We start from the raw sequence: 103530 nt of genomic DNA on the forward strand, positions 1-103530 counted from the left end.
ACATAACTAGAAATTTGATTTTGCAGTTCCACGGTTCAAATCTGTGTATTATCCACTTTTGGGTCTTTTTTACATAAAAAAAACAGTTTGAGTGTCTCGCTGACTGTTCAACCACAAATATATCTATTTAAAAAAGTCTGGTTTACACCAGTAAATTAGAACTATGGTTTTGCAGTTCCACGGTTCAAATCTCTGTGTTATCCAGCTTTTGGTATTTTTTCCGTAAAGAAAAACAGTAATAGTGTCTCCCTGATTGTTCAGACACAAATATATCTGTTTGAAAGATTCTGGTGTACGCCACATAACTATAACTGTGGTTTTGCAGTTCCCCGGTTCATATCTCTGTATTATCCACTTTGGTCCTTTTTTTACATAAAAAAAAGAGTTTGAGTGTGTCGGTCACTGTTCAGCCACAAATATATCTATTTAAATAGTCTGGTACACGCCAGTAAATTAGAACTATGGTTTTGCAGTTCCACGGTTCAAATCTCTGTATTATTCAGCCTTTGGTATTTTTTCCGTAAAGAAAACCAGTAATAGTGTCTCCCTGATTGTTCAGACACAAATATATCTGTTTGAAAGATTCTGGTGTACGCCACATAACTATAACTGTGGTTTAGCAGTTCAACGGTTCATATCTCTATATTATCCACTTTTGGGTCTTTTTTACATAAAAACAAACAGTTTGAGTGTCTTGCTGACTGTAGAGCCACACATATATCTATTTAAAAAAGTCTGGTATACGCCAGTAAATTAGAACTGTGGTTTTGCAGTTCCACGGTTCAAATCTCTGAATTATCCAGCTTTTGGTATTTTTTCCGTAAAGAAAAACAGTAATAGTGTCTCCCTGATTGTTCAGACACAAATAAATCTGTTTGATAGATTCTGGTGTATGCCACATAACTATAACTGTGGTTTTGCAGTTCCACAGTTCAAATCTCTGGATTATCCACTTTTGGGTCTTTTTTACATAAAAAAACAGTTTGACTGTGCCGCTCACTGTCTAGCCACAAATATATCTAGTTAAAAAAGTCTGGTATACGCCAGTAAATTAGAACTGTGGTTTTGCAGTTCCACGGTTCAAATCTCTGCATTATCCAGCTTTTGGTATTTTTTCCGTAAAGAGCAACAGTAATAGTGTCTCCCTGATTGTTCAGACACAAATATATCTGTTTGAAAGATTCTGGTGTACGCCACATAACTAGAAATGTGGTTTTGCAGTTCCACGGTTCAAATCTGTGTATTATCCACTTTTGGGTCTTTTTTACATAAAAAAAACAGTTTGAGTGTCTCGCTGACTGTTCAGCCACAAATATATCTATTTAAAAAAGTCTGGTTTACACCTGTAAATTAGAACTGTGGTTTTGCAGTTCCACGGTTCAAATCTCTGTGTTATCCAGCTTTTGGTATTTTTTCCGTAAAGAAAAACAGTAATAGTGTCTCCCTTATTGTTCAGACAGAAATATATCTGTTTGAAACATTCTGGTGTGCGCCACATAACTATAACTTTGGTTTTGCAGTTCCACGGTTCAAATCTCTGTATTATTCAGCTTTTGGTATTTTTTCTGTAAAGAAAACCAGTAGTAGTGTCTCCCTGATTGTTCAGACACAAATATATCTGTTTGAAAGATTCTGGTGTACGCCACATAACTATAACTGTGGTTTTGCAGTTCCACAGTTCATATCTCTATATTATCCACTTTTGGGTCTTTTTTACATAAAAACAACAGTTTGAGTGTGTCGCTCACTGTTTAGCCACAAATATATCTAGTTAAAAAAGTCTGGTATACGCCAGTAAATTAGAACTGTGGTTTTGCAGTTCCACGGTTCAAATCTCTGAATTATCCAGCTTTTGGTATTTTTTCCATAATGGAAAACAGTAATAGTGTCTCCCTGATTGGTCAGACACAAATATATCTGTTTAAAAGATTCTGGTGTACGCCACATAACTATAACGGTGGTTTTGCAGTTCCACGGTTCAAATCTCTGTATTATCCACTTTTGGGTCTTTTTACATTAAAAAAACAGTTTGAGTGACTCGCAGACTGTTCAGCCACAAATATATCTATTTAAAAAAGTCTGGTATACACCAGTAAATTAGAACTGTGGTTTTGCAGTTCCACGGTTCAAATCTCTGTATTATTCAGCTTTTGGTATTTTTTCCGGAACTAAAAACAGTAATAGTGTCTCCCTGTTTGTTCAGACACAAATATAACTGTTTGAAAGATTCTGGTGTACGCCACATAACTATAACTGTGGTTTTGCAGTTCCACGGTACAAATCTCTATATAATCCACTTTTGAGTCTTTATTACATAAAAAGAAACAGTTTGATTGTCTTGCTGACTGTTCAGCCACAAATATATCTATTTAAAAAAGTCTGGTATACGCCAGTAAATTAGAACTGTGGTTTTGCAGTTTCACGGTTCAAATCTCTGTATTATCCAGCTTTTGGAATTTTTTCCGTAAAGAAAAACAGTAATAGTGTCTCCCTGATTGTTCAGACACAAATATATCTGTTTGAAAGATTCTGGTGTACGCCACATAACTAGAAATGCGGTTTTGCAGTTCCACGGTTGAAATCTCTGTATTATCCACTTTTGGGTCTTTTTTACATAAAAAAAACAGTTTGAGTGTCTCGCTGACTGTTCAGCCACAAATATATCTATTTAAAAAAGTCTGGTATACACCAGTAAATTAGAACTGTGGTTTTGCAGTTCCACGGTTCAAATCTCTGTGTTATCCAGCTTTTGGTATTTTTTCCGTAAAGAAAAACAGTAATAGTGTCTCCCTGATTGTTCAGACAGAAATATATCTATTTGAAAAATTCTGGTATGCACCACATAACTATAACTTTGGTTTTGCAGTTCCACGGTTCAAATCTCTGTATTATCCACTTTTGGGTCTTTTTTACATAAAAAAAACAATTTGAGTGTGTCGCTCTTTGTTGAGCCACAATTATATCTACTTAAAAAAGTCTGGTATATGCCAGGAAATTAGAATTGTGGTTTTGCAGTTCCACGGTTCAAATCTCTGTATTATCCACTTTTGGGTCTTTTTTACATAAAAAACTGTTTGAGTGTCTCGCTGACTATTCAGCCACAAATATATCAATTTAAAAAAGTCTGGTATACGCCAGTAAATTAGAGCTGTGGTTTTGCAGTTCCACGGTTCAAATCTTTGTATTATCCAGGTTTTGGTATTTTTTCCCATAAAGAACAACAGTAATGGTGTCTCCCTGATAGTTCAGACACAAATATATCTGTTTGAAAGATTCTGGTGTATGCCACATAACTATAACTGTGGTTTTGCAGTTCCACTGTTCAAATCCCTGTATTATCCACTTTTGGGCCTTTTTTTTTACATAAAAAAGACAGTTTGAGTGTGTCGGTCACTGTTCAGCCACAAATATATCTATTTAAAAAAGTCTGGTATACGCCAGTAAATTAGAACTGTGGTTTTGCATTTCCACGGTTAAAATCTCTGTGTTATCCACTTTTGGGTCTTTTTACATAAAAAAAACATTTTGAGTGACTCGCTGACTGTTCAGCCACAAATATATCTATTTAAAAAAGTCTGGTATACACCAGTAAATTAGAACTGTGGTTGTGCAGTTCCACGGTTGAAATCTCTGTATTATTCAGCTTTTGGTATTTTTTCCGTAAAGAAAAACAGTAATAGTGTCTCCCTGTTTGTTCAGACACAAATATATCTGTTTGAAAGACTCTGGTTTATACCACATAACTATAACTGTGGTTATGCAGTTCCACTGTTCAAATCTCTATACTATCCACTTTTGTGTCTTTTTTGCATAAAAAGAAACAGTTTGAGTGTCTTGCTGACTGTTCAGCCACAAATATATCTATTTAAAAAAGTCTGGTATACACCAGTAAATTAGAACTGTGGTTTTGCAGTTTCATGGTTCAAATCTCTGTGTTATCCAGCTTTTGGTACTTTTTCCGTAAAGAAAAACAGTAATAGTGTCTCCCTGATTGTTCAGACAGAAAAATATCTGTTTGGAAAATTCTGGTGTTCGCCACATAACTATAACTTTGGTTTTGCAGTTCCACGGTTCAAATCTCTGTGTTATCCACTTTTGGGTATTTTTTACATAAAAAAAAATTTGAGTGTGTCGCTCTCTGTTGAGCCACAATTATATCTACTTAAAAAAGTCTGGTATATGCCAGGAAATTAGAATTGTGGTTTTGCAGTTCCACGGTTCAAATCTCTGTGTGATCTACTTTTTTTTTTTTTTACATAAAAAAAACTGTTTGAGTGTCTCGCTGACTGTTCATCCACAAATATATCTATTTAGAAAAGTCTGGTATACGCCAGTAAATTAGAACTGTGGTTTTGCAGTTCCATGGTTCAAATCTCTGTATTTTCCAGCTTTTGGTATTTTTTCCATAAAGAAAAACAGTAATAGTGTCTCCCTGATTGTTCAGACACAAATATATCTGTTTGAAAGATTCTGGTGTACGCCACATACCTATAACTGTGGTTTTGCAGTTCCACGGTTCAAACCTCTGTATTATCCACTTTTGGGTCTTTTTTTACACAAAAAAAAACAGATTGAGAGTGTCGGTCACTGTTCAGCCGCAAATATATCTATTTAAAAAAGTCTGGCATACGCCAGTAAATTAAAACTGTGGTTTTGCAGTTCCACGGTTCAAATCTCGGTATTATCCACTTTTGGGTCTTTTTACATAAAAAATACAGTTTGAGTGACTCTCTGACTGTTCAGCCACAAATATATCTATTTAAAAAAGTCTGGTATACACCAGTAAATTAGAACTGTGGTTTTGCAGTTCCATGGTTCAAATCTCTGTATTATTCAGCTTTTGGAATTTTTTCCGTAAAGAAAAACAGTAATAGTGTCTCCCTGATTGTTCAGACACAAATAAATCTGTTTGAAAGATTCTGGTGTACGCCACATAACTATAACTGTGGTTTTGCAGTTCCACGGTTCAAATCTCTGTATTATCCACTTTTGGGTCTTTTTTTACACAAAAAAAACAGATTGAGTGTGTCGGTCACTGTTCAGCCACAAATATATCTTTTTAAAAATTCTGGTATACGCCTGTAAATTATAACTGTGGTTTTGCAGTTCCTCGGTTAAAATCTCTGTATTATCCACTTTTGGGTCTTTTTTACATAAAAAGAAACAGTTTGAGTGTCTTGCTGACTGTTCAGCCACAAATATATCTATTTAAAAAAGTCTGGTATACGCCAGTAAATTAGAACTGTGGTTTTGCAGTTCCACGGTTCAAATCCCTGAATTATCCAGCTTTTGGTAATTTTTCCGTAAAGAAAAACAGAAATAATGTCTCCCTGATTGTTCAGACACAAATATATCTGTTTGAAAGATTCTGGTGTACGCCACATAACTATAACTGTGGTTTTTGCAGTTCCATGGTTCAAATCTCTGTATTATCCACTTTTGGGTCTTTTTTACATAAAAAAGACAGTTTGAGTGTGTCGTTCACTGTTCAGCCACAAATAAATTTATTTAAAAAAGTCTGGTATACGCCAGTAAATTAGAACTGTGGTTTTGCAGTTCCACGGTTCAAATCTCTGTATCATTCAGCTTTTGGTATTTTTTCCGTAAAGAACAACAGTAATAGCGTCTCCCTGATTGTTCAGACACAAATATATCTGTTTGAAAGAGTTTGGTGTACGCCACATAACTATAACTGTGGTTTTTGCAGTTCCACGGTCCAAATTTCTGTATTATCCACTTTTGGGTCTTTTTTACATAAAAAAAAACAGTTTGAGTGTCTTGCTGACTGTTCAGCCACAAATATATCTATTTAAAAAAGTCTGGTATACACCAGTATATTAGAACTGTGGTTTTGCAGTTCCACGGTTCAAATCTCTGTATTATCCACTTTTGGGTCTTTTTACATAAAAAAAACAGTTTGAGTGACTCGCTGACTGTTCAGCCACAAATTTACAGTACAGACCAAAAGTTTGGACACACCTTCTCATTTACAGATTTTTCTGTATTTTCATGACTATGAAAATTGTACATTCATACTGAAAGCATCAAACTATGAATTAACACATATAGAATTATATACTTAACAAAAACGTGTGAAACAACTGAAAATATGTCTTATATTCTAGATTCTTCAAAGTAGCCACCTTTTGCTTTGATGACTACTTTGCACTCTTTGCATTCTCTTGATGAGTTTCAAGAGGTTGTCACCGGAAATGGTTTTCACTTCACAGGTGTGCCCTGTCAGGTTGAATAAGTGGGATTTCTTGCCTTATAAATGGGGTTGGGACCATCAGTTGTGTTGTGCAGAAGTCTGGTGGATGCACAGCTGATAGTCCTACTGAATAGACTGTTAGAATTTGTATTATGGAAAAAAAAAAGCAGCTAAGTAAAGAAAAACGAGTGGCCATCATTACTTTAAGACATGAAGGTCAGTCAGTCTGAAAAACTGGGAAAACTTTGAAAGTGTCCCCAAGTGCAGTTGCAAAAGCCATCAATCGCTACAAAGAAAGTGTCTCACATGATGACCGCCCCAGGAAAGGAAGACCAAGAGTCACCTCTGCTTCTGAGGATAAGTTTATCCGAGTCACCAGCCTCAGAAATCGCAGGTTAACAGCTGCTCAGATTAGAGACCAGGTCAATGCCACACAGAGTTCTAGCAGCAGACACATCTCTTCAACAACTGTTAAGAGGAGACTTCATGGTAAAATAGCTGCTAGGAAACCACTGCTAAGGACAGGCAACCAGCAGAAGACACTTGTTTGGGCTAAAGAACACAAGGAATGGACTTTAGATCAGTGGAAATCTGTGCTTTGGTCTGATGAGTCCAAATTTGAGATCTTTGGTTCCAACCATCGTGTCTTTGTGCGACACAGAAAAAGTGAACGGATGGACTCTACATGCCTGGTTCCCACCGTGAAGCATGGAGAAGGAGGTGTGATGGTGTGGGGGTGCTTTGCTGGTGACACTGTTTGGGATTTATTCAAAATTGAAGGCATACTGAACCAGCATGTCTACCACAACATCTTGCAGCCGCATGCTATTCCACCCGGTTTGCGTTTAGTTGGACCATCATTTATTTTTCAACAGGACAATGACCCCTAACACACCTCCAGGCTGTGTAAGGGCTATTTGACCAAGAAGGAGAGTTATGGGGTGCTACGCCAGATGACCTGGTCTCCACAGTCACCAGACCTGAACCCAATCGAGATGTTTTGGGGTGAGCTGGACCGCAGAGTGAAGGCAAAAGGGCCAACAAGTGCTAAGCATCTCTGAGAACTCCTTCAAGATTGTTGGAAGACCATTTCCGGTGACTACCTCTTGAAGCTAATCAAGAGAATGCCAAGAGTGTGCAAAGCAGTCATCAAAGCCAAAGGTGGCTACTTTGAAGAACCTAGAATATAAGACATATTTTCAGATATTTCACACTTTTTTGTTAAGTATATAATTCCACATGTGTTAATTCATAGTTTTGATGCCTTCAGTGTGAATGTACAATTTTCATAGTCATGAAAATACAGAAAAATCTATAAATGAGAAGGTGTGTCCAAACTTTTGGTCTGTAATGTATATACAGTATATATGTGTACTCTGTGTATGCAGCATATCTCTGTATGTATGTGTGTGCTTTGTATATGCAGCATGTCTCTGAATATGTGTGTATGTGCTCTGTCTCTTTGTATGTAGGTGCTCTGTGTATGCATCATGCCTCTGAATGTATGTAAATATGTATGTGCTCTGTGTATGGAGAATGTCTCTGTATGTATGTATGTCTTCTTTGTAAGCATGTCTCTGTATGTTTGTGTTTTGTGTATGCAGAATGTCTATATACACTGTGTTCCAAATTATTATGCAAATAATATTTTTTCAGATTTTCCCAAATTACCTATATGAATTACAGTCATTGTAATTTTCCAGTCAAATAACTATTAGAGTACAATTGAAAGGTTTTTGTACAAACTGCCTATGATAACAGTATATTTTTAAAAAAATAAAAAACTCAAACTGCACTCAAAATGCATGTTCCAAATTATTATGCACAGCAGAGTTTTCAATCTTTTCATTTTAATAAAGAACAAAAAAATGGTCATTTTTGAACTTATAAGCATTAGCAGGTTATTACAAACTGAAATCAAACAGTTTTCAACTCAAAACTTTATTCTAGGTGATGTTACATTTGCACATAGGACCGCTTGTTCGAAAGGAGCTTCTGAACTCTCTTGTCCATTGAATTTGTCAGGTTTTGGATGGTTTCTGCTTCAATTGTTTTGCAGGAGGACAGAATACCCTCCCAGAGCTGTTGCTTAGATGTGAACTGCCTCTCGCCATCATAGACACTCCTTTTGATGATGCTCCAGAGGTTCTCAATGGGGTTGAGGTCAGGGGAGCATGGGTGCCACACCATAAGTTTGTCCCCTTTTATGCCCATAGCAGCCAGAGATGCAGATGTGTTATGTGCAGCATGAGACTGGGCATTGTCATGCACAGTGTATGTATGTGCTCTGTGTATGCAGAATGTCTGTGCATGTATGTATGTGTTCTTTGTATGCATGTCTCTGTATGTATGTGATATGTAGGAGAAATAGATCCAGCTCACCACAATGTAAAAATTAAAAAAAATGTATTTTATATATATATTAAAAAATCCATCTTGATAGTGTGAACAATCAAAAATCTATATCTGGAATAAGGAAAACATGGGAAATAATGCTGAATACCATTCGCATTTCGAACAGCACTTGTTCTTAAACTTGGTATAAATAAAATGTGATGTGTATGCATGTCTCTGTCTGTATGTATGTTCTCTGTATATGCAGCATGTCTCTTTATGTATGTACTCTGTGTATGCATGCTTCTGTATGTATATGCTCTGTGTAAGCATAATGCGCCTGTATGTAAATATGTATGTGCTCTGTGTATGGAGCATGTCTTTGTATGTATGTGCTATGTTTATACATGTCTCTGTATGTATGTATGTGCGCTGTGTAAACATGTGTGCATGCTATGTGTACATAAATATGTGTGTGTAACATGCATTGTGTGTATACTTGTGTGTAACATACAGTGTATGTGTCACATACTGTGTGTATGTACCATCCACATTTATAAATACCTCAGAGTTCATAGGTGTAAATATGTCATTAATTGCCCTCCCTCGTGTGAGCAAAATGCTACTCATTCATCGGGTAATTGGATTGTTTATGCCGAAACAAAAATCATTGTTCTCAGCAGTACAACCCCCGGTGTAAAGTGCAGATATGCTGCTGATAACATGATACTGTATGGAGACAGGTTAATCTACTAGTGATCATTCTGTGCGTATCATTCTTCTTCAGGCTGTGTAAAGAGGCAAGTAAAAAAGTGCCGAGCGATTGAATATTGCCGATCGCGCTCTTATAATGGCCTGAATTCAGCGCATGTAAATGCAACCTAAATGTTTCTGTGTGAAGGTGCCCTATATTAGCATTTAGTGCCCCACATTAAACTTTTTCCCAGGGCCCCACTTTGTCTAAACCAGGCCCTGCTGCTGATGACACTTTTTGTAAGAATAAGTGATACCTACTAGAAAAGACAGATGGCGCTGCCTATAAGCTCAAATGATTGATTTCAGCATAGCAGTCAGTCCCTTGCATTAAAAGGCAGTCCTGCTTATCACTTTTAATAGGCACCACTTATCCCTAAAACAGGTGTCATCAACTCTCATTATTCTGTATTCAGCATTAGAGTAGCCACATTGCCAGTCATAGCACTGAAAGGCTGATGAATGTTAATTATTAGCTTAGTTGTCAGTTATACTGTATACCTATCTGAGCGGCAATGTGATTATACTAATGTGACGCGCCCCCTGGGCCGTGGGGTACCCGGAGCCGGGCCGGTAGATGCTGGGGGTGGTAGTCACAGTGGCAGTGACCCGGTCCGTGACCCAGGGCTGTCAATCCAAGGGAATTTTATATGTTTAGGTGTTATTAAAGAGTCCGACTACGCCACCTGTGGAATGCGGCTAAAGGGGGCTGCCGCTGCGGAACAGTCCTCTGGAGCTGGTGGTATTGCAGCAAGGGTATTATTACTCCCTACAGGAAGAGTTAGCTTCAGGGCAGTGTGTGGATGATGGTGGTTGTGCAGGTTGTGCTGGGTGTTGTAGTGCAGTGAGGGATGGCGCAGCAAGGAACACAGAGACAAGATAGTGTTGCTTTCCAGGTTATAACTGCAGATCATAACTTCCCACGTCGTTCTGCGCTTACTCAGAGTGGGGTACAGTCCACCCTCAGGTATTTCCAGAGCACTTAGCAGGACCCCTTTCTATGTGCTTTCCTCAGCCGTCTTCCTGGCTCTCATGCTCCTGCCCTGCGCCTCACAGTCAGTGTCCCAAGCCGGTGGCCTCGGGTCTTGGCGGGCGACCTGCAGTCCCCTGGGCCCTATGTGGCCACCTTTTCGGCGATTGTTAACTTTGGTAGTGGGCAGCTGCACCCTGAAAGTACAGCCACCTCCGGTTGCTAGTGGGACTTAAAGTATCCGTGCTAGTTAAGGGGCCGGTCCCCTCTGCGGCTTGATCCTTCCACTGTCTTGTAGATTCGGGCATACGGGTGGCCTCCAGCACTGCCCGTACCCCTAGGATCCCTTCTCTTCTACTCCTGGAGCCTTTCCTGCTCCCTCTCCTCTCTACTCTCCTTCTCTTCCCAGACTTGGGCCTCACTGTCCAGGCCCGCCTCTGGAGCAGAGCTCATACAGAGCCTCTGCTCCTGTCACTTCTCCTCCTCTGACTGGCTGAACACTGATCTAAGATGGTGTCTCTATTTTATACTGCTTCCTTTCAAGTGCTCCCAGGATCTACTTCTTCAACCCCATCCACTACATGGTTCCCCCTCTCTAGGTGGTTCCCCCCACTCCAGCCAGGGACCAGGGACTGTGCTCTCCCGTAGGAGCAATCTCGCCCTGTCCCCCGGAAATGTGGTGTAGTGAATGCAGATGTTAGGGTCCAGAGCTTTACTCCTTCCTTACCAGAGGGTGAGATACCACATCTCTGGGTGAGATGCAGTACCTCTGTGGCGACTGAACCATCAGGGGCGCCACAAATGTTCTACTACTGTGGGCTAGCCCCAAACATTAACTCTATCTTACAATGGCATCTAAAAGTTTGGGAAACCCCAGACAAAATTACTGTTATTGTCAACATCTAAGCAAGTTGAAAATTTAATTATCTCTAAAAGGTCTAAAATTAAATATTACACATTTCCTTTGTATTTTAGGCAAAACAAAAAATTTTCATTTTTTACATTTTAAAAATTACAAAAAGGAAAATGGGCCGATGTTAAAGTTTGGGCACCCTTGAAGATTTGTGTGCTCAGATAACTTTGACCAAGGTTTCAGACCTTAATTAACCTGTTAGCGTTATGGCTTCTTCACTATCATCGTTAGGAAAGGACAGGTAATGCAAATTTCCCAGCTTTATAAAACCCAGCCTCCTCTAACCTTGCGCCAAAAAACAGCAGCCATGGGTTCCTCAAAGCAGCTGCCCTTTCCTCAGTTTGAAATCTATAAGAAATGGCAGTTAACAGGAACTGCTTGTAGGATTGTTAAGAGAGGCAAATCAGAACCCCCGCTTGACTGAAAAAGACCTTCAGAAAGATAAAGCAGACTCTGGACTTGTGGTACATTGTTCTACTGTTCAGAGATACCTGCACAATTATGGCCTTCATGGAAGAGTCATCAGAAGAAAATCTCTCCTGTGTCCTCACCGTAAAATCCAGTGTGAGAAGTATGCAAAAGAACATCTAAACAAGCCTGATGCATTGTGGAAACAAGTGCTGTGGACCGATGAGGTTAAAATAGAACTCTTTGGCCACAATGATCAAAGGTATGTGTGGAGAAAAAGGGCACAGAATTTCAGGAAAAGAACATCTCGCCATCCATTAAGCAAGGAGGTTAATCAATCACTTTTTAGGGTTGTGTTGCAGCCAATGGCATGGGGAACATTTCACGGGTAGAGGGAAGAATGGATTCAATTAAATTTCAACAAATTCTTGATGCAAAATAACACCATATGTAAAAAAGCTGAAGTTGAAAAGAGGATTGTTTCTACAATTGGATAATGATCCTAAACACACGTCAAAATCCACAATAGACTACCTCAAAAGGAGCAAGCTAAAGGTTTTACAAAGGCCCTCACAGTCTCCTGATCTGAGCATCATTGAAAATCTGTGGCTAGACCTCAAAATAGCAGTACATGCAAGATGATCCAGGAATCTCACAGAAATGGAAGAATTTTCCATGACAGAATTGATGAAAATCCTACAAACAAGAACTGAATGACTCTTGACTGGCTACAAAAAGTGTTTACAAGCTGTGATATTTTCAAAAGGGGTGCTACTAGGTACTAACTATGCAGGGTACCAAACCTTTTGCATCAGCCCATTTTCCTTGTAATTTTTAAAATGTAAAAGATGAGAATATATAATTTTTGCCTAAAATACAAAAAATATGTGTCATCTTTAACTTTAGGCCTTTTAGAGATTATTTCATCTTCAATTTGCTTAACTGTTCACAATAACAGTAATTTTGACCAGGGGTGCCCAAACTTTTACATGCCACGGTACCCTATAGTCAGCTATATACCTTACACTATCACATTACCTATAACACTGCTGTACACTATACTACATTACACTATCAATACTTAGCACACTCTATACATTAAAACACTATTCACATGACAGTATTTACAGAAGACGCAAGACATTATTTACATTACAATAATAATAATCTTTTTATTTATATAGCGCCAACATATTCCACAACGCTTTACAATTCAGACAATTTATAGTAATTATTGGCACTGTCCCCATTGGGGCTCACAATCTACATTCCCTATCAGTATGTCTTTGGAGTGTGCAAGGAAACCGGAGATCCAGGAGGATCGACTGATCGGTGCGGGTCTCAGGACCCGGACCCCCACCGATCAGCAGCACTGTGCAATTTTATATTGTGACAGTTATAGTTAATCCATTTTCAAGCCCCCACAAAAGGAAAAAAATAAATGCAGACAGATGCTTGAAAATATGCCATCTACTGTACTTTTCTGCCATAGCTCACCCACTCTGTCCCAATCCTCCTTCAATGCTCCAGTTGCCAGACTTACAGTTTCTTCTATTGTGCTGCCATCTGCTGGCAATATCATGAATTACAAATATCTCTGCAATGGTGTTTCACGTTAAGAAAACTAGACACTGACAATTTGATTTACGAGAACAATATTTGTAGGTCATTTTATGATCTTACATTCCCTTTACAGGAAACCTGTCACAGTGATCATGTAGTTTGATCTGAGGTGTTATCAGTCATTGTAACCCTGACTGTGATTATAAGGAAACAGCTGTAAATGCTTCCTATAAGGACAGGAAGTTGGAGTGTAAAATAGCCCCAGTGGCAGAATCCTATCACAAACATCACATGTTATTTTTTTTTTACTTGTTTTATTTGCAATTTTGCATGTATGAACAATTATAACCATATTTCCAATACAAAAAATATTAGTAGTAGTAAAGACAGCTTATTCAGTTTTTATTAAAACATTTTGTATTAATTTATGATCACCTTCTATTCCAAATTAGAATTCGGAAATTATAGACATAAACTTTGAATTGAAAACATAATTTGAACTATGCAAGTGTAAATCTCACAAATATTTTTCTTGATATTATAATTTTGACTTTGTAGAAACATTATGTATTAACGGAATCAACTCTTGCAGTAGTTTAGTAGCAGTTTTGGCAGTTCCCCAATGAATAGAAAACCCACCCCCACCATGACCGTAGTTGTGAATAACCAGGAGCTGTTGGCCATTTTTAATAAGAATGTCTTTTTCTATCCTTAAGGCTGAGCGAGTTGGCCTCAGGCCCACCTTCTCTTGAATTACTGAGACTCCACACAGAGAAGGTTCCAGGTGACAACATCGATCTAAGATACCTTTAGTGGCCTGTGCATTTGGTAAGCAACTCCAGTCATCCTTTTGCCTTGTTCCTCCAAGAGTAACAACCGAAATTCCAGGGTAAATGTAAGTATTCCCATCTCCATCTCTAATGAAATGTTTTATCCAAGGAGCATTGATCTCCAGTACTTGTCCTTTGACAGGATATATAGACTGGTCACCAAACAGATCCCTTGAGCCTAGAGCTGAACAGTTCACAACCATGTCATATGTTCCATGCAGATCCCAGACATTGTTTACTTTTCTGCTTTCCAAATGTCCTCCATTGCTTTTAAATCTGTTTTCAAAAATAGTAGAGAAACAGCAGGTATGATTAAATAACAGATATCACTAAATATGTACATTTTCAAGGAAAGCCACCTTTCATGATCCTACACACTATAGCAATCATTTTCTTCTTTGTATCACACCCTGTATCCGGTGCGCTGTTGCCATCCTTCACAACCTAAAAAGGCCCCTAAACCAAAATTATAACTTGTATTTCTTACCACAAAGAGACTGCTGGCAATACCATCCTATAAATCGTACCTGTTATTTCAGGTCATTTTTCATGTGTGTGCATGAGGAAAAAAATTATTTTTGAACTAGTGTGTACATGAGTAATAACATTATTTTTGGTGCATTTTTCACCAATTGTCCTCTTTGCAGTCTCAATTTGTAATTTTTAGCAAGATTGGTCTGCAAATTTTTATTTATGTAGTCCATTGGTCAACAAGAAAAATCTGACTTGTGAATAACCTGATAGAATATAATGTGTCAGTGTGCAGTTAGTGAAAAACACTGACAGTACACATATGACAAAACAAGACATGTGAATGAGGCCCGATGCAGGTAAACTTTTCTAAAACAGACTAAAAACGTACCTTTTCTCCATCCATGGTAAATATTGTGAAGCCTGACATTTTAGTGTTGTGAAAGCCTGACCAAATGTGTAAGATGAGAATTTTGACAGCTCTGCATTGCTCATAATGTGGAAGCCAAGGACGATTTGCCACCAAAATGGGTGGGTTTCTTTAGGGGCTGACTTGAAAATCTGCCATCTATTAACAAAAAAAGAACATGTATAACCAAATAAAATGTGAAATAACTCTCAAGACTACAACTCATGCTAGTAACAAAGAACTGCATAAGTCAGAAGGCTTTTAAAGGGAACCCAAAAGCAAAATCAACACCTATTAACTAATTACAGTGCTGTATTTCTCTTTCAACAGTGATTTCAAGCTACCACATTGTTTGGGAAAAATAAACAGCATATAGCGATTCTCACCTTTATATAGTTCTTTCTCCATATATTATGGTGAATAAGACTAGTCGAGGTGGGGTGCGCAGACCAGTCCTGCCCTCTCCCAATAGCACTCCCACTAAGGTAAGACTGAGATCCCTGACTTGCCATTACATTCTCCTCCCTGAATTCTAAATCACATGGATGCTTGTGAACACCACGACTTTTGTCATGCGCAGGGGTCCACAAACCTCTGGCATGAAGGAAGAAGTCCACTACTTATGGAGAAGTTCACTACTTATGGCCAAAGTCGCGGTGTTCATGAGCATCCGCTGGATTTAGAATTTACCGAGGAGAGTGTGAGGGCAGAACTGATATTTCAGTCCCACCTTAGTGGGCATATTATCAGGAGTCTGGCAGGACTAGTCTGTACGTAGAAGACCTCTCTGAGATTAGTCCAATTCATTAGAATATACTGAGAAAGAACTTTGAGAAGGTGAAAATAACTATACACTGTGAATTTTTCCCAAATAATGGGGTTGCCTGAAATCACCTTTAAAAGACATATACATCCATGTAATTAGTTAGTAGGTGTTGATCCCGCTGTCAGGTTCTCTTTAAAGAGTTTTTCTTTAACTTTAATATTGATAACCTATCATTAGGTCATTGCTATCAGTTTGGTGAGGGCCTGTCTCCCAATACCCCCACAATTCAGCTTACTGAAGAGGTCCCATCAAACTGCAGCTGACACACCTCTGTATATTGGAGGTCATAAATGGTAAAGTCTCGGGAACCATTTTAAAATATTTAGGATGAGAAGTTCGGTATTTTACTCTACTTTTATACTGTATATTATTATTAATGTTATTATGGCACATCTCATTGTCCAAAGGGAAAATTAAGTGATTCCCTTTGAAGGAATCTACTATACAATTAAAGGGAATCTGTCAGCAGGATTCCATCCTCCAAGGCAGGGCCGGCGTCAGCACCCGGCGTACCCGGGCAAGTGCCGGGGCCCTGGAAAATCAGAGGGGCCCAGCCGCCCACTCACTGTCGGGGCCCGGGCCCACACACTGTCGGGGCCGGGCCCACACACCCACCCGCCCACTCACTGTCGGGGCCGGGCCCACACACCCACCCGCCCACTCACTGTCGGGGCCCTGGCCGCTTCCTCGGCACCTGTTCAGGGACGCAGGCGCTGCTTGATTGCTGGCACTTCCCCCAGACATGGCCACGCGCTGTCCGGCTGTGTCTGCTAGTAATGACACGGCAGGGTCGACGGCACTGCACCTTTAATTGTGCTTGTGTGTCGCTCCTGCCGCGTCATTACTAGCAGACACAGCCGGACAGCGCGCGGCCATATCTGGGGGAGTGCCATCAAACACCGTCGGAGCGGAGGTCCTGCACAGATGGGCGGGAGGGGCCCGGACCCGACCGCAAGTGGGCCCCTCTGATGTTCCAGGGCCATGAAGTCTGTGACACGCCGGGGGCCCTGCACTGCCCCATACCCGAGGAGCTGCTGGACAGGACACTGGACCGGGGACAGGTGAGTGAGGGTTCCCCAATCCCCATATTAAAAATATTAGTAATGGGTCTGTGTGAGTGCATGTATGTGAATGTCAGTGTATATGACTGTGTATATATATTTGTCTGTTTTATCTATGTGTATGTCTGTATGTGTACATATGTCTGCATACCGTGTGTGCGCGCGCATATGTCTGCGTACCGTGTGTGCGCGCGCATATGTCTGCGTACCGTGTGTGTGCGCGCGCATATGTCTGCGTACCGTGTGTGCGCGCGCATATGTCTGCGTACCGTGTGTGCGCGCGCATATGTCTGCGTACCGTGTGTGCGCGCGCATATGTCTGCGTACCGTGTGTGTGCGCGCGCATATGTCTGCGTACCGTGTGTGCGCGCGCATATGTCTGCGTACCGTGTGTGCGCGCGCATATGTCTGCGTATCGTGTGTGCGCACGCATATGTCTGCGTACCGTGTGTGCGCACGCATATGTCTGCGTACCGTGTGTGCGCGCATATGTCTGCGTACCGTGTGTGCGCGCGCATATGTCTGCGTACCGTGTGTGCGCGCGCATATGTCTGCGTACCGTGTGTGTGCGCGCGCATATGTCTGCGTACCGTGTGTGCGCGCGCATATGTCTGCGTACCGTGTGTGCGCGCGCATATGTCTGCGTACCGTGTGTGCGCGCATATGTCTGCGTACCGTGTGTGCGCGCGCATATGTCTGTGTACCGTGTGTGCGCACGCATATGTCTGCGTACCGTGTGTGCGCACGCATATGTCTGCGTACCGTGTGTGCGCACGCATGTCTGCGTACCGTGTGTGTACGCGCGCATATGTCTGCGTACCGTGTGTGCGCGCGCATATGTCTGCGTACCGTGTGTGCGCGCGCATGTCTGCGTACCGTGTGTGCGTGCATATGTCTGCGTACCGTGTGTGCGCGCGCATATGTCTGCGTATGTGAAGGATGAGGGGGCAGGCTGGGCCATGTGTAATAAATAAATAAATATATATATATATTTATTTCTCCGCCGTATCTGAGCATCATGAATCGTGTATGTGTTAAAATGGCCCACTGAGACTCTTTCGCCCGCGGCCCAGAAAAACCTGGAGCCGGCCCTGCTCCAAGGTATTTATATATGCATGTAGCTCTTTCAATGACAAGTCCAGCAATACCTTTACATGGTCAGTCCATTACTCTTTTACTGAAAAATCTGCATTTGAATTGATATGCAAATGGAGATGTAGATCTAAAGTCTTTGTCACTCCAGCTCTATTTCCTGCTCAGTGACCCCTCCTCCTGCTTAACTGACAGCTCCTTTGCCTGAAGTCACATAGCATAGAGGCTGTTAGTCAAGCTCTAGGAGGCAGCGCTTCAGATCTAGAGCTCCATTTGCATATCAATTAAAATGCTGATTTCTCCGTAATGGAAGAACAGACCGGCCATATAAAGGCATTATTGGACTTGTCTTTGAAAGGGCTACATGCACATATAAATAGTTTGTGGAATAAAATCCTGCTGACAGATTCCCTTTAACTATGTGTCAATGCATCTAGTATGAAACTATTAGGGGGACGGTAGCAACAACTTTATTAAAATGGAAAGCAACCGAACCCGGGGTCCGCGATGCAACCTAGAAGACTGCGGCTGAACACCCACCGGGACTGAATGTAAAACAACCAACTTAAAGTATAAATCCCTCCAGTGTTACTACACACCGGGAAGGGAAAGGATTCGCATTATCTCCGTTAACTGCACGTGAGCTGGGGTCCGCGATGCAGCCTAGAACACTGCGGCCGAACACCCACCGGGACTGAATGTAAAACAACCAACTTAAAGTATAAATCCCTCCAGTGTTACTACACACCGGAACGGGAAAGGATTCGCACTATCTCCGTTAACTGCACGTGAGATATGCGACAAATAACGTAGCCGTAGCTCTGTTGACTGCACAGAGACTACGTCGCAGGCGCTAGGAAGTGTGTGTGACTCATGCCGGAGTGTACGTGCTCCCAGCCAGTGTGTGACCGGCCTGCGGAGTAACTCTCCATGTGGCTAACAGGCGGTGCCAGGGATACGGAACCCGCAGTCTGGAGCCAGACTGCCAAACGGGAACTACCTGCCTAAGCGACCTGTGCTAATCAGCCGAGCGAACTCTGGCATCGGCAGGTCACGAAGAGAGCAGCTAGGGAGCACGTGGAGCCCAAACAGACAAGCGTCCACACAAGAACACAACCTAAACGGAATGATCAGAGGGCACCGCCATGCTTGTGGTCGGGCTATTTAAAGACTAAGCCCTGCCCACAGTTGCATTATTGGTCGCACTACTGATGACGTCACCCGCGGCCAATCAGGCAGTACCGGGTCACCGGATCAGATGACACCAAACCACCAATCACGGTCCGCCATGTCACGGGCATGCTCAGTGCAGTGCACCCTGGACTTAGGCTGTAGCAGGCCTGTTCCCTTCCGCAACCTATGCTTAACACTACTAGGAACAAAGACCCAAGAGATGGCTTGTACATCTTGTACACTAGCTAGGCATTGGGACCGATGGCAATGCTGAGCAGCGTCTGCCCTGGCTGGACCAGAATGGGAGACCACAGAATCCACTGATGATTCTGACCCAGAATCATCAGTGGATCTGAATCATTGCAATAATTTTAACTACAAATGTGTCTACAGGGTAACAGACAACCAACCCTTTGTAGTCAAGTCCAGCAATCATACATCTGTCCTCTACTGTATTCTAACCCACCAAATGTATGTTAGCTTAAATTTGAAAACAGATGAAACTGACAGCAGGATGTGACTACACAGGGTTTGCTTGTTAATGCAAAGGACTATACAAGAGGTGTTAGAACCTGTTGCAAAGATGTTTCGTGTTTCATACTAGAATATTAAAAGCAAGTTGGTTGCAAAGATACCGAGCCTTTTATTTTCTGCTATGTGCCATTATTGCATATGTAACCCACATTAACAAACCTGTAGACAATTTATTTGTACATCCTGGCAGAGAAATAACAAGTACTATTTTTTGTTTCGGTGCACAAAGCATGACTCAATGATAATTAGTGGCACAGAGGAAAAATTTCCTTGTAATGTTGTTTTACTTACCCTGAAATCAAATGGATGCCAGCTTCACCAGCCTCTGAGGAATTTGCAAGTTTAAACAAGTAATCAAAAGTTTCTTTGAACCAGTCTTTCTGTTGATGAAGTGGCGTGTCTTAACAAAACAGAATGGCAAATCATAAATTAAAATTACTTAATAACAGGGGGTTAAGTTTACATATATAAATATATAATGCATGTTGCTTCTAAAGTCTTAAACAATAGTTAGTTTGCGTATATGTAATAAAATTCATATACTATCAACTACAGTGGTAAAATGTTTTCATTCTCTATGATCGTAGATTTGTTAGTTTTGCTTTGGTGATAATGCAATGGGGAAGAATTATTAATATAGGTACTAGTGTAACCAGTGTCTCAGTACCTCTCTCTGTTAATAAATGATCTGTGTTTCACATACCGTAACTCAGAGGCCATTTTTAAATGTGTCAGAAGTTTCGCAGGGGCTATTTTTTCACTGTTTTACACCAGGAAACTGATCCATTGATAAATATGGCCACTATATTTTATAGTTTACATGACATTGTGGATGCACATTAGGTTTAGGCCTCATTCACACATCAGTTTTTCTCACGCACAAGAACTGCAATTGTCTGCTTGAAGCCTAAAGCTGTGCAGCTTTAATGAAATGTTTGCAAAACGTTTTTTTAGCCAAAACCAAGAATGGATAGTTTAATTCTGTCTAGCATCCTCTATTAGCCTTGGCTTAAAAAAAAAAAGAAAAAGTTCACAAATACTCCAAACTATTCACTGTGAACAAGGTCTTAAATGTTTTTTTGTGTGATTACATGTTACATTATTTTGTTAGATCAGCCAAGTTATAATAAATACACATACAAAACTATTGTGCCTAGATATTGCTGTTATATATTTGTTTTGGTTCCCTGGCTTTTCCTTTAGTTCCCTCTCACAACATCAACCCAAGTTGCCCAGGATTGGTGAGCAGAATCGGCTAGTTTTATTTTTCATCTGGCCTGAATAGTAGCAGGAATCAGTCAGCCACCAATGACAAGACTATGTAGGCAGTCAGACTAATCAACAGGGCATGGGTATCCTGAGGAGATAATTTGCATATTCCCACTGCATTTTGGGGTAAGTGAAGAGTCTCCGCGAGCTCAAAGAACACTGGATTTTGGCTGTTGGAGCTGAAAAGAGGACATCGGTAAACCAGGGGAGGAGTCCTGAGGAGATAATTTGCATATTCCCACTGCATTTTGGGGTAAGTGAAGAGTCTCCGCGAGCTCAAAGAACACTGGATTTTGGCTGTTGGAGCTGAAAAGAGGACATCGGTAAACCAGGGGAGGAGTCCTGAGGAGATAATTTGCATATTCCCACTGCATTTTGGGGTAAGTGAAGAGTCTCCGCGAGCTCAAAGAACACTGGATTTTGGCTGTTGGAGCTGAAAAGAGGACATCGGTAAACCAGGGGAGGAGTCCTGAGGAGATAATTTGCATATTCCCACTGCATTTTGGGGTAAGTGAAGAGTCTCCGCGAGCTCAAAGAACACTGGATTTTGGCTGTTGGAGCTGAAAAGAGGACATCGGTAAACCAGGGGAGGAGTCCTGAGGAGATAATTTGCATATTCCCACTGCATTTTGGGGTAAGTGAAGAGTCTCCGCGAGCTCAAAGAACACTGGATTTTGGCTGTTGGAGCTGAAAAGAGGACATCGGTAAACCAGGGGAGGAGTCCTGAGGAGATAATTTGCATATTCCCACTGCATTTTGGGGTAAGTGAAGAGTCTCCGCGTGCTCAAAGAACACTGGATTTTGGCTGTTGGAGCTGAAAAGAGGACATCGGTAAACCAGGGGAGGAGTCCTGAGGAGATAATTTGCATATTCCCACTGCATTTTGGGGTAAGTGAAGAGTCTCCGCGAGCTCAAAGAACACTGGATTTTGGCTGTTGGAGCTGAAAAGAGGACATCGGTAAACCAGGGGAGGAGTCCTGAGGAGATAATTTGCATATTCCCACTGCATTTTGGGGTAAGTGAAGAGTCTCCGCGTGCTCAAAGAACACTGGATTTTGGCTGTTGGAGCTGAAAAGAGGACATCGGTAAACCAGGGGAGGAGTCCTGAGGAGATAATTTGCATATTCCCACTGCATTTTGGGGTAAGTGAAGAGTCTCCGCGAGCTCAAAGAACACTGGATTTTGGCTGTTGGAGCTGAAAAGAGGACATTGGTAAACCAGGGGAGGAGTCCTGAGGAGATAATTTGCATATTCCCACTGCATTTTGGGGTAAGTGAAGAGTCTCCGCGAGCTCAAAGAAAAGAGGACATCGGTAAACCGCGCGCCTACCGGCACGCGCATTTTGAAGCTTTTTTTTTAAGCTTTTTTCACTGTTTTCAGAACATTAACAATAAGAACATGGAAGAGTCCAGGAGCCATTTGGTGAGCTGCATATCCTGCTACATGTTCACAGACTTGCCAGTGGAAAAGCCGAACTTCACATGCCAGAAATGCAAGCTTGTGTCCCTGTTGGAGGAAAAGTTGCGAAATCTAGAAGAGAGGTTAACTACCTTGAAAATCATTAAGGAAGGTGAAGAGTTCTTAGACAGAGCAGAATTATCTCTTCATGATTCAGAAAGAGAAGAAATTCGAACTGCACCTGACGAAACAGAGGAATGGAAGCATGTGACCCACAGAAGCAGGAGGATCGAGAGGCAGTCAGCACCCATACTGCTCAGGAACCAGTACCAGGCTCTCACGCAGGAGAACCATGAAGAAATACAGCAAAATAAGACTTTGCCAGCAATGAATAACCTTGTAAGCCCTCAGAATCCTCCTGGATGGAGAAAGAAGAATGTTGTGAAGAAAAAACGGAGAGTGGTGGTCATGGGGGATTCCCTGTTAAGAGGAACAGAGGCCGCTATCTGCAGACCAGACATAACCTCAAGAGAAATGTGCTGTCTTCCAGGAGCAAAAATTAAAGATGTGTCTGACAGGATATCAAGACTCTTCAGACCTACACTACCCATTCCTGCTAATACATGTGGGGACAAATGACACCGCAAGAAAGGACCTGGAAACCATCTGCAGTGACTTTGAAGACTTAGGCAAGAAAGTGAAAGAATTGGGAGCGCAGGTGGTCTTCTCATCCATCCTCCCAGTGGATGGCCATGGAACAATGAGGTGGAATAAGATTCTACAGGTAAACAACTGGCTACGTCGATGGTGCCGTCAACAAGGATTTGGATTTCTGGATCACGGAATGAATTACCTATACGATGGACTACTTGCTAGAGATGGGGTGCACCTTACGAAGACTGGAAAACATGTATTTGGAAGTCGCCTTGCTACACTCATCAGAAGAGCTTTAAACTAGAACAATGTGGGAAGGGAAGCAAAAGGCCAGAAAAAGCCATACAGCTGACAAATACTATTGAGATCTCTGCTACTGGAAGTGGAAAGGAAGAACAAAGACAAAACAATTTAAATAATAAAAATATGGGAGGAAGAGAAACCAATCACAAACTAAAATGTTTTTATACAAATGCACAAAGCATGGGCAACAAACAAGGAGAATTGGAACTACTAATGCAGGAAAAGGAATATGATGTCATTGGAATCACTGAAACTTGGTGGGACGATACACATGATTGGAATAAAAGGCTAAAAGGATACAACTTATTTGCAAGAAACAGACTTGATAAACGAGGAGGAGGTGTTGCATTGTATGTTAGAAAAGCGTATATCTGCACAGAGATTGAAGCTTCAGAGACTGGGAGTTCTGTGGAAACTGTTTGGGTAAGAATACAAGGAGAGAACAACGGAAAGGACACCATTGTAGGCATTTACTACAGGCCGCCTGGGCAAGCTGAAGATATGGATGAACTCTTTATGTATCAAATGACCAAGTTCTCCAAAAAATATGACGTAGTGGTCATGGGAGATTTCAACTATCCAGACATTTGTTGGGAATCTCTCTCAAGTAAAACTAACAGGTCAAGCAAATTCTTATCCTCTCTTGCTGACAACTTTATCTTCCAAAAGGTAGGGGAGAAAACAAGGGGATCTGCTACTTTGGATCTAATCCTTATAAACAGGGAGGAAATGGTTGAGGAGGTAAAGGTGGCTGGGACCCTAGGAGGCAGCGATCATGCTATTATAGAATTTTGGATAACTAGAGGAGGAAGACATGTGAAGACTCAAACTTCAAGGTTAGATTTTAGAAAGGCAGATTTTAAGAGACTCAGAAAGAGAATAGGAGGGATCCAATGGCTGGATGTCCTTAAGGACAAAAATGTCCAGGAAGGATGGGAAATTTTTAAAAATGAGATTCTCAAAGCACAATCGTTAACAATCCCGAAAAGTAGGAAGAATGGGAAGCATTTAAGGAAACCAGGATGGATGAACACAGAACTTAAACACATGCTAAAAAGAAAGAAAGAAATGTTTATTAAATGGAAAGAGGGAGGCATATCTAAAGAAGATTATAATGCAGTCTGCAGATCCTGTAGGGCACGTATCAGGTTAGCTAAAGCTGACAATGAATTAAGGCTTGCAAGAGATGTCAAAAGCAATAAAAAAGGATTTTGGGGGTATGTCAAAAGTAAAAGAAAAGTCAAAGATGCTATAGGATTTTTACAGGATGAAAATGGAGAAATGGTAAGAGAGGATGTTGAGAAGGCCGAACTTTTTAATTCCTATTTTGCATCTGTTTTCTCTCAGAAAGAAAATGTAACATCAACTGATCTTCACTGTCCTTTTAAAGGAATAGAGGAATCCAAGTTATCTGTAAACAGAAAGATTGTGAGGGAATATTTAGCTAACATAAATGAGTTCAAGTCTCCAGGTCCAGATGAATTACACCCCAGAGTACTGAAGGAGATCGTAGAAGAAATTTTAGAACCACTCTCCATAATCTTTGAAAATTCTTGGAGAACAGGAGAAGTCCCAGAAGACTGGAGAAGAGCAAATGTTGTTCCTATCTTCAAAAAGGGGAAGAAGGTGGACCCAGGGAACTATAGGCCGGTGAGTCTGACTTCTATACCAGGAAAGATCTTTGAACAAATTATTAAACAACATGTATGTAAGTACATGGATAAGAATGAAGTGATTAACCAGAGTCAGCATGGGTTTGTAACTAACAAGTCATGCAAGACTAACTTAATTTCCTTCTATGACAGAATCACTGACTGGGTGGATCAGGGAAATGCTGTAGATATAGTATATCTTGACTTCAGCAAAGCATTTGACAAAGTATCTCACACCATCCTTATTGAAAAAATGACCAAGTATGCAATGGACCAGGCAACTGTTAGGTGGATTCATAACTGGCTTAGTGATCGGACTCAAAGGGTGGTTGTAAATGGCTTCACATCCAGCTGGATGAATGTCTCAAGTGGGGTACCACAGGGCTCCGTCCTGGGACCTGTATTGTTCAACATCTTTATCAATGATTTAGATGAAGGAATTGAGGGTAAACTGATTAAATTTGCTGATGACACAAAGCTAGGAGGGATAGCTAATACTAGAGAAGAGAGAGAGAGGATTCAAAAAGACCTAAATAAACTGGAGCAGTGGGCAGCAACCAACAGAACAGGTTTTTAACAGGGAAAAATGCAAAGTACTACATCTGGGCAATAAAAATGAAAAAAGCATATACAGAATGGGATGAATAGAGCTAAGCAACAGTACATGTGAAAAAGACTTAGGTATACTAATAGATCATAGACTGAACATGAGTCAACAGTGTGATGCAGCAGCAAAAAAGGCAAATACAATTCTGGGATGTATTAACAGAAGCATACAGTCTAGATCACGTGAAGTCATTATCGGTCTTTACTCCTCTTTGGTCAGACCTCATCTGGAATACTGTGTACAGTTTTGGGCACCACATTTTAAAAAAGACATAGACAAACTGGAGCAAGTTCAGAGAAGAGCGACCAGAATGGTGACTGGTCTGCAAACCATGTCCTATGAGGAACGGTTGCAGGATTTGGGAATGTTTAGCTTGCAAAAAAGAAGACTGAGAGGAGACTTAATAGCTGTCTACAAATATGTCAAGTGCTGTCACATTGTAGAAGGATCATCTTTATTCTCATTTGCACAAGGAAAGACTAGAAGCAATGGGATGAAACTAAATGGGAGGAGACACAGATTAGATATTAGAAAAAACTTTTTGACAGTTAGGGTGATTAATGAGTGGAACAGGCTGCCACGAGAGGTGGTGAGTTCCCCTTCAATGGACGTCTTCAAACAGAGGCTGGACAGACATCTGTCTGAGATGATCTAGTGAATCCTGCTTTGAGCAGGGGGTTGGACCAGATGACCCAGGAGGTCCCTTCCAACTCTACCATTCTATGATTCTATGTAAATGCTATTTATTAGCTATTTTGTATGACATAACTCTCTGGTTTAAGTGCATGAAAATTAAAAGTTTGAAAATTGCTAAATTTTCTACATTTTCATCAAAATATCCAATATTTTCACAAATAAATGCAAGTCATGTCGAACAAATTTTATCACTATCATGAAGTATAATATGTCATGAAAAACATCCTCAGAATCAGTGGGATCCGCTGAAGCGTTCCAGTTATTGCCTCATAAAGTGACACTGGTCAGAATTGAAAAAATTTGGCTTGGTCAGGAATGTGCAAACAGGCTTTGGGGTGAAGGGATTAATGAATACGGATTTTCCCATTACTGAGATAGGAGATGACAGTTGTTGCTTATAAAGTACCATGGAGAACTGTAACTGTTGTTTCAGCAGAACTTGACTCTGTCTGCCTCTTGCCCCATCTCCCCTTCCCCCTCCATAGAATTTTAAAAGCACCAACTAATATCTCCTATCTCAGTAATGGGAAAATATGTCTTCATTGAATACAGATTTTAGGGATTTTATTCATGAATTGAGAATGACAGATCAATCCAGGAGATGAAAGATGCAAATGTATCTGTTAAAATATACTACATTTTATTTAAATCTTTCCTTGTACTATTTATTCATGAAAAAAAGAAAAACAAAACCCTTTCTAAAATTTATGCTGAGAAAGGGTCCTCGGTTAGAACTCCTGCTTTGTGTAGAGCTGTCATTCTTCCTGCAGTCAGCGCTAGAGGGAGCTCAATGCATGTTCATTTTGACAGCTTCACCGTCAATGGTAGCCTTAAAAATTGCAATGCTTCCCTAAAGGTGATGCAAGCAGACAGTTTGACAGATGTCTGGTGTAAATTCATATTATACCAGATAACTTTATCTTACTTCACATATAAGAAGACAAGTCTTCAGTGTGGTAAACAGTGTGGCTTGTTTATTTAAAAAAAAATCTCTACTTTAGAAAAGGTTTTTCCTGGCATTTTATGCCCAAGTCAGATTCATCAACATGCACCTAGTTGATAAATCTGCTCCCTCTGCGCAGGGGGGAGAAGCTTGAACAGAGCTCCCTCTATAAAAAATCCTTTCCATCAAACTTGAGCTTAACAAAAAATTTGTATATTTGTAAGTGCTCTGCATGAGGCCAATGCTGAGTTTTGCTATAGGGTAGTGTGATTACTGTATACAGCCCTGGCCAATTTCCGCAGCATAAACGCTTGGGAAACGCTTGGTAATCCGCCCCCCATGGTCCCCAATGACAAGCCGCAATGTCAATGCCCATGCTGTGGATTTTTCCACAGCGTTTATGCTGCGCTCAAAAATCCACAGCATGTCCATTAATTTTGTGGACACGCAGCGTAATCGCCACCATTGACTTGCATTGAAACGCAAAATATCCGTGTCAGTACATTTGTACACACGGATATTATGCGTTTCTATGTGCGGATGGTACCCAGGTCTGGAGGAGAGGAGACTCTCATCCAGACCTGGTACCAAAGAAACTGTGAAAAAAAGAATTTAAAATAAAAAATAAAGTTTATACTCACCTTCCGTTGTCCTCCCGGTGTTTTGTCTGCTCCGTCCGGTGTCTTGCACTGCTCACGCTGTTGTGAAGGACCTGCCATGACGTCACTGAGTCATGTGACCCATCACATGGCTCAATGACGTCACCGCAGGTCCTTCACAACAGCGTGAGCAGTGCAAGACACCGGACAGAGCAGACAAAACACCGGGAGGACAACTGAAGGTGAGTATAAACTTTATTTTTTTATTTTTTACCATTCTTATTCTTTTTTTTTAACTAACTTGGTCACACTACTATAAATCCATGCCGGTTGCATGGATTTATATAGTGTGAACAAGTTGTCAAGCACTTTTCCAAGTGATGCTAAAATCGCTTGGAAAAGCGCTTGATAACCCGCATGCAAAAATGCATGCAAAGACGCTTGACAAACGCTTCTACCTGGCGGGAAAAACGCATGTAAAAAACGCATGCGTTTTTCCTGCTAGGGAGAAGCGTAAAAAATATGCAGCATTTCTGCATCGTGGGCACATAGCCTAAAAGCGATCAAAAAGTGGTATGCAAAAAAAAATGATATAAATTAAAACGCCAAATCGTCCCGCAAAAAAACAAGCCCTAATGTGGCTCATTCTGCAAAAAAATAAAAAAGTTACAGCTCTCAGAATATGACAATGCAAAAACAAATTCATTTTTGTAAAATATTGTTTTTAGTGTGTAAAAATAGCAAAGCATAAAAAAAACAATATAAATCTGGTATCGCTGTAATCGTACCGACCCAAAGAACAATTCGGTCTTATCACTTTTACCGATTGGTGAAAAAAATAAAAACGATAACTGAATTGCTGGTTTTTGTTCATTCTGTGTCTGAAAAATCTGAAAAAAGCGATCAAAAACTACTATGTGCCCCAAAATAGTATCAAAATAATCTGCAACTCGTCCCGCAAACAATAAGCTCTCATACAGCTCTGTTCGCCAAAAAATAAAAAAGTTACAGCTCTCAGAATATTCAAATGAAAAAAAATACTTCTGAAAAAGCATTTTTACTGTATGATAGCAGGAAAACCTAAAAAAACTACCGTATTTACTGGAGTATAAGCATACCCGAATATAAGCTGAGGCACCTAATTTTACCACAAAAAAATTAGAAAACTTATTGACTCGAGTATAAGCCTATGGTGGGAAATGCAGGAGCTACTGGTAAATTTCCCCATCCTGGTAAGCATTGCCCACTCCTCACCAATCCTGGTAGGCATGGCCTCCTCATCCCCAATCCTGGTAGGCATGGCCTCCTCATCCCCAATCCTGGTAGGCATGGCCCCCTCATCACCAATTCTGGTATGCATGGCCCACTTATCCCCAATCCTGGTATGCATGGTCCCCTCATGCCCAATATTGGTATGCATGGCCCCCTCATCCCCAATCCTGGTATGCATGGCCCACGATCACTGCACACATGAAAAAAATAAACACTTCTACTCACCTTCCTTCCCTCTGCTCCAGCACTGGGTCCTGTTCTGTCAGCAGCTGATCTCAGCATCTGAGCAGCGCATTACGTCATTGCCATGCGCCCTCAGATGCTGAGGTGAGCTGTGGGGATATTCATTCCTCTCCACGCCGGGACTATGGGCTTGGAGAGGAGTGAATATTCATTCTCCTTAATAGCGCACACTGACAGTCGCAGCCGCCGACTTCCTGCTGCTGCTCAGCGATCCTGTGAGCCCACCACTAAAGAGAATGAATATTCACTCCTCTCCACGCCCAAGGGAGTGGGGAGGAGTGAATATTCATACTCTCTAATAGCGGGCAAAGAGGATCACTGAGCCGCTGCAGAAGCCGGCGGCTGCAATTAACAGTGTGCGCTATTAAGGAGAATGAATATTAACTCCTTTCCACTCCCATGGGCGTGGAGAGGCGTGAATATTCATTCTCTTTAGTAGCGGACACATGTGATCACTGCAGCAGTGGGCTATCGCTACTGCCTGTGCCCCGCTCCTCCGCCGCTGCTCCCCCCACCCCACCATCCACAGCAGGAATTTAAGTATATACTCGAGTATAAGCCGAGGGGGGCTTTTTCAGCATAAAAATGTGCTGAAAAAGTCAACTTATAAATGAGTATATATGGTATATAAATTTGGTATCACTATAATAGCACGGATCCGAAGAATAAATCAGCCTTATCACTTATACTGCATGGTGAACCATGCGAAAATAAAAATAAGAACTATTCTTGTACTGCTGTCTATTTGTTCATTCTACCTCCCAAAAATCGAATAAAGATCGGCTCACATTTATCCTGTGCTCTCACGTCAGGGTTTCTGTGTAAATTCTCCCAAACAATGACTCAGACAAACTCCCAGATGGAACCACTCCCTTATTAGGCAGATAGAGACACTTTGGACTGGTCTGTGTTCCGGCAGTGTCCCATCATATTAGGCATCTTTTTAGCTCACAAGTGTGGGCGACCACATATCTGTGCACACCTAAAAAGATGGATACCACCTGCCTTATTATTGTGGGTGGTTCTGTTGGGGGTTTCATCTGAATACCATTTTAGTGGGATTTACATGGAAACTCTGACGTAAGTGCTCAACATAGAACACAAAATTGTGAGCCCAGCTTTATTCTGGAAGCGTCAAAAAATATTATGAATCCTAAAATGTTACCAACAAAAACCCTAATTTATTCCGCACAAAAGGGGCTCTCCAAATGCTACATGGCGCCTGCTGACCATTCCATCAAAGTTCCTAAATGTCACTCTTTCCTTTCCGAGCCCTGCCATGTGCCCAAACAATAGTTTTCCCCCTACATATGGGGTATCGGCATGCTCATGAACAATTGCACAACACATTTTGGGGTCCATTTTTTCCAGTTACCCTTGTGAAAATAAAAAAATGTGGCTAAAATTACATTTTTTGTGAGAAAAAGGTGATTTTTTTTAAATTTTCATGGCTCTAACTCATCATAAACTTCTCTGAAGCACCTGGGGGTTCAAGGTGCTGACATCTACATACATTCCTTGAGGGGTCTAGTTTCCAAAATGGGGTCGCTTGTGGTGTTTTTTCACTGTTTAGGCACATCAGGGGCTCTCCAAACACGACATGGTGTCCACCCTTGATTCTAGCCATTCAAAAAGTCAAAAAAGTCAAACGGTGCTCCATCCCTTCCGAACCCTGCCGTGCCCCCAAATAGTAGTTTTACCCCACATATGGGGTATCTGCATACTCAGGAGAAATTGCACAACAAATTTTGAAGTCCATTTTCTCCTGTTACCCTTGTGAAAATAAAAACTTTGGAGCTAAAAGTACATTTTTGTGGAAAATATTTTTTTTATTATTTTCACGGCTCTACGTTATAAATTTCTGTGAAGTACATGGGGATTCAAGGTTCTCACCACACATCTAGATACATTCCTTGAGGTGTCTAGTTTCCAAAATGGAATCACTTGTGGGGGTTTCCAGTGTTTAGACACATCAGGGGCTCTCCAAACGCGACATGGAGTCCACTTACGATTCCAGCCATTTCTGCATTCAAAAAAGTCAAACAGTGCTCCTTCCCTTTCAAGTCCTGCCGTGCGCCCAAATAGTAGATTTACCCTGCATATGGGATTATCGGCGTACTCAGGAGAAATTGCACAACAAATTTTGGGGTCCATTTTCTCGTGTTACACTTGTGAAAATAAAAAATTTGGGGCGAACAGTACATTTTTGAGGAAAAAAGTTCATTTTTTCCTTCCATATTGATTTTCTTCCTGAGAAGCACCTAAATGGTTAATAAACTTCTTGAATGTGGGTTTGAGGACTTTGAGGGGTGCAGTTTTTAGAATGGTGTCACTTTTGGGTATTTTTTGTCATATAGCCCCCCCCCCCCAAAGTCACTTCAAATGTGATGTGGTCCCTAAAAAAATGGTTTTGTAAATTTTGTTGGAAAAATTAGAAATTGCTGATTTACTTTTAACCTTTCTAACTCCTTTTATGCTTTTTTCGAACTCCTCCTTTTGCTTTTTTTAAGCAAAAAAATTATGCTTAAAAAATTATGCAAATGTAACGAAGACATGTGGTAAATGTTATTCATTAACTATTTTGTGTGACATAACTCTCTGGTTTAAGTGCTTAAGAATTAAAAGTTTGAAAATTGCGAAATTATAAAAAATTTCTCAAAATTTCTGATATTTTCAACTGTTGTGTCCCCTCCCCGAAGACATAAGTGAGCTTAACCCCTTAGTGACCAATAGACGTCTTTTTACTGACCTGCGATATAAGAGACTAGCGTTCACCGACAGATGACAATCCTGTAACTGTCACCTAACAGATTACTGGGAGGGGCTGGTGAGGACCCAGCGGTCATGGTGCACATTGGCACAAATGACAAAGTTAAAGGTAGGTGGAAGGTCCTTAAAGATGATTTCAGGGAATTAGGCTGCAAGCTGAAAGCAAGGACCTCCAAGGTGGTATTCTCTGAAATACTATCGGTACCACGTGCCACGCCAGAGAGGCAACGGGAGATTAGGGAGATAAATAAGTGGCTCAAGAACTGGTGTAGGAAGGAGGGATTTGGGTTCCTGGAGAACTGGGCCGACTTCTCAGTTAGCTACAGACTCTACGCTAGGGACCGGCTGCACCTTAATGGGGAGGGTGCAGCTGTGCTGGGGGAGAAAATGGCTAGAAGGTTGGAGGAGTGTTTAAACTAGGGATTGGGGGGGAGGGTATTCATTTTATAGGTGGGGAGGATAGTGCAGGTAGTGACCTGGGCACAAATAAAGAAATTGGGGGTGGGGTTAGAACAGTCAATAAAGTAAGAAGGAATAGAGGTACAGAGAGATACATAAAATGCATGTACACTAATGCCAGAAGCCTCACCAACAAAATGGAGGAATTAGAATTAATTTTGTTGGAAAATAATTATGACATGGTAGGGATATCTGAGACGTGGCTGGACGAGAGCCATGACTGGGCAGTTAATTTACAGGGCTATAGTCTGTTCAGAAATGACCGTACAACAAGCAAGGGGGGGGGTGTGTTTAGATGTAAAATCATCCTTAAAACCTGTCTTGCGGGAGGATATATGTGAATCTAATGAAAATGTAGAGTCCCTGTGGGTGGAGATAAGGGGAGGGGGAAAAAATAATAAATTACTGATAGGGGTTTGTTATAAGTCTCCAAAAATAATGGAAGTAGCGGAGAATATCCTCGTAAAGCAAATAGATGAAGCAGCGACTCAAGGAGAAGTCATTATTATGGGAGACTTCAACTACCCTGAAATACATTGGGGGACAGAAACATATAGTTCAAGCAAAGGTAATAGGTTTTTGACAACTATGAGAGACAATTACCTTTCACAACTGGTTCAGGACCCAACAAGAAGGGGGGCACTGCTAGACCTAATATTAACCAACAGGCCAGACCACATATCAAATTTACGAGTTGGGGGTCACTTGGGTAATAGTGATCACAAAATAATACATTTTCATGTAACCTTTAATAAGATATGTAGTAGAGGGGTTACAAGGACACTAAACTTCAGGAAGGCTAATTTCCAACGGTTGAGAGATGATCTTAGTGCAATAAACTGGGACGATATCCTGAGACATAAAGCTACACAAAGCAAATGGGAGACATTTATTAACCCTGCTGTACTGTTCGGGTCAATATGACCCGAAATGATTTTTGAGACCCTGTAGATTTTTTTATATGAGGATTTGAAACTAGTGGTATCTTGACTTCTCCTCATTTGTGGAGCTCTCTATATTTTTTTTTTGTTTTTGTTTACTTTTTGCTACACGCTGATTGTTACACTTGTACTGTTCGGGTCAATATGACCCGATAGCATTTTATACTGTTCTACAGGTCTCTGATTATTTCTGACTGCAAAAGTTATGTTTTTTATGTGTACTTCATCTCAAAATGGTGGTGGTTTCACTGTTATTATCAGTAAGCAATGTAAATACTTGTATGCCAAAAGTGACAAAAGTATTCTTGGGGTGATACCTTTATTGGCTAACCAGAAATATATATATATATATATATATATATATATATATATATATATATATATATATATATATATGCCAGCTTTCAGAGCGCAGAGGCTCCTTCTTCAGGCAAGATTACAAATGAATTCAAGAATTCATGAATTCATTTGTAATCTGCCTGAAGAAGGAGCTTCTGTGCTCTGAAAGCTTGCATATATATATATATATATATATATATATATATATATATATATATATATATATATTTTCTGGTTAGCCAATAAAGGTATCACCCCAAGAATACTTTTGTCATTTTTGGCATACAAGTATTTACATCGATTTTTCTGGCTAACACGGTACCACAATATAACTTTGCATTGTACATCACTATCAGTAAATAAATCCAAAAGAAGACAAAATAATTGATGACCAGATATCCCTTATTGAATAAAGAACCTATAAATGTGACTCATGGTCAGTATAAAATGGACATTTATTGAAAAATTCATAAAAACACATACAAAACAATAATACGAAAGAGGAAAAAAGTAAACAGAAAAATGGGCATCTGAGGGTAGGTAGAAGCATAAATCGACATTTTAAACCATGTACAAAAGCACAGTGACCAAAGTCAGCCTAAGATAAAGATGCATATGGAGACCATCATTTAAATAAAGTGCAAAGTGCAACAAAGATGTCCCAAGTGAGTAGGTACTTAGGCTACATAGAAAAGGGGTCAGTAAATAAATAAATACGACAGCACACTGTGCTTTTGTACATGGTTTAAAATGTCGATTTATGCTTCTACCTACCCTCAGATGCCCATTTTTCTGTTTACTTTTTTCCTCTTTTGTATTATTGTTTTGTATGTGTTTTTATGAATTTTTCAATAAATGTCCATTTTATACTGACCATGAGTCACATCATTATCAGTAAGCTAGTAATTATCTAGTATTATCCATTTTCTGTTTGTGAGAGAGGAGACTGGTTGTCTATCATTCAAAGGCTGGGGGTTTCACTGTTATCAGTAATCAAGTACTTATTTAGTCAAATGCATGTTCAGTTTGTGAGAGAAGACACTGTTGTCTTATAAATTGGACACCAGTCATTTGATTTACACCCTGAAGCTAAGTCCTGTGAAAGAGACACTGGAATCTGTGAGAGAGAGAGCACTGAGCTGTGAATACACATCTTTACAACTATTCTTTTCTTTTCCAAACTTAGATAAAAATGTTTCAAAAAAGTATATTGACTGACGCTGAATTGGAAGAGCATGTCAACGCCTCTGATTCAGAAGATGATGTCCCACGGGAAATAATGTCAGAAGAGGAGGACCACATAAGCGAGATGGAAAGCAATGTTGAAAATTCGGATTCTGAAGTGGAGTATGAAGAGCAACATGATACCCACACAACTAGCCGGATGCAATAAATCCTTTCTAAAAACAAGTGTGTAATTTGGAACTTGCAGCCTAGTCAGGCTGGTAGATTGTCCTCTGAAAATATCATAAAAGCTACTCCTGGTCCTACAAGGTACGCTACATCAAGAATATCTGATATAGGATCAGCATTCGCATTGTTCCTAAATATGACTATTCTAAATATTATTATACAAATGACAAACATTGAGGGACAAGTAGTTTATGGTGATAAATGGAAAAAATTAGATGTGACAGCTCTAAATGCTTATATTGGTTTACTTCTTTTAGCGGGAGTATACAAATCTTATGGTGAATCAACTTAAAGTTTGTGGAATTGCGAAACCAGTCGCCACATATTTAGAGCTACAATGTGTCGTGAAAGGTTTCATGCGGTTTGATTCTAAAACAGAATGGAAAGAAGAGCTAAAGATAAACTAGCACCTATTAGAAATGTTTGGAATCAATGGGTAGAGATTCTACCAAAATTGTATAATAGTGGTGAAAATGTAACTGTTGATGAGCAACTGGTGGCATTCCGAGGTAGGTGCCCATTCAGACAATATATACCAAGTAAGCCAGCAAAATACGGCATCAAGATCTGGACACTTTGCGACAGCAAAAGTTCATATGCTCTAAATGTTCAAGTATATACAGGAAAAACCCCTGGTGAAAGACCTGAAAAAAATCAGGGAATGCGTGTTGTTCTCGATTTGACTCATGGACTAAAAGGACAAAATGTCACATGTCACAACTTTTTTACATCCTATCAACTAGGCCACATGTTGAAGAAAAAACAACTTACCATGCTGGGTACTATAAGAAAAAACAAACCTGAACTACCGCAAGGTATCCTTAGCAAGAGAGAGGTGTACAGTTCTACTTTTTATTTTTATGGAAATATAACTGTTGCTTCTTATGTTCCAAAAAAAACCTAACAGGTAATTCTAATGAGCACAATGCACCATGACAATGCTGTAAGTGATAGAGAAGACAGAAAGCCTGACATTATTTTGGATTATAATGCCACAAAGGGAGCAGTTGATACTTTAGACCAAGCAATATCAACATACAGTATACATGCAAACGCAAAACCAATCGGTGGCCAATGATTTTATTTTATAACATACTGGACCTTTCTGCAAACAATGCATTTGTCTTATGGAGAGAAATCGACCCCGATTGGAACCGGAATAAGCTGCATAAAAGAAGATTATTTCTTGAGGAATTGGGAAAATCCCTGGTTAGGCCATATATTGAGAGCAGAAAAGTGACCCTCAGAAGTGAAGGAGCAACAGCCATTGTAAAAAGTGTCCAGCATGCTCAAGAAAGAGACTCCACATCCACGGCCTCCACCAGCACAGATACCAGCAGCACAGCTACCAGCAGCACAGCTACCAGCAAAAAAGGAAGAGATGTAGCTTCTGTCCATCTTCCTGGGACAATAAGACTAATCTGACATGTGCTGGATGTTCAAAATATCTGTGTAAAGGACATGTGTCTTATTATTGTGTTCAGTGTAAAAACGCATGAACATGTTCAGTTTTTTCTTTTTTCTTTCTAAAAAGGTAGAAGTTTTTATGATTTTTCATTTGTTGATTTATAAATATTGTTTTCAAAAAGTTAAATTTCATGTTTTAGTAATAGTAATGTAAAGCTTCTTTGTTATTTGTGTGCAGAATGCCAACAATCAAAGATAATTGTAAAAAGCCTGTGTAACCTTTTTATGAAAAAAAATAAATTATTAAGTTTGAATTTTAATTTTTCATTTGTTTATGATCAACCATGTTCACATACAGTATAATAATGAAAAAAGTATTCAAATAAAACACTTAGAGTAGCTAAAAATCAAGAATTAATTAATAGGTCGGGTCATATTGATCCGGGAACAGTACAAGTGTATAGCAAATGCGAACAGAACAGCAGGGTTAAAACAATGTTTAGCTGACAGATCTTGAGAGTCCTGTTTACACCACCCACACACAGTGAGTGCTAGCCTTGTAAAACACTCACCGATAAATGTAAAGCTGTTAATCACAAAAAGGGAAAAAGGGTAAGCACTGCAGGACTCCTAGGAATCCAATCAGGATTTACTCTGCTGTTTACTAAGAAATCCTATTTTGAAACATATAAACGTTGAAATTACAGATCTCGGCTTCAATCCTTTTATCATAAGTTGCTTGTAGATAAGGAAGCATAAATCACCTGCACGTTCACTTTAAAGTGTATGCAGAGCATTTGAAGTTCTGTATCACAAAACCAAGATTACACCATAAAAGTTGGATAGCTAAGTCTCTTGACCTACATACTGGGCTTTGCTTATCTCCTAGAGAAACAAAGGAGATCACATGTTGAAAGTGTTAGACTATGATCATATCAATAGAATACAAGCATCCCATTAACTGCTGTCATAAAACACATACACAATATGGACAAAAGAATTGGCACACAGCTCTTAATCATTAAATTGTATCTATCCCTTATTTGTGGTTGCCTATTTAACCCCTTTCTGGCATTAGACATATCCATATGTCTCTGTGGCTAGGTACTTATTGACCAGGGACGTATGGATATGTCCAGGTAATTTTGCACGCCACCAGGTGTTGGCTGATTCTGACAGCTGACACCCAGCACTCAGTGTCAGGAGCGGTGCCCGCACCACTCCTGGCACTTTAATTCCCGAAATGCTGCTATTGTAGCATTTAGTAATCGAGCAGAGGGACAGAAGCCCCTCTGCTCTTGGATCGGAAACCCCGCGACGCCATCGCAGGGTCCCGATCGTTGCCATTATGGCGCCCCTGAGGGTTCGACCGCCACAGGGATGCTGCACTTCTCTAATGGAGTGTAGTGTTCCTCCTCTGAGGTAAGAACAGTGTGATAGTCGTGACCCAACCTCTTGCATCCAACACCACATTTCTCCACCAGAGGGGGCTAGTATGCATTAGGTGCTGCTCCCCTGGTTACTGGGAGACTGGGGAACCAAGAGTTAGGGGAACCAGTTAGTGGGTGAGGGTGGAGGACTTACAAGTTAGTTACACTTTAAATTTCATATTTAATTCAAAGCCATCTTGGTTCTGGGTTCTTGTATTGTGATCTCCCTCCCTGAGCGTGGATCCTGTGTGGGCCTGCAGACCACGGAGACACGGCCCTCGGACCCTGGCCTTGGGTCGAGGGGCAGGTTGCAGACGGGGAATGTCTCAACCCGGCCAAGGACCAGGACCAAGAAGGCCCGGAGCTTAAGAGTGTGGCTCCACAGCAAATGGATCTCAGGCAGGATGCAGACGGAGCGGTGTACGCCACCTGTCCTCGCCATGCTGATATATTCAGATGGAGTCCGGCTGCAAGAGGGGTACCGGCCCCCAACACCCGACCATGCTACTCTATGTCCTGGTTGGGAAAGCCCAGTAGGCCCAGAGGATCCCACCGGGTATCGGACGGAGCGGAGCTGCCACCCGTGCCCTTGTTCTGAGAGGAGCTCAGAGGGAGTCCCGGCCTATTTGCACACACACGGACAGGAAAGGATTCGGTCTGTAGTTCAGGAACACTCTGCTGTAGGGTCCCGACTGAATGCTGGACTTACTCGGAGGTTGTCGGACCCCCGTCCCTGGTGACCGCAGGGCTCCGCGAGGAGCAGTGAGTCGCCTTCCTTCTGCCATCTCTAAAGTGAGTAAAGCCTTGGAAGTTCACCCCTATGGCCTCCGGACTGTTTATTCTGCGCTACACCGCAAGACGCGGCGTCCGTTCTCCTCTACTACTACCCCCCTCCTTCCTGTCCCTCTGCCCTGAGGCCACGCTCCGCCTGTGGGGAGTAGTGAGAACTCTGGCCGCCATAAAACCAGGCCTCAGCGGACTGCAGCGGCGCTGGTGACCCTTCACCAGGTACCACAGGTGGCGTAGTCGTTAATCAGCCACTCAACCCGGATGAGACCGCACCATCTCTTTTTAATGTGATGGCCCTGAGCAGGGGTCGGGTCCGGGCCACGGCTGCACTTCATCTCTCCATCACTGGACCCGACACCGAGTCCCCCATCACCCAGGGTAAACTAAAAGGGCTTTTTCGAGAATGAGGCGTCACACCATGTTGACCAGATGTTGTCATGACGACATCCGGGTCACCAGGCAATAGCAAGTTAGTTAGATCATGGGCAGTGCATGATCTAACTAACTTGAGTCTGCAGCACTGACAGGTTTTAAGTGATCTTGCACTGCTTTACATACCTTATAACTGCGATCCAACTGCAGAAAGTGAAAGTGAAAATATATTGTAGCCATAAATATTATTATGAAAAAATACACAATTAAAAGTACACATATTTGGTATCGCCGCGTCCAGAATGACCTGACCTATAAAATTGTCCAATTAGTTAACCCCTTTAGTGAACATCGTAAAAAAAAAACATGGAAAAAACTATGCTTTATCATCATACCGCTGAACAAAAAGTGGAAAAAAAAGCAATCAAAAAGACGAATATAAATAAAAATACAGCTGAAAACGTAATCTTGTCCCACAAAAAACAAGGTGCCATACAGCTTCATCAGCCAAAAGAGAAAAAAGTAAGGCTGTGTGCCCATGATGCGTTTTTTAAGCGTTTCCGCAGCGGCAAAAACGCTGCAGAAACGCTTAAAAAACGCATGGTAGAAGGCCAATGATAATCCGCATGTGCTGTGCACATGCTGCGGAAATTTCCGCTGCGGATTATCATTGCGGAAAAAAACACAGCACTACCAATTATTTTGCGGAAGTGCTGCGTTTTCGCCGCCATTGACTTGCATTAGACCGCATGGATTACGCATCACTGCATAAGTAGATGCGCATTCCATGCGTTCTAATGTGCGGATGGTACCCAGGTCTAGAGAAGAGGAGACTCTCCTCGGGACCTGGGTACCATTGAAAACTGTAAAAAAAAGAATAAAATAAAAAATAAATATATACTTACCTTCTGGTGGCCTGCGGTGCGCTCCTCCTTGCTTGGCCGCAGTTCGCGATGGAATGAAGGACCTGCGCTGACGTCAGAGTCATGTGACGGGTCACGCGACGCTGACGTCGGCAGGTCCTTCACTCTACCGCTGCCGGGATGGAGGGAATCAAGACTGTGGGGGCCATCGGAGGGTAAATATACATTTATTTTTTTATTTTTTCACATTCTCTCGGGTCACAGTATATAAATCCAAGCCGTTTGCATGGATTTATATAGTGTGACCAAGTTGACAAGCACTGTCCAAGTGATGCTAAAATTGCTTGGAAAGCGCTTGTCAACCCGCATGCGGAAATGCAAGTGAAGAACGCTTCACTTCCGCATGTCCCTGGCAGGAAAACGCACGTACAATCCGCATGCGTTTTTTTCTGCCAGGGAGATGCAGAAACGCTCAGGAAAAAATCATGAGCATTTCTGCATTGTGGGCAGAATAAAGCGATGCAAAAATAATATTTTTTTCTACAAAATAGTTTTTTATTGTGTAAAAGCGCCAAAACATAAAAAAAGATAGAGATGTAGTATCACTGTAATCGTACCAACCAGAAGAATAAAGCTGCCTTATCAATTTTACCCCACGCAGAACGGCATAAAAAAAAAATCCTGAATTGTTGATTTTTGTTTATTTTGCCTCCCAAAAATCGGAAAAGAAAGCGACTAGTGTTGAGCGAGTATGTTCTGTTAACCTTTTCGCCGAGTATGCTCGGGCCGAGCTCCGAGTATTTACAGCTGCTCAGTGATAAGGTTAAATCGCTCCCGTGTGCATGATTTGCGACTGTTTGACAGTTTTAATACATGTGAGGAATGTCTATTTCTTACACATTCCTCACATGTAATAAAGCTGTCGAACAGTTGCAAATCATGCACACGGAGCGATTCAAACATATCACCGAGCAGCTGTAAATACTTGTGCTCGCCCGAGCATACTCGAAACAGAACATACTCGCTCAACACTAAAAGCGACCAAAAAATGTCATGTGCCTGAAAATGGTACTGATAAAAACGTCAACCCGCCCTGCAAAAAATAAGACCTCACATGACTGTTAGCAAAAATATGGAAAAATTCTAATTCACAAAATATGGTGATGCAAAAGCCAGTTTATGCAAAAAAAAGCGTCTTTTAATGTGTGACAGCAGCCAAACATAAAAACCCCATATAAATCTGGTATCGCTGTAATCGCACATACCTGAAGAATAAAGTCATCTAATCATTTGTAGTGCACGAAGAACAACGTAAAAAATAAAACCAATTCTTCACCTGCTGTTGATTTGTTTATTCTTCCTCCCAAACATCGCAGTAAGGCTCGGCTCACACCTATCCTCACACATTGGGGTTTCCATGTAAATGTTATGATCTGCTACAAGAACTAAGGAAATATAGGAAAACTGTCCCTACAATAGGACTAAGCTGATTCCCTACGATGCGGCGGGCAACCTGTTCCTTGTGAACAGACCCGCCTTCGTCCTCAGCTAGTCTGAACGCAGACCTATAGATATAGGGGAGGGGTCCCTAAAAGTACTAAGGACTGGGACAAAATTGGACACCTCCTAGCAGAAGTTGTAGCGGAGTAAAAAGACAAACAGACAAAAATACTTAGAGGTCCAAGGACCAAGCAAACTATAGAGATAGGTACAAAGCACCTGGCTAGATTAAGAGTCAAAGTAACACTGAAGTCCAGCAGAGCCAGAAGGGCGGAGCTGGAATAAATAGGCAGCAGGTCACGTGACCACAAAATAGAAAAAAAACTAACAGGAGGGTTCTAACAGTACCCCCCCTTCTATGAGGATCCTCCGGATCCTCCAGGCCCAGGCTCTGATAAGTCTAGGAGCAGAGACATCATCTGCCCTTACCCAGGAGTTATCCTCAGGACCGAAACCTTTCCAAGCGACGAGATACTGCAATCTCCCTCTATGCCTTCCGGAATTCAGGATACGAGAAATTTCATATTCACCGTCTTCCACCACCGGAGGAACTGTGACAGTGGCATCCCTATCCGATACATCAGCTTTTTTCAACAAGGAAACATGAAACACCGGATTAATCTTCCAGGAGGAGCCTCCAACCTAACAGCAGACTGGTTAACCACCTGAAGCACCTTAAATGGTCCCACAAACTTCAGACCCAATTTCTTAGAAGGAATCCTCAACCGCAGATTCTTTGAGGACAACCAAACCATGTCACCAACCGTAAACAAAACCACTTGACGTTTCCTGTTAAAATACTTCTTAGACTTTTTGTTAGCCTCTTGAAGGTTACAATGTACATCAGTCCAAACTCTCTCCAAATCACCGGAAAAATTCTCCTCCTCCGGCACAGCCGACACCAATTTGGAGAATGAACCAAACGACGGATGTCTCCCAGTACAACAGAAAAACGGAGAACACCCAGCAGAAGAGGATGTATGGTTGTTAAGAGCAAATTCAGCAAGTGGCAGAAACTCAGACCACCCCTCTTGATTGTCTGCCACAAAACAACGCAAAAACTGCTCAACATCCTGGTTCTTTCTTTCTGTCTGTCCATTAGACTCAGGATGATGCCCAGATGAAAATGACAAATGGACTCCCAACCTGTCACAAAAAGCACGCCAAGAACGAGCCACAAACTGAGGTCCCCTATCAGAAACAATGTCGGTGGGAACGCCATGGAGTCTGACAATTTCCTTGTCAAAAGCCTTAGCGAGTGTCTTAGCGCAGGGTAGTTTAATGAAAGGAACCAAGTGACACATCTTGCTAAAACGGTCCACGACCACCCAGATGACAGTGAAACCTTCGGACACAGGAAGGTCAGTAATAAAATCCATAGCAAGATGTGCCCAAGGTGCACTAGGAACCTCCAGAGGGCAAAGCAACCCCGCAGCAGGAGCATGTGAAGCCTTTGATCTAGCACACACCGTACATTGACGCACCCATTTAATGATTTCCTTCTGCCACCCAGGCCACCAAAAACTGCAACCTACCAGTCTCTTAGTCTCAGAAATTCCTGGATGACCTGCCAACCGAGACTCATGATACTCCACAAACAACTCTCTCCTAAAGGTTCTAGGTACAAACAACCTCCCATGGGGAGTGTTAGATGGGGCATCCTCCTGGGCTTTCAGAATCCCATCTTCCAAAACGGAGTCCAATGCTGCTATCACAACTCCTTCCTGTAAAATGCTCTCCTCCTCCTCGGTACCAACCATGGGAGAAAAGCTGCGAGATAAAGCATCAGCTTTAACATTCTTAGTACCCGGGATGTAAGTAACAGAAAAATTAAACCGCGAAAAAAAAGAGCCCACCTAGCCTGACGGGCATTCAAGCGCTTGGCAGCATCTAGATAGATCAGATTCTTATGATCAGTGAAAACCTGAATGGGAAATTTAGCGCCTTCCAAGAAATGACGCCAATGTTCAAATGCGAGTTTGATAGCCAGCAATTCCCGTTTACCAACATCGTAATTAAGTTCGGTTTCAGAAAATTTTTTGGAAAAAAAAAGGACAGGGATGAACCCCATCCTTGTTCTCCTGAGACAAAACCGCACCGACCCCCACCGAAGAAGCATCAACCTCGACCAAAAAAGGCTTGGTCTCATCAGGCTGCATAAGGATAGGGGCAGAACTGAACCTCTCCTTGAGATACACAAAAGCTTCAATGGCCTCAGTAGTCCACTGGACCGTATTCGCACCTTTCCTGGTGAGATCGGTCAGCGGCTTAACAATTATAGAAAAATTCTTAATGAATTTTCTGTAATAATTGGCGAAACCCAAAAATCTCTGTATCGATTTTAAACCAATAGGCCTAGGCCATTCTTGCACAGCCTGAACCTTCACTGGGTCCATCTAAAAGCCCTCACTGGAGATAATGTAGCCCAAAAAACTAATTCTCTGCACAGCGAACTCGCATTTCTCCAGCTTAGCAAAAAGTGTATTGTCACTTAATAACTGCAATACCTCACGTACGCTCTGCCAATGAGACTCCAGATCTGGCGAATAAATCAAAATGTCATCCAAATACACCACCACATTCTTACCAATCAAACGTCTCAGGATGTCATTAATAAGGCTCTGAAAAAACGCTGGTGCATTGGTAAGACCAAAAGGCATAACCAGATTCTCAAAATGACCCACCAGGGTGTTAAAAGCAGTCTGCAGTCTTCCATTCATCACCCTCCTTCATTCGCAACAAATTGTATGCCCCCCGGAGATCAATTTTAGAGAACCACTTGGCCCCCACTAACTGGTTAAACAAGTCAGGAATTAACGGCAGTGGGTAGGAATTGCATACGGTAATTTTATTAATTTCGCGAAAGTCCAGACATGGACGTAAACCGCCGTCCTTTTTTTTTACAAAATAAAATCCAACAGCCACAGGTGACTTAGAAGGTCTAATGTGACCAGCAGCCAAACTCGTCTGTATGTATTCCTCGATGGCCTCTCTTTCAGGGATAGTAAGATTAAATAAGCGACTCTTGGGAAGAGTAGCTCCAGGAACAAACTCAATGGTGCAATCATAGTCCCTATGAGGAGGTAGAATTTGTGACTCCTCAGGTAATTCCCCTCTTTCCACAGCAGCAATGCGACCCTTACAACACTTATCATAACACTTAGGACTCCAAGATTTAATCTCATTAGTAGACCAGTCCAGTAAAGGATTGTGCAGTTTTAACCAAGGCAAACCTAAAACTACTGGAGAAGGTAAATTATTTAATACCACTAAATCCAAATTCTCTTGGTGAATACCATTAATAGTGAGGGGAAATTCAAAAACCTTGTGAGTAACACATTTCAAAGGAGTGTTATCAACAGCAACCACAAAAATAGGAGATGACAAAGGTTTGGGTTCCAATTTAAGTTTTTCCAAAAATCCCTTATCAATCACATTCAGTGTAGAACCTCAATCCACAAATACCTGAAATTCAATCAACTCCTCCGGCAATGAGGTACTCCCTGAAAGAAATACTCCCTTAGAGTTTAAACAAGCAATACGGGCGTAACTGATCTTTTTTTTTTCTTTGCTAAACAGAAGCTCACAGTTCTTAACAAAATGGTCAGATTTACCACAATAAAAACACAATCCCTTGGAAAACCTGCGGTCTTTTTCCTGAGAGCGGAGTGACATATCCCCAATCTCCATTCGTTCTCCGTCGTCCGAGCAGACCCTCTGATGACTAGGAGCAGCCATAGCAGGAGTTTTGTCCTCATTAACCCTGGCACGCAGTCTCCTGTCCACACGTATAGCTAGTTGCATGGCTTCTTGCAAGTTTCCAGGTGCAGGGAAAGCAATCAGCAGATCCTTAACCCTTTCACTTGAACCAGCAAGAAACAAGCATCTTAACGCCGAATCATTCCATCTCACTTCAGAAGACCACCTTCTGAAGTGTGTACAATAATTTTCAACATCACCTGACCCCTGCTTTAAACGTCTCAGTTGTGTCTCAGCAGAAGAGACTGGATCAGGATCGTCATACAACAACCCCATAGCAGAAAAAAAATCCTCCACTGACCTAAAACACGGATCATTAGGTTGGAGAGAAAAGACCCATCCCTGTGGTTCCTTGCGCGAAAGTGACATGATAAACCCAATGCGCTGTGATTCATTCCCAGAGGACCTGGGTCTCAAACGAAAATATAATAAACAAGCATTTTTAAAGGAAAAAAAATCTTGTTGTTTACCATAAAAAAAATCAGGCAGTCCTACCTTTGATTCAACAAAATGCGCTCCAGGACAGCTACTCATGTGTTGCTGGAGCTCGGCCACCTCAAGAGACAATCCCTGCAGGCGTTGAGCCAATTCCTGAACAGACACCATGTTGATCTCCAGATCTCTTTCCTAGGATTTTTTTTTTTTGCAGGCGACTCCCACGAGACTGATGACAGACTCTGACAGACATGGCGGATAGGCTGGCATAGATGAGCATGCCTGGTAGGCAGGCATGCACTGTTGGTAGGCGGACAGGCATGACTGGTAAGAGGTCAGGCGGGCATGGCTGATAGACAGGCTGGCGGACAGTACTGGGATCTGACAACTAACAGGAAGGTTAGGAACCAAACTGACAATGTTGCACAGGCACCTCCATGTTGGGGGGAGGTGCCTTAAATAATACCTGTGCTTCACGATCTCATTTATGAACACCTGAGAAAGTGCCTTGGCATTTGGAAGTGCAGGTAATGCGACAAAGAGAACCATTTTACTGAACCACCAAAACCACCGTTTTGCCTGCAGAAACTGGTAGGTCAGTAATAAAATCCATGGACAAGTGTGCCCTTGGTCTACAAGGAATAGGTAGCGAAAGAAGAGTACCAGACGGACGGGTATGTGAAACCTTAGAACGTGTGCAAATACTTCAAGCAACTACGTGTTCAATCACATCCCGATGCAACCCTGTCCACAAAAACGACGAGAGAGGAGGTCCGTGATTGCCTAACCACCTGGATGCTCAGCAAGCACAGAGTTATGATGTTCCTTAATTACTTTGCGGCGCAGATTAGATAGTATAAATAACTTTCCTGAAGGGCAGGAGGCAGCGGCATCCCCCTGTGCCCCCAACACCTCACCCTCCAGTTCAGGATAAAGCCCCGAAATGACCACCCCTTTCTGTAACACCACCACCAGGGAAGCTCCGGGACAAAGCATCAGCCTTGACATTTTTGATCCCTGGACGAAAAGTGACAACAAAATTGAATCTAGTAAAAAACAGGGACCATCTGGCTGCCTAGAGTTGAGACGTTTAGCTGACGGTAGATATGACAGGTTCTTATGGTCAGTAATAACAGTAATAGGATGGACAGCCCCTTCTAACCAATGTCACCATTCTTCGATCGCCAAAAGTTCCCGATTACCCACGTCATAATTTCTAACAGCCGAAGACTTTTAGAACAGAAGGCGCATGGACGCCACTTGCCAGTGGACGGACCCTGAGACAACAGAGCCCCAACCCCGACATCCGAGGCATCAACCGCCACAATAAAGGGTGGAGAAACCGGGTTGACTGAGTATAGGTTACAAAATGATTCTTTAAGGAAGAAAAAGCCTGGAGGGAGGCATCCAACCATTTGGAAAAATCAGACCCCTTCTTAGTCATGTCAGCAAGGGGTTTCACAATTACATAGTAATTTTGGATGAATTTCCGGTAAAAATTTGTAAAGCCCTGAAAACGTTGTAGAGCCTTCAGGTTCTCGGGACGTTTCCAATCAAGGACTGCACGGATCTTCTCCAGATCCATCCGAAAACCCGAAGACGACAACAAGTACCCCAAAAACTGCACCTCCTGAACAGCAAAAACATTTTTTCAATTTGGCATAAGTTTGTTGTCCCTTAATATCTGGAGCACCTGCTTAACGTGCCCCCGATGTGTCTCAAAATCTGGTGAGTAAACCGCAGGTGTACTGGTCAAACCAAAAGCATAACCAAACTCTCGAAATGTCCTTCCAGGGTATTGAACGCTGTTTTCCATTCGTCCCCTTCACTGATTCTAACCAGATTGTAGGCTCCCCTTAAATCCAACTTGGAGAATACCTTGGCTCCCACAACTTGAGAAACAAATCAGTAATCAGAGGAAGAGGGTATGGATCGCAGATAGTAATTGATTTAATTCCCGGAAATCTAAACAGGGATGCTCTAAACAGGGATGCAGACCGCCATCTTTTTTCTTCACAAAGAATAACCCTGTCGCCACGGGTGAAGATGAGGGTCTGATATGTCCCTTCTCCAGACTCTCCGCAATGAAATTCTTCTTGGCTTGTCTCTCAGGGCCAGAAAGATTATACAGTCTGGACTTCGGTAGTTTAGCTCTGGAGGTTAGGTTAACAGGACAGTCATAAGTACGATGAGGAGGCAAATCCTGACACCCCCTCTCAGAAAAAACGTCCCCAAAACCAGACAGTAAACCAGGTAATATTTCCATAGAGACAGTAGCAAGGGAAATATCTAAACAGTTCTCATGGCAGTAATCTCCCCATTCAATAATCTCCCCGCTTGCCAATACACCAATGGGTTATGTTTAACCACTTCACACCAGAGCCTGTTTTTGCCTTCGTGATCGGGCCAATTTTTTCAATTCTGACCACTGTCACTTTATGAAGCAATTACTCTGGAACGCTTCAACGGATCCCCCTGATTCTGAGACAGTTTTTTCAGTGCATATTGTACTTCATGATAGTGGTAAAATTTCTTTGATATCACATGCGTTTATTTGTGAAAAAATCGGAAATTTGGCGAAAATTTTAAAAATTTTGCAATTTTCAAACTTTGAATTTTCATGCCCTTAAATCAGAGAGATATGTCACACAAAATACTTAATAAATAACATTGCCCACATGTCTACTTTACATCAGCACAATTTTGGAACCAAATTTTTTTTTTGTTAGGGAGCTATAAGGGTTAAAAGTTGACCAGCGATTTCTCATTTTTCCAACAAAATTTACAAAAACATTTTTTTAGGGACCACATCATATTTGAAGTCACTTTGAGGGGTCTTTATGACACAAAATACCCAAAAGTGACACCGTTCTAAAAACTGCACCCCTCAAGGTGCTCAAAACCACATTGAAGAACTTTATTAACCCTTCAGGTGCTTCACAGGAATTTTTGGAATGTGGAAGAAAAAAATTAACATTTAACTTTTTTCACAAAAATGTTACTTTAGACCCAATTTTTTTTATTTTCACAGAGGTAACAGGAAAAAATGGACCCCAAAATTTTTTGTGCAATTTCTCTTGAGCGTGCTGATACCCCATATGTGAGGGAAAACCACTGTTTGGGCACACGACAGGGCTCGGAAAGGAAGGAGCACCATTAGACTTTTTGAATGTAAAATTTGTCTGAATAATTAGCAGACACCATGTTGCGTTTGGAGAGCTCCTGATGTGACTAAACAGTGGAAACCCCCCACAAGTGACACCATTTTGGAAACTAGACCCCTTAGGGAACATATCTATATGTGTGGTGAGCACCTTGAACCCCAAGGTGCTTCACAGAAGTTTATAATATTGAGCTGTAAAAATAAAATTTTTACATTTTTCCCACAAAAACGTTTTTCATCCCTTAATTTTCCATTATCATAATGGTAATAGGATAAATTGCACCATGAAATTTGTTGTGCAATTTCTCCTGAACATGCCGATACCCCATATGTGGGGGAAAACCACTGTTTGGGCGCACGGCAGGGTTTGGAAGGGAAGGAGCGCCATTTGACTTTTTGAATGTAAAATTTGTCTGAATAATTAGCAGACGCCATGTTGCGTTTGGAGAGCCCCTGATGTTCCTAAACAGTGGAAATCCCCCACAAGTGACACCATTTTGGAAACTAGACCCCTTAGGGAACTTATCTAGATGTGTGGTGAGCACCTTGAACCCCAACGTGCTTCACAGAAGTTTATAATAATCAGCTGTAAAAATAAAATTTTCACATTTTTCCCGCAAAAACGTTTTTCATCCCTTAATTTTGCATTATCATAAGGGTAATAGGATAAATTGCACCATGAAATTTGTTGTGCAATTTCTCCTGAACACGCTGATACCCCATATGTGGAGGCAAACCACTGTTTGGGCGCACGGCAGGGCTCGGAAGGGAAGGAGCGCCATTTGACTTTTTGAATGTAAAATTTGTTTGAATAATTAGCGGACGCCATGTTGCATTTGGGGAGCCCCTGATGTGCCTAAACAGAGGAAACCCCCCACAAGTGACACCATTTTGGAAACTAGACCCCTTAGGGAAGTTATCTAGATATGTGGTGAGCACCTTGCACCCCCAGCTGCTTCACAGAAGTTTATAATATTGAGCCATAAAAATAAAATTTTCACATTTTTCCCACAAAAAATGTTTTCCTTTCCCTAATTTTGTACTATCATAAGGGTAACAGGATAAATTGCACCATGAAATTTGTTGTTCAATTTCTCCTGAACACGTCGATACCCCATATGTGGGGGAAAACCACTGCTTTGGTGTACGGCAGGGTTCGGAAGAGAAAGGAGCGCTATGTTGGCTGGGATAGGCAGCAGACACCGTGTCACATTTGAAGAGTCGCTGACATGCCGAAACAGCAGAAACCCCCACAAGTGACCCCATTTTGTAAACTACACCTCTCAAGGAATTCATCTAGGGAAGTAGTGAGTATTTTTTAATTTTTAAATTTATACCATTGGGCAGTGAAAAAAGCATAATTATATTTTTACCACAAAAAAATGTTTTACCCTCAGATTTTACATTTTCACACAGGGCAACGGGTAAAAATGGTGCCGAAATGTGTCATACAATTTCTTCTAAAAGTGGCAATACCCCATATGTGGCTGTATTGTACCGCTCAGCCATATGGCGAGATCTGGGGGGGACGGAGTGCTATTTGACAATTGGAGAACAAATTATTGTAGAATAGGCATTTGGATTTGGGAGCACAAAATTTTCTGAATTTCTTTTGGGGGGCAAGGGCCATTTCGCTTTTCCAGAGCCTTTCTGCTACCAGTAACTTGGAAGTCCCTTATATTTTTAACAGATGACGGACCTGAGTGGGGACTAGCTTTTTTTGAGGACTGAGTTGAAGCTTTTATTGGGAACATTTTACGTAACATTTATCCGGCGCTCTAGGCTGAGCACTTACATCGGGGTTTCCATCTAAATTTCCAAGTGATGTAATTCAGATGAAACCCCTGCGGGATCCATTCACTGTAATGAGGCAGCAGAGTTACTCTGGACTCCGTTTGGCCTCTGTTTAGCGGTGTCCTTTTTTTCAGAAGTGCACAAAACTGTGGCCAACCGCACTTTTATGCACGCCTAAAACAAATGACACCGTGGGATCACAGGCCAGACGGCATCCACAGTGGCCTATATCTGCCTCATTACAGGGAATCTTCCGTCATGGGTTCCGGCTGAATCACATATTTCAGAGATTTACATGGAAACTCTGGCGTAAGTGCTCAGCGCAGAGCGCAGGATAAATGTGTGCCGAGCAATACTGCGATCTTTGGGAGACATAATAAACAAATCAGTAGCAGGTGAAGAATTGGTTTTATTTATTTTTTACGCCGTTCCTAGTGTGATATAACTGATTAGATTACTTTATTCTTCGGGTCGGTGCGATTACAGAGATACCAGATTTATATTGGGTTTTTATGACTGACAGCTGTCACACACTAAGAGACGCTTTTTTTTTGCAAAATCTAGTTTTTGCATCGCCATATTTTGAGAGCTATAATTTTTCCATATTTCGGCCGACAGAGTCATGTGATGGCTTGTTTTTTGCGGGACGAGTTGACATTTTTATTGGTACCATTTGTGGGTACGTGACATTTTTTGATCGCTTTCTATTCCGTTTTTTTGAGGTAAAATTAACAAAAACCAACAATTCAGGAATTGTTTTTTGAGGTTTTTTTTATGCCGTTCTGCGTGTGGTAAAAGTGATCAGGCAGCGTTATTCTTCGGGTCAGTATGTTTACAGCGATACTACACTTACTGTATTTTTTTTATGTTTTGGCGCTTTTACACAATAAAACAATTTTATAGAAAAAATATTTTTTTTGCATTGCTTTATTCTGAGAGGTATAACTTTTTTATTTTTTGGCTGATGGAGCTGTATAGCGGCTTGATTTTTGCGGAACAAGATGACGTTTTCAGCGGTACCATTTCTGTTTCCATTTTGCTTTTTGATCGCATTTTTTTCCACTTTTTGTTTGGCGATATGAGGAAAAAGCATAGTTTTTTGCTCCGTTTTTTATTTATTTTTATTACGGTGTACACATAAGGAGTTAATTAGTGTGACAGTTTTATAGCTCGGGTTGTTTCGGACGCGGCAATATCAAATATGTGTACTTTTTTTATTTTTGCATAAATATATGGATTTATCGGTTTAATATTTTATTTATTTATTTTTATTTATTTTGTATTTTTTTTTTAACAGTTTCAAAACATTTTTTTTAACTTTTTTTTTACATTTTTACTTAGTCCCAGTATGGGACATTCATTTTTATTTTTCTGATCCCTGATCTCATGTAATGTAATAGACATGTATTACATTATATGAGACCTTCACTGACTGTTTCACAGTCTCCTGTCTGGTATCAGCTACAGGCTGAAGCCAGACAGGAAGGACACCATATATGGCAGAGCTGGAGGCGGTCATGTGACCTCCAGCTGCCATAGCAACGCCAGGTCCTGAAAGCAATCAAGGGGTCGTCGGAGAGGTAAGTGGACGACCCCCTCTCCTCCTGCTGTCTTCTATATGCCGCGATCACTATAGAACGCGGCATATAGAAGACAGCAAAGGGTTAACATCACTGGGACCTGATCTAATCAGGTCCCGATGATGTTCCCTGTCAGAGCTAACGCTCTGCACCGCTCTCACAGTGCTTGCAGGACCCTGGGGGTCCTGAGCACTGCGAGACCACCCACCGTTTTTAAACATCCGCGCTGCACAGAGCCCAGGCAGCGCGGACGTTTATCTACAGTGGGCGGTCGGGAAGCGGTTAACAAGCCACGGAATACCCAAAACAATCGGTGTAGGAAGATTGTCCAGATAATAGCATGGGATTATTTCTCAATGAACTGACCCCACCCTCAGTTTTACATTATATACAATCTGCGTAAATGCTTTCTGTGCAAGTGGCGCCGAGTTGATGGCAAAAATGAAAATAGGTTTATCTAAAGTACAGCAAGCAAGACCATGAGTCTTCACAAACTCAGCATCAACCATGCTGACTGCGGCTCCACTGTCAACAAACAAAAATTTTCTCTGTTTTGCTCCCTAGCGCTACCTCTGCTGTCAGGACAAAGCGGGAACTGCAATTTGGCCACAAATGCACTCTTTGTTTATCCAACTCCAGACTACCAAGAGTTAATCGAGTCTTCTTTTGCTTAGGAATTGAAGGACAGGACCCAACAAAATGTCCCTTTTTCCCACAAAAAAACACGTACCCCTTTTTTCTTGCGAATCTCCGGGGAGAAGCAGAGACGCCTCCTAATTGCATGGGTTCCTCCACCTCCCCCAGTACTGGTTCACCCCCAGACCGCTCCCCCGGCAGAGGTACAAAACCCCGGCAAGAAGGCTCCAGAGAAAGTGATCTCATCCGTCTATCCTGACAGCATTTATCAAGACGTATGGCAGCCTACAAAGACTGAGGAGTTTCATATACTGCCAAGGCATCTTTCAACCTTTCAGTAAGCCCCTCACAAAATTGACTTCTAAGGGCTGAGTCATTCCATTTGGAATCTGATGCCCATCTGCAGAATTCTGAACTGTACGTTTCCACTGACCGATTTTCCTGCTGAAAGTGACGTAGCCTAGACTCAGCCAAGGGAGCTCAGTCAGGGTCATCATAGATGAGGGCCAGAGCCCCGAAAAACCCCTCCACAGACTGGAGACAAACAGAGTCCTGCAGTAATGAAAATGCCCACGACTGAGGATCTCCCTACAGTAGAGAGATCACAATTCCAACCCATTGCTCCTCATTTCTGGAGGAATAAGGACAAAGTTTAAAATACAGTTTGCATGCCTCCTTGAATACAAAAAACTTGTCCCTACCTCCTAAAAACCTGTCCGAGAGGGCAACTTTGGGTTCAGGCTGGACAGGCCTATCTGCAGAGACCCCCACATTTGCGACCTGTAGCCGCTGATGTTGCTGCTGTACCTCACCGCGGGGGTCATTCACCTCTAGAGACAGTCTGTGCAGCTGCTCTGTAACTGAACCCCCATACCAAGGAAGAAAGGAAAAAAAAAAAGGTCCATGCCCAGAAACACACAGGAAAAAAAAAACAAAGTGTCAGCTTTCTTTTTTTCTTTTTTTTCCTTTTCAAAATGTGCTCAGCGGGAGATAATGTGACCCAAGGTGTGGGAAAGACTTAGTGCAACACAGCGGGAAGAGGGAAAGGGAGCCCAGACACTAGGGAAAGGGGAAAGTGGAGACCTCCTAGTCTGGTCTAGTGTTACCCTGTCTCAACTATCGACCCTATATTGGCTCTGTCTGTCCCTTGCGTTAGACTCAGGCTGGGGAAGGGAGGAGATGAGCACTAGTCGATCTCCACTGAACTCTAAAGACAAAAAGGAAGGACAAACAGGGAAAATCGCTTAGCTTTTAGACTACTCCAGACAAATGCATACATGTCCTCAAACACCAGAGAGAAGGAAGTACTGCTTTTGCTGAAGTCTCACAAGGAGTAATGAATATCGCAGGCACCTCCCTCTGTGAACAGCAGGTATTTATACACCCAGACCAGGGAGTTAATTAGCCAGAGGAAGGTATCCGCTAGGTCCTAGAGACAGCCTCTAAGAAGCTGTCTGTAATGCAAAATGTAGAGATCTCCGGCAACCAACTACAGGGCGACTGTCTGTCACTTCTGACACACCCGTGACAGCCGGAGGAAGCTAGTGAGGATCTGATTGATATGCTCAACCTGGCCATTGGACTGTGGATGATAAACCGATGAGAAATCCAATGCGACATTCAGAAGCTTGCACGTGGCTCTCCAGAAGTGTGAAGTAAACTGAACTCCTTTATCCGAGATTATATGAAGAGGTAGGCCATGGAGACGGAAGATTTGACGGATGAAGTCTTTAGCCAGCACAGGCACAGAGGGAAGACCCGACAAGGAAATGAAATGAGCCATCTTGGAAAAGCGGTCAGCAACCACCCAAATGACAGTACAACCGGTCAATACAGGAAGATCCATGATGAAATCCATCACAATATGTTGCCATGGAGCGGAAGGCACAGGTAGAGGAAGAAGTCGACCAGTCGGAAGTTGCCTAGGCATCTTGTTTCGGGCACAGGAAGAGCAGGCAACGTCCTTGTGCAGGGTCGGCCACCAATAATGTCGGGAAATGAGCAGAACTGTGTTTCTCTGACTGGCATGGCCTGCCAGTTTAGACGAATGACCCCAGAGTAGGACCTTCTTCCTATCCAGAGCCACAACAAAAGTCTTACCCGGAGGAAGATGAGACAGATCAAATGGGTCAACAATAATTATTCTGGAGGGCTCAATGATGTGTTGAGGCTCATCCTCTTGGTCGGTAGACAGAAATGATCGGGAGAGCACGTCTGCCTTGATATTTTTATCTGCTGGCCAGAAGTGGAGAGTGAAATTGACGCGGGCAAAGAACAGAGACCATCTGGCCTGACGAGGATGAAATCGTTGAGCGGACTGCAAGTAGGCGAGATTCTTATGGTCTGTGTAGACGACCACCGGATGTAGAGCCCTCTCTAAGAACCGCCACTCCTCCAGGGCCAGTTTGATGGCAAGAAGTTGACAATCTCCAATGGAGTAATTGCGCTCCGAAGGAGAGAAGAGCTTGGAAAAGAAGCCAAAGGTCACCATTCGTCCGGACGAGGATTTCTGGGTGATAACTGCTCCGGTCCCTGAGGAAGAGGCATCAACCTCCAGGAAGAACTGCTTGCTATAGTAAGGACGATGTAGCATCGGAGCAGAACCAAAGGCTTGTTTCAAGGATACAAAGGCACTTTCCGCCTTGGGAGTCCATTCCTTGGCATTAACCCCTTTGCGGGTCAGGGCAGAGATGGGAGCATTCCGGGAAGAGAAATGAGGAATGAACAGGCGGTAATAATTAGCAAATCCCAGAAATCGCTGAATAGCTTTTAGTTCCTCAGGTCGGGGCCACTGTAGGACGGCAGACACCTTTTTGAGGCCCATCTTGAGACCGGTCTCCGAGATAATGTATCCCAGGAATGGAAGAGAAGTCTGCTCAAAACACGCATTTCTCTAATTTGGCATACAGACGATTCTTCCTGAGCCTCTGCAACATCTGTTGAACGTCTCTACGATGTGAGGGCAGATCTGGAGAGAACACTAGGATATCATCCAGGTACACTACCACGCATGAGTATAGAATATCTCGTAAGATGTCATTCATCAGCTCTTGAAAAACTGAAGGCGAAGGGCATCACGCGGTACTCGTAGTGGCCATCTCGAGAGTTGAATGCTGTCTTCTACTTCTCACCCTGGTGAATCTAGATCAGATTGTATGCGCCACAGAGATCAAGCTTAGTGAAGTTTTTTGCGCCTTTGAGGTGCTCAAACAACTCAGAGATGAGAGGCAGTGGATATTTTTTTATTGTTATTTGGTTTAATCCACTATAGTCGATACAAGGGTGAAGAAAACCGTCCTTCTTGACAAATAAGAATCCTGCTACAGCCGGAGAGGTGGATTTTTGAATAAATCCCCTAGCAAGATTCTCCTCAATGCATTCAGAGATGGCACGGGTCTTGGCCAACGACACGGGGTAGATTCGACCACGGGGAGGGGTGGCACCAGGAACGAGGTCGATGGGGCAATCATACGGCTTATTAGGAGGTAGTGTCTCAGCCTCTTTCTTGTCAAAGACATCAGCGAATGACCAGTAGGATGCTGGCAAGCCAAGTAGATTAGCTGGAATGGACAGAGATCGATCAGGACGAACAGAAACCAGGCAGGTTTTGTGATACTCCTGACCCCAGCGGAGTACCTTGCCCGAACTCCAATTCAAGACTGGATCGTGTCTCTGAAGCCAAGGCAGTCCTAGCAGCAATGGATGAGAGAGGCCAGACAGCACGTAGAAGGAGATTTTCTCCAAGTGTAGCATTACGATCTGGAGAACTACCGGCTCGGTGACAAACAAGATGGACTTGGAAAGGGGCTTCCCATCCACCGAGGAAACCGCCAATGTATCCGGCTAACGTTGTATAGGGATCTAGTACTGCTCCACAATGGCTTGTTGGATGAGATTCTCAGCAGCACTGGAATCCAGATAAGCAGTGTTAACAAAACGGATGTTGCCAGAGGAAACTGATACAGACAGAGTCAGGAATGGAGAGGAAGAATTCTTGCCCAGGACGACCTCTCCAAGCAGTCCTAGGCACCGGAGTTTCCCGGTCTCTCTGGACAGAAGCGGATCACATGCTCCGAACTGCCACAATAAAAGCATCTTTCCTCAGCGCAGCGGACCTCCTGGCGAGTCTTGACCATCGTCACCTGGTCTACCTGCATATATTCAGGGGTGGATGCCGAGGCAGAGGCTGGTTGCGAGACTGGCCTTTGGAAGGTGGGTGCAAGGCATAGAGATCTTTTCTCACGGATCACCTCCTTAGAATGTTCCTGGAACCTGATGTCGATCCGTGTGGCCAGAGACACCAGGTCGTCCAGAGAGGTGGGTATGTCACGACCGGCCAGTTCGTCCTTGATCCGCCCAGAAAGGCCCTCCCAAAAGGTAGCCACCAGGGCCTCGTTATTCCCGACGAGTTCAGATGAGAGGGTGCGGAAACGCACAGCATACTGGCCCACTGTGAGGTTCGTCTGGCGTAGACGAAGAAGAGAGGAGGCTCCCCTCTCTCCCATAGTGGATTGAGCCACATCAACGCCTCTCCAGTGAGATGAGACCTGATGAATGCCACTTTAGCCTGGTCAGAAGCAAACTGATGAGCCAGGAGCTCGAAGTGCAGTGTGCACTGATTGACAAAACCCCGACATAGAGCGGGATCACCACCAAACCATGGAGGAGCAGACAGTTGGGGTCCAAAGCTGGGTGCCTCACCGCCACTGGGTTGAGGTGCCGCCAGAGCAGATACCGCTTGATTAGAGGCAGGCAGAGCCGGGGTAGACAGTGCATCCAGGTGGGAGTGTACAGTCCGCAAGAAGGGCAGGATTGTGTCCTGTTGCGATCTCTGGAGGGAGACTTCTTGGTAATATGGTGGCTTAGTCGACTCTGGGAGCCAGGGAGGGACCGGGAAGGTGGACCAGGTGCTACTCCGGGACCGACCTTGTGTGAAAGCAGGCGACTCCCACGGGAGTGATGACAGACTTCGACAGACACGACAGATAGGCTAGCAGATGAGCATGGCTGGTAGGCAGGCAGGCACTGTTGGTAGGCGGATAAGCACGACTGGTAAGCGTGTAGGCGGGCATGGCTGATAGGCTGGCGGGCATGGCTGATAGACAGGCTGACGGACAGCACTGGGACCTGAGAACTAACAGGAAGGTTAGGAATCAAACTGACAAAGTTGCACAGGCACTTCCATGTTGGGGGAAGTGCCTTAAATAATACCTGTCCTCCGACCATTGGTCGGGGACATCTTAGGATGGCGCGTGCAGCCCCTTTAAGAGACAGGGAACACATGCGCGTGTGCCCTAAACACATTGCCCTGGGATCTGTGCGCGGTGCACGCACCCCGGGCGCGGCCTGCGCGGAAGACGACCGGCGGCGCAGGAGACACCGGCAGGCATCCGCGGCGGTAAGGGGGTCGGCATCTCTGCCGGGTAGGAGGCAGAGATGTCAGTGCTACAGAAACAATGCTGAAATGACACAGGAACAGCATGGGGAAGACTCCTGGAAGCATCTCTGTATCCCAGGTCACTGCTGTGAACAAAGTTATCAGAGTATTACGCCACTTTTACGGACTGACAATAAAACATACAAAAATGAAGCTAAACTGGATTTTCCTGGAAAGAATGTTAATAACCATTCTTTCCAGGGTAATGACTTATATATAAGGCAAAATAAATAACCAAAAACAAAAATTCTCCTCCACACCTTGGGCTATGTTCACATATAGTGTTTTTGATGCGTTTTTGCACTTTTGCATTTCTTTCAACAGTGAAAAATAGATTCACTAGTAAATGTAATTTTAACATTTTACTACCTTATCTGGCCATATGATGTGTGAGACATGATCAGACACATCCAGAATGAACACTCATTTCCAGCTGATAATAGCATCTAGTACCTGTCCCTATTTTAAAAGCAGCTAACAGCATTATCAATAGGGAATAGTATTTTTTTTTCAGCACGGTGTAGAATACAATAATCCATGACTAGATGCCTGTAAGACGCTATCCCTACTGCTATAGGTCACCCGTACACGAATCTCAGATAAGAGAGGTAATATAGTACAATAGAAAATAGAATTTAACCGGCACCGAAGAGATTTTTTTGGTACGTTGCACCACCAAACTGTGAAGGAATGCAAGAAACCATGCCTGCTTTCATTAATTTCTACTTAACCGGTTCAGGACCGCCCACTGTACATAAACGCCGGCGCTGCCTGGGCTCTGTGCAGCGCCGACGTTTAAAAACGGTGGGTGGTCCCGCAGCGCTCAGGACCCCCAGGGTCCTGCTAGCGCTGTGGTACCGGTTCAGAGCGATAGCTCTGACATGTGGCATCATGGGGACCTGATTGGATCAGGTCCCCATGATGTTAACCTGTTCCTATCTTCTAGATGCCGCGATCCATAGCGATCGCGGCATTTAAAAGATAGGGACAGCCGGTGGTCGGCGATCGGGACCCCCCACATACCTGTCAGCGGCGGGGATCCCGGTGCTGTGACCTCTGACATCATCGAGACCTGATTGGCTCAGGTCTCGATGATGTCAGCGTCACACCAGCCAATCAGAGAGATCACCAGGGAAGTTTGTTTTAGCAACAAACTTTCCCGGGCGATCTGCCTGATAAATGCAGTTTCTCCTCCGATCTCAGTGAGAGAGCAGAGGAGAAACAGTGTGACAAGAGCTGTCAGCCTTGCCACTGTGAAAGTAAAAAAAAGAAAAAAGAAAGTAAGAGTTAGGGTTAGTGAGTCTGTCAGATCAGTCAGTCCTGTCAGATCAGTCCAGTCAGATCTGTCAGTCAGTCAGTCCTGTCAGATCAGTCCAGTCAGATCTGTCAGTCCTGTCAGATCTGTCAGTCAGTCAGTCCTGTCAGATCTGTCAGTCAGTCAGTCCTGTCAGATCTGTCTGTCAGTCAGTCCTGTCAGATCTGTCAGTCAGTCAGTCAGTCCTGTCAGATCTGTCAGTCAGTCCTGTCAGATCTGTCAGTCAGTCAGTCCTGTCAGATCTGTCAGTCAGTCAGTCCTGTCAGATCTGTCAGTCAGTCAGTCAGTCCTGTCAGATCTGTCAGTCAGTCCTGTCAGATCTGTCAGTCAGTCAGTCCTGTCAGATCTGTCAGTCAGTCAGTCCTGTCAGATCTGTCAGTCAGTCAGTCCTGTCAGATCTGTCAGTCCTGTCAGATCTGTCAGTCAGTCAGTCCTGTCAGATCTGTCAGTCCTGTCAGATCTGTCAGTCAGTCAGATCTGTCAGTCAGTCAGATCTGTCAGTCAGTCAGTCCTGTCAGATCTGTCAGTAAGTCAGTCCTGTCAGATCAGTCAGTCAGTCCTGTCACATCAGTCAGTCAGTCCTATCAGATCAGTCCGGTCAGTCCAGTCCGGTCCTGTCCTTTCAGTCCGGTCCGTTCAGTCCAGTCAAAAAATATAAAAATAAAATGGCCCGTCAGACTTATACCGCAGAGGAGGTGTATGCCCTGCTGTGTTCTGACACTGATGACAGCGCAATCTCAGATGGAGATATGGATTTTGAGGGCTTTAGTAGCGGCGACACTGAGAGCCCAGAAATGAGCAGTGATTCTGTTCCATCCTCAAGCCCAAGGACCAGTACAGCAATAGGGGCAAATAGCGCTACTGGAGAAACGTCTCCAAATCAGGGAACACTGCCCAGTACAAGCGCTGTCCCTGCTACTAGTGAATTGGCGCACGCCAGTGTACAAGGGGCGTTGCCACATGATCTAGCATTTCCCAGATGGGAGGCTTCAGATTCGGCTGCTCCATTCAGCCCTGATTTCAACGCCATTCCTGGTATAAATGAGGAGGTGGAAGATTTTGGGCCAATTCATTTTTTTAATTTGTTTTTTACAGACAGCTTGCTAGAGCATATTGTCGTGCAAACAAATTTATACGCGTCCCAATTCATAAGCCAGAATCCCCGATCTTACTATGCTAGGGCAAATTTATGGACACCAACTAATGTCCCGGAAATAAAAAAATTTTTAGGACTTACATTTGCCATGGGGCTTGTTAAAAAACCGAGCATTCGATCCTACTGGTCCAACCACCCTGTTCAAGCCACCCCTATGTTTTCAGTCATTCTGCCTAGGACCCGTTATGAAATGCTCATGCGGTTTTGGCATTTTAACGACAATAGTCAATGCCTGCCCAGAAATGCCCCAGAACATGACAGGTTATATAAAATTAGACCCATCATTGAAAATTTGTCAGAAAAATTCTTAAGCCTCTACACCCCAACACAAAATATTTCTATAGACGAGTCCCTTGTAAAATTCAAAGGAAGACTGCACCTCAAGCAATTTATCCCATCTAAAAGGGCAAGGTTTGGAATAAAGCTCTATAAAATGTGCGAAAGTTCAACCGGATACACATCCGCTTTTCGCATATATGAGGGGAAAGATAGCCAACTAAACCCACCAGGATGCCCTACTTATCTGGGGACATCTGGAAAAATTGTTTGGGAGCTGATAAGTCCATTTTTTCAAAAAGGCTACAATCTATATGTGGACAATTATTACACCAGCATACCCCTATTTAAAAGTCTGGTTGAACACAACATCGGGGCTTGTGGGACCATCCGTAAAAACCGTCAGGGGTTTCCACAACCATTGGTCAACCAAAAGTTTCAAAAGGGGCAGTCAGGGGCTGTACGCAACGGAGAGCTGCTTGCCCTGAAATATAGGGATAAGAGGGATATTTTTGTCCTCAGCTCGATCCACACAGATGCCACAAGGGCCACTGTAGAACTAGGATCCACCACTCCGAAGCAAAAACCTGTGTCAGTCATTGACTACAACAAACACATGGGGGGTGTGGACCTTGCAGACCAGGTTCTACAGCCATACCAGGTATCAAGAAAGTCCTATACCTGGTATAAAAAGTTGGTTATTTATTTGTTTCAGGTGGCCACATACAATTCTTTTGTGTTGTACAAAAAAGCAGGAAATTCAGATCCTTTTCTTGATTATCAAGAAAAGGTAATTGAAAATCTTGTCTTTCAAAGTGTTAGCCCCGCTCATCCATTAGAATCTGAGGATGTGAAAAGACTCACTGAGCGACATTTTATTGCACTTATTCCAGCAACGGAAACAAGAAGGAACCCCCAGAAAAGATGTCGTGTATGTACTAAGAGAGGAATGAGGCGTGATACCCGCTACTATTGCCCACAATGCCCATCATTGCCAGCCTTATGCGTCACTGACTGCTTTAAAATCTTCCACACAGAACCACGTTTTTAAACTGTAAAAATGTATCCCAATTTGTCATTCAAACATTTGGTTCATTTAGTGAATGACACATTCGAGTAGAGCTCACTTAATTTCCAGGGGGGGTTCTCCAGAATCTAAACCTTCCATTGCATGCTTGTTTCTGGAAATCATCCATTGAGTTAAAATGGTCACTAAACCCATAGATGAATTCCCAGAGGGGTTTCATTTCCAAAATGGGGTCACTTCAGGGGGGATTCTTTAGCTCTGGTACTCTGAAAAGTGCCAGAACAGCATAATCCCCCCTGAAGTGACCCCATTATAGAAATGACACCTCTGTGGGAATTCATCTATGGGTTTAGTGACCATTTACCTATCTACTTATTTTCCCACCACTAGATTAATTTATACAGAGGAGTAGATTGTAAAATTCGGTCACTTGTTGTGGGTTTCCTCTGTTTAGGCACCTCAGGGGCTCTCCAAATGCAACATGGCGTCCGTTATCCATTCCAGTCAAATTTCCATTCCAAAAGTCAAATGGCGCTCCTTACCTTCCAAGCCATGCCGTGCGCCCAAACAGTGGCTTTGCACCACATATGGGGTATCAGCGTGCTCAGGAGAAATTGCACAACACATTTTGGGGTCCATTTTCTCTGGCTGCCCTTGTGAAAATTAAAAATTTGAGGCTAAAGTAGCAGTTTTGTGTTAAAAATGTGTTTTTTTATTTTCACACTTCAACATTATAAAATTCTGTGAAGCCCCTGGGGGTTCAAGGTGCTCACCACACATCTAGATAAGTTCCTTGAGGGGTCTAGTTTCCAAAATGGGGTCACTTGTTGGGGGTTTCCTCTGTTTAGGCACCTCAGGGGCTCTCCAAATGCAACATGGCGTCCTCTATCCATTCCAGTCAAATTTCCATTCCAAAAGTCAAATGGCGCTCCTTACCTTCCAAGCCATGCCGTGCGCCCAAACAGTGGCTTTGCACCACATATGGGGTATCAGCGTGCTCAGGAGAAATTGCACAACACATTTTGGGGTCCATTTTTTCTGGCTGCCCTTGTGAAAATTAAAAATTTGAGGCTAAAGTAGCAGTTTTGTGTTAAAAATGTGTTTTTTTATTTTCATACTTCAACATTATAAAATTCTGTGAAGCCCCTGGGGGTTCAAGGTGCTCACCACACATCTAGATAAGTTCCTTGAGGGGTCTAGTTTCCAAAATGGGGTCACTTGTTGGGGGTTTCCTCTGTTTAGACACCTCTGTGGCTCTCCAAATGCAACATGGCGTCCGCTATCCATTCCAGTCAAATTTCCATTCCAAAAGTCAAATGGCGCTCCTTACCTTCCAAGCCATGCCGTGCGCCCAAACAGTGGCTTTGCACCACATATGGGGTATCAGCGTGCTCAGGAGAAATTGCACAACACATTTTGGGGTCCATTTTTTCTGGCTGCCCTTGTGAAAATTAAAAATTTGAGGCTAAAGTAGCAGTTTTGTGTTAAAAATGTGTTTTTTTATTTTCACACTTCAACATTATAAAATTCTGTGAAGCCCCTGGGGGTTCAAGGTGCTCACCACACATCTAGATAAGTTCCTTGAGGGGTCTAGTTTCCAAAATGGGGTCACTTGTTGGGGGTTTCCTCTGTTTAGGCACCTCAGGGGCTCTCCAAATGCAACATGGCGTCCGCTATCCATTCCAGTCAAATTTCCATTCCAAAAGTCAAATGGCGCTCCTTACCTTCCAAGCCATGCCGTGCGCCCAAACAGTGGCTTTGCACCACATATGGGGTATCAGCGTGCTCAGGAGAAATTGCACAACACATTTTGGGGTCCATTTTTTCTGGCTGCCCTTGTGAAAATTAAAAATTTGAGGCTAAAGTAGCAGTTTTGTGTTAAAAATGTGTTTTTTTATTTTCACACTTCAACATTATAAAATTCTGTGAAGCCCCTGGGGGTTCAAGGTGCTCACCACACATCTAGATAAGTTCCTTGAGGGGTCTAGTTTCCAAAATGGGGTCACTTGTTGGGGGTTTCCTCTGTTTAGACACCTCTGTGGCTCTCCAAATGCAACATGGCGTCCGCTATCCATTCCAGTCAAATTTCCATTCCAAAAGTCAAATGGCGCTCCTTACCTTCCAAGCCATGCCGTGCGCCCAAACAGTGGCTTTGCACCACATATGGGGTATCAGCGTGCTCAGGAGAAATTGCACAACACATTTTGGGGTCCATTTTTTCTGGCTGCCCTTGTGAAAATTAAAAATTTCAGGTTAAAGTAGCAGTTTTGTGAAAAAAAGTTAAATGTTCATTGTTTTCTTCCACATTCCAAAAATTCCTGTGAAGCACCTGAAGGGTTAATAAACTTCTTGAATATGGTTTTGAGCACCTTGAGGGGTGCAGTTTTTAGAATGGTATCACTTTTGGGTATTTTCTGTCATAAAGGCTCCTCAAAGTCACTTCTAATAAGATGTGGTCCCTAAAAAAAATGTTTTTGTAAATTTTGTTGTAAAAATGAGAAATCGCTGGTCAACTTTTAACCCTTATAGCTTCCTAACAAAAAAAAATTTTGGTTCCAAAATTGTGCTGATGTGAAGTAGACATGTGGGCAATGTTATTTATTAACTATTTTGTGTGATATATCTCTCTGATTAAAGGGCATGAAAATTCAAAGTTTGAAAATTGCAAAATTTTCAAAATTTTCGCCAAATTTCCGTTTTTTTCACAATCAAACGCAAGTGATATCGAAGAAATTTTACCACTATCATGAAGTACAATATGTCACAAAAAAACAATCTCAGAATCAGGGGGATCCGTTGAAGCGTTCCAGAGTAATTACCTCATAAAGTGACAGTGGTCAGAATTGAAAAAATTGGCCCGGTCACGAAGGCAAAAACTATTCTATGCTAGAATTTTGGTGTAAACAACTTAATGAATCAGGCCCCCCGATGATTGAGCATCATTGCTCGTTGTTTGGGTGATTTAAAACCATTAAGTTTCCTCCAGCACATTATGTGCAAGGAGAGGTTAAGTCTCCATTTTCAAAGGGCGTGTTTTTATGGGAACAACCATAGAGTGGGTGGGAGGTTGTTCTCCATATCTCCTCCCCAGAGTGTGGTCTTGGGGAGGTTTAAATACTTGGCCAGCTGAGGCATTCAGTGTTCAGTAGGTCTGGAGTGAGGAACTCCAGATCTGTTTATGTGGAGCTATCCTGAACCACACAGAGTATCTGCACTCTGAGCAGGCGGATCCCTGCTTCCACAAAGACTGTGCTTTTGATTAGCCATTTTGCTTTGCTTTCCCTGTTTGCCCAGCGGGCTGTGTTTTCTTTTGTGGGCTCAGTGTTAGTTTATGCTGCACTTTTTTTAATAAACCAACCAGGAGTTTTAAAGAGACAACGTACCTGTGTCTACCTCTGTGTGCAGCTGGGCGAGCGATCTACCACAATACATATAGCACACACATGTGTATACACAGCGCACACATGCATATACACCACACATACACACGTGTATATGCACATGGTACATACATATTTATGTATACATAACATACAAACAGCACATACACACACACTATAGAGGACTTAACACACCTGTCTCCTCCTGTTCAGTTCCTCTAGACTTCCGCAGGGTAACCTCAGAAACTACACTGATAATGAAAAACGTATTATCAGTGCAATTTCTGCTTGAAACACTCGGGGTCCCTATGGGTGTTGAGGAGAGCCATAGGCTCAAATACTTAATTAACCTCAAGACATAGGAGATTGAGAGAAAAGACCCACAAAGTGTATTATTTCACCGTACATAAGCTTGTTTAGATCAAAAGATGGCTGCCATTTCCTGTTTCATCACACCATGCTCTGTTCTGGGAGGAAGCTGCATTCTATAGAAGGACTAACCAGACACATCGCTTGGACCAACCCACCCTGATGACCTCATGGATCACGCCCCCTGGTAACCTCATGGATCACGCCCCCTGATGACCTCATGGACTACGCCCCTGATGACCTCATGGACCGCGCCCCCGATTAACTCATGGACCACGCCCCTGATTACCTCATGGACCACGCCCCCTGATGACCTCATGGACCACGCCCCCTGATGACCTCTTGGACCAAACCCATCCTGATGACCTCATGGATCTGCCCATGGACTAACCAATGAATACATCTGGTTACTCCCATTCTAGGACTAACCGAGCCCCTATTTACAGTTTATATAAGTCTATGTTCGGGTTAAATAAAGACACTTGGAGCTGTGCCATAGCTGATCAAGGAGAGCTTACATCCGACTGTGTGTGTGTCTGATGTTATTCTTTCCTGCATGCACTTGATCATATCCATTAGGCCAGGAGAAGGCAACTAGTCAACATACCAAACTGTTCACCCTAACATGGTGATGGGGCCAATTGCCCTCCCCCTTCTAACTCTGGCCCTGACTGAGTGTTAGCCAGCTTTTCGTATCAATTTTCAAAATTTGAATACTGTGACAGTTGTTAATAAGCAGTATATGGTTAGAGGAAGATGACCATACTGAATCAAATCATAGAACCTATAAATTGCTGAAATCAGCATCTTCCTCTCTATCACATACTTCCTTCAACTAGGAAGACATAATCAACCTGACAGAATCACTTAAAGAATTAACTGTATACTGGTATACAATAAATTCAATTGCAAGATAATTGCTTCCATTCACTTATGGCATGCCCTCAATCCACTATGGCCCCCCTCACTGGCAAAATTTGAGATCTTGGATGTTATTGGGAGATTTTGTGCTTTTAACAAAAACATTGCTGCCGCTTTATGTGCACAGCAGTTACCAATCGATAGCAACTAGAATTATGTTACTGATTGGTAACTGCTGTGTACATAATGCGGCAAGCCTGTTTTTGTTAAAAGCGCCATTGCATAGATATTCACATTTGTTACTTTTGGAGTGCACTATGTAAAATCTTTGCTTTGTAGTCCAACTGGGGATTTCTTCAAAGTCTTCTATGGGGTCGTTCGATATCACTCCTCCCTCTCAGATGCTACCAATTACAGCTTGGCAACTCATGTAGCAGTCTCAAATACTGACAAGCGCTGATTGGCAGTAACTGGGAGGGAGGGGTGAAAGTGCATGCCACCAGAAAAGTCTGTAAAGAGAAGCCCGGTTGGACAGCAGAGCAAAGATTTCATATACTGAGCTCCAGAAGAAGCAAATGTAAATATCTCGGCAATGGAATGATACAGCATGAAACAGAAACCAGGGGAGATCAGGGATTTTACAAGATATTTAACTCAATTTTTTGAGCAAGTGACAGCTCCACTGTAAATGAATCATATTTAGATGATTCGATCTATCACATATCAATAATCCAGTAACATTTTTGTGAGTTACAACTGTTGTATTTTACGCTAAAGAAAACTTTGGGTGTTGTCACAGCACTGCCTCTTCTATTAGCTACAATGATAAGAAGGTATGCACACTAATCAACCCCTGATGAAGCCGCCGTGAAACTTGCCTTGGAGTTTGGGGTGGCAGGAGCGCAAACACATGAATTCAGATTTGTAACCTTTTCCGCCTTCTATATCTTTTCCAAGGGCATTTTGACAGTCACATTTGTGACAGCATGCAATACCTGTTTAGTTTTTGCCCATATATAGATATTCCATTACCCTATTGGAGTAAACGGGCCTTGTTATTACATGTCCTTTTATCACTGGAATTAAGTGGTTTCCATTCTATATATTATTTCTCTAATTCCTTATTGGAAGGAATGGTTCTTACTGCTACTTTGTTATTTGGTGTACTCCTCTATCTAATATATATTCATTTATGTGTTATCATCTGCTCATGTTTTCTGTGCTCCTCCACTTTAGTCTTTTGGATTTTTATTCATGTCTTGTCTTGGTATTTATTTTCACACATTGTAGTCATTTTGTGTATTTATTAATAAAATATATGTATTTTTCAATCATGTGGTTTACATATTTGAATACAGATTTATTGGTTTTTAATTTCTTTACCTACAAAGAAGGACCTATAGCACAGTAGAGAAGGAGCAGATGGGAGCTAGTAATGTAGGGCTGCAAGTTAAGACTACTAACAGTATTTATTCTTTGCAACCATGGAGACACATAGTTTTCATAGGCTCTGTATTCACAAAAAGATTTATGTTGCATCATATTTTTATCATAGCTTCCCATGGCTGGTGTCCACAGTTTGGGACCCAGTCCTTTGTCTGCCCTTATTCACATTGAGGTCAACTCTGACAAATGAAAGGTTTTTAATATTAGATAGTGTAGGACCATCCTGAACAGGGTCACCTTGCCGATGGTGGGATGGCTTTTATGGTTCTTTGATCAAAAAACAGTGTTTACTAAGAACCCTATGTTATTTAAATGCACTTTTGCTTTTCCTTATTTAGTTACAGCTAGGTTTATGATCATTTTGTTTCTTGTAGGTTTCGTCTGTTTAATGCCCAATGTGAACACGCGTTTATGTGCTGCATGTATACCAACTTAAACCTCAAAGCTTAAAGCTCAATTTTGTTGTGTTTTTTCATCATATTTTTATTTCAGAGTTATTGTAACGATTAGTGATGAGCGAGCACTAAAATGCTCGGGTACTCTTTGCTCGGGTCGAGCAAATTGGAATACTCGGGTGCTCGACTCGAGCAACGAGCCCAATGTAAGTCTATGGGAAACTCGAGCATTTTTCAGGCGGCTTCCCCCGGCGGTCTGCAGAGGGCCTAAAAATTGGCCAAATCGATGGGAACAGTGCTCAAATGACATGGGGACAGCATGGGGAAGACCCCTGGAAGCATTTCTGACTCCCAGGTCACTTCTGTCAACAACGTTGTCAGAGGTATTACGCCACTTTTACGGACTCACAATAAAACATACCAAAACGAAACCAAAATGGATTTTCCTGGGAAATATGTTAAGGAACATCATTTCCATTACATGTACAATGTATATAAAGCAAAATAAATAACCAAAAACAAAAATACTCTTCCACACCTTGGGCTATGTTCACATGTAGCGTTTTTGATGCGTTTTTGCACTTTTGCATTGCTTTCAACCAAGACAAATGCATTCACCAGGAAATTTCATTTTAACATTTTACAACCTTATCTGGCCATGTGGTGTGTGACACATCATCAGACACATGCATACAGTGCTGAAAAGTCATGGGAACAGCATGGGGAAGACCTCTGTAAGCATCTCTGACTCCCAGGTCATGGTCTAAAAGTGTGCCCATCATAAGTGATCCTTGGCACAAGCGAAGATGCCTCCCGCCATGAACCTGTCATTGCAGACTTGCAACAATCACCATCCACGTTCTTGCCCCACTGCAGCGTTCAGTTGTACCTACCCCATTCCTTGGAATGCAAGCGCAAGTATGCAGGCAGCCAGCCACCCACCCACCCACAGGCTGCAATACTATACTGCCAAATTTTTGACAGCTGCTTGCACTTGAAATGTGGCCTTTTAGGCTCGTGGAGGCGGAAGCTTTTCATAACCTCATGCCGGCGGCAGCCGGGTGTCCATACTCGGTCCCCAGCCGCCACTATATTTCCCGGTATCGCCTCCGCCTCCACAAGCACGGGTCCCACAACATTACCCGTGCCCTCCCCAGTGCACTTACTGGGAAGGACCGCCTAACCACAAACACGTGGACAGGTGAATGTGGCCAGGGACGGTACGGAGCCAGTCCACAACTTTTTTTGCTGACAGTTGTATTTAGCTCGGTGAAAGGACTGGCATAGAGGGAAACCCTATCTACCCTGCATGTCATTTCTCACAGGAAGTCCTGTAATTGAGCTTGTTGCAGAAGCAATGGCAGCCCGTCCAACATCAACTCGCCCTTGTCGGTGGTGCTTTGACATACACACATCTTTCTTTGCGCATTTAATTTCTTGAATACAGAGTTGGACAATGGCCTGATCTGTAATGCGGTTTGAGAAATAACATGCATAAGCATGGCCGATCCACATTAAAAAAGCAGCCATGGAGTATCCGGGAACCTTCCCCCACACTTTTCTTAGCCAGGGCTGCTTTTCGGCAGGGTTGGACGGGCCCACCAGAGAACCGGAGACTCCTCCGGCGGACCCTGGCTTCTCCTTCAGGAGAGTTCATAGTGCCGAGGTGAGGCCATGATGATGATAGAGGCCACCATCTGCTTAGTTTTCTGTTACTTGGAATGCAAGTGCAAGTATGCAGCCAGCCACCCACCCACCAACAGGCCGCAACACTAAACTGCCAGATTTCTGGGCAGCTTTTTGCACTTGAAATATGGCCTTTTAAGCTCATGGAGGCGGAAGCTTTTCACAACCTCATGCCGGCGGCGGCCGGGTGTCCATACTCAGTCCCCAGCCGCGACTATATTTCCCGGTATCGCCTCCGCCTTCCACAAGCACGGGTCCGACAACATTACCCGTGCCCTCCCCAGTGCACTTACTGGGAAGGACCGCCTAACCACAAACACGTGGACAGGTGAATGTGGCCAGGGACGGTACGGAGACAGTCCACAATTTTTTTTGCTGACAGTTATATTTAGCTCGGTGAAAGGACTGGCATAGAGGGAAACCCTATCTACCCTGCATGTCATTTCTCACAGGAAGTCCTGTAAAGCTGCTTTCACTTGAAATGTGGCCTTTTAGGCTCGTGGAGGCGGAAGATTTTCACAACCACATGCCTCATGCCTCGTGTCCATACTCGGTCCCCAGCCGTCACTATTTCTCCCAGTGTTGTCTCCGTCTTCTACAAGCGCGGGTCCCTGAACATTACTGCTGGTACTTTTCTGTGGGAATTTGCTTGCCTCCTACCAGCCTGGAATATTTCCAGCAAGCTATGGTACGACGCCATGGTATTATCACTGCCCCCAGTACCAGTATTGAAGCCATCCCCAATTTCCTTCTCAGGAATTTTATTTGGTAGACTGAGTGGCTGCCCAAATACATTAGTTTCTCACAAAGGAGCTGAAGAAAGAGTGGCAGAAGGTGCAAGTTTCTCCAGCCTGTTAGATATTAGAGGGTGAACGGCAGCACATTGAATCAGTGGTTAGCACTGAAGACTTGCAGCGCTGGGATCCTGGGTTCAAATCCCAGCAAGGACAACATCTGCAAGGACTTTGTATGTTCTCCCCATGTTTGCGTGTGTTTCCTCCTCAGTAAAAAAGCAGCCATAGAGTGTCCGGGAACCTTTCCACACACTTTTCTTAGCCAGGACTGCTTCTTGGCAGGGTTGGGCGGTCCCACCAGAGAATCCTCTGGTGTGCCTTGGCTTCTACCTCAGGAGAGTTCATGATAGCGCTAACTTTGCAGCTGCTATGGGGCTCTTGAGCGGGTGAGAAAGGTTAGCCCTCAGAATCAAATCCTCTGGTGGGCACAATGTTTTTCAATCTGAAACAGCTTCTCAGTGGGAGTTGTATTTCACCACAGCCATATTCTTTAACTCGGTGAAAGGACTGGCAAAGAGGGAAACCGTATCTACCTCAGCTGTCATTTCTCCGTCACCAGGTTCCGCCCATTGTCACACACGACCATGCCTGGCTGTATGTTCAGCGGTGAGAGCCACAGATCAGGCTGCTGTGTTACAGCTTTCAACAACTCTGCAACGTTGGGCGGTTTGTCAATTAAGCATTAAGCATGTTATCTTCAGCACAGCCTGTTGCCGCTTGGCCAAGGCAGTGCTGCAGTCCTGTCAGCTTGTGACTGATGTGGTCATTTTGGAGATGGAGGAGGAGGTGCATGAGCTGAACAATGTGATTACATTGTTGTTAAATTGGTGACGCTGTTTTTTATACTAAAGAAAGATCCTATTGTTTTGTTTTTTTACGTTTTTTTTTTTAAGACAAATGCATTCACCGGGAAATGTCATTTTAACATTTTACAACCTTATCTGGCAATGTGGTGTGTGACACATCATCAGACACATCCTGTTTTATTTATAATGTAGGGACTCTGAAAGTCATAAAGCCTATTTTTATAGGGACATCAGACGGGTCTTACTATTCTTAAAAGGCCAGCAATCGGCCCTAGCTATTGTTAGAGAGCCATCAGCCGGCTATGCTTTGTTGTTCCCATTATTAACAAGTGGGTGTCCTATACTGTTATTGCGTATCCAGTGACTGCAAGGGCTGCCAAAAATTTGGACGCAACCCAATACCCCTTTGAAGAGACGTAGAGGAGGGTCTCAGTAAAAAAAATGTTCCCATTATAAAGGAGCGGGTCTCCTATAGTGGTAATGCCCATGCTGTGACTGCAAGGGCTGACAAAATTAGGGAAAAAACCCACTAAGAATTTAAAGACACATAGAGCAGGGCCACAGTAACAAGTATGACATGTTCCCATTAGAAAGGAGAGAGTCTGCTATACAGTTAAAGGGTATGCAGTGAGTCCAACGGCTGACAATTTTAGGAAAAACCCCACTAAGAATTTAAAGACACACAGAACAGGGCCACAGTAACAAGGTACGACATGTTCCCATTAGAAAGGAGAGAGTCTGCTATTCAGTTATAGGGTATTCAGTGATTCCAATGGCTGACAATTTTAGGAAAAACCCCACTAAGAATTTAAAGACACATGGAGCAGGGTCACAGTAACAAGGTACGACATGTTCCCATTAGAAAGGAGAGAGTCTGCTATACAGTTATAGGGTATGCATTGAGTCCAACCGCTGACCAGTTTTAGGAAAAAACCCACTAAGAATTTAAAGACACACAGAGCAGGGCCACAGTAACGACAAATTCCCATTAGAAAGGAGAGAGTCTCCCATAGTGTTGGCCTATGCAGTGAATGCAAGGGCTGCCAAAAATTTGGAGGCACTTCAATGCCCCTTGGAAGAGACGTGGAGAAGGGCCTCATAAAAAAATGTTCCCATTAGAAAGGAACGGGCCTCCTATACTTGTAATGCCCATGCACTAAGTGTATGGGCTGACAAACATTTACCCCTGGGGGGTATACATGAACATACTGTATAAAAAATTTTTTTTTACGGGCATCATAAACACCCTTTAAAAAAATTAGGTGGGTGTTGCATCACGGACCACGGTCACCCTAGTGATATGGTGGTGGAGGATGAGGAGAAGGAGGAGGAAAAGATCAAATAGCCAAAATCAGGAAGCGTATACCCATGTGTGGGTGTGAAAAGGTGCATGGGAATACACCTCCCAAGAAAAGACATTGGATTGGAGTTTATGTTACGCTGCTATCATTCGGTGGTGTTGAGAAGTCTGGCCCAATCCTTCCCTTGTTCATTTTCATAAGAGTCAGCCTGTCAGCATTTTCAGTTGACAGGCGGATGCGCTTATCAGTTGTAATTCCACCAGCGGCACTAAAAACCTGCTCTGATAAAACGCTGGCGACAGGGCAGGCCAGGACCTCCAAGGCATAGAGAGCCAGTTCATTCCACATATCCAGCTTGGATACCCAACAATTATAAGGCACAGCGGAATCACGGAGGACGTTGGTACGGTCGGCAAGGTACTCCCTCAGCATCTTCCCAAACTTTGCACTCCTTGTGAGAGTACCCCGCGCCTCAGGGCCTGTCCAATGGGAGGGTCTGAGAAAACTCTCCCAGAACTTTGACAGTGTTCCCCTACCTCTGCTGGATTAAAGTTGTGTCTCTCTCGCCTGTACTCCTTGGTTGTCCAACGAAGTGTGCCCTCTGCCACCAGCGTTTTCAGATGGGAATTTTTTTAATAGTTCAGCAACAAGGGCCTTCTGGTACAGCCCCATTTTTGTAGACCTGTCCGCCTCAGGAATAAGAGATATAAAGTTCTCCTTGTAGCATGGGTCTAGAAGTGTCACCAATCAGTAATGACTGTCACCCAAAATTTTGAGAACGCGAGGGTCATGGGAAAGGCAGCGTAAACTGAACTCGGCCATGCGTGCCAGACTACTAACAGGCAAGACTTCCGTGTCCTCACCAAGAGGATGACTGATCATGCTCTCCTCCTCCTCCTCTCTGTCCTCTGGCCATCCACGCTGAACAGACGGTATGACAGCTGTGCAGGTAGTACCGTCTATAGTGCATGAAACTAGCTCCTGTCCTTCCTCCTCCTCTTCCTCATTGTCACCTAATCCATGTTGGGATGAGATGAGGCTTGGCTGTGTGTAATCACCCTGTATGGTTCCTTGCTCCATCTCATTGTGCTCCGCCTGCTATGCATCCTCTTTGATTGTGAGCAGAGAGTGTTTCAGAAGACAGAGAAGTGGTGATGCTAATTATGGCGTCATCGCCGCTCACCATCTTGGTGGAGTCCTCAAAGTTTTGGAGTATAGTACATATGTCTGACATCCATGTCCACTCCTGAGGTCTTATGTGTGGAGTCTGAACTGAATACCGACGGCCTTGTTGATGCTGGTACTCAACAACTGCCCTCATCTGCTCACAAATCCTTCCCAACATCTGCAGTGTAGAGTTCCAATGCTAATGTTTTGGGACACGTTCTTGTGTAATGCGGGGACGGCACACCGGGAGAAATAGTGGCGGCTGGGGACCGAGTACCGAGGGACGGCCGCCGACATCAGGTTGCGGAATGCTTCCGTCTCCACGAGCCTAAAAGGCAACATTTCGAGTGCAAGCAGTCGAGAAATGTGAGAATTTAGTAATGTGGCCTGTGGGGCGTTGGCTGCATATTTGCGCTTGCGTTCCAAGGACTGGGATATGGACAACTGAACGCTGCGCTGGGACAAGGACATGGACGTGCTTCCTGATGCTGCTACTTTAGAGTGTGCAACAACAGGTGCAGGACAGGAGGCATCTTCGCATGCACCATGGACAGGGGATTGGCTTGCATGCACAACAGCGGAAGAAGCAATGGTGTCACCCGCAGACACTGTTCCTGCACCCTGGGGTTCGGCCCACAAAGTCGGGTGCTTTGCTGCCATGTGCCTGATCATGCTGGTGGTGGTCAGGCTGGTCGTTTTGCCACCCCTGCTGATGCTGGCCTGGCAGGTGGTGCAAATGGCCTTTTTGGGGTTATCGGCAGAGTCTTTAAAAAACAACCAGACTCGGGAAGACCTAACAGTTGTACTGACAACTTCCTTCGTGTTGGTGTTACGGGGAACGGTTGCCTGCCTTCTGTCTGCGGCCACCACACTGCTTCTTCCTGCCTGTTGGGGTGCTCTGCCTCCCTCTCCCTGTGTGCTGCTGTCCTCGCTCTGCATGTCCTCCTGCCAGGTTGGGTCAGTTACTATATCATCCACCACCTCGTCTTCCACTTCCTCACCCTGGTCCTCCTCCTGACTTTCTGGCAATTGTGTCTCATCATCGTCCACCTCTTGTGACACTTTCCCACCGTCGCCTTCGTGTGACCGTGGCAGCTCAAATATTTGGGCATCGCTACACGCGATCTCCTCTTGCCCCGCTTCAAGTGGACCGGACGAGAGGCCCGAATCTATAAATGGAAAAGTGAACAGCTCTTCAGCGTGTCCAAGTGTGGGATCAGTTGTCTCTGGGTACTCGGCATGGTGGGAGGAAGGAGGATCAGGGTGAGGAATATGCGGTCCAGACTCACGGCTACTGAGACTTGACCGTGTGGAAGACAGGGTGGTGGTGGTGGAGGCTAAGTGACTGGAAGCATTATCCGCTATCCAACCAACAACCTTTTGACACTGCTCTGGGTTCAATAGTGGTGTGCTGCGGTCCCCTAGAAATTGGGACAGGAAGGTCAGGCGAGAAGATGTGGGTGTTTGTTGTGGCACAATTTCGGCTTGCCAACGGCCTTGTCCTCGGCCTCTGCATGCACCATCACCATCACGTCCAGTTCCCCGTCCCTTGCCACGTGTCTTGCCCATTTTAAATGAAGGACAGTATCTTCCACGCTCACTACAAATGACTGAGTTTGGAGCGAATTTGTATGTGATCCGTGTGACGGAGAAAACAGAGTTTTAAATACCTGGCCTGTAGGTAAGTAGTTTGACCAGCAAACTGCTGTGAATTGTTTCACTGACACACAGAAAGAAATTTTTAATGGAGGCTAGAAATGGCAGTATTTTCTGACAACGTATATGTGAGCCGTGTGACGGAGAAAACACAGTTTTAAATACCTGGCCTGTAGGTAACTATTTTGAACAGCAATCTGGTGTCAATTGCTTTACTGACACACTGAAAAAATTTTTTAATCTAGACCAGAAATGGCAGTATTTCCTGAAAACGTATATGTAATCCGTGTGATGGAGAAAACACTGTTTTAAATACCTGGCCTGTAGGTAACTGTTTTGAACAGCAAACCAGTGTCAAAAACTTTGCTGACACACTGAAAAAAAAATTTAATGGAGGCCAGAAATGGCAGTATTTTCTGAAAACGTATATGTGATCCATGTGACGGAAAAAACACAGCTTTAAATAGCTGGATTCTTAGCGCTGTAATATGGAAAGGACCTGGCTGTATTTTGCAGTGGCAACAAGCAAATGGCGCAGAAAAACCGTGTTCTCTGGATTGCTTTTTAAGCAAATAATAAGGATTAAGATGCAAAAAAAATTATTCCTGGCCCCTCAGACCTGGGCCTATTTCCAGAAATATCTAACAGCAGCAGCCGACAGAACTGGAATGGAGCCTCTTGTGCTGTGTGCACTGCAGTCTGCTATATACACTGCCTGCCTGCCTATATACACTGCCTGCCTGATATCTCTGCAGATGGATTAGTCCTCAGAAGCACTGTTTGTTAAGATGGATATGTGTAATGTACGGTTTTTCTCCCTACACTACCTCTCCCTACACTGTCTGATCCGGAGTGACTGTGACGAGCATGGCGGCGCCAGGTCTGATATACACCTGATGAAGCTGCGCGGCCAGCCAATCACTGTAATGTCCACAACCAACATGGCTACGGAATTACAGTGCATGGCAGGCAATCCCTGCATGTTCATTGGCTCTCTAAAGAGCGCCAAACATGCAGGGAGGGGACCCGAGTTTCCGCCCGAGCAACCTGGAAATATTGCCGAGCGCCGAGCTTGTGGAGCACCATGATGCTAGGGCGAGTACCGAGTAGTGGCAGCACGTTCGCTCATCACTAGTAACGATGCATATGTAATATAACACAAATAGAGGACGGCGGGTAGGGGCATAGAGGGAAAATATTTTTTCACCTAAAGTAAAAAGGTTTAAATATCCTATTCATATTTTTCTAATTTACAAGACTTTGTACATTTTAGAAACATTACTAGCTCATACTTACCAGGATAGGGATGAGGGATAAGGCAACCTGCTGCAACATCACCTGTGGTATTTGGAGAGAACGTCTCAGAAATAACAGTGACTGAGCACTGCGGAAGACTTTCCGTGATACAGAGTGCTGTCGAGAGACCAACCAGTCCTCCTCCAATTACTGCAACTCTTATTTTTTGTGCAGTCCTGTGGATAAACATGGGGTATTAACTGTATTATTTATAATAAAGCTTTAATGTACAGAATTTACAGAAAAAGCCATGCATAGATAGCTTAGTATGAGATGGGTTCCCTATTGATATAGGTGCATGTTTATGTCAGTTTATCAAGTGCCTGTACTTTGTAATATACATTGCAGATTTACAGTATGTGCCAGAATTCTGCCCATGCTGAGTGCCACCTTTAATTAGTGTTTTAGACATTTCTTTCCACTGTGTCCAGTGACATGGGGATAGCATAACAGGATGTGATGCATGTAATAAGGGGTGTGGTTTAAGGTGCACCAATGTTCACCAATTTTTTTTTCAGTTTTTCAGTAAATCACATGGTAAAATGAATGCATTCTTAACTAAATACAACCCACAAGAAGCAAGCACTCAACAGTTATGGCTCTTGGAAGAAGAGGAGTAAAAAAATAAAATGCAAAAATGAAAGTTGGTCGTGTTGGGAAGAGGTTAAAGTGGATTTCACCATGGCTATAGCAGCTTTATGGAAAAGCAGTGAGTAAATGCTCATTGTCCATTCGCAATTTGGGATCCTGGAGAACTCAGAATATCAATGGAAAAGGTTACTGTGGATGTTCAGTGCAGCTGTTGATCTATTGATTGTGCACATTGGCCGCCTTGTCCTCGGCAGGACAGGCCCTATTTACTCAGGACGATGTGGGGTCAAAACCAAATGATCTTTTGTGCAAACCGAACGATAATTTTACCCAATGAACAGTGTTTGCTCGTTTGCTGGGTTATTGGAAACCTGCTTTATACTGCTAGATTAGATGAGCATTCCTAGGTTTGCATGGCATTTTCTAGCAGTTTTTTTGTTTGCTGAATACTCAGCTGTAGTAGTATAAGTACTGGTTATAAGGTCCAGTGTTAAGAATGCTTGCTTTATTCTCCAGCTCTGCAATACAGTGACTGAGCCACACATAGCAACCTGGGTCATACAACATATACTATTGTAAAAATTTACAGCCAATAATTTAATACATTATAGCCCAAGATATACTACACGCCATATAACCTTAGATAAAGAAAACATATTAGCAATAGCAATCGACTAATTATGTAGAGAGACAAATAACATGTTAAAGTTTGTGGGTTTGTGTCAAACGTCCCAAGACTGACACTGCTGCTTTCTTCAGGTTCAGAGTTTACCATTACTTGGCTTTTATTTTCCAGAACTTCTTTACAGAAGATGAAATTTGCACTATTGTGCTTCCATCCAAATTCTCCAGAATAACTTGAGTACCTCTTTTTTCCTTTAGTACTTAGGATTTGGGTTCAAAGGAAGAAGGTAGTTTGCTAAACTGGTCTTTTTTGAGTCAATACTTTATTTCCCTGTTTGAGGACACTATTGTTATAATGCCATCTGTAGTTTGCCAACTGTTCATCTTGTATTTTCCTTTCTTCAGCTCTTTGAATAAAAGATCGGTAGAGGCTGGTATCACATTGGCATTTTTTCCTGAATTTACAACCACAAAGTCGTTCAGCCGGACTTTTCCCTGTTGTAGTGTGAGATATTGTACAATAAACCTAAACAAAAATGTCACAGTTCTTCTTTTCAGTCTATACTCACCAAGTGAACAATTCATAATGCTTTCAGTCCGGTTCTGGCCTTCCATTTCTCAAAAAGCCTGATGATGTTAAATGGCATTTGACTATAAGTAATCTAGAAATTATTTTGAAGTGAACTTAGAACCATTATCACATATCATGTATCTGCTTAGGCAACGCCATCAATTACAATTGAAGAAGTTGTCTTAGTGGAAATAACTACTTGTTGGTATAGTAATAATCCGCCACTACTAATAGGAAGTGCCCATATGGAATATCATAGAGATCAGTAACCAGATCTTCCCATGGTCCCTTAGTGAAAACAGTATATGGAACTGGTATTGGTTTTCTTTTCAAGTCCTGGCCACCAAATCTTTTAACGTAACCATTGTTTGATGTGCATCCTCTAATGCCTCGTAAATAGTGTTGAGCATTCCGATACTGAAATATCGGGTATCGGCCGATATTCGCGGTATCGGAATTCCGATACTTAATTCCGATACTTTTGCAATATCGTATACCGGAATCGGAAGTTCCCATAATGCAATGAGCCATTTTCATTTTATTCAGCCAATGAGGATCCTAAGTAGTGTGGGCACATCCTGTTAGGCATGTGGGCATATTAACTAATGGCATGGCTGTGATTGGCTGCTGAAATGATGTCATGATGCACTATAAAAGCCGCCACCGCCATTTTGAGCTCACTCTGCTGTGAATTCAGTTAGGGATAGGACACTGTTGTTCTGAGGGACAGTTTTAGCTACCTATTTGGTCTATTCTGCTTTACCCAAGCTACTTTATAAATCTCTGTGCCTTGCAGTGCTAGTGCACAGTTCTCTGTGCTGTTCACCACTTTCTGCAGGGTCTGTGTGTGTGAGTGCAGCTCACCCTGTAGTGTGTGCTTCAACCACGTCTGGTTGTAGTGCACTCAGTGTGTGTCACTGCCTCATACATTGTCCTTTTTTGCCAATTCATAATTTTTCCTGATATCTCCTATTAGTGTGGTGGTTCCATCCGTATTCAGCTAAATTGGTTCCAAACACACTATATAGGAGTAGATAGAGAATTTTTTTTGGTCTTGCAGCGCTAGTGCACAGTGCTCTGCATCTGTACTGTTCACCGGTGTCTGCAAGGTCTGGTGTGTGAGTGCAGCTCACCCTGTAGTGTGTGCTTCAACCACGTCTGGTTGTAGTGCACTCAGTGTGTGTCACTGCCTCATACATTGTCCTTTTTTGCCAATTCATAATTTTTCCTGATATCTCCTATTAGTGTGGTGGTTCCATCCGTATTCAGCTAAATTGGTTCCAAACACACTATATAGGAGTAGATAGAGAATTTTTTTTGGTCTTGCAGCGCTAGTGCACAGTGCTCTGCATCTGTACTGTTCACCGCTGTCTGCAAGGTCTGGTGTGTGAGTGCAGCTCACCCTGTAGTGTGTGCTTCAACCACGTCTGGTTGTAGTGCACTCAGTGTGTGTCACTGCCTCATACATTGTCCTTTTTTGCCAATTCATAATTTTTCCTGATTTCTCCTATTAGTGTGGTGGTTCCATCCGTATTCAGCTAAATTGGTTCCAAACACACTATATAGGAGTAGTTAGAGGAGCCTTTCTGCAGCATTGGGCCCTGCAGCCCCAGCCAGATTAGTATTAGCCTATTTTTTGCAGCCTCATCTATTGCATTGTAGGTTACCTTCCTACATTGTAATAGCTACAAAAGTTTGTGATACTATCGTTATTACATCTTTAGGCACATCCAGTGTCTTTTTGTGACAAAAAAAACCTAAATAAAGTTCACCAAACACTCCACTTTACAGTTGTGTAGGCCACATTAGCTCATATTAAAGTCTAGTCCACACTTTATAAAATTAGTGTTTCTTATACCTGTTAGCAGCTGTTCAGGAATAAGCACACTAAGCCCTTAGTACTTTTCTGCCTATCTTTATCAGTCTACCAAGATAAAGAAGGCAGGGAGTAAGGCATGTGGTCGTGGGCATGGGCGTGGGCGTGGAGTTTCTGCAGGGAGAGGACGTGAGGATTCTGTGCCTGCAGGGAGAGGACGTGGGGATTCTGTGCCTGCTGCGGGCACCAGTGACTCAGCATCCCCAGTTTTACCAGGGAACAGTCCTTTATGCGCAGCTTTGTAGGAGCAAGCCGTACCCCACTGCTGCAGGAGGACCAAATTGAAGCCGTTGTCGGATGGATGGCAGCTAACGCATCGACTTCAATTAGTTCCAGATCCTCTCAGGTCCTGAGCACTGAAGAGCACCCATCTGTCTCTTCACCACTTGCCAAATTGCCCAGGCAGTCAGAGAGCCCTGGACAGGAGCCATCTCTACTTCTGTTCTCTGAATCTCTTGGCTTGGAAAGAGGGGGCCAGCCAAGCAGAATTCGAGAATTTGAAGAAGAGGTAGTATGCAGTGATGCGCAACCGTTTTGTCTCTCTGAATCTGAAGAGGCGGGTGGGCCAGTGCCTATGGTCAGCAGCACACCTCAGTACGCATCTGATGATGAGACTCAGGTGCCACTTTCTGGTGCGTACTGTGCTGTCGAGACTACCCAGGAGAAGCAGTTGTTTGAAGAGGGTGGTGTAGATGATGAGGTCCTTGACCCATCATGGCGTGAGGGACAGGAAGGTGGTGGGAGCAGTTCTGAGGAAGAGATTCCCCGAACAGCCCAAAAAGGAGGGAGAGGGAGGGGGCAGACTTGGTTGCCTGTAGCCTCCACTTCGGCACCCATTAGGAGCATGGCTCTTCCAAAATCCAAAGCGGGCACTCCCAAGACTTGCAGTGCCTGGTCCTTTTTTGACACAGTTGCAGATGACATTCGCTTTGTCAAATGCAAGCTGTGTAATCAGAAGGTGAAAAGAGGGAAAAGTGTCAGCAACCTCAATACCACAAATATGTGGAAACATGTGCGGACCAAGCACGTGGTGGAGTTACAAAAACACACTGAAGACCTAGGCCAACCTACAGCGCCACCTACCACCTCTTCAGCTCGTGTTGTAGCCTCTTCCTCCAGCTCACACACAGCTGGTTCAGCTTCCTCACAGGATCGCAATGGAAGAATCTCTGGCACTGTTGTACAGAGACGCAGTGTAATTCCACCCACAGCACCACTTTCCCAGTCATCCTCACACTCCCAGGCCAGTCTACAGCCATCGTTAGCACAGGCATGGGAGAAAAGGCGCCCATACTCGGCAAACCACCCCGAGCACAGGCTCTGAATGCTGGCATTGCTAAACTACTGGTCCTTGAAATGCTATCATTCAGGCTGGTGGAGACTGACACATTCCGTAACTTTATGGCATTGGCAGTCCCACAATACAACGTGCCCAGCCGATTTTATTTCAGCAGGCAAGCCGTCCCTGCCCTGCAACATCATGTGGAGGGAAAAATTAAACATGCGCTACAAAACGCCGTCAGTAGCAAGGTCCACCTGACCACCGATGCGTGGACCAGTAAGCATGGACAGGGACGATACCTTTCCCTCACTGCCCATTGGGTAAATGTTGTGGAGCCGGGTACATATCTTGAGAGTGGCGCTGTACGTGTTCTGCCAACTCCAAGGATTGCAGGAATCCAGTCTGTACACATTGACTCCTCCTCATACTCCAGTTCCTCTGAATCAGCGCTGCAGGAGCCGTCACGGTCTACCTCCACATCAACCCGTGAACGGTTACCTGTTATGGTGACCAATATGAGCACAGCCGTGGCCAAACGTCAACAGGCCGTATTAAAATTAATTTCTTTGGGGAATCGAAGCCACACAGCGCAGGAGCTCTGGAATGCCATCAAGCAGCAGAGCGACGTGTGGTTTGTGCCAGCGAATCTCCAGCCAGGCATGGTAGTGTGTGACAATGGCCGAAATCTGGTGGCAGCTCTGGGCCTAGGCAACCTCACTCACATCCCATGTCTGGCACATGTGCTCAACTTGGTCATGCAGAGTTTTTTGAGGGACTATCCGGATCTTGATGCACTGTTTCACAAGGTCCGCATAGAGTGCGCTCACTTGCGGCGTTCCAGCAATGCAAGATCACGCATTGCAGCTCTGCAGCGCCGATTACGTCTTCCGGAACATCGCATCATATGTGACCTACCCACCAGGTGGAATTCAACGTTACATATGTTGGAGAGGTTGTGTGAGCAGCAGGCAGCAGTAATGGAGTACCAGCTGCAGCAGGCGCAAAGAAGTCGCAGTGCGCGCCGTTCACACTTCACCACCACTGAGTGGGCCTCTATGAAGGACATTTGCCACGTTTTGTGTGCATTCGATTATTCCACGCGGATGGCGAGTGCAGATGATGCACTAGTCAGCATGACTATCCCCCTTATCTGCCTGCTTGAAAAAACACTCCAAGCACTAAGGGACGAGGTTTTGGAAGAGGTGGAGGATGAGGAGTCACAAATGCCATCTGCTTCTCTACAGTCTGCGTAACGTGGTTCCTCACAAAGGCCTAGGCAGGGGACACTTTGTGAGGAGGATGAGGAGGAGTCAATGGATGAGGAAGACATCTGTCCAGAGGAGGGAGGTACACAATGCTCTAGTAGTCAGTATCTAGAGCGAGGGTGGGGTGATGCAGAGCAGGCAGAGATCACGCCTCAAGCAGGGGACAGCGTTTCTTGGCCAGTTGGCAGTCTACAGCACATGGTTGATTTCATGCTGCAGTGCCTGAGAAACGACCGCCGCATCGCCCACATTCTCAACACGGCTGATTATTGGGTGTCCACCCTCCTAGATCCTCGCTACCGGGACAACTTACAAAGCCTCATAACACCGTTGAACCGGGAGCGTAAAATGCGGGAGTACCAAGATGCACTGGTGCATTCCATCATGTTCTCCATTCCAACCGAGAGCAGTGCTGCTAGTGCTTTACAAAGCAGCTCAGTGCGTCGAGGCAGTGGAGGAAGCTCTGCACAAAGAGGGAGCAGAAGCAGCGCCTCAGCACAAGGCAAGACCAGTATGGCCGAAATGTGGCAAAGTTTTGTGTCCCCGCCGCCACAAATGTCTACACCATCACAGACGGCTCCAGTCAGCAGGAGGCAACGTTTCCGTCAGATGGTGACAGACTACATGTCTTGCCCTCTTAGTGTACTCCCAGACGGCTCTTCTCCCTTCAAGTTTTGGGTCTGTAAGCTGGATACATGGCCAGAGCTTAGTCAGTATGCATTGGAGGTGCTAGCTTGCCCTGCTGCTAGTGTATTATCGGAACGCGTCTTTAGTGCCGCAGGTGGTGTACTAACAGACCGTCGCATGCGACTATCCTCCGATAACGTTGACCGGCTTACTTTTCTCAAAATGAGCAAGGCCTGGATCTCTCATGAATTTGCCAGTCCTCTTCCAGAATAAATAATTGGTTGGCAACAGTATCCAGGTCTCCTGTTGTGTTCATGTTTCTACCACCTGAACTGTAATCCCTGAGCTCCAACACCGCCAGTTGGCGCTTGGAAGTGCCGTCTGCACAGTCAACACTTGCTGCCGTTTTATTGGGGTTCAGTAACGTCAGCTGTTCCCCTGCTGTGCGGACGGCAATTTCTCCTGCTCTGTCCACATTCTCACTACTACAGATTTTAAAGTTGCTCCAATTACACCTCTGGCTCCTCTGGTTTCAGTATTATCCCTGAGCTCCAACACCGCCAGTTGGCGCTCGGAAGTGCCGTCTGCACAGTCAACACTTGCTGCCGTGTTATTGGGGTTCAGTAACGTCAGCTGTTCCCCTGCTGTGCGGACGGCAATTTCTCCTGCTCTGTCCACATTCTCACTACTACAGATTTTAAAGTTGCTCCAATTACACCTCTGGCTCCTCTGTTTTCAGTATTATCCCTGAGCTCCAACACCGCCAGTTGGCGCTCGGAAGTGCCGTCTGCACAGTCAACACTTGCTGCCGTGTTATTGGGGTTCAGTAACGTCAGCTGTTCCCCTGCTGTGCGGACGGCAATTTCTCCTGCTCTGTCCACATTCTCACTACTACAGATTTTAAAGTTGCTCCAATTACACCTCTGGCTCCTCTGTTTTCAGTATTATCCCTGAGCTCCAACACCGCCAGTTGGCGCTTGGAAGTGCCGTCTGCACAGTCAACACTTGCTGCCGTGTTATTGGGGTTCAGTAACGTCAGCTGTTCCCCTGCTGTGCGGACGGCAATTTCTCCTGCTCTGTCCACATTCTCACTACTACAGATTTTAAAGTTGCTCCAATTACACCTCTGGCTCCTCTGTTTTCAGTATTATCCCTGAGCTCCAACACCGCCAGTTGGCGCTCGGAAGTGCCGTCTGCACAGTCAACACTTGCTTCCGTGTTATTGGGGTTCAGTAACGTCAGCTGTTCCCCTGCTGTGCGGACGGCAATTTCTCCTGCTCTGTCCACATTCTCACTACTACAGATTTTAAAGTTGCTCCAATTACACCTCTGGCTCCTCTGTTTTCAGTATTATCCCTGAGCTCCAACACCGCCAGATGGCGCTCGGAAGTGCCGTCTGCACAGTCAACACTTGCTGCCGTGTTATTGGGGTTCAGTAACGTCAGCTGTTCCCCTGCTGTGCGGACGGCAATTTCTCCTGCTCTGTCCACATTCTCACTACTACAGATTTTAAAGTTGCTCCAATTACACCTCTGGCTCCTCTGTTTTCAGTATTATTCCTGAGCTCCAACACCGCCAGTTGGCGCTCGGAAGTGCCGTCTGCACAGTCAAGACTTGCTGCCGTGTTATTGGGGTTCAGTAACGTCAGCTGTTCCCCTGCTGTGCGGACGGCAATTTCTCCTGCTCTGTCCACATTCTCACTACTACAGATTTTAAAGTTGCTCCAATTACACCTCTGGCTCCTCTGTTTTCAGTATTATCCCTGAGCTCCAACACCGCCAGTTGGCGCTCGGAAGTGCCGTCTGCACAGTCAACACTTGCTGCCGTGTTATTGGGGTTCAGTAACGTCAGCTGTTCCCCTGCTGTGCGGACGGCAATTTCTCCTGCTCTGTCCACATTCTCACTACTACAGATTTTAAAGTTGCTCCAATTACACCTCTGGCTCCTCTGTTTTCAGTATTATCCCTGAGCTCCAACACCGCCAGTTGGCGCTCGGAAGTGCCGTCTGCACAGTCAACACTTGCTGCCGTGTTATTGGGGTTCAGTAACGTCAGCTGTTCCCCTGCTGTGCGGACGCAATTTCTCCTGCTCTGTCCACATTCTCACTACTACAGATTTTAAAGTTGCTCCAATTACACCTCTGGCTCCTCTGTTTTCACTATTATCCCTGAGCTCCAACACCGCCAGTTGGCGCTCGGAAGTGCCGTCTGCACAGTCAACACTTGCTGCCGTGTTATTGGGGTTCAGTAACGTCAGCTGTTCCCCTGCTGTGCGGACGGCAATTTCTCCTGCTCTGTCCACATTCTCACTACTACAGATTTTAAAGTTGCTCCAATTACACCTCTGGCTCCTCTGTTTTCAGTATTATCCCTGAGCTCCAACACCGCCAGTTGGCGCTTGGAAGTGCCGTCTGCACAGTCGACACTTGCTGCCGTGTTATTGGGGTTCAGTAACGTCAACTGTTCCCCTGCTGTGCGGACGGCAATTTCTCCTGCTCTGTCCACATTCTCACTACTACAGATTTTAAAGTTGCTCCAATTACACCTCTGGCTCCTCTGTTTTCAGTATTATCCCTGAGCTCCAACACCGCCAGTTGGCGCTCGGAAGTGCCGTCTGCACAGTCAACACTTGCTGCCGTGTTATTGGGGTTCAGTAACGTCAGCTGTTCCCCTGCTGTGCGGACGGCAATTTCTCCTGCTCTGTCCACATTCTCACTACTACAGATTTTAAAGTTGCTCCAATTACACCTCTGGCTCCTCTGTTTTCAGTATTATCCCTGAGCTCCAACACCGCCAGTTGGCGCTCGGAAGTGCCGTCTGCACAGTCAACACTTGCTGCCGTGTTATTGGGGTTCAGTAACGTCAGCTGTTCCCCTGCTATGCGGACGGCAATTTCTCCTGCTCTGTCCACATTCTCACTACTACAGATTTTAAAGTTGCTCCAATTACACCTCTGGCTCCTCTGTTTTCAGTATTATTCCTGAGCTACAACACCGCCAGTTGGCGCTCGGAAGTGCCGTCTGCACAGTCAACACTTGCTGCCGTGTTATTGGGGTTCAGTAACGTCAGCTGTTCCCCTGCTGTGCGGACGGCAATTTCTCCTGCTCTGTCCACATTCTCACTACTACAGATTTTAAAGTTGCTCCAATTACACCTCTGGCTCCTCTGTTTTCAGTATTATCCCTGAGCTACAACACCGCCAGTTGGCGCTCGGAAGTGCCGTCTGCACAGTCAAGACTTGCTGCCGTGTTATTGGGGTTCAGTAACGTCAACTGTTCCCCTGCTGTGCGGACGGCAATTTCTCCTGCTCTGTCCACATTCTCACTACTACAGATTTTAAAGTTGCTCCAATTACACCTCTGGCTCCTCTGTTTTCAGTATTATCCCTGAGCTCCAACACCGCCAGTTGGCGCTCGGAAGTGCCGTCTGCACAGTCAAGACTTGCTGCCGTGTTATTGGGGTTCAGTAACGTCAGCTGTTCCCCTGCTGTGCGGATGGCAATTTCTCCTGCTCTGTCCACATTCTCACTACTACAGATTTTAAAGTTGCTCCAATTACACCTCTGGCTCCTCTGTTTTCAGTATTATCCCTGAGCTCCAACACCGCCAGTTGGCGCTCGGAAGTGCCGTCTGCACAGTCAACACTTGCTGCCGTGTTATTGGGGTTCAGTAACGTCAGCTGTTCCCCTGCTGTGCGGACGGCAATGTCTCCTGTTCTGTCCACATTCTCACTACCACAGATTTTAAAGTTGCTCCAATTACACCTCTGGCTCCTCTGTTTTCAGTATTATCCCTGAGCTCCAACACCGCCAGTTGGCGCTCGGAAGTGCCGTCTGCACAGTCAACACTTGCTGCCGTGTTATTGGGGTTCAGTAACGTCAGCTGTTCCCCTGCTGTGCGGACGGCAATTTCTCCTGCTCTGTCCACATTCTCACTACTACAGATTTTAAAGTTGCTCCAATTACACCTCTGGCTCCTCTGTTTTCAGTATTATCCCTGAGCTCCAACACCGCCAGTTGGCGCTCGGAAGTGCCGTCTGCACAGTCAACACTTGCTGCCGTGTTATTGGGGTTCAGTAACGTCAGCTGTTCCCCTGCTGTGCGGACGGCAATTTCTCCTGCTCTGTCCACATTCTCACTACTACAGATTTTAAAGTTGCTCCAATTACACCTCTGGCTCCTCTGTTTTCAGTATTATCCCTGAGCTCCAACACCGCCAGTTGGCGCTCGGAAGTGCCGTCTGCACAGTCAACACTTGCTGCCGTGTTATTGGGGTTCAGTAACGTCAGCTGTTCCCCTGCTGTGCGGACGGCAATTTCTCCTGCTCTGTCCACATTCTCCCTACTACAGATTTTAAAGTTGCTCCAATTATACCTCTGGCTCCTCTGTTTTCAGTATTATCCCTGAGCTCCAACACCGCCAGTTGGCGCTCGGAAGTGCCGTCTGCACAGTCAACACTTGCTGCCGTGTTATTGGGGTTCAGTAACGTCAGCTGATCCCCAGCTGTGTGTCCGGCAAATTCTCCTGCTTTGTCCACATCCACTGTACTACGGATTTAAAACCTCCTCCAAATACACCTCTGGCTCCTCTGTTTTTAGTATTTACCCTTGGCTCCAATACCGCTAGTTGCTGCTCAGAAGTGCCGTCTGCACAGTCAACGCTTGCTCCAGTGTTATTGGGGTTCAGTAACGTCAGCTGATCCCCAGCTGTGTGTCCGGCAAATTCTCCTGCTTTGTCCACATCCACTGTACTACGGATTTAAAACCTCCTCCAAATACTCCTCTGGCTCCTCTGTTTTTAGTATTTACCCTGGGCTCCAATACCGCTAGTTGCTGCTCAGAAGTGCCGTCTGCACAGTCAACGCTTGCTCCAGTGTTATTGGGGTTCAGTAACGTCAGCTGATCCCCAGCTGTGTGTCCGGCAAATTCTCCTGCTTTGTCCACATCCACTGTACTACGGATTTAAAACCTCCTCCAAATACTCCTCTGGCTCCTCTGTTTTTAGTATTTACCCTGGGCTCCAATACCGCTAGTTGCTGCTCAGAAGTGCCGTCTGCACAGTCAACGCTTGCTCCAGTGTTATTGGGGTTCAGTAACGTCAGCTGATCCCCAGCTGTGTGTCCGGCAAATTCTCCTGCTTTGTCCACATCCACTGTACTACGGATTTAAAACTTGCTCCAATTACACCTCTGGCTCCACTCTGTTTTTAGTATTCACCCTGGGTTCCAGCACCGCCAGCTGGTTCTCGGTAGTTCCATTTGCTCTTGTACCTTCTACTACCCATCCGGGTTCCAGTACCGTCAGCTGGTTCTCGGCAGTGACTTTGGCACGGGTACTCCCTCCTGCCCAGCCTGGTTCCAGCACGCCAGCTGTTTCCGGGTAGTGTCAACGTCACTTTGCCTCCAATGCGTTGTCCTGTCGTGTTGCGGTCGGGTTAGCCGACTCTATGGTGCCTGCAGTTTAGGTGACTCCTATGTGGGCTGCGGGATCTGGCAATGAAGGCTGGTTCCATAGTGCCAATAGGACAAGCACCCCCTGTAGGACTGTGGGTTTTGGTAACTGCGGCCGGCTCGCGGCCTTGAACTTTTTTTTACATGGGTACCTTCTGCTACCCATCCGGGTTCCAGTACCGTCAGCTGGTTCTCGGCAGTGCCTTTGGATTAGGTGCCTCCTTCTCGGTATCCAAGTTCCACCAACGTCTGCTAGATCTTGGTAGTGCTTTCTGGCACAGGTACCTCCTGCTTAGTAACCGAGTTCCAGTACCGTCAGCTGGTCTTCGGCAGTTCCATTGGCTCTTGTACCTTCTGCTACCCATCCGGGTTCCAGTACCGTCAGCTGGTCCTCGGTAGTTCCATTTGCTCTTGTGCCTTCTACTACCCATCCGGGTTCCAGTACCGTCAGCTGGTTCTCGGCAGTGACTTTGGCACGGGTACTCCCTCCTGCCCAGCCTGGTTCCAGCACGCCAGCTGTTTCCGGGTAGTGTCAACGTCACTTTGCCTCCAATGCGTTGTCCTGTCGTGTTGCGGTCGGGTTAGCCGACTCTATGGTGCCTGCAGTTTAGGTGACTCCTATGTGGGCTGCGGGATCTGGCAATGAAGGCTGGTTCCATAGTGCCAATAGGACAAGCACCCCCTGTAGGACTGTGGGTTTTGGTAACTGCGGCCGGCTCGCGGCCTTGAACTTTTTTTTACATGGGTACCTTCTGCTACCCATCCGGGTTCCAGTACCGTCAGCTGGTTCTCGGCAGTGCCTTTGGATTAGGTGCCTCCTTCTCGGTATCCAAGTTCCACCAACGTCTGCTGGTCCTTGGTAGTGCTTTCTGGCACAGGTACCTCCTGCTTAGTAACCGAGTTCCAGTACCGTCAGCTGGTCTTCGGCAGTTCCATTGGCTCTTGTACCTTCTGCTACCCATCCGGGTTCCAGTACCGTCAGCTGGTCCTCGGTAGTTCCATTTGCTCTTGTACCTTCTACTACCCATCCGGGTTCCAGTACCGTCAGCTGGTTCTTGGCAGTGACTTTGGCACGGGTACTCCCTCCTGCCCAGCCTGGTTCCAGCACGCCAGCTGTTTCCGGGTAGTGTCAACGTCACTTTGCCTCCAATGCGTTGTCCTGTCGTGTTGCGGTCGGGTTAGCCGACTCTATGGTGCCTGCAGTTTAGGTGACTCCTATGTGGGCTGCGGGATCTGGCAATGAAGGCTGGTTCCATAGTGCCAATAGGACAAGCACCCCCTGTAGGACTGTGGGTTTTGGTAACTGCGGCCGGCTCGCGGCTTTGAACTTTTTTTTACATGGGTACCTTCTGCTACCCATCCGGGTTCCAGTACCGTCAGCTGGTTCTCGGCAGTGCCTTTGGATTAGGTGCCTCCTTCTCGGTATCCAAGTTCCACCAACGTCGGCTGGTCCTTGGTAGTGCTTTCTGGCACAGGTACCTCCTGCTTAGTAACCGAGTTCCAGTACCGTCAGCTGGTCTTCGGCAGTTCCATTGGCTCTTGTACCTTCTGCTACCCATCCGGGTTCCAGTACCGTCAGCTGGTCCTCGGTAGTTCCTCAGCTTTCTTGTACCTTCTGCTACATTTCCAAGTTCAAGCTTTTTGAAATGGTTCTTGGTAATCACTCTAGATCTCCCTGACGAGGACCCTGAAGACGAGGACCCTGAAGACCAACCCTAAGAAGACGAGGACCCCGAAGACGACGACCCTGAAGACGAGGACCCTGAAGACCACCCCGAAGAAGACGAGGACCCTGAAGACCACCCCGAAGAAGACGAGGACCCCGAAGACGAGGACCCAGAAGACCAACCCGAAGAAGACGAGGACCCCGAAGACGAGGACCCCCGAAGACGACGACCCTGAAGACCACCCTGAAGAAGACCAAGAAGATGACCCTGAAGAAGTTGACCAAGAGGACAAAGAAGAGAAGACAAGCACCAAGATACAGAAGAACAAGAGACAGAAAACCAAGAAGCAGAAATACAAGAAGCTGCAGAACAAAAAGCGGAAGAACATTAAGCATAAGACTAAAAATCAAAGCAAAAGATAATATCTAAATTATAAGAGTGTCACCCTGGCCTGGATGCCACAAAATGTATTAAAGCTGTGTCTGAGAGCAAGGGGGAGGTTCTCTAGTCAGGGGAACATTAGCATGCAATGCCTCCTGTCTCAGGCCAGTAGGGGGAGCAGGCTGCCCCTATAAAAGCTGGTGCTGGGGGCAGGGTTACGGAGAACTGGATGGCCTGTCTCAGCACTGAGACGTGTCCCAGAGTGGAGCAGGGACAGAAAGTTGATTGCACCTAAGAGGAAGTGTGGCAGGAGGAGAGCCACCAGCCAGAGACGAGAGGTGAAGAGAGCCTGTCTTGGCAGATAAGAGACTGACTTTACCAGACTTTGGTGTCTGAGGCTGAGAGGATTCTACATCCCCCAGCAGATAACCAGTTCGCAGGGGACTGTATATTCCTTGGCCTAAGAAGCCTGGAGGCCCTGCCACAACCGAAGGGACCAGTAAAGCCGTACCAGGCTGGGAGCAGAAAGGAACCCACGTCGCAGGCCATACAGGCGAGAATACACGGAAAGCTCGGAAACGTGGGCTGTTACCCTATAACGAGGAGATAGCCAGAAGGAGCGCAGAAAGCACGGTAGGCCTACACCCTCACCCTGACCAGGGCCAATTTCCCCGTTGCTCTCAGACATCCAGGTCCCCTCCTAGCTGGGACTGTTTGTGGGTCAGTTTACCTGTTCTAGTAAAGACCCTGGACTGCAACCTGTTGTCTGTGTGCTCCTTGCTCCTCCAGCACTATTAACACTGGGACTCTCACTACCATCACTCCCACCATCCATTATACTGCCCTGGGGCCGCACTCTTCCCGTGGGGAGTCACACTACCCTAGCTGCACACCTCATCAGCCCCAGCGGTCTGCATGCAGCGGCGGTTCCTAATAACCGCAATCCACGGGTGGCGTAGTCGGACATTATCAGCAGAACGTAGCAGACTACCATTGGCCTGACCACCCTGAGCCACGGAACCGGGTCGCCACTACTACCCCCATCGTCTCCCTATTGCCCGGATCCGAGTGCCCCACGGCCCAGTGGGTGAGTCAGCTTTGGCGTAGTCGGCAGGATTTCGTGCCCGCAACCACCGGGTACTGCGTGCCTGAAAAAGACTTTTGTGACTTACCTGTGGCAAAGTTTCCCGCCGTCCGGAGTCGTTTCCCGCTATCCGGAGCCGATTCCCGCCATCAGACGCCATCTTGGACCGTTTCCCGCCGTCTTCTGCCGTCTTCCCGCCATCCGCAGCTGTTTCCCGCCATCGGACGCCATCTTCAGGATGCCGCGCGGGAAGAAGAGGGGCGTGGACGTCAAAACCGCGCGAGATCCGAAGCTCCGCCCCACGCACCGACGCTGCGCAAGGTCCTGGAAGGGAGAGAGAGCGACGCTGACGTCATCAGGACGCGACGCCAGGTCCTCGTCCATAGCAGCAGCAGCGGAGCCGCGGCCTACAGAAGAGGATCGTCGGAAGGTAGGCCACGCTTAACTAGGGGGGAGGAAGATGTCGGACACAGAAGCGCCCACTACCACCAACGCAGCTGCAGCAGCGGTGATGCCCTTTTCCCTGCCCTACATCCCTGGAGCGGCCTGGCTGCCCAAATACTCAGGGGAGCCCCATGCCCTAACTGACTTCAAGGAAAGGCTATACAGTTTGTTCCACGTTTACCCCCTGACAGAGGAACAGAAGGTCAGCATACTAACAGGGCAGTTAACTGGCGCTGCCCAAAGGGAGGTAAAATCATGGCCCACTGAGGAGAAAAGGACTGTGAAGGGTATTCTGGCCCGGCTGCGGGGTACCTTTGACACACGTACCTCTGCTGAGATTAAAATGAGGTTCTATGGATGTAAGCAGCGGGCACAGGACAGCATCAGAGACTATGCCCTAAATCTGCAGGAAGCCTTGAGGGCTATTCAACAAACTGACCCTGGCAGCGTGCAGGAAACGGATAAGCTCCTAACAGAACAGTTCATAGAAGGTCTGCTGTCTAGCGCCCACAGGACCCAGCTGCGCCTCATGTTCTTTCAGAACCCTGATCTGACCTTTGCCCAATTCAAGGACAGGGCCATAAGGGTGCTCCGTGAATCTGCAACCAGTGGCGCTATAAACCCCCGGCGCCTTGCTATCACTTACCACCAGGAGGCGGCACCCTCCTCTATGGACTCCGTGGAGGCTGATGCACAGGCCCTGAACCAAGCCCCGTCGAAAGACCTGCACCACCAAGTCCAGGAGCTGACCAGGAGCGTAGCGTCGCGGCGTTGACCAGGACCGTCCAGGCGTTGCAAGTGGACCCGTCAAGACCCATCGAGCTGGCTTCAAGTCCGGAGGATGTCCCGTGGCATCGACAGAGGAGGATCCCGTCGTTCCGAGGGAGGCCCACAGACCGCTACGCAGAGGATGGACAGCCCATTTGCCGTCGATGCAACCAGCCCGGACACATTTCCAGGTACTGTAATTTAAACGGGTCCAACCTGGGGCAGAGGGCCAACCCCCAGGCATAAGATCACCAGGCCCTTATAATTGGCGTGATAAGTACGTTGGGGGGCGCCCGGTTTTACCCGTGGTGCTGGACGGTATCCCCATGAGCGCCTTGCTGGATACTGGGTCACAAGTAACCACTATCCCTTATGTACTTTTTAAGCAGTATTGGACTGATGCTGATATCACACGGTATCCAGACAGTAACTTGAGCATCATCGCCAGTAATGGCTTACCCGTGCCGCAGATGGGGTTCAAGGAGATGACCATTAAAATTGGTAAAGTTGAACTGCCGGCACAGGGAGTGATTATTGTGGACATTGACCGTCGTGAAAGTCACCCTAAAATAACTGTGGGTACTAATGTAATTGAAAATTGTCTTTCAGAGGTAATTGTAATTCTACAACAGGTGGCGGTGAATGCTAGTTCCAGCCAACAGAGGGTCCTAAACAAGGAGATAAAAGCCCTGATGAGACGGCAGCAGGTAGAACTGTCTGGTGGTGAGATCGGTAGCGTAAGACTGAGTGACCCATTCCCCATTTCCATGCCTCCCAAAAGTGAAATGATGATCTGGTGTCGGACTGCAATCGGGTTGAGAGGTAGAGACTACCAAGCCATGGTAGAACCCGTGTACTCAGACAGCAGGCCCACCATTTTGACAGCCCGGGGGGTGGTTGATGTCCGTCATGGGAGGGTTCCCGTCCGCATCCTCAACATTGGGGAGAGGGAAGTACACTTACCCAGGTACGCTACACTCGCCAAACTGTTTGTTGTCGAACACCAAGCTATCAGGGCCGTGGAACCCTTGCCTCCATCTCCACAGGCGGAGGGTAATGGCTCCCAGAAACAAAAGGAGGACTGGTGCCAGAAACTCCATGTGGGTGCTGACTCCACTCCCCTGCACCAAAAACAAGGAGTCTACCGGGTGGTACAGGAGTACGAGAGAGTCTTTAGTAAGCACCGGCTAGACTTCGGCAGAGTAAAGGGGATAGAACACCACATCCCCACAGGGAGCCACCCACCGATAAAAGAAAGACACAGACCTGTACCCCCTGCACACTACCAGAATGCAAAGGGCATGCTAAGAGAGATGAAAGAAGCTGGGGTCATTAGAGACAGCTGTAGCCCCTGGGCAGCCCCCTTGGTTCTGGTCAAAAAGAAAGACGGCAGCATGAGAATGTGCGTCGACTATAGACAAATCAACCGTATCACCCACAAAGACGCATATCCGCTGCCTAGAATAGAGGAGTCTTTAGCCGCACTAAAATCAGCTAACTTCTTTTCTACTTTGGACCTTACTAGCGGGTACTGGCAGGTTCCTGTGGCAGAGGCTGACAAGGAGAAGACCGCCTTCACCACCCCGATGGGACTGAGTGAGTTCAACTGTATGCCCTTCGGGCTCTGCAACGCACCAGGGACCTTCCAGAGGCTGATGGAATGCTGTCTAGGGCACCGAAACTTCGAGACGGTCCTCCTTTACCTGGACGACGTGATCGTCTATTCGAAGACCTACGAGGACCATCTGAAGCACCTGGCCGAGGTGTTCGAAGCCCTGGCAGGCTATGGCCTGAAGGTGAAACCATCGAAGTGTCACCTGCTGAAACCAAAGGTCCAGTACCTAGGGCACGTGGTAAGCGCGGAAGGAGTGGCCCCCGACCCTGACAAGGTCACGGCAATCAAGAGCTGGCCAAGCCCCTCGAACATCAAGGAGGTGAGACAGTTTCTCGGGTTGGTAGGCTACTACCGAAGGTTCATTCCCGGGTTCACTAAGTTGGCAGCTCCTATGCAGGACCTCCTGATCGGACAGTCTAAGTCCCGAAGTCAAAAGCCACCCTTCAAGTGGGATAAAGCGGAAGAGGAGTCCTTCCGCCTGCTAAAGATGGCCCTCACGGGGGATGAGATCCTGGCCTATCCTGATTACGGCCAGCCTTTCATTCTCCACACGGACACCAGTAATGTGGGACTGGGAGCCGTACTGTCCCAAAACCAACAGGGCAGAGAACGGGTGATTGCGTACGCCAGCCGGAAGCTGAGGCCCACCGAGAGGAACCCAGAGAATTACAGCTCCTTCAAGCTAGAATTCTTGGCGGTGGTGTGGGCCGTGACGGAAAGCTTCAAGCATTACCTGGCCTCCGCAAAGTTCACCGTGTACACGGACAACAACCCGTTGACACACCTGGACAATGCAAGACTGGGTGCCCTGGAACAGCGGTGGATGGCCCGTCTCTCCAACTATGACTTCGTGATCAAGTACCGGGCAGGCAAAACCAATGCCAACGCGGACACCCTATCAAGAATGCCTCACTTACCTGAGGGCGACGAAGACCCAGAAGAGCTGGAGGAGGTAGAACTCCCCGCGTTTCACCGGTATGGAGCCGCTCAACACTCTCACCGCGTGAAGGAGGAGGATCTAACAACTGTGATGATCAATCCCCTACCTCACCACAGCTGGGCCGAGACCCAAGATAGTGACCCTGCAGTCCGCCTGGTGAAAGATCTGCTGACCCGGGAAGACGCCCGCCTAGATCCGGATGCCCCAGAGGAAGCCAAGCAGCTATGGAAAGAGAAGAGCAAGCTGTTCCTCTACGAAGGCAAGTTGTGGAGAAGGATTGTCAACCACCGGACGCATGAGCTGACCTGGCAAGTCGTAGTCCCAAGGCGGGATGCAGCTATGGTCCTGGGGGCTTACTATGACCGAGCGGGACACTTCGGTTGGAAGAAACTGGAGTTCCTGCTAAGAGGAAGGTTCTTTTGGGTCGGCATGAGAGGAGCTGTAGAAAAATGGTGCAGAGACTGTGGCCCTTGTCACCTGAGGAGGAAGGACCGTGCCAGCCAGAAGACACCCTTGAGGCCCATCGTCACCACGCAGCCTCTTGAGCTGGTAGCTCTGGACCATGTCAAATTGGCTCCCAGCCGGTCAGGATACATCTATGCCCTGACAATCGTGGACCACTATTCCCGTTTTCTCGTGGTGGTCCCGGTAAAGGGCTTGACAGCCCAAACAGCGGCCAGAGCCTTCCAGCAATACTTCTGCCGTCCACACGGGTATCCGGAACAGGTCCTGACAGACCAGGGTCCAGCGTTCGAGGCTGAAATCTTCCAGGAGTTCTGCAACCTCTATGGCTGTAAGAAGATTCGTACAACGCCTTACCACCCCCAAACCAACGGGATGTGTGAGAAGATGAACAATATAGTCATTGATCTCCTGAAGACGTTGCCCCTGGAGGAACGCAGCCTGTGGCCAGAAAAACTGCCGGACCTGATAGACCTATACAACAATATCCCGGTGAATGCTACAAACTGCACCCCGGCTTACCTGATGCGAGCTAGACCAGGTAAGCTGCCCGTAGACCTGGAGATGGGAGTCCTAATACCTGAGGACACCTCCCCGGATGCGGACTGGGATACGGAAAGGCAACTGCAGTACAAGAAGGTACAGGAGAGTGTGAAGAAGAGCCTGGCCCAGGTGAGAGAGAGGCAAGAAAAACTCTTCAATCAACACGCCCCTGCTGGTCCCCTAGAACCTGGTGAGCAAGTCCTAAAGCGAAAAAGAAGGCTACATAAGTTGGACGACCAGTGGGAAAGGGAACCCTACACCGTACTGCAGTCTGACTACGACAACCCAAAGGTGTGCGTAATCACCAAGGACGGAGGAGAAACCACTAGTGTCGTCTCCAGAGACCACCTCAAAAGGTGCCCCGAGCAACTCCGTAGTGCAGAAGAGGATCAGAGTGACCTTGAACCCGCAGAGGACAAGGAAGAAATGTTCAACACCGTTCTCGGAGAGTTCCCTCAGTCCTGGACTCGCATAAATGATGCCATAGTGGTACCCGTCCTGCATTTCCTGCAACCGGCACAGCAACAACCAACACCAGAGCCGGAAGGTGAAGAGGAGCAAGCGGTTCCAGAGGCAGAAGAGCCTGTACCAGCAGCCCAGGAGAGTCAACCCTCTGCTGACAGTGAGCCTGCCATGCCTGCGGTAAGCCAAAGAACCCGCAGACAGCTGCCTGCCCTACCTGTACACCCAGCTAGTAGCTGTGCCCCTAACGCTAGTGGGGAAAGCCAGGTTGGTCCACCACCAGACAGTGGGCTACGTAGGTCAACCAGGAGCACAAAAGGGCAGATACCCGCTCGCTGGAGAATATAGAGTGTACTAAGATTGTAAAAAACCTTGTTGCCAAATGTTAAAATGTTTGCCAAAGTTACCTGCATGTTTATTAATAGCGTGTTTCAGTTTCTTGCAGCTACCGTAAGGACTCAAAGGTTATGGACTTTTTATAACCGGGACCTTGTATGGACTGCGTTCGGAGCTTAACCAAGGAATGAACTAAGACTGTGAAGGACTTGGGGTAGGACAGACCCCCACCTGGTTAAAGCTCCCCGTTGTGTTGGTGATATGGACACCCGGTCACAGGCCACACTGTGACCTTAAGAACTCAATTTGTGCGTCGTCTGTCTATTAATGTTTTAATGTTTTCATATTGTCTTTGTTTACTGTTTAGTCCCGGAGTACTAAATTTCACTAGGGGGGAATGTGTCACCCTGGCCTGGATGCCACAAAATGTATTAAAGCTGTGTCTGAGAGCAAGGGGGAGGTTCTCTAGTCAGGGGAACATTAGCATGCAATGCCTCCTGTCTCAGGCCAGTAGGGGGAGCAGGCTGCCTCTATAAAAGCTGGTGCTGGGGGCAGGGTTAGGGAGAACTGGATGGCCTGTCTCAGCACTGAGACGTGTCCCAGAGTGGAGCAGGGACAGAAAGTTGATTGCACCTAAGAGGAAGTGTGGCAGGAGGAGAGCCACCAGCCAGAGACGAGAGGTGAAGAGAGCCTGTCTTGGCAGATAAGAGACTGACTTTACCAGACTTTGGTGTCTGAGGCTGAGAGGATTCTACATCCCCCAGCAGATAACCAGTTCGCAGGGGACTGTGTATTCCTTGGCCTAAGAAGCCTGGAGGCCCTGCCACAACCGAAGGGACCAGTAAAGCCGTAACAGGCTGGGAGCAGAAAGGAACCCATGTCGCAGGCCATACAGGCGAGAATACACGGAAAGCTCGGAAACGTGGGCTGTTACCCTATAACGAGGAGATAGCCAGAAGGAGAGCAGAAAGCACGGTAGGCCTACACCCTCACCCTGACCAGGGCCAATTTACCCGTTGCTCTCAGACATCCAGGTCCCCTCCTAGCTGGGACTGTTTGTGGGTCAGTTTACCTGTTCTAGTAAAGACCCTGGACTGCAACCTGTTGTCTGTGTGCTCCTTGCTCCTCCAGCACTATTAACACTGGGACTCTCACTACCATCACTCCCTCCATCCATTATACTGCCCTGGGGCCGCACTCTTCCCGTGGGGAGTCACACTACCCTAGCTGCACACCTCATCAGCCCCAGCGGTCTGCATGCAGCGGCGGTTCCTAATAACCGCAATCCACGGGTGGCGTAGTTGGACATTATCAGCAGAACGTAGCAGACTACCATTGGCCTGACCACCCTGAGCCACGGAACCGGGTCGCCACTACTACCCCCATCGTCTCCCTATTGCCCGGATCCGAGTGCCCCACGGCCCAGTGGGTGAGTCATAAGCAGAAGATGACTAAGCAGTGTATGGGGGTGAGTCCGTTCCTCCTCGTGGTGCCCCTGGAAAAGACCTGCTGCTGCAGGCCAAACTGAACGCGGACAAATCCTGTTGTAAATCTTTTGTGACGGGCAGAACGAAAGGTGTAATGTCCAACCTTTTATAGATAACAACTACAGGAATGGCTGCCACAAATAAGAATATGATGAAGAAGAAGAAGATGAAGAAGATGAAGAAGTAGAATATGAAGAATGTAAAAAAAAAGAATAATACGAAGAAGGTGAAGAAGAAGAAGATGAAGAAGGTGAAGAAGAAGTGGATGAAAAAGATGCTGAGGATGATGAAGGAGAAAGTGTGGGAGAAGTAAAAAAGAAGGTGAAGAGCATGGAAGTAGTGAAACATAAATATCTGACAAAATATAAAAATACTTAACATAGTCAATATTTCCGTAACTCAGAACGTCTTAAAAAAAAATATTAATTCCTGCTATTCCATTTGATTGGGCTAAACCTCTATGCGTTTATTGTCTCCCCCACCTCCCCCAATACATTCTACATTATTCTTAGTTGTTTTCCTTCATGTAGAATTAACCTACAAGGAAAGAAAGGGTTTATTTTCATTCCGATATTTCTGTCCCATTGACTTGCATTGGTTTCCGGTATCGGAATCGGCGATATCCGATACTTTTTCGGTATCGGTCCGATCCAATCCGATCCGATATTTCCCGATATCGGAAGGTATCGCTCAACACTACTCGTAAACTAATTACAGGTTTTGTCTTTGGAATTTTTGAGGCATCAAGATTCAATTTCCACGATCATGATCTCTTATGATGCTCAAGCCAACGGCTGGACATTACAGAAGAATTAACGTGACAGACATGGGCCCCTTCAGCAGTCATCCAACTGCCATGGCAACTCATCGGCACCCTACAATTTCGTTGTGGTAGGGGCCATTGGGTGCTTTGAATAGTGCGCCCCCAGGCTATGTGCTGTCAATGCCGTTGTTTGAAATAGATTGTGGCATTTAACCAGTTAATAGCACAGGACAGCGCTTGGCTCCACCCGCTGCTGTTATAGGATGATGATGGCTGAATAACGCAGAAATAAACCCTCTCCCAACGAGTGATGTACATGGCAAGGCACTTGTCATTAAGTGATTAATAAGCAGTAGATTGCAAAATTGCTTGTATTTACAAGTACTATCTGCCAAAACCTGTTTATGAAGGTGACGCGCCCCCTGGGCCGTGGGGTACTTGGCAGCCGGGCCTCAGTGTATGCCGGCGGGGGATATCACGGTGGCTGGCCCGGTCCGTGACCCAGGGCGGTCAGGAAAAAGGGGATTTATATATAGGGGATTTGAAAAGTTTGTGACGCCACCTGTGGATTGCAGTCAAAGGGTGCCGCCGCTGCGGAGCAGTCCTCTGGAGCTGGTGATACGGCAGCTGGGATGGTGTGGCTCTCCACAGGTAGAGCTAGCTCCAGGGCAGTGTAGAATGTGTAAGGTGCGCTGGGCGTTGTGGTGCCGTGAGAGAGAGATGGCGCAGATGCAAAAAGGGACGGAGGCAGTGCGGTGCAGTCATCCGAGTTTTTACTCACAGTTCTTTATGCAAGTTCCACTGGTGCACTGTACAGTTATCGGCCTCCCACGTCGCGCTGCGTTCACCAGGCAGGGGTTCAGCACTTCCTCAGGTGATTTAGGAATGCCTGACAGAACCCCACTTTCTCGTGTTCCTAGCTAGACCGTCTTCATGCTGGGTCTTTCTCCCTCCTGCCCTGCGCTGCCCACTCTCAATCAAGCTCGGGTGCTCTGAAGTCCCTCCTGTACGTCGGAGTTCCCGGACCTGCTTGACCTTCACGGGGATTAGAATGCAGCTTCTGCAACTGACTATATAAGCCAGAAGCCTCCGGTTTTCCCAGCCGAGACCTGGAGTAACACGGCTGGACCAGGGGCCGGTCCCCTTCTTGCGGCCTACGATCCCTCTGTCTTCTGACAGATGCGGGGCGTACGGGTGCCGTCCTGCACTCGCCGTACCCCCTAGGATCCCTTCTTACTAGAACAGAGCCTACTCCCAGCTCCCCTCCTGGGCCTCCAGACTAGGTCCTACTTGTGGAGCAGAACTCCTAATGAGACTCTGCTCCCTGACTGACTGTCCTCACTCACTGTGCAGCACTGCACTGCCACCCTAAGATGGCTTCCCTATATATACCTACTACTATGGTGCTCCCCTTAACTGCTTCCTCCACCCACACCCACTACTGGTTCCACCTACCTTTGGGTTCCCCCCACTCCAGCCAGGGTCAGGGCTCAGCAGGAAACACATTGCATCTTGCTCTTCCAGCCGGCCTGGAGCAGTGTAGTGCTGGATGCAGGTGTTGGGGTTCCGGGCAGCACTCCCTCCTTACCTGAGAGAAGGGGATACCACACCTCTGGGTGAGGTGCAGTACCTCTGTGGCGACTGAACCCTCAGGGATGCCACAAAGGTGGAAATAGCCTTTCAATTGCAGTACATGCTACTATATTTTAGCTGAAACCACTCTATCGGTAGCACTACAAAAGTTTCAACTTATCTCAGCCTAAGAGCTCATGCACAAGACTGTATTTTCGGGTCCAAGTGTGATCGACAAAACATCTATTGTGCAGAGTCTGTCCGAGGAAAAAATTGCAGCATGCCCGATTTGCATCCGATATATGGATCACACTGGGCCATGCAACTCAATGGGTGCATCAAGAAAATCGGACAGCACTCGGATGACATCTGAGTGCGTTCTGATTTTCACTGACTGACAGAATCATAATAGTTTGAACAGAGTGTGAATAGCATAATCGGCCCGATTCTCTTGGATGAGACAAAACACGCTGATGTAACCCTAGCCAAAATAGAATTGATCGATTGGCCATTAGGAGGGTACAGGTGGTGCAGCGGTGGGTAGTAATATAGGCAGTAGATTTTTGAGAATGGAGAGGATTTTTAATAGCAGATATATGGCAAAGTTGCTTGTTTTAACAAGAACTTTGCAATTTTAACCATTTATGATCTTGAGAATAACCCCTTAAGTACACCTTTTCAAAGTGAAAGATTGCTGCCACTTTTTCATTTAACCGACTGTACCATAAAGTAGCTTTTGACTAAGCTACTTTATGGTACGGTTGGTTAAATGAGCGTTTCACACACTCATTATGACAGCCGGTAAAGCCACATAAAACGTCTCTTCAGGGCAGCAGCACTGCTCTCCCGCACTAATAAAGAGTTTAAACATTATTCAGTGTGTCATTACATGGTCAGAGGGGGGTGGACTGGCTATTTATGTGAATGGTTGAGCTAACCATCTGACTCTTTAGTTCAGGATTGGAATTAACCCCTTCATTCCATTCTGCTTTTCAGCTAAATATGATGTATGTGATGTGATGTAGAAAATGATGTACAAATTCAGATAAATGTTTCTACCTTACAGTGTGTGAGGCTGATAATGAACAGCTCTGTGTAAAGATGTGCGTATGTATACATATATTCTACTTACATTATAAGATCACGTGACTTGCTGTGGCTGCTCCGGAAATGAGGAGGCGTGGAGTCTTCTCTACTATTAGAAAGGGAGGTGGGAGGGAGAATATCAGAGTCAAGACCACTAGCAAACCTGTCTAGAGCTTGTGCATACTGCTGTGTTATAAAAGCGCAGAGCAACATGCATGATGTAATTCCATCAGACCTGGAGTGTTTATTTACTATGGAAACCAGTTTTCTAGAAATTATTTCCCCTCTTTTCATGTGCGTGTTTGTATTTGCTCTAGTTTTCAAAAGCCCATTTATGGGGATTATTATGATTCTTACTTCTTTGGAGGAGCAGTTGTAATAATAATTTAATAAGCATAAAAACTCAAGTCTATGAAACTATTGTTTAATGTTCACAC

The 103530-nt window shown here is 44.8% G+C and overlaps 1 protein-coding gene across 2 annotated transcripts; it reads right to left on the minus strand.

The window, feature by feature from the left end:
- Window positions 1-13100: 13100 nt before the first annotated feature.
- DDO (D-aspartate oxidase) lies at window positions 13101-103280 on the minus strand. Of its 2 annotated transcripts, XM_073673181.1 has the most exons (5): window positions 103140-103280; window positions 77202-77377; window positions 19840-19948; window positions 14845-15021; window positions 13101-14258 (listed from the first exon to the last, which is right to left on the minus strand). In XM_073673181.1, coding segments are annotated over exons 1-5 (1032 nt in total). In that variant the 5' UTR covers window positions 103142-103280; the 3' UTR covers window positions 13101-13690. The 2 variants fall into 2 exon arrangements, with proteins under 2 accessions (XP_073529282.1, XP_073529283.1); XM_073673182.1 differs by lacking the exon at window positions 14845-15021.
- Window positions 103281-103530: the final 250 nt, after the last annotated feature.

This window comes from Phyllobates terribilis, unplaced genomic scaffold (assembly GCF_046119375.1).
Source record: "Phyllobates terribilis strain yellow unplaced genomic scaffold, ASM4611937v1 Scaffold_3__8_contigs__length_932513732, whole genome shotgun sequence".
Lineage (NCBI taxonomy): Eukaryota > Metazoa > Chordata > Amphibia > Anura > Dendrobatidae > Phyllobates > Phyllobates terribilis.

Bases quoted from the DNA above. Each gene is read 5' to 3' on its own strand.
- DDO (XM_073673181.1), bottom strand. The intron at 19,949-77,201 runs GTAAGTATGAGC...TGTTTTGTTAAG, and splicing joins TATCCCTCATCCCTATCCTG to ACACGCCACTTCATCAACAG. The intron at 14,259-14,844 runs GTACGTTTTTAG...TTTTGAAAACAG, and splicing joins TTACCATGGATGGAGAAAAG to ATTTAAAAGCAATGGAGGAC.